Source organism: Bombyx mandarina, chromosome 23, assembly GCF_030267445.1.
Source record: "Bombyx mandarina strain Sakado chromosome 23, ASM3026744v2".
Classification (NCBI taxonomy): Eukaryota; Metazoa; Arthropoda; class Insecta; order Lepidoptera; family Bombycidae; genus Bombyx; species Bombyx mandarina.
In genome coordinates this window covers 3329031-3473209 of record NC_143229.1, presented here as the reverse complement: position 1 = coordinate 3473209, position 144179 = coordinate 3329031, and the positions used below count along the sequence as shown (strand labels likewise).

At 38.0% G+C, this 144179-nt stretch overlaps 1 protein-coding gene across 1 annotated transcript; it reads right to left on the bottom strand.

The window, feature by feature from the left end:
* Nucleotides 1-40953: 40953 nt before the first annotated feature.
* Nucleotides 40954-114969, bottom strand: Oct-TyrR (Octopamine-Tyramine receptor). Its single transcript, XM_028171983.2, has 3 exons — nucleotides 114726-114969; nucleotides 43303-43375; nucleotides 40954-43208 (listed from the first exon to the last, which is right to left on the bottom strand). Exon 3 carries the CDS (start codon nucleotides 43063-43065, stop codon nucleotides 41626-41628), a length of 1440 nt encoding a protein of 479 aa, XP_028027784.1. The 5' UTR covers nucleotides 43066-43208; nucleotides 43303-43375; nucleotides 114726-114969; the 3' UTR covers nucleotides 40954-41625.
* Nucleotides 114970-144179: the final 29210 nt, after the last annotated feature.

Here is a 144179-nt window from a genome sequence, read left to right as displayed (position 1 = left end):
TGCTCGGCATGGGGAGCTCTGTCATTCTGGCGGGCGACCTAAATTGTAAACACATCAGGTGGAACTCACACACCACAACCCCGAATGGCAGGCGGCTTGACGCGTTAGTCGATGATCTCGCCTTCGATATCGTCGCTCCGCTAACACCGACTCACTACCCGCTAAATATCGCGCATCGCCCGGATATACTCGACATAGCGCTATTAAAAAACGTAACTCTGAGCTTACACTCGATCGAAGTAGTTTCAGAGTTAGATTCAGACCACCGTCCCGTCGTTATGAAGCTCGGTCGCGCTCCCGACTCCGTTCCCGTCACGAGGACTGTGGTGGATTGGCAAACGCTGGGTGTCAGCCTGGCTGAATCTGATCCACCATCGCTCCCGTTTAGCCCGGACTCTACTCCGTCTCCTCAGGATACCGCTGAAGCCATAGACATCTTAACGTCACACATCACCTCAACATTAGATAGATCATCGAAACAAGTTGTAGCGGAGGACTTCCTTCACCGCTTCAAATTGTCCGATGATATTAGGGAACTCCTTAGAGCTAAGAACGCCTCGATACGCGCCTACGACAGGTATCCTACCGCGGAAAATCGTATTCGAATGCGTGCCCTACAACGCGACGTAAAGTCTCGCATCGCCGAAGTCCGAGATGTCAGATGGTCTGATTTCTTAGAAGGACTCGCGCCCTCTCAAAGGTCTTACTACCGCTTAGCTCGTACTCTCAAATCGGATACGGTAGTAACTATGCCCCCCCTCGTAGGCCCCTCAGGCCGACTCGCGGCGTTTGATGATGACGAAAAAGCAGAGTTGCTGGCCGATACATTGCAAACCCAGTGCACGCCCAGCACTCAATCCGTGGACCCTGTTCATGTAGAATTAGTAGACAGTGAGGTAGAACGCAGAGTCTCCTTGCCACCGTCGGATGCGTTACCACCCGTCACCCCGATGGAAGTTAAAGACTTGATCAAAGACCTACGTCCTCGCAAGGCTCCCGGTTCCGACGGTATATCCAACCGCGTTATTAAACTTCTACCCGTCCAACTCATCGTGATGTTGGCATCTATTTTCAATGCCGCTATGGCGAACTTTATCTTTCCCGCGGTGTGGAAAGAAGCGGACGTTATCGGCATACATAAACCCGGTAAACCAAAAAATCATCCGACGAGCTACCGCCCGATTAGCCTCCTCATGTCTCTAGGCAAACTGTATGAGCGTCTGCTCTACAAACGCCTCAGAGACTTCGTCTCATCCAAGGGCATTCTCATCGATGAACAATTCGGATTCCGTACAAATCACTCATGCGTTCAACAGGTGCACCGCCTCACGGAGCACATTCTTGTGGGGCTTAATCGACCAAAACCGTTATACACGGGAGCTCTCTTCTTCGACGTCGCAAAAGCGTTCGACAAAGTCTGGCACAACGGTTTGATTTTCAAACTATTCAACATGGGTGTGCCGGATAGTCTCGTGCTCATCATACGGGACTTCTTGTCGAACCGCTCTTTTCGATATCGAGTCGAGGGAACCCGCTCCTCCCCACGACCTCTCACAGCTGGAGTCCCGCAAGGCTCTGTCCTTTCACCCCTCCTATTTAGCTTATTCGTTAACGATATTCCCCGGTCGCCGCCGACCCATTTAGCTTTATTCGCCGACGACACGACTGTTTACTATTCCAGTAGAAACAAGTCCCTAATCGTGAAGAAGCTTCAGAGCGCAGCCCTAGCCCTAGGACATTGGTTCCGAAAATGGCGCATAGACATCAACCCAGCGAAAAGTACTGCGGTGCTATTTCAGAGGGGAAGCTCCACACGGATTTCCTCCCGTATTAGGAGGAGGAATCTCACACCCCCGATTACTCTCTTTAGTCAATTCATACCCTGGGCCAGGAAGGTCAAGTACCTGGGCGTTACCCTGGATGCATCGATGACATTCCGCCCGCATATAAAATCAGTCCGTGACCGTGCCGCGTTTATTCTCGGTAGACTCTACCCCACGATCTGTAAGCGGAGTAAAATGTCCCTTCGGAACAAGGTGACACTTTACAAAACTTGCATAAGGCCCGTCATGACTTACGCGAGTGTGGTGTTCGCTCACGCGGCCCGCACACACATAGACACCCTTCAATCTCTACAATCCCGCTTTTGCAGGTTAGCCGTCGGAGCTCCGTGGTTCGTGAGGAACGTTGACCTACACGACGACCTGGGCCTCGAATCTATACAGAAATACATGAAGTCAGCGTCGGAACGGTACTTCGATAAGGCTATGCGTCATGATAATCGCCTTATCGTAGCCGCCGCTGACTACTCCCCGAATCCTGATCATGCAGGAGCCAGTCACCGTCGACGCCCTAGACACGTCCTTACGGATCCCTCAGATCCAATAACCTTTGCACTAGACGCCTTCAGCTCTAGGAGCAGGCTTAGGGACCTCGGTAACCGTACTCGTCGAACTCGACAAAGAGTTCGCCGTACAACCTAACCCATGAATCAGCTCGCTGAGTTTCTCGCCGGATCTTCTCAGCGGGTCGCGATTCCGATCCGGTAGTAGATTCATTCGCGAAGCAGCTACTCTTGAGTTGTTAGGTCTCCTTCGGAGGCGCTCGGGCAGCTGTTAGCAAATCCCACCCCTCCTGGCTGAGCCTTTGCTCGCCCACCTGTCCTGGTGAAACTGGAAAGGCCTCTGGGCCACCAGTAATCCTACAATCATAAAAAAAAAAAAAAAAGAATCAAATGCTTTTTGGTAATCGATAAAGACAATGTAGAGTGGTCTGTTGAACTCTTGGTACTTTTCTATCAGCATTTCTAGCGAGTGTATGTGGTCCAGTGTTGAAAAGCCTCTTCTGAAGCCTGCCTGTTCGATGGGTTGGTATTTCTCTGTGCTTTCTTTTATTTTTTTCTCTATTATTGAGGAGAACAGTTTATATAGTGAAGGTAGTAAGCTTATCGGTCTGTAATTACTTATATTATTAGGGTCTCCTTTTTTGTACAGTAAGATGATATCAGACTCTGACCATTGACGAGGTGTATACGAGCTGTTCAGTATCTGATTAAATAGTCGAGTTAGTGGTTTTGTTAGATACGCGCATCCGAGCTTTATGGTTTCGTTGGTGATCCTGTCGGGGCCTGGACTTTTCTCTATTTTTAGTGATTTAATCCCTTTAATCACTTCGGATTCGTCTATGACTGCTCTCGTCTCTACTTGATTTGTGCCGGGTAGTTCATATGTACATTGATTCGGTGCGCTATATAGCTCCTTGTAAAATTCTGTGGCTATTTTCAGTATTTCTGTTCTATTTTGGGTATTTTTTACTTTGTCTTTCAATTCTTCAATCCATGTTTTGTGTGTTCTGATTTCTTTGTATGCTTTCTTGACACTATTTGTAGTATTTAGATGTTTTTCAATGATTGTTGTACGGTGCACCTTATAGTCTAGATTAATACGTTTACTTATGAGTTTGTAGAGTGCTTTTAGTTCATTTTTCATGGTTCTGGATTTCGGTTTTGTCCTTTGTAATTCTTGTCTTCTGCAAATTAACGCCTTTGTGCGTGCTGATAGTACTTGGTTTTTAACTGAGTTTCTGTTGGATGAAACCTCGTGAGCTTTTTTCAGGCTGTTGTTTATTGCGTTTGTTATATCATCATAATAATTCTGAACGGTGTCCTCATCTCTCCGGTCCTCTAGTAGGTTTATTAAGTTGCTATTTAGTGTCTGCTTGTAGGTTTCCGCTTCTTCTTCGTTCTTTAGTTGGAATCTGGGGCATTGACCGAACTTCCTACGACTTTTTGTTTTGGGAACAATGTTTAATGATGCTCTCACTGGTCTATGATCTGAAGGGTAAGTGATATTTAAAACCTGAATATCATATATGTTTCTGTGTAAGTTTGTTAAAATGTAGTCTATTTCATTTTTTATTTTCCCGTTGGGTGATCTCCAAGTCCATCTTTGTTTGTTTGTTTTTTTGAAAAAGGTGTTCATAATTGCAAAATTGTTCTCATGTGCAAAATCGATGAGCCTGTTTCCTCTACAGTTTCTATCTCCATATCCGTGGTTACCAATTACTGTTTCGTTGGGATTGGTTTGTCCTATTTTGGCGTTAAAGTCACCCATGACTATGATATTGTTTTCTGAGAGTTGTATGGCTTTGTCAACAGTACTGTAGAAAAATTCCAATTCTTCGTCGCTCGAGGCCTCTGTTGGAGCGTAAACTTGAATTATGCTTAATTCTAAGCTATCGATATTCATCCTTAGCAGCGCTACTCTTTCTGAAAGACCTGTGAAGCTTGTAATATATCTTTTCAGATATTTTTTGACAATAAAACCCACTCCGTATAATCCGGGCGTATCTCCGGTGTAGTAGAGGATAAACTCATCATGTTCTTCGATTGTGTTTCCTAGTTTTCTTGTTTCCGAAAGACCGATAATGTCAAAGTTTATATTTTTCAAGCATTCTGTTAATTCCAGTAGTCGTGAATACGATCGACATAGTTCTAACATTGTATGTGGCTATATATAGAGTGTTCTGGTGACTGTTTTTTCTGCATTTTGTTTTAATTTTCTCTGGAGGGTTTTGGTCGGATTCTCCCGCGGTGACCAGCCGTCTTGGGAGATTGAGGTTGAGAGGAGTTCGCGCTAATTGTTATTTTGTCGTTTTCTTGTTTTCTTGTTCTGGAGAAGACCGAGACCGAGAGGGGAGCCCGTGAAGTGTTAGCGTCGGCTTTTTTATAAGGTAGCTCGTCATATTATTATTTTTAATAATTTTTGTTGTTTGTTTTTTGTTTCAGCTGCTGCTTGAACTTCTCAATGATTTCGGTGATTCTGATGAGTTCCTTTTCTTATCTTTTTTCTCATGTTCAATTTGCTCGCTTGGTAAAACATTTTCCTTTTGTGTATTTTTGGTTCCTAAAACAACAAGTCTATCATATTTTATGATTGCCCTGTTTCCGGATTCTCTTTCTTTGATTAACTCGCTCTGAAGCTCCCTGCGTTTTTTTAGTATATCTTGGGGGAAATCTTCTTTTATGTAAACGGGTGATGATATCCGTTTTTTCTTATTTTTAAGTAATTTTATTTTTAACCCCATAGTGCTCAATGTTACTACAATGGGTCTCGTGTTTTCCCCTCTTTTTCCAACTCGCCTTACAAATTCAACGCTGTTTTCATTGCATTCAATGCTTAAATATTTGTTTAACCACCTCATGCTTATTATCATATTATTAGTTATATTTTTTAAATAAAATGGTTGACAGAGAATTTGAAGATCATTTGTCAACCTCAAATTCAAAGTGATAATATTTAGAATAAACAAATATGTAAATTCGTGACATGGCGTGCCAGAGTTGAGGTCCAATCCAGTTTTATGATTTAAATTGAAAAGGAAAAAATAATAATATCAAAATTCCGGTCTACGAATACATATACTTTAATTTCCAAATTAAATTCGAATTTGATTAAGCCCTGATCGATTATGATTTTGTACACGTGACAAACAGAGTGCGTATTTTAAGTATATTAAGATTTGATGAAACAAGTCAAACGGCTTTTAGTAAAATTATTTTTGTTACTTGATTTGAGGGTCCATTTGGTGTTAACTGGTTACCGTTGCCCATAGGCATTACAAAGCAAGCGAACATCCACCTCGATAACGATGCGAACTCGTGGCGTCAAACCACGGTCTGATTGACCTATTGGCACACGCCGGTTTCTTCAAATTAAAGACTACATACACACATTAACTTTGCAGTCATGTGTTACGATTTGGAAAGGAATTCATTATTTTTACTCTGTGTTCATCATCATTCTTTCCTATTACCCTCTGTTGGAGTGTAGGGCTCGAATCAAATCCTTCCATTTACATCGGTCTTGGGCAGTCTGTTCTAGCTTCTCCCACGGCATGCCCAAGACACCTAGCTCCTGCTCTACCGAGCGACGCCGAGTTACTTTGTGTTAGTAAAGCCTTACTCACTGATGGGACTTTTTGGCGGGAACGCGAGGAGTGAAGTTGTGTGATTTGTTTTATTTTGTCTATTTAGTGTTTCTTCGGGTTTGAATGTGTAATAACGGTGGTTTATTAACTGTTTAATATGTGTGAAAGTGCACAAATGTGGGAAAATGAAACAAAGCTGCTTGACGTAACTTCTCGGGATCCTCCAAAAGTACACTGAAAAAATACCAGTAAATGACCACCATTATACTGAGATTATATTTCATCCCATATCATCTCATTTCATTTAATTTCATTCCAGTTGATTAATGTCTCAAATTAATCATCTTCATTTCATTTCATTTCATCTCATTTCATTTCATTCCATATTATCATTTTTCATAAAAATAGGAATATAAAGAAGACATGACCTAAAGGTATTAGTTACCGAGACATTAAATCCCTTAAAAAAAAACTCACTGATGGTCTTTGTGATATCATCTTCACAAATAAATACCGGTAAAATGGGGCGATTAGGGACAAATTCCAACTTTATGACCAATTTTAAGGTAGTTGTTGATGTATATAATGCTATATCAGGATCAAAATGATTGAGTCTTGGGGGCATCTTTGTTGTCCAATTTAAAACTATGCAACTAGCATTCCAGTTTAAGCAAAAAAAGCAAAAATAGGTGTAATCCCTATTTACCCGGAAATTGCGGTTAATTGGGACGAAATGAGAAATTTGCTAGGGTTGAGATATTTGCTACTTGGTTTTAATTTATTTATTTATTTAGTTGCACCAACAAAGTGATCATCAATAAAAGACATTGAAAAACTGACACTCTGAACAAATATTAAATATTTTATTATGTATTACTTAGACATTTTTGTCCACCTTGAGATTTCATTGTTCTTATTACATGTCTGTGCAAAGTCGACTTACTTATATTAAATTGCTTAGCTATTTCAACTAAAGACTTATTCCCAATTAGGCAATTGCCCAATTGCTGTTTTTAATATTAAGGGATAATATCTCTTATAAGGCTTTGCACTCTTTGATACGTACACGCGAGGCATATCTAAAAATAGAAAACAATACGTAACTGATAATATAAATATTTACCAAACAATAAAATAACACATTGATAATTTTGAATAAAAGTTCTAGACAAAAACATCATGAATAAACCTAAAATATTGTTATAACTACATAGACAACCCTAGAAACCTGTACCTATTTATACTTAGGTTGTTTCCATTTCACGTATTCTCATCCCAATTGACCCCTTTTTCGTTGTTATTTGTACCTAAGACGTCCCTAATAATCCCCAAAACAACAGATTTTTACATGTATTTTTATTTTATCAAATACATTAAAACCAATAACAACTGAGACTTTACCGTTAATATACATGATCGTTCAAACACTAAATAACGTTTATAAATCACAGTCGTCTTCTATTATTATCAAATAAATAAAAGAGAGCAAAGTTTCTAGCACTAAAATAATGAGCACCACAGAAAGTTAATTTGAAACGCGATTTTTTATAAGTTAGCAGCTATTATCATGCATATTCAGAGTTGTTTTGTAAACTTTCAACATTCTACTATTAAACTATAAAAAATGGAAGATTTTGCAACGAACATAAAACTAATATTGAGTGTCGAAAGATTTTCCCGGTTTTTTCCCGATTCGCCTCTCAATCCCTAATCGCCCCATTTTACGGTACATAATACGTATTCAAAAATGTCTTCCAAATGGACGAACCCACGTTATGCCATGATTCCTTAGTAAAAATAAAGCTAAGAAATGTCAAAAAGTCAACGATGAGCGATCACTTAAGGTCTAAAATGACAAATAAGCTTAAGGCAGAGCGCCAGTAACCTGACGGTCTATAGCGCGTTCTCCTGGGAGCCATCTGTATTATGCTTCCCTTGAAACAATTTGATCACCGAGTATCGTAGGTTATTTAAAAACAGTAGAACGGTTTTTTATTTATATACGTAATTTGCCGTGCTGTGCTGGTTGGTCAATTTTATATCGCATTTACATTTATTATTGTTTTTTTATTCTAATTAGTTTTAGTTATAATGTTTCTTCTTTCGCAGGTGAAGCACAGTTCTCATATTAGTAAAAAAAGAAGATGTGTGATGTCGTGGGACACCGGATAGGAACGAAGTTCCTTATTATAAAAATATTATTTTAAGTTCTATTCGAGGTATAAAGAAAATAATTATTCGGGTATACATTTTTTATTAACATTTTTTTATTGATAAAAATAAAATTAAAGTACTTTACAAATTTATCAAGTTTATTTTATTCACAATGATTTAGAAAAAATATATTAGAATAATAATATACAAAGAAACAGCTATTTACATATATGAATAATAATAATAAAAACCGTCATCACGTAGACTATACATTAGACACTGTATAGCCATCATACTAAGACTATACTTAAATAATAAAAATCTTACGTTACGGATGTTTTTTCCCGGTTAGGGTACCCCTCCGCATCGTCCCATAAGGACTTCGTTCCAAAATACCATCTCGTAACAATGGTAAGTTTGCGTCCGTACACTGAATATTGACGAAACTCATTTTTCCATCTTGATGAACATTATATGTCTTTAGCCAATCAATATTCTATATTAATTATTATACATATGACTTAATAATATAATTTCTTTTTATTTCTTATTTCATGAGTGGCTACACTCTAGATTTTGTTATGTATCAATTAGCCAAGCAGAATTGCGTTTCATTGGCGTAAGTTTATAAAAAAAAACCAAAGTTATTATGACCGCTTGCGGCTTTGTTGCCTTCGAAGATCCTCTTATAACGGTTCTGTATTATACAATTCAGTAATGGGAATTCACCTCTGTTTACGGGGTTCCCCTAAGCAAGTTGCTTTTGTATGCATTTCTTGTTATCAAGTAAGTCAATATTTTGTATTTATTCGATTATTGATATTGCAATCTTGAAAATAAGATTGCGTTCGGAAAAATATTATTCTTATGTCTATATTTTATGAAGGACTCAATCAATGTTACGGTCCTTCTGTTTTTAAGCGGTTACTGGAATTTGTGATCAACATAACGTGCATAAAGCTCTTGAGGCTTGAGGTTGAGATTTTATTTTTACCTATAAACGGTTATAGCGACTATTGGGGCCATTAAAAGGGAAGGACGAGGCTCACTATAAGCCTGATAAATTGAGTAAATTAACAAATTTCATGCATTTCATTGTGCTGATTTTTTGGTTCATAAAAAAAAAACAAGGAAAAATCCATGGTTTGCTTAGCATGATTATTTCAGTGGCAGGGTGTCACGAATTCTTCTTTCCATCTACAAAATACAAGTAAGTCCAAAATTGCGTTTAAATGCAAACTAAGCCATAAGAAAAATAGAGACGTACCTAATTCATTTCTAATACAGTCGTATTAACAATATCATGTACTAAATAAAAAAGTAAATCGATAATTGCGTAATGATTTTCGATAATATTAACCAATTTCATTTTATTGAAAAGACATTTAAAACGGAATCTTTCGATATGGGCTAAGTATTACAGGCATTAAAAAGGCGGTAAGCCAACTACCTTGAATCATTACATGTTGACACGTCAGACGGTGAGGTCGTTCGAAATGGACAGACTGCTTACATACGTTTTTACACTTCTATTCGTAATTAGTTTGGTCGAGTCTAGAAAAATATACTATCCGAATCGTGATGATCCTGAGGCAATAGTTTTTGAAGGTCCAACGAATTACGAGACCAGACAGGGTCAGGAAAACGAAATCTGCGACGACCTCTACGATCAATTGGACGTGAGATTCGGGAAGAATCTTTCGGAAGAACAAGAGGAACATCATGATATAATCTTTCCTGATGATTAATTTTGTGTCCCAGTGATCTTGTGTTGGAAACAAATCAGTGCTTGTGCCATAAGTGATTGGTTGATTAAACTCAATGAATAAATATTTATATTTCCGCTATATTTTCGGTGTGTTTTAAACTCCGATTGTTATTGACCTTGACCATGTGATAAGTGCGGTTTGCTCATCTGCTTTGCATTGATTAGATATAAAATAAAAAAATTTTTGCGGATAATTTTTTTGTCTATTTCTCTATCCATCCATTAAAGAATAATTCGATGAAATAAACACGAATGAAATATTGTATCATTATTCAGTGAATTATTAATCAGCGCAATAACAAAGAAATGTTTTCAAGTTTATGAGTTATTTTTTTCATTTAGGATCACTGGATTATACAAAACATGATAAATAACATTTATGTTTACCAAATTTATTTATATAAAGACTTTTTTCCGGTAATCCAACGATTCATCTTATACCTATCTATATAAGGTCAATAACCACTGAACCGATAAGACGATTAAGTAAATTCATATAATAGAAAATTATTGGACGTTGAATTGTAACATTATATCAATTTATTTATTTAATTAATTTTTTTATCGATATGACATTGTATCAATTAATTATTGTTTATTAAGGGGCGTTTATGTAACCAGGAAATTAAAAAATAGGTTAAAATTATTGTGATATTTTAATAGAAAATAATATGATAGATTTAAAAAAAAAAATATTTATACATATTATCGTGTTTATTGATTTAATTTAAAAAACCTAAGTGTATTTACATCGTGCATTGCTTTTATTATTGTATTATGTTTTATTTACTATGTTACACTGTATTTTTTCATTCATATTCGTGGTGCACGGTACATATCCTAAATATTATTCTATTAAATGAATATTATTGAGCAGATGCTACTTAAGTATATACTGATAAAATATAGATTTTTTTGGAATCGTAAAGCATGGTACTAAATTATTTCATTTTCCTCAATCAGTCACGTTGTTTTATAAGACTTATTTGAAATTATATTTTTATGATCTTACTTACAATTATACTGTGTAATTTTATCGCTAACTTATGGAATTACATGATTTAATAAAAGTGATTAGTAGCTATATCAAAAACAAAAAAAAAGTTTAAAACATTGTTCGAACGGGATTAGTGTTATCATTTTAGCCAAGTACATTGACCCGTTATAAATTGATTGAATTTAGCTGACACTAAGATCTAATATGAATGTTCTACAATATATTGTACAACACTCTAGAGTAGATTTTTTACTGGTGGTAGAACCTCTTGTGAGTCCGCACGGGTAGATACCACCACCCCACCTATTTCTGCCGTGAAGTAGTAATGCGTTTCGGTTTGAAGGGTGGGGCAGCCGTTGTAACTATACTGAGATCTTAGAACTCATATCTCAAGGTGGGTGGCTGCATTTACGTTGTAGGTGTCTATGGGCTCCAGTAACCACTTAACACCAAGTGGGCTGTGAGCTCTTTTTTTTTTCTTTTCTTTTCCTACCTAAGCTGATCGCCTTGAGAGGCTATTTCAGCGTAACCTTAACTAGTGGGTGAGCTCACGGGGCTCAAACCGGAGTGATGCTAACCTGACCCCTAAGAGCAGTGCTATGCAAAATCTACCACCGGATCGGAAACGCGACCCACTGAGAAGATCGGGCGAGAAACTCAGTGGGCTGTGTCTATGGGTTAATTCGCTCATCGAGCCCTTCGTCGCAAGCAATGGGTTCGACGAGGACGGTGACCGGTGCTTGTACTGCCTAAAAGTACCGTTAAGTGAGCTCGTCCACCCATCTAAGCAATAAAAAAAAACTTGTGTTAAAATTCGACTACTAGTATAAGATGGATCTGAAGTAATTTAAAACTCGTTTATTAATTAATATCGCACGTCATATTCAAAGGTATAACGTTCAGCTGACTCTAAGCAATAAATTAATATCAATGAAAGGTTTAGTCGAGCAGAATAGCTACTTAAATACTTGAATAAACATTATTGAATAATTTTGACTTTTTTTTTTATCGCTACGATGGATGCACGGGCTCACAGCTTTAGCGTTAAGTGGTCACCGCAGCCAATAGACAGCAAGCAAGTTGAGAGATGAGTTCTATGTTTCAGTTATTCCTCTACAACGGCTGTTCCACCCTTCAAACCGAATCGCATTACTGCTTAACGGCAGAAATAGCCAGGGAGGCGGTACCTATTCGTGCGGACTCAGAAGACGCCCTACCCCCAGTAATAAAAAAAACAAATTCAGGAATAAAAAAAAGTTTTTTTTAAGTTGGTGAACGGGCTCACAGCCCACCTGGTGTTAAGTGATTACTGGAGCCCATAGAAATCTACGACGTAAATGCGCCACCCACCTATACGTTCTAAGGTCTCAGTATAGTTAAAACGGCTGCCCGACCCTTCAAACCGAAACGCACTACTGCTTCACGGCAGAAATAGGCAGGGCAGTGGTACCTACCCGTGCGGATTCAAGAGGTCCTACCACCAGTAATTACGCAAATTATAATTTTGCGGGTTTCATTTTTATTACACGATGTTATTCCTTCACCGTGGAAGTAAATCGTGAACATTTGTTAAGTACGTATTTCATTAGAAAAATTGGTACCTGCCTGAGATTCGAATACCGGTGCATCGCTCAACACGAATGCACCGGACGTCTTATTCTTTAGGCCACGACGACTTCAAAATGAAGAATTTTTCAATGAAGATGCTGAAGGGGATGTGAGGCGTGGCACCAGGCACGATAAAGTCCGCAACGAGTACGTCCGTGGAAGCGTCGGTGTGCGCGACATCGCCGACAATATGCAGGAGAGTAGGTTGAGATGGTATGGTCACGTAAAGAGGAGGCCACATGACTACGTCGGAAATTTGCCTCGGCTGCTCGATCTACCTGGTCAGAGACCTAGAGGAAGACCCAAGATAAGGTGGAAAGATGTCTTGCTGAAGGATGAAAGGAAATGCAATGCTGCTGACGAGGATGTCGAAGACAGAGCGAAGTGTAGGAGTAGAGTTAAGAAAGCTTACATCGGCATTGCTGGCATTGCTGATGTCCATGAGCGACAGTGACTACTTACCATCAGGTGGGCCGTAGGCTCGTCTGCTTACACGAGCAATAAAAAAGAAATGAAAAAGCTGACCCCACGACCATGTGGGATATAATATAGCTAGGAAGAGAAAGAGAGAGAGAGTATTATTTAAAACTAGCTGACTCGGCAGACTTCGTAGTGCCTCAATCGATAAATAAAAGACCTAAACGTTTGTATAAAATAAACTTAAAACAAACAAAAGGAATCCGTCCGACGGGGGACACCTCAAAGGAAAAACAAAATTGTTATTTTTATTTAATTCCGAGCATTTTCATATTTATCTACCTTTTAAACCTTCTCTGGACTTCCACAAGTAATTCAAGAATAAAATTAGCCAAATCGGTCCAATCGTTCTCGAGTTTTACCGAGACTAACGAACAGCAATTCATTTTTATATATAAAGATTCAATCGGAACAAAATATCGTTCGACTTGTAACCGGATGCATTATAAATTCGAAAGATTTGTAATTATTATGCACACGGAACCTACTTCGTAAGTCATAGCTTCGAGGGCATTGATATAAATGTTTTTCCCTTCTCTATCATGTTTGCTGGTATTGGGGAAAGTAATGAGAGTCCGTATAAGTATATGTCATACTATATGAGACTTTTAACAGTAACTTTCTCAGTGGTTCTTAAACTAAGGGCAGCTTGTATCGCAGAATATCTACATCAAAACTACGACAAAAGGATTGTAGCTACCTGTGAGAGCGTGAAATTCGCCCTATCACCATTTTTTATTATACCCCATTATTATTAATGCCATTAATACATATATCAATCCGGATTTATGATAATACTGTTTTGTATGCGTCAGCACTGTTTGTTCAAGGTTGCTTTGTGCACCGCTAAAGGCTAATCCACACTCTCTATGTCAAATTATATTTGCAGTAATGTTGGCGTATTCGTCTATTGTTCGTTCGTGCATTGTTAAAATATATTTCACTAATAACTACTAACTTTCATCCAGGGTTCTGTTTTTTCCCTACCTAAGCTGATAGCCTTGAGAGATTATGTCAGGGCTCAAACCTAACGACGTTGCTAACACTAACCCTAGGAAGAGCAGTGCTTCGCAGAATCCACCACCGGATCGGAAACGCGACCCACTGAGTAGATCCGGCGAGAAGCTTAGTGGGCTGTGCCTGTGGATTAATTTACTCGCCGAGACCTTCGTATAAGTGACGGGTTCGACGAGAACCAGGGTTCAGAAGCAGTTATTTGGAAGACAGGGCAGGTTTAGTTGGTTCAAGTCTAACATGTTCCTACAAACCTTGACAGGTAGTTCGATAGGCTATTTCCTTTTGACTTTTGAAAAAAGGAGTATTGTAAGCTGACAAAGGTACGCTGCCTGTTTCTACAAGGCTGGCAGTATTATACACTTTGATTCTATAAAAATCACCTGTTTTCTTTGGCTAAAACTTAAATCAAATGGGGACCTGAACCCAAGAAAGGCATAAATATTTTTTTTATAAGAAACTGGTGGTAAGACCTCTTGTACTGCTGGTAGACCCTCTTGTGAGTCCGCGCGGGTAGGTACCATCACCCTGACTATTTCTGCCGTGAAGCAGTATTGCGTTTCGGTTTGGAGGATGGGGCAGCTGTTGTAACTATACTGAGACCTTAGAACTTATATCTCAAGGTGGGTGGCGCATTTACGTTATAGATGTCTATGGGCTCCAGTAACCACTTAACACCAGGTGGGCTGTGTGCTCGTCCACACATCTAAGCAATAAAAAAAAAGAAAGCTCATCACCTAGATTCCCTTCAGATTGACTTCAAAATCTAGAATCTAGAGTCATATCATAATCTCGAATCTGAGGCTTAATTATAAACATCACGTCTGATATAGCTAGCTCACAGACACTAGATGATATAATAACAACATCAATAAAAACTTATGAAATTATACCCGACCCATTGAGCATATTATACGGTCGGCCTTATAATTTCTCATATCAAAGGACTGGTCAGACACAGCCTTGCAAAGGGAATGTTAGTGGAAATGTGACCTAAATGTTCTGTCAGGCCGAATTCTCAGGAATGTAGTATAATATCTCAAACTCATATTAGGTATTATGCGACTAAATTTAAATGGTCTTGAGAGCTCCAAAGGACCGGCCTTACGTGACGAGAGATTATAATATAAAAGTCGTATTTATTGCCTTTCGAACGTTTTGCTTTGACGTGTTTGGATAGGATGTTTGAATAAATTCAAGAACACATTCCGTGTACCGTGTAAATATTTGATTTTATGGTGTATGGTGTTGTTCGGTGTTCTGTTATTGATTTTAAAATTGATGGGCAAAGTCATTTAACATTAAGTATTTTTGGATCTTGGCCATATATAAATTATGGTCAGAGCAATGGATAGGTGTTCTGTAATAGATTTTTCACTACTGAATGTTTCCAGTTCTAATTTGTCACGTAGAATTTCGTTTCAGAATGAACTTTTCTCAATTGTGTTTCTTGAGAGTTGATGACGATTGTGCTCCCGAGATTTTGATGTTTATGTTGTTCCATTGACTGAGTTAGCTAGAAATGAAGTTTGAAGATGACCAGTTTTTTACTGGTGATAGGCCCTCTTGTGAGTCCGCACGGGTAGGTTCCACCACCCTGCCTGTTTCTGCCGTGAAGCAGTAATGCGTTTCGGTTTGACGGGTGGGGCAGCCGTTGTAACTATACTGAGACCTTAGAACTTATATCTCAAGGTGGTTGGCGCATTTACGTTCTAGATGTCTATGGGCTTCAGTAACCACTTAACACCAGGTGAGCTGTGAGCTCGTCCACCCATATAAGAAATAAAAAAGAGGACTTAGAGTCCATCCTAATACCGTAAAAAAAGTTTAAAGAAAGAATTGGTTTCCTAAGAAATAAACAGTATATGGACCATAAATTTGTCTGCCTGAAAACACCGACAAAATTAAACCATAAAATACGAAACCTCGGAAATTTCAAGCTCGAAACACGATATTATCCATTAAATTAATAACAACAGAAAAAATATAACAACGAACGCAGCAAAAAAAAAAAACAAGTAATTTCATTCATAAAAGTAGAAGAATTGATTACGGCAATTTTTCAGCACTTACCCAATTAGTTTGAAGCGGGGAGTTAATAAAATGGTCCCAGTTCGGATAATGATAGCATCCATCTTGTCCTTGCGGTGCTCAGTACTTACCAGGTCTCCCTGAACATTGCTCTAATTTGATCACTCATTAATTTGTTATGTTCAAAATGTACAAAGCTTACAAATCAAATCGGACTTTTAATTAGCGATTCGTTCACACGCAGTAGAAGTGAATGATTCAATGATAGATCCATACCATTGAATCTTAATATGGTAATAAAGTACTTATTTTTGTGCCCGCCGAAATATAAATGTCCAATTATTGGCTCACGGCGGGTTCAGAATATTTTTGTGTTAGATTCATTGAAAAGATCTTTATTACAAACTTTTAAATTTTATAAAAATATAATTGCAATATAGAACTTTCATAACAACATCCAAAATTCTCAGTAATCAGATATGTCATTCATTCCATTGACATCGAGTAACAGACATCGAGATAGTCCAAACAAGAAGATTGCCACTCGAAAACAACTCGTCTGTACAAACAGTAGGGCTCTCGTGGCGGGAGTCACCTGAGATTGATTGGGCCGATTTTCTCATAACTATTCGATATTAAATCGAGCGAATAGTTTGAAAGTACATCACTCACACGGTTTATTGTTTGGCGAGTGAGTCGTCTGTGTAACCTGCGGATTATGTTTCGTTAATTTCGATTAGTAATCTCCTGTATTTATACGTTTGACTTTAAAATTATTATTGTTTTGGTTCATCGTATTTAAGTGGTTTAGTGACTTCTCTTAATGATGGATTGGTGTATTAAAAGTAAAAAAGTAAATTGGAAAGGCAAATTAGTGAATTCAATAACTAGCGTCATTTGGATTTGTTGAGTATTGATAGTCTATTGAAAGTATAAAATAAATTGGAAAGGCCATTTCACTAGTATCATTTGGGATTGTTGAGTATTGATATAGGTCCCAAAGAAAGCAATGAAATGTTTGTATCATTATTGTCGTCTAGGGCCCATATGGTGAATGCCATCATCTAGCAAGCGGATCTTCTTCTGTTACCAATAAAAACATATTAATACTTTTACGTTTTTTTTTTTCACAGTAACTAACTAAGTGCTACTAACTTAACATTAGCATAGCATCAAATATTTTTCTCAATCATTTGATTGCTACAATACTAAAGGGCGAGCATAGGCCATAAAATATACTAGTCTTATCTTCACTAAAAGCTAATGCGCAGCCCAGCTAGTTCTTGGAATATAATTAACAGTTCCACCTCAATTTCAAGGTGCAGTTTAATATCTACTACATTATAAAAATATATGTCATTTAATTATTTGGATTACAAAATGTTTTTTTTTTCATCAATATAACAAAAGGAAAATGTCATCTTTTACGGGTTTCATCAATCATTCATATCTAAGTACAAAATTATGTTCAATGAAACTGCTTATCGACCAAAGCCAGATTTAAAATAACCAAAAATTGCAAAAATGAAATCGGAAATAAAATTAAAGTTACATTATCAATTAATACTGTTAACAAGTTACGAAGTGATCTTATTGATTCAGGTCAGTTTTTATTTATTTCCAAATCGTATTAGCTTTTAAACAAATTCGAAATCAATTAGTACTTTCCTAGGGATCGACCCTCCTTCAACATTCCATAAAGCCTCCTGGAATTTTCAATTTCAACGAAAACACCCTAAGTCCATAATAAAACGATAATAGGACCGTGTCAATGAATTCGAACAGTAAGCCTTTATTAATCAGTCCAATTGTTTATTCTTCAGCATCCGTAGTTCGGGTGGCTTCTAAAATTTAATTTATATTCTCGAATACAACCCGTGCTTCTTGTCCGCTAATGAATAAAGTTTAAATAGATATTGTTTCAAATATTTCGGGGTCTTGCCGTTGGTCGACGTGCTTGAACTTCTTTAAATTACAAAAATTTAACTAATTATTTATTAGCATTTGCTCACACTGTTTTGTCTGGTAATTAGTAACGACCATGTTCGATTCCGGATTCTAGTAACTTTATTTAATTTAAATCAACCAATCACATGGGAGAAAGTTCAATCTTAAGGTGGTTGAATTTCGAAAAAAACCTACTACAAAGTTACTAATTTAGGGGGGATTTGTTTAACCTCAACCCTATGCTACTGGAGTAATGAAAAGATGATGTCCCAGAGATAGGACGTAGATGTGCATTAGTGGTTAAAATTGTAATTCCAGATAATCAAAAACGCTCATCTGATAATTTAGGCTCGTATTTATTCCTGAGTTCTGTCCATATCTTATTATATAGACTTGTTAGATATCCTCAGACTTATTTTTAATTACATTAAGTTGGAACGCCAATTGATAATAAGTGACTGTCGGAGCCTTAAAATCCAAACAAAGTCTAATGTCCCTTTTTGGAATATAAATCTTCTTTTTCTTACTCGTTTCACTATTTACAGAGTGTTCATTATGTAGAATTAGAGGAAGGAAATTAGACATGTCTTATGATGTGCCGCCATATCTCCCTACTCGTGGATATTCTGCTGGACTTATTTAAGCCCCTCCAGTGTAGTCTTGACTTAGATAAGTCTTTTATGGCTTGAAATGATACCTAGTTCTTTCTATAAACGCCAAAACAAGGTCGTATAGTGATTCGAATCCACAGATTAGGAATATGTACCTAGCGCAATATATGCCGTCGCACCGACAATCAAGTGGGCACAAAAGTACTGGAGTGGAGACCTTATACTAGACGTCTTAATGTGGGCAGACAACCAATGGGGTAAATCGACGACCAGATCAAGATAGCTGGACTAGACTGGATGTGAAAGGCAAGAGACCGAAAAGAATGGAGGGCATTTAAAGAGACTCAGCATTGGGTGGACATGGGTTGAAGAACAGTGCAATATAAGGGGTATGTTCGTCAAATAGTTTGAACGTATTGAGCTACCACGAATGGGTACCACAATCCGGGTACCATCAGTAAATGTGTTTTTTTATTTAAATTGCTATTGTAGGCAGACAATAATGAAAGGCCTCCTGCTGGTAAGTGGTCACTATCGCTCATGAAGTCAGCAATCTCAGGGATACAATGAAGTTGATACCAACAACTAGAGACTCCTCAAACTTCGTTTTTAGAACGAATTAGAAGTCACAATAAATTGGAAAATTTAGCATTATTATTGTATTAAAAAGAACAGATAATTCCATAAACACTCTTGACTTTATAGTCTGAAAGAAATGAATCGAAGATTTCAAGTATTTTCTAGAAATATCTGTTTCCGAAGATCGAGTGAACCCTAGCTCCCTCAAGTTAATAGACTTCTGTTTGCATTCGATATATCTCGAAACCGTCCTTCTTCTAAGTGTGTTTGATAGCCTTTCACGTATTCTAGGTCGCTTTTATAAAATGCTGGAGCTACTGTAACCAATTTAGATGAACATTTGAGTAGTTTTCGTAGTTTCGCTCGTGCGGTTGTTGCGGAGTAATCAATTTACAGCTTTCTGTTTTGTGGAACTTCGATCGAAACTAATAACTAATGTTTAGAATTGTTTTGTATTTATGTAATTAAGTTTTACTATGGTAATTATTACTTTAGTCGTAAATTTAAGTTAAGTAATAATTTTTTAATGATTTCGCAGATGTAATTTTTTATTTACTTTTGATATTGAATGTCACCTTTATTATTTTCAAACGTTTTGTTGATTTTCGAAATAATTATTTCAGTAGCAGAGATAAATATGAAACCGCTGGGAATTAAATAAAAATAACAATTTCGTTTTTTCCTTTGATGTGTCCCCCGTCCTTTTCCCCGACGGATTCCTTTTGTTTGTTTTAAGTTTATTTTATACCAAAGTTTAGGTTATTTATCGATTGAGGCACTACGAAATCTGCCGGGTCAGCTAGTCATCTATAAATATAATCTCGTGACAAACTCACTTCGTTATTATTTTATTATCGTAGTAGTTATCATTATTTAGATTGCACCGAGTTGAAACATCTTTCGCAAAAACATTTCGATTCGTCGCACCCATTGATCGTTGACTAAAACTTTGGAGTTCAAGCAAAACAACGTTCAAACGAAACCAGTTGTGAATGTATTTGCGAATGTACATGTTTGGAGAACGATGCAGGATGTACTTATCTATATATTAATAGGTGACGCAAAAACTTTGTACCTACCCCTTTTTACAAAAATTGCGCTAACGGAGGAGAATGAAATTTCGCACACTTATAGAAAATATAGATAAGATAATATTTTTCTAAAATTATCTAAAAATATACATTAAATCGATAAAAAAACATTACACACACTCCCATATATTTGACATACACGCATATATACTCGTTTGTTTATAGTTAAAGTCTGTGGTCAAATTAAGAATAGATAAATATTGTTTGTCTTTATTATTATTTGTTTATAGTGTAGTCTAGGCGAAATTTGTGATTATAGGAGTTTAATAGCCTTTTTATTTTTATTGCTTAGATGGTTGGACGAGCTCACAGCTCACCTGGTGTTAAGTGGTTACTGGAGCCCATAGACATCTACAACGTAAATGCGCCACCACCTTGAGATATAAGTTCTAAGATTTCAGTATAGTTACAACGGCTGCCCCACCCTTCAAACCGAAACACATTACTGCTTCACGGCAGAAATAGGCAGGTACCTATCCGCGCGGACTCACAAGAGGTCCTACCACTAGTAGTTACCACCACTCCACACACCACTAGTTATTTGTTATTGTTTGTATTACACACCACAAGACCACTAGTTATTTGTTATAGTGACGGTCGACCACTTTGTCGGACACTTGTCCTTGGTGTAGTCGCGGGTTTAACTGCAATGTTCGACTATTGTCACCTCTCCTACTTCACTCAATTCCACCTTGAGAGAGACTTGAATGCTTGGGCGAAGTGTACTGGAGATCCGTTTAGTGGTTTCTTGAAACCATCGTAGCAGAAGGGGACCTTCATGATCAAGAATTATATGCATATCACGCACCTTGTGACCTGATGATATTCCACTACATTGATGACATTTTGGTCACACCTCGTATTAAACGATCACCGTGGCCAATAGAAAACACCACTTTAACACTATTAGATTTTATATTAAAACTGATAGGTAGGAGTGAAATAGTGGTAATAACTCAAGAAACCTGGTTTTGTGAAAATGTGTCTTCAAAAGCACTATCACCGTCGATCGGTAAGGGACTATGATTATTATACCATAGGGTCTGGTTTCGATTATTCGACGCACTACAGTATTTTTTGAAGTGTTTACTTTTGTATGTGTGTCTTGTACTTGTAAGCTCTTTGGTCTGTGAATTAGTACTTTATTTGTTGATCCATTCGTACGTAAAATCACGAATCAGCGTGTGCACTATCATCTTTATCGTAGCAGATATGCCCGACGTTGCCCCAGTCATTTCTTTTATGAATTTGTTTTATATTTTCGCGGTTACATTTATTAGAACCTTTATTATTTAAAGGAGACGCGCTGAATGAGCTCCAAACATTTTATGTCTTTAACTTTGACATAAAGTGTCTTAGGTGTTCGAATATTGTTCTAGGATGCGGCTCGAAGGTCCAAAATGTAGGGTGCGGTGTGAGTTTGTTATTTAAAGATCATAGTGCTTAAAAATGTTTATTGTTAAAATATAAAGTAAATCAATTAAATGTTAATGTTATGAATGCACCCGGGTGACGCGGTTGTGGATCGTGCACTGACGATTTGTGGAAATAAAGTTAACGCATCACGCAAATTATGCTGACAAAGGTGTTCGGTAACATATCACCGAACAATAATAATTGTATATATTTGAATCCATTCAGCCACTTTTGCGCCTTGCGTAAAAAACATCCAAACAAACAAACTTTTCTATTTAAATGATTTGTGGATATATTATTATTATTATAGCTACTACTTTACTATATTACTTTGACTATACCATAGCTTTAATTTACTTAATATTACTATAGTTTTACTAGCTTTCCGGCGATAGCTTTTGTCAGGTGGATTAAGTTTTATATAGCGTGCATTAAAACACGTACTCACCAGTGGAATGAAATATAGCGTATATATTTTTCCAGGTTTGAATCTATTATAACCATACCCAATTTCGTCACAATTAGTTCAGCGGTGTGGGCGTGATTGTATCCCTATGTCATTGTAACAAACAGAGTCATTGTACGTTCTTGTCACATCACATATTTATACTACAAGTTTGTTATATAATACTACATACAATGTAAATATTAGTATATTGGAATACGTTTCAATTTCGATATTTCGATATCGGCAACGCAATATTAACCGAGATCTCGACACCTGCGGCTGATGTTCACTTTCATTTAATATCATACGTTTGTATGTATGTATGTATGTATGTACATAGAAGAAGCAAAATTTAATTATTTTTTATTTTTAATAATTTTTATTATATTATAATACTTTGTGTATTAATTGTATGTATATTTACGGAGATATCATATCTATGTGTGTATGTATGTATGTGTACATATATGTATATGTATTTCACTGGATTGGTAGACCGCGCGTAGTTCGTTTCGAAATGATTCTTGTCCACCTGATGGTTGTCTGGAAGAGATCGCTCTTAGCGATAAGACCGCCAATTGTACTTTTTTGTGTTTAATGTATCGCACTGTTTATTTGTTTTTTGGTGTACAATAAAGAATACTCTCTCTCTCTCTCTCTCTCTCTCTATGTACATCCATTTTACATGCACTCTTTTTTTTTGTGCGATTTTCTTCTACTCTAAAATTCGCTTCACAATGAATACAGCAGTAAGTTTGCTTTTAATATTTACAGTATTTTATTCGTTGTTTCTCGAATCACGTAAGTAACAATTACGTATGTACATACTACGTACTTACGGCTTAATCTGACATTCGTCCGTGATCACGAAAATCGTAAAGCGTTCGTAATGGTGGAAATTGTAAGAATTTTAATATTAAATGCGACATTAAGCATGTAAGTAACTTGTTTTAAATAGACTTAATATTCGTGTTCACGATTATGTCCGTAATGTAATGTATTTTTTATTCATATAAAATTTGAATCGTTGAAGTCAATCGTGAACATTTAACTTGTCAAGTACGTATTTTATTAGAAAAAATTGTATTTGCCTGTGGGATTCGAATAGCATTGCATCGCAAGACGTCTTATTATTTACGACGGCCACGACAACTTCTAAATCTTAAAGTCGTACACCCTTTGACCAAGTAGCTGGGTGTCTGACAAAACAGCTTGAAGATTACCACAATCTTTGATATTTTTTGCCGCAAAACAAACGTGGCTTTGAAGATTGGAAAAACCGTTATGAAATATATTGATTTGAACTATCAAATATATCATACATTCAACTATCCTAAGCTGGATTTATGTCTGTGTAATGAGTTTCAGAGAGACCCGGCACTTAAATACTAAGTGTTATCTATAAATAAATACGTGAAGTAAAAACTTTGTTTCGTAAACCCCTTTTTTACGAAAATTGCGCAGACGGAGGAGTATGAAATTTCCCACCCTTATAGAGAATATAGAGAAGGAGTGCAAAATGTTCATATTTTTTTAATTATGCATGAAAAATACATTAAATTAATTAATAAAACACTGCACACTACCATGTATTTGACGCACACACGCATGCATACTACGAGTATTTGTTTATTGTCAAACTTTTCTTATTGCTTATAATCTGTGGTCAAATTGAGAATAGATTAAATATTGTTTGTCTTTATTAATATTTGCCTAAAGTGTAGTCTTCGCGAAATCTGTGATTATAGAAGTCTTTGACAATAGAATCATAATAGTGTACAAACTTATAATTTCAATTAATTATAGTCGAATTTCGACTACCGTGGCATCACTAGTATATATAAATTAGTGTTAAGTTATATTATTGTAGATAGCAACACACTGAGCCCAGAGACAAGTTTTTTGATTTGGTGGCCTGTGAATAAAAGCGTGTGACAAGAAATTGTGTATTAATAAGTTACTAATCTTACTAATTACTAAGATACAGCACCAAGTATAACCAAACTCCGAATATTAAATATCTGGAAGGTAAGCGAACATCAAAGAGTAGGATAGGTACACTTTAATACCGAACAACTTTAACGAATTCACTGAGTCCGGGAATCGAACCTCGTGGCATAGAAATTAGGTTCGCTAACTGTAGTTCTAAGAGGCAATTAGAAGTTTGACAAAGCTTTCGATCTAGTATCTAATGGAGGGGCTGATATGAACAGCTTCACTGATGTCTACGGTTCTTGGTATCCATTAAAGTCCAGAGGAGACATGAGTCGCAAACTTTTGTAATACATAATATAATGATATGGAATATTCTAAAAATGGTTGAACAATAATAAAATACTTAATTGCGTTTTCTGTACAATATTAAGAAAACAACATTTAAAGCCCTTATTTTCAACAAATGATTATTTTAAAGAGTATTAATGAATTAAGTAAAACTGAACTACACTTTTTTCTCAATGACAGAGAGTTTAGTTAATCTTTAAGGGAACAAAACCTTTTTTTTTAACTAAAAAGTTTCAAAGGTTTTATATGAAAACTAGCTGTACCTGCCCGCTTCGCTGGGCATTTAAAATTTACATTATTATTTCTCACCCCCACAAAGATTCTCATCATTAACGCCCTCGCAACTGGTGTAGGGAGTCCAACACTCATATAAATATTAGCCTATCCATTAAGTACATGTATCTTCTACGTGGATACCAAGTTTCAAGTCAATCGGATGCACGGTTCAGTAGTTATAACGAAACATCCGTAAAAACCACTGTAGTTTTATATATTAGTATATAGATGACATAAAAAAGGTTTGTCTTTACATATATAATATGACAAAATATTTACAGCTAGGGATTACATTAGAACGCTCAAGGTATTATGGGGGATAGTCTGAAAGTTAAAGCGATCCGATCGGCCGCAGACTTCCACTACGTGCAATAAGCAAATCCACATTTTATAGGTGCTAAAAGTAGAACGGGCCAAGCGTTCTGAGGTTATAAAGATTCGTTCATACGAAGCGAGAGTTTCTTTGAACACCTGCCACGTTTTATATCGGCTGTAAATTCCGGTCGAATGTACTAAAGGGAAACATTTTCGGAAGAAAATCATTAAACGATGATTTTTATATTCGACTAGCCGACCCGGCAGACATCGTAGTGCCTCAATCGATAAATAAAAGACACATCAAGGAGACACATCAAAGGAAAAACAAAATTGTTTGTTTTTTATAATTCTTTTAAACCTTCTCTGGACTTCGACAAATAATTCAAGACCAAAATTAGCCAAATCAGTCCAGCCGTTCTCGAGTTTTAGCGAGACTAACGGACAGCAATTCATTTTTATATATGTATATAGAAATATGTTCGATTCCGATCTGCGAAATAGCTTTTCTTGAGTTGTTAGCTCTGCTTTGGAGGCGCTCGCGTAGCTGTTAGCAAATCCCACCCCTCCTGGCTAAGCTTTTGCTCGCCCACCTGCCCTAGTGAAACTAGAAAGGCCTCCGGGACACCACTGTATTCCTCCGTTCATAAAAAAAAAGAAAGATGCTGTGACCTTTAGGATAAGACATCCGCTACGTTCGGATCGAGTGATTACTGTGCCGGTGTTTGAACCCTGCATGCAGGTCTAATGAAAAACATACACGTCTTCACGAATAACTTTAATGATTAAGGAATTACGTCGTGTTATAATAGTCAAGGCTGCAAAAAATATAATTTGCATTATTATTGATGATGGAGCGTCGTGTGAACCCGCACGAGTACGTACCGCCTGGCTGCTTATTTTTGCTGCAAGACAATAATACGTTTCCTCTCATGGAGTCCCTTTTACGGTGGGATAGCGGTTGTATTATAAAACTGAGATTTAGAACTAATGTGGGCGTTGGTGTTTAAGATGTTGATGTCTATGGACTCCGGTAACCACTTAAGACCAGGTTGGCTGTAAGCACGTCTACGCATTTAAGCAAAAAAAAAACTTAAAAATATATTTCTGTAAGAGACTTTCAGAATATAGGAGCACCGCTAAGCCGATTTGGTCAGTGACTACTCAGATAATAAAGATATATGACTGTGAGATCTTGTCTTGATCATCACGTCATAGTATCTGTACTTTATTATCCGGACTTTTTTCCATCAGTCCCCAATACCCTTCTCAATATCCTGTGTAAAACACTCGGACTATCTGTTATTAGAATACGACTTGACATATTGGAACTTTGAATACGAATCCATAAGTAGGCTGGGTCAGGTTGTGATATCTGTGGGTAATTTCTGCTCTATATTTAGGCTCAATTTCTGCTCTATATTCATGCTAAATTTCTGCTCCATATATTGATTAGAACCTGCTCATCAAATCAATCAAAACGTTTTCATAGATCCTAACAACCGAGCGATATTTAAGAAAGATTTTTATCTTACTATAAAAACGAATAATGTTGCTTTTACACAAAGGGCCGAACAAACCTAAACAAAGCATTGTATAAAATCCAACATTCTCTTTAGAACGTACAGTCCCCTAATGAAATTAGTCCATCTGTTCGCTCTCATAATAACAGTAAAACAACAGAATACGCACTAATAGCTTTATAACTCTGTTCGCGTTTGTGAGGTAAAGTTGGTCCTTCACTTTCCTGTTTTGTTGCACTAAGGAAATTGTCATAACGATTTGATTTCACGGTCTCTTTCGAAGGGATTCCAAAGTTTTGGGTTCATCCAATGGGATAAGTTTATACGGTGAAGGTACAACGTTATTAAAGCCGGCAATAATGTTTTGGAGTTGCGAGAATTGTTTTTGTTGGCTCAAAAATGTATCTCAATGCTTACCCTCGCGAATTTATTGTTATGAGGAAAAAGACGAGGCTTTGAGAGATCGAAATAGTTTACTTTCATTAAATTTCTTTTTCTTTCGCAGGACGTGCACTGAAATTAGTTTTAATTTTTTAAATCGAATATAACAATATGTTGGTAGCAAATTTTATCATAAGAATTTTGTAGATTTACAAACATCACATGACTTATATAACTATACTAGCGACCCGCCCTCGCTTCGCTTCGGAAACATTAAAACACACATGAAAAAAAAAAAAAAAATAAAAAAAAAAAAAAAGTAGCCTATGTTCATCAGGGACAATGTCGGCTTCTAATGGAAAAAGAATTTTTCAAATCGGTCCAGTAGTTTCGGAGCCTATTCGAAACAAACAAACAAACAAATCTTTCCTCTTTATAATATTAGTATAGATATACATATACGATATTTTATCAGCATTAACCTTTCAAACGAGGATTTGTTCTAATTTCGCTGTCTTACTAGTTTAGGAATTTTTGACCCTTACGAACATGTACAACGGGATAGGCTTAAATTCCGGACCGGAGTCAGTATCTCATTTAATTAAATGTATTTTATATTCAAGGTCTAAATGGCATTTGTTTTTCATATAGATACATACGTACATTCATTTATATACATACGTACATTAGTTTCCAGTCTTAATAGCTCAGGAAAACATTTAGTAAGTTTTAATATAGAATTTGTTTATGTGAAACTATTCTTGGAAATAATACTTTAATATCTATTATAAACTCGTCGTGCTAAGTTTTGTCGACGGCACTAGAGTGTGTGGGAAGTCTTCCATGGGATGGATTGACCAAATCAAGACTATAGTGGGTTTTGAAGTCGTCTCACAGCCCACCTGGTGTTAAGTGGTTACTGGAGCCCATAGACGTCTACATCGTAAATGCGCCACCTACCTTGAGATAAGTTCTGAGGTCTCAGTATAGTTACAACGGCTACCCCACCCTTAAAACCGAAACGCATTACTGCTTCACGGCAGAAATAGGCAAGGCGGTGGTACCTACCCATGCGGACTCACAAGAGGTCCTACCACCAGTAATTACGCAAATCATAATTTTGTGGGTTTGATTTTTATTACACGATGTTATTTCTTGACCATGGAAGTCAATCGTGAACATTGGTTATGTACGTATTTCATTAGAAAAATTGGTACCCGCCGTCGGATTCGAACACCGTTGCATCGCTCGATACGAATGCATTGGACGTCTTATCCTTTAGGCCACGACGACATCGCATAATGATCTACTATCAATACTATTATAATAAAAGTGCCAGTAATCATCTCCTTAGATCCTCAAATCCAACGTTTACAAAGTTCGACACAATTTATTTTAATAGAATTAATGCGAAAAAAAAAGTGTTTTTTTTTTTTCTTCAAGTACGCAAAGCTGTTATGAGCGAATGAGCTTCATTAAAGAGAATGTTACCTTAATTGGGGTGATTTCGTTTTCTTGCCGAGCGATAAAAAAATAATTTGCCTCCATCCTCTATCTAGCCTTTTTATTGACTATAAACGCCTTTGATGTTACGATGTGATCGTAATTTTAATAGAAGCGTTCCTAAAGCATTTTATTAATGTGGATATTTGGCAAATTATTATTTCCCTGTACAATGAAATGTACCAGTCGATTATATTTTTCATATTTAAATTAGGTTTGTTAAATTTATTTTAAAAATATATGTTTTAAATTCAGTAATGTCTTCAAACCTATATGATATACTAGTTATTTCTAATGCATCTTCAATTTTATTACTTTGTAAAAAAACTTCTGATCTTATGATAGCGAATAAATGTGTTCAAATAATTACAGTTAATACTAGCAAAAAAACACTGTTTATGGAGTACGTTAAAGCTATTTTCCAATATTACCAAAATATTGTATCATTCAACACAAATTCCCACCTATCGTGAAGCGAACATGTACTCAAGTATAGGATATCTGAGCGAGTAGATACACTCAAAGTAGATCGATATAAATTCCAATATCCGAATTATATATCGAGCTTATTTTATCTAAAGTAGGCGAAGGCTTTTTTGTCGTTGTGCCTATAGGCTCCGGTATCCGGTTCAATCAGCTTACGCTGTAACAAATCGTATGTTCGTTTACAAAAAAAGTAGAGAAAGCATATTGTAAAGCTTAATCGCTTGAAATTTCCACCCGATTCCGATCCGGTAGTTGTTGCATTCACTAAGCACTTCCCTTGAGCTGTTAGGTCTCTTTTGGAAGCTTTCACCTCCCCTGGCTGAGCCCGTGCTCTCAGACCTGTTCTGGTGAATCTGAAAAGGCGTCAAGGTCACCAGTAATCTGCCCTTCCTGAAAAAAAAAGACGTGTGGTGTCGTGGGACACCGGATAGGAACGGAGTTCCTTATTCTAAAAATATTAATTTTAAGTTCTATTCGAGGTATAAAGAAAATAAAACTGGAGGTTTCGCAACAACCCACAGTCATTCGGGAACGTGCGAACTTATTGTGGTACACTTCATTCACGGTTGTTTGCATAAGAGTCGTTTTTTCTCGGTTAGGGTACCCCTCCGCATCGTCCCATCCTTATGGGACTTCCTTAACTTCGTTCCAAAAAACAAATTTCAACTTGAATGAATGTTGACCGTAGATTTCAGTTTCGCTAAGATATATTCGAATTTCTTCAGCGTAAACGTTAAATCACCATTAACTTTGAACGCCTTCTCAAAATAACAATTGTTTGGTTTATTGTTTCTACTACGTTCATTTATTCTGACTCCAATGTCTTTCAATTTGTACTGGAAATATAATACAGAACAGTACCTCAAATAATGTAAATACATTTAGCATTCTTATGACGAATTTCGTAAATTAGGCGGCCGAATTTTGTCCATTTAACGTAAATTTTTCTTTGATTCTATAGATGGGTGGAAGAGCTTACAGCCCACCAGGTGTTAAGTGGGTACTGGAGCCCATAGACATCTACGACGTAAATGCGCCACGCACCTTGAGATATAAGTTCTAAGGTCTCAAGTATAGTTACAACGGCTGCCCCACCCTTCAAACCGAAACGCATAACTGCTTCACGACAGAAATAGGCAGGGTGGTGGTACCTACCCGTGCGGACTCACAAGAGGTCTTACCCCCAGTAAATATTAATACCAATGATTGTAGTTATTTCAAATACAAACTGAAATGAAATTTAATAAAATATTCATTTTTCTTACACCACTGCCCGCCTCCTCTTCCTCAACAGATATACAATACTATTATATGTTTAGCATACAGATGTTTTTCAAATTTATGTCAAAAGTGATATCAGTCTTTGGTCGATTGTTTGATTGGGAAATCATAAAACCGAATATCGAAACCAATGGAAACATTAACAATACAATTAACTCAAAAGCAGTTTATGGTTGACTGCACAATATATCTCAGATTTAATAATAACACGAGCATAATAATTCAATAATAAGGTTTCTTCATTGATGAAATTAATACAATTAATTGCGAATTTAATGTGAATAATTTGGTAGTTGCTCAAAATATTTCAATTTGTTGCGGTTCGTCTAACGGCTCATTCGCAGGCCGTTATGACGCTTATAACACGTTAATAGACTTAGTTACTGCCAAGCTTTCAACACTTGCATTATATGAATGACGACCTTTGCTAGAAAATTAACGGTTTGTTAATGATTTTGTTTAAGACTGCCAAGAAGAGGTAAGGTAGGCACGGTAGGCAGCGGCTTGGCTCGGTAGGCAGCGGCTTGGCTCTACCCCTGGCCTGCTGAAGTCCATGGGCGACGGTAACCACTCACCATCAGGTGGGCCGCATGCTCGTCTGCCTACAAGGGCAATAAAAAAAAGGGTAGAAATTACAAAAGCTTTGTTTTATTTGTTTGTTATACCTATATTTGTTAGTGCAGGTAGATATGTGTTAAAATGATGTGTTCCGCTACTCCAGTCATCTCAAGATACCATTAATACTACCCTAACATCAAAGCTTCACCGGACTCTCGCCCAAACCTCCAAGCCCTGGCCAGAATAGAGCTTTGACAGGAAAGGTTACCGTATCACTGAGTTTCGCGCTACATCTTCTCAGTAGGTCGCATTTCCGATCCGGCGGTAGATTCAGCGAAGCACTGCTCTTGCTAGAGTCGATATTCGCAATTATCTCAGGTTGAGCCCGTGATTTCGCCTACTAGTCCGCGCATAGTTAGATTTAGCCCCTTAGGCTACCAACGATTAGGTAAGGTTTAAAAAATCGCCATCAACACTGTCAGCCGTCTTAGTCAATGGGTCGTCTCATGTAACTCCTATGCTAATTTGTCTCATCTCGTGTATTCTGGATTTTAGACCAATTAAGCTATAGTATAAATAACTAACTGAAAAAGATAAGATTATTTTTGTTATGTTATGATATGTGCGTAGTCTACGTTAATTTAGGTACTTTGAAATTATATCAAAAACGTTCCGTATTTCAGCATCAACCCGCATAGAAAGTTCTAGGCAATTACAAGTCAAAAGTGGGAATCGTGGCGAAACGAAAGTCTCGCTTCACTCATTAATGAATGCTAAAACACAACTACTTAATTTTAGTCAACGAGTTAGTCTTCGCTTAATGAACCAAGCTTGTTTGGACTAGTTCGCTTTGAATGCCAGAAGTGGCTTTAGAAGCTTTAGATTAACTACTTGCACTGGCAAACAGATTACGAGTTACCTGAAAGTCTGAACGGACTGAACGGTATGCCGAACGCTGGGAACAGCGTTTGGTTATTTATAAAGTAAACATATTATAGAAGTCAACAAAAATCCTTACGATGTTCACTTTAATGAAGTTCGAATTCCAATGGGAATACAGAGCTCAAGCCTTAAAAACCCAGGGATATTCGGTGATAATATTCGGTGGAAAAAAAAACACCGTGATAATGGAGATAAGATTCCTCTTAACGGACAAAAAATTTTTTAAATATATATATATATATATTTCCCTGTTTTCCGGATCAATTCGTTTATCGCTTTAGAGTTAATAATCTGCTAATCATATGATCGTAGTAATAGATTATATTAATTAGTAATAGATTATAAAGGAGAATTGACATTAATAAGTGTGTAAAAGTTCAAAACTATAATCATAGTATTTGAGAGGTAGCAGATTTTTCTAACCTTAAAGTACCCCAAGCTGGTTCTGACCTAGCGGGGTATTTCGTAGGATAACTAACTCTAGCCGGCGCCATCTGGGCGGGCTTCGGACAACCTGCGGACCGAGAGGGCTGGTGGTGGTGGCGCCGACTTCACTTCACTCCTTTTCATGAGTTCAGTCTCATGAGAGGCTCGGACGTGGGTTGTTGAGTGACAGGTTTTAGTCGGTTCGACTCCGAATTACCCCGCCCGCCATCCCCAGGGGAGGGTGGGAGTCTGACGATTTCCTCCTGACCAAAAAAAACAAATAAAAAAACCTTAAAGTAAATTGTCTCCATGATGAAAGAGTGGGAAAAGTTCTTTGTGTGGTTCATTACGACAAATCAAATTTCATTCGCTGCATGTCAAAATAAGTACATAAGTAAAGGAAAAATACTAAATATTTATATATAATATCATATACTGTACTAATAAATGTACACTAAAATCTACTAAAATACACATTTACGACAAACCGCAAATGACAAGCTTTATTATATTTTAATTACTTAGTATTATTTAATGTCTTTAGATAAAAAAGTATTAGTATTTAATGTCTGTAGATAAAAGATTTAAATAATTAAAAGAAAGTAGAAACTAATAATGGCAGTCGGAAATTGTTAGCGCCAACCGGAAATTACGAACCAATTAGAACGTTTGAAAATAAGTCTTCATAGAGTTTTCATAGAGTTTCAAATTCATAGTCCAGGTATTATCATAATAATAATATTGAAGTTAAATATTAATACAAATAAAAAGTGAAAAATTGTTTTGTAGCAATTTCATAACATGTTCTCCTTATCACCACTACAAAAGTTTAGTCGTTTTTTGATTTTCTACAATTCTAAGGATAGTCAAAAAATCGTGAAGACGAACATGAGGAGCACCACTGTAGGAGGAATAGCAGAAGATAAGAACAAGAAGATAAGAACAGATAAGAATGCTAATTATATAACTGGTGTTAATTGCTGTTTTGAAATAAATATCATTGAATAAGATTCTTTTCAATTTTCCTTATTGTATATGTAGTTGCCGAAATGTTGGAATATAAATTAAAAAGGAGGTGAAAATTCCAAAATATCTACGTACATAATATATTCTAATAAAATCATCGCCTTTTTAGTTTTTAATAGTAGGCAGCGGCTTGGCTCTGCCCTTGTCATTTTTGAAGTCCATAAGCGACGGCTACCGCTTACCGTCAGGTGGGCCTGCCTGCAAACGAAATTAAAAAAGACTATAAAAGAAATTATGGAAAGGATTAGTAGTAGTATAGGATTAGTAGTATCAATATAACTTTGCGCTTCGAAAACAGTATAAAATTCGATGGTAGTCAAATATTACACAGGCATGCAGACATTTTGGAATACCATTAAAATCATTAAATAAACCGGGAACGTCAATAAAAACTTATAGTTATCGTAAAACCAACCAAATCCAATATAAGGGAAACCCTTTTTTACGTTGACTGCTGCTGGATAGGTTTCCAATAAGTGGTTCTTTGAAGTCCTCGTATTTTTGGTACTTGAACTATTTGCTGAGATAAAGAACTAAACAAAAATATAGTGCCCATCAAAAGCTTAAATATGTATTATAGTATAATCGGTTGTCAATTCTACTGGTGGTAAGACATCTTGTGAGTCCGCACGGGTAGGTACCACCACCCTACCTATTTTTACCGTGAAGCAGTAATGCGTTTCGGTTTGATGAGTGGGGCAGCCGTTTTACTGTAAAAACGGAGACTTTCGAACTATTCTTTCAAGGTAGGTGGCGGCATTTACGTTGTAGATGTCAATGGGCTCCGGTAACAACTTAACATCAGGTGGGCCGAGAGCTCGTCGTTAAAATGGTAAAAAATTATTAACCATTTCAATGCCATTTCCGGTAAGTTCATAATTATAATTAAGAAAGTACATATTAAATCAACTAAAGACTACTCTGATCAGATATTACGCAATTAAATAATAGGTGATAAAGTATGAAATTGCCGTTCTATTTTAATAGGTACTTCGAATTGACTTAGAACCTTCATGGTTTGAGATTTTTGTGTGAAACTTTTTTCAAATGGTACCTATGAGGTTCTTCTCTTAAAAAATGTGCAACATTTGATTATCGACTTTCAGTTGATTTTTTTATTCAACTTAGACAAGAAAGATGGATAATTCGAAAATTCGATTGATTTTGAATACGAGTTCCGACGCGAAACTAACGCTGCAGAAACAGCTCGTAATATCAATTGTTGCGTTTGGAGAGGGGACTGCTAATGAACGCACCGTGCGATTTTGGTTTAAACGCTTTCGTGATGAAAATTTTTATTTGAAGAACGAACCTTGTGGATGACACATGTGAATGAATTGAAAGAGACGGTGGAAGGTAATCCGAGCCAAATTACCCTCCTGGGTAGTAATTCCTATTAGCGGCACGGTTTAACGTTACCTTACCAACAATATTGACTCATTTGCGCTAAATCAATAAAATAAAAAAATATGAAAAATTTAGATTATAGAAAATAGACACCCCCTAATGATTTGACTGATCTGCAGAAAGAAACGCGTTTTGAAACTTATGTTGGCTTGTTGAATCGATACAGAAATGAAGGAATATTGGATCGAATTGTTACATCGGATAAAAAGTGGATTCTTTACGATAACCGTAAGCGAAAAATGCAATGGCTGACCCCAGGTCAAACGCCGCAACAGTGTCCTAAAGCAAAGCTTACCAATAAGAAGGTAATGATAACAGTTTGGTGGTCACAGCATGGTGTTATTCGCTATAGCTTTCTCCGATTTGATCAAGCAATAACGGCAGATATATACTGTGCCGAACTCCGACCAATGATAGAAAAACTTGCAGTGAAACAGCCCCCGCTCATGAATCGATCTTGCCCATTATTGCTCTATAATAAAGCGAGACATCATATAGCTCGAGAAACCGTTTTAACTTTACAGGAACTGCAATTAGAAACCATTTGTCACCCTCCGTATTCGCCAGACTTTGCTCCAACAGACTACCATTTTTTTCGTGATTTGGACAATTTTCTACGTGATAAAAAATTTTATTCCCAGGAGGCAGTACAATATACTTTCACACAGTTTGTAGAATCTAGATCAGCAGATTTCTATCGCAAAGGCATAAATGTCCTTTTTATTAGATGGCAGCAGTGTATAGATAATAATGTTTAATGAAAAAAAAGAAAGAATTTTAACTTTTCAGTACAAATCGTCAATTTTATACTTTAACCCCTAATATTTTAAAATGGTTAAGAAGTAGAGAAAATACTCACATGAATATTAGGGGATTGAACGATTTTAACATGTGTTTCATTCAATCAATAACCATTAAAATAATTTCCAGTAAACCACTAAATAATCTAGATAGATGCAACGCGTTATCCAGCACTATAAATAATGGCAGTACCACCTAGTTGATTTATTATTTTGGTTCGCTATAAATTAAAATTTCCTTTGGCCAAGATCAAAAGAAGATGCAGTCGATATAAAATCAATTATCATGCACAACGAATTAATAGTCAAAATGGGATTTTTTTATTTTTTTTTATTGCTTAGCTCTGTGGACGAGCTCACAGCCCACCTGATGTTAAGTGGTTACTGGAGCCCATAGACATCTACAACGTAAATGCGCCACACACCTTGAGATATAGTTCTAAGGTCTCAGTATAGTCACAACGGCTGCCCCACCCTTCAAACCGAAACGCATTACTGCTTCACGGCAGAAATAGGCGGGACGGTGGTACCTACCCGTGCGGACTCACAAGAGGTCCTACCACCAGTAATTACGCAAATTATAATTTTGCGGGTTTCATTTTTATTACACGATGTTATTCCTTCACCGTGGAAGTCAATCGTGAACATTTGTTGAGTACGTATTTCATTAGAAAAATTGGTACCCGCCTGCGGGATTCGAACACCGGTGCATCGCTTCAATACGAATGCACCGGACGTCTTATCCGTTAGGCCACGACGACCACTTAGTGTAGTACTCTACACTTAGTGTAGTACTCTACACTTAGTGTAGTACTCTACACTTAGTGTAGTACTGTACACTTAGTGTAGTACTGTACACTCTACTTAGTGTGGTATATACTATGTTCTGTTGACTATAAGTTCTTAAAACACAAAATTTGCGGGTTCCTTTTATCACAGATTACATTCCCAGCTGTAACGAGCTATCTGCTTGTATTTATACTACTGCATAAAATAATATTTACAAATAACAGATATAGTTTTTTTAATTTACTCATTGCTGGCAGATCATCAAGCCGAGAAAAAACCAACCGAATACAAACTGAAACTTAAATTTGATTCACCGCCGAAGTAGTTAGCAAGATGGTTAGGTACACCTTAGTGTCGGTAATTAAGTAAATTTTATTCGTAGTTTTGATTTTTTTACATACTTGAGCAGACTGGTGGTAGGACCTTTTGTGAGTCCGCGCGGGTGGGACTTCTGCCGTGAAGCAATAATGCGTTTCGGTTTGAAGGGTGGGGCAGCCGTTGTAACTATACTTGAGACCTTAGAACTTATATCTCAAGGTGGGTGGCGCATTTACGTTGTGGATGTCTATGGTCTCCAGTAACCACTTAACACCAGGCGGGCTGTGAGCTCGTCCACCCATCAAAGCAATAAAAAAAAAACTTCCAGCCAACCACTATTGAGACTAGATACGTTCTCACGAATCCTACTGATCTACTCTTAGTGTTGTTGGACGTCACAAGTACTAACACTAGCAGCAACTAAAGCGCAAGTCTCCCCTACTCTTCGAAGTAATTAATACGTAGCTCCTAGCATCAGAACGCACAGTTTCTCATCGGATTTCCTCAGGAAGTCACTATTTCGACCCGGAATTGCATTCACGGACATATGTTGTTAGGCGGCGGTTGGTGACAGTTTTTAACCAAATACTTTTATTACAGAAAATATACCTCCTCCTCGCGTCGTTTCCTCACTGCTTAGGGTCGTGACCATTATATGTTGACAGGATTTTGTTCCTTGTAATGTCCCGCCAGCGCGTCCGATCATTGGCCGCATGAAGGGCGTCGTGGAATGGGACCTCGAGTGTGGTGCGGATTTGGTCGAACCACCTTGTCGGACTGCGCCCGCAAGGTCTCTTTCCCTCGATCTTCCCTGTCACGAATAGTCTCTAGAGACTATAGAAAATATACACTTAATTAAAAATAGTATCTATTGAAATTCTTTGCCAAAACACGAAACTACCTGATTGAGACGCGTTGATTGCTTTTAGTCGACTAAGCCTGCTATTGGCTGACCGCATCACCATGTGGTGGCTACAGTATTTATGCATTCTAGTCATACTAGAGAAACAAAGAAAGCATATAGAATAAGGCTTTTCTCAGCATTTAAAGGGAAGAAAGTAAGCATATAACAGTTATCAAGCTTCCACTGAATCTTCGAGTTCAATCCCAGACGCCACTGCTCGATCGACAAAACCGAGCCAATCACAATCCTTCCTTCCCATTACTCCCTTACCCTACCTAATTAACTGTGACGATTAGTTAGCGTATTCGTACCACAATGATCACAGGCATACATCAAATATTCCTTTTTCCTCATACCGACACGAATAATCATAAAAGTGGAAATTCCGCATAACAAAGCGAAATAGTCAATAACGTAACATCAAAGAGTCATAACATAAAGATAATTGCCCGTGCACGGTTCATTAATTATTGCAAAACGTTTTATTTCCGATTGGGGAGTTGTTAACGAATTCTCTTTCAATGAACGAACAAAAATGTTGAAATTATGCGAAATAACGTAACATGGTCATTGGGTTCTATTGTTTGTTTTATAAGCGATTGGATATTTGTTATTGAGATTTTTTTTTATTGCTTAGATCGGTGGACGAGCTCACAGCCCACCTGGTGTTAAGTGGTTACTGGGGCCCATAGACATCTAGAACATAAATGCGCCACCCATCTTGAGATATAAGTTCTAAGGTCTCAGTATAGTTACAACGGCTGCCCCACCCTTCAAGCCGAAACGCTCGAACTGCTTCACGGCAGAAATAGGCGGGGTGGTGGTACCTACATGGGCGGGGATACATTTCCTGCCAGAAATATTGTGTCTGTTCAAGTACCGATCACCGTTCTCGTTGAATCGTCGATTACGAAAAAAAGTTCGACGTGCAAACTAGCACATAGACACAACCCGCTGAGTTTCTTGCCGGATCTTCTCAGTGAGTTGCGATTCCGACCCGGTGAATCTTGAGAAGCACTGCTCTTGCTAGGGGCAGTTTTAGCATTTCTCTCAAGTTGGGCCCGTGAGCTCACAACTACCGTTCCGCACGTAGTTGTTATAGCCCCTTAGACTACCGCCTATTAGGTAGGCGAAAAAAACATTGTGCCTAGAGGCAAAAATGATGCCTTACTAAACCTCTAATAGATTTAATCTTACAAATGTATTGATTTTGATTTTCGATGAGGCCAATGTATGAACCAATGTATTCGTAACAATTAGTATCAGATACCAATTTTATATCTTGAACTATATCATTTATAGTTATAGCCACAAATAAAAAAAAATGTGTTATTGGTTATCGGTAACCTGCTTCTGTTCTGCCTCAAAACAAACACGTGTTCCAGCATCAAGGATAGAATACTCTGTATTCAATTCAGTTAAGAATCTGAATTGGGTTAATGTGGGTAGCAACATTCACTATCTGATTTCTTTAGCTCCTTAGCTTTTCAGCTCCTCCATGATACGAAGCGTGCACTGGGTACATACATCATCTATGCAAAAAAAAAATTAAATAAATATCTCCCCTAGTAGTCTTAGAAAATAACTCGGGCTATCCATTTCCAGTCCATTCCGTGGAACAATGGGTTGTATGAAATCACCATTACATTATACGTAGCCTACTTCGTAAATGTTCTCTCTACACACAACTACATACCCGTAATGTGGATTCAAGTCGATTGTTTGTTGCGACTATATATTTCCTGGAAATAGACGGGAAGTTTAGCCCAAAAAGAAATATTGGTTGTGACTTAGGTTGTGGTCGCGTATTGAATATTGATCTTCGAACATTTGTACTATTTGTTGTAGTCCCTAGTCTTCTAGGGAATCAGAATAGCTGACTTAGAAACTCCTGTTGCGATCATCTTTTATATCGAAAGATATTCAGATGTGTTAAAAAGCTCACTTATTGAGTTTTTTAGTAATAAAATCCCAGCAGCCTATAGGCAACATAAATTGAATACTACAGTTCATCTTGAATCATGAAAAGAGGACTATAACATGAGGTCAATGTGACTTCAGAGATCTATTATTGCAAGATTTCCTTTGCACTTTGATTTAATAGAACTACTCTAAGCCCTGTCATGTTAACAATAACCGAAACACTTGGACAACAAAGATGAGACAGAAAGATAAGAGAGGTAAAAATATAAATACCTTATCAGGCTTGAGAAACGTAGTGCCTAAAAGGTGAAATTTGAATTGAATGATGTGGAATAATAATGATAAAACTTCATTCATTTCCTTGTAAACTCACGAATACAATGCTACAAAGAAAACTTGTACAAATGTGGTTTAATTGCCAATTACACTAACATTTAATAAAATTCTCTGTCAAACAAGAACCGAATCAGACAAAAATAATCAATTATACTCTTTTGTGATCGTTATACAGATACGTTCACTAATAGATGTATTTTTCACGATTTAGCCAAGTACAGGCATCCTGGAAGATATTCGAAGAGGCTACTAGTGAACCAAAATAAGAGACCGTTGAAAGAATAATTGCAAATTAAATGTCTTCATCTAACGCGAAAGGTGAACTCCTAGAGATAAACTTCATATTTCTGCCGATATTAACAGTACAATATTTGAAAAGGAAGACCAGTCAGTAGGAAGTAGCTGAAAGAAGTCAGTTGGAAGTAACTGAAAGATAAACCTCTCATATTTTTATGATCCCATTAGAGATTATTATCCCATCCCTTTCGAAGTCGTCGTGGCCTAAAAGATAAGACGTCCGGTGCATTCGTGTTGAGCGATGCACCGGTGTTCGAATCTCAGGCGGGTACGAATTTTTCTAATTAAATACGTACTCAACAAATGTTTACGATTGACTTCCACGGTGAAGGAATAACATCGTGTAATAAAAATCAAGCAATAAGCAAAAAAAAAAACAATTATCTCCCAGGCAGTAACTTTCTCCTTCTCCCTGCCGCTATCCCACAGTGGGGTTGGTGCACCAAGTTCTTTTTTATTTTTTATTGCTTAGGTGGGTGGAAGACCTTACCTTACCTGCCCCACCCTTCAAACCGAAAAGCATTACTGCCCCATCTTTCAATCATGCTGCATAGGAATTTGGCAGGAGTTTTATTCAGCCACGAGAATATCGCCGGTCCGGGATTCGCACGTTCGCAATCCGAAATTTCCTCCATTTCGCTTTTTGTATTGCAGTGTCTATGGAATTTTAACGTAACCTAACTATCTAACTAGCCTAACAATGGATCTTGAACCCTATTAACACTAAAAATGCTTTATCGAAATTTCAATATCGATTCTATCTTCCGTGATCATAAAAACAGTGAAGTCGTCGAAAATAATATTATGTATATTAAAAAAAAAAACGGGAAACCGTAAAGCTGTTTTAATTATGTCTGCGACTAGGGAAAACCGAAGAAAATGTCAAGGTATAAATATATTTTTGTTTGGGAAACATTGGACAATGATTTATAAAGATTTTATTTTTATATTACTCGAACGAGCAAGTAGAGGCATCAAGTTCATTATTTAGTTTATGTTGCTAGTATAAATAGGCTTGACGCCAAAAACTAAATTAAATTTTATTGTTTCAATAGATAATCTACTGATCTTCAAAAATCTGTCAGATTATTTTACGGAATGAAAAACCACTAATTATTAATTATTATTTATTGTAATGGAAAAACAAACTTGAACATTAATATCCCTTTTAAATAAGGGCTCAAATTATTTCAAAGGGATATGCTATAAACCAATATAATTCGCCTCTACGTATGTATTGTTTACATTAGCCATTTAAAGAGATACGACATTTAAGTTTCTAAAACAAAATAGTTAAACACGATTAATATACTTATAATATCTATCTTACAAATATCACTAATATATCATACAATGGACCAAGATATGTATTTACATTATTTTAAACGAGACGCTAATAATAATAAAACTTTTCTTCGTTGGTTACAATGCTCTTTAACATTAAATTCGTTCAATTCACATATTTACACAATGAAAATTCCTAGCGTGCTATGCACTATGTATTCATAACATCGATATTTACAAAATGGACACAACAACTTCAATACAAAGTCTAAGTTAATTTTAATATTATTTAAAACTACCTACTAATATTTTATAATATCACTATTATTATTTTATTTAAAGATTAAAGTTTGATGATAGATAAAAAGGATATTCATTTCTAATAATACTACTTACTTACGAAAGTGGTTTATTTATTAAATTTTGAGCAAATCAGCAATTTCAGCGAGAACATCTATTTAAAATTTTAAATCACCTTTAGTCTTTGGCACACCTTTATTAACATTTAATGAATAAAAGTTTCTTGAACGCTCGCCTGAAGTCCATGTTAAAGATGGTGTAAATCAAAGGATTTAAAGCTGAATTAACGTAGCCCAGCCAAGTTATGAAGTTTATAAACTTATTTGAGAGGCAACAGCTAACACAGAATGGTATAACGAGGTAGATGACAAAGAAAGGAAGCCAGCATACCACGAAAACGCCCATTATGATACCTAGGGTCCTTGCAGCTCTTCGTTCTCTCGTAAGCGATATTCTTTGTTTCTCTTCAATGAACTGATAAACTGCGTTAGTTTGATTTTGTTTAGGACGTTTTTGTATTTTCACGGGCGCCGCCTCAGTTATTTCTATCATATTATCCTCGTGAGTTTCCTTGGAATTACTCTCGGAAGATGTGTTTCTATTTTCGAGATTTTCTCCGATATCTGTAACGGAATTTTCATTAGATAATATCGGGATTATGAGTTTGTTGTGTGATTTATCATCTTTGCTCCAGTATCGGCGCTTCGGTTTCTTTTTTGGGGTCAATTTTCTTGTCCTGTGTTTCTTCTCGTTTTCCGCAACAAGACGTGTACTTCCTTGATGTTCGTTGGGATTAGCATCCGAGCTGACCGAATCCTGGTCGTTAGGATCACTTTCTTTAGTTTCATATTTATTCCGACCACTGGAAATCGTACTGATTTTGGTTGCTTTAGCTCGGTCCCTTAGTCTCTTTTTGGTCGCTAAATAGATTTCGAAATAAACTACAGTCATTATGACAAGCGGAATGTAGAAAGAGCCAGATGATGAAAATATTACAAACCCTGGTTGCGAAGTTAAGCGACATGGTGTATCAGGTTCGAACACTTCAGGCCAATCGTTCCATCCAAGTAAAGGTGGAGAACTAATTACAAGCGACAGTATCCAAACGATTCCGATCATAAAGAGAACTCGTTCCAATGTTCTTTTTTGTGCGTAATTTATGGGATCCGTAATGGCCCAATATCTATCTAAGGCGATGGCGCAAAGGTTTAGAATGGACGACGTACAACACATTATGTCGCAAGTGAGCCACATTTTACAGACGTAAATGCCAAAGACCCATTGTCCGAGGATAGAATATGCAACGTTCAACGGCAGAACTAATATGGCTACGGTTAAATCTGCCACAGCTAAGGATACAATGAAGAAGTTCTGAACAATTCTAAGGGGTTTGTAGGTAAATACACTTAATATAACAAGAATGTTTCCGACCACCGTTGAAATTATAATCATCGTTAGTATTATAGCTGTACAAATAGCTTCCCATTCTGGAACAGCTAAACTTATTCCAAAACTACTAGGATATTTAGGTTCGTCAGCGACGGCGCATACGTCCTTTTCGTCTTCAATCACGTCGTAAATCTCCGTGTAATTAATGGAGGTGTAGTTATTTGCATCGTGAGTAGCTGCTTGACCCATTTTGGATATATTTCAACTACTAAATTTCAAGTAGCATGATAAAAAAATTCGCAGCGGTGAATAATTCGGCGAATAATCTCCAATAATATTCCGCACACGTATCGATCAGAATTACTTCAGTCATTTTCTCGTACGCCAGTTCTCTGTAACAATAAATAAATCGTTCAATACGTAATGGGGAAATATAGGTGATTTTGTGCTCCGGAGATTTAGTTTGCTGATGTCTAAATTACATACCGTCTGTTCGAAATGCCATGTAGCAGCTTCCATTTGTGAGATTTGTTCATTTTTTCGTGTTGCGTCAAAAATTCTGTAACAAATAAATTCTTTTTGAGAATCCAGCTTCAAAAAATTGTATTTGTGTAACATAAAAACCTTTATTAATAAAACTTATTATTATTAAAAAAACGCTATAATCGCAATTTATCTTAACGCAAGCTTCATTTTTACCTAGATAAGCACATTAAGAAACAGGTTTTTTGATGTTACCAAAACCCATAGATGTCACACTGTAAAATAATGTTCTGTTTGAAACATGAGTTCTTCTTCTTCTTTTAGCCCACAGACGTTCACTGCTGGACATAGGTCTTCCCCGAGCTGCGCCACAAAAACCGGTCTTGCGCAGGCTGCATTCAGTAGATTCCTACGACCCTTACTAGGTCGTTGGTCCACCTTGTGGAAGGTCTATCCAAGCTACGTCTTCTGGTATACGCTCACCACTTGATAGCTTTTCGGTCCCAGTGGCTGCCTATTCCATGAGCAATGTGCCTAGCCCACACGAAATCGAAGTTTCAGTAATATTGGAATAGCGGTAATCTTACTCATCAAAATATACTTATGGATGGCTATTTTCCGGAGAAATAGGTTGTTGTAATCCCCCCTATAACGCAAAACTCTTATTATGCTATTTCATGTCCCTCACATAACACGTACTTTGCCCCGGGGGATCTTCCGCACACTATTTTATGTATACTGTGAAATTCGTAATGACTTTTACAGTTCAGATTTCGTTTTCCTTTGGACATTGTGTCTATTAAGTCGTTACTAGAGGTCCCGCAGTAGTCGAAATTCGACTATATGTAATTAATTGGAATTGTAAGTTTGTACACTATTATGATTGTATTTTATACTTCTATAATCACAAATTTCGCCAAGACTACACTATAAAAATATTAACAAAACAAACAATATTTAATATATTCTCAATTTGACAACAGACGTCAAGAACAAAAGTTTGACAATAAATAATATGCATGCGTGTGTGAGTCAAATACATGGTATGTAGTGTGTGTAATGTTTTCTTTATTGATTTAATGTATCTTTTAAGCATTATTTAAAAAAAAAATTAGCATTGTGCACTTCTTCTCTATATTCTCTATAAGTGTGGAAAATTTCATACTCCTCCGTCCGCGCAATTTTCGTAAAAAGGGATACAAAGTTTTTGCTTCACGTAGATAAAATTGAATTACTTAATTAAATTAAACTCTTAGTTTTTGAATTGTAAGAACATTGATTATATGCTGGTACATTTTATACTGAAACTCTAAAAGGCGTAGAAATACCAAGAAAATTTAAGCATTACTTTATATGGGGTTACACGGGCGCGTTATACGGGAGTACACCTATAACACGGTACCAAACCATCATATTTTATTATAGACGGAATTACTTACACAGGGCCGAATGGTATCAAGTATTGATTTCATATTAAACCATGTAATGTATGAAGTCGTCGTGGCCTAACGGATAAGACGTCCGGTGCATTCGTGTTGAGCGATGCACCGGCGTTCGAATCCCGCAGGCGGGTACCAATTTTTCTAATGAAATACGTACTCAACAAATGTTCACGATTGACTTCCACGGTGAAGGAATAACTTCGTGTAATAAAAATGAAACCCGCAAAATTATAATTTGCGTAATTACTGGTGGTAGGACCTCTTGTGAGTCCGCGCGGGTGGGTACCACCACCCTGCTTATTTCTGCCGTGAAGCAGTAATGCGTTTCGGTTTGAAGGGTGGGGCAGCCGTTGTAACTATACGGGAAACTTTAGAACTTGTATCTCAAGGTGGGTGGCGCATTTACGTTGTGGATGTCTATGGGCTCCAGTAACCACTTAACACCAGGTGGGCTGTGAGCTCGTCCACCCATCTAAGCAATAAAAAAAAAATAAAAAAATGTAACACAACTATAGCAACATTCTGAAAAACTATTGACACTATCGATTGAGTGCCACTATATACTATCGTAGTTATTTTAAACTTCATTAACTTCATGTAACATGAAAATATCGTCATACTTGTTTTCTCGTTAGATATGATCCAATATACTAAGAAGAGAAACGAAAAAAATATTGAAATCTACTGGTTTTTGAATGATGCGCGTACCAAGAGAGAGCTTTTATAATTTTGTTCATATAAAATATTACAATAATTTGTTTTAGTATCTTTTTGTTTTCTACCTATGCTGATAGCCTTTAGAGGCTATTTCAGCGTAACCTTAACTAACAGGTGAGCTCACGGGGCTCAAACCTGTATTAGTATCATGTAACAAACCTAATATGACATAATCGTATGTTGATATGGGTTCACGGAACGTCTTACCTGTTAAGTCACGGACGCTCATATCAACGACAACATGAACTCCCAATCTAAAAGTAATCGATATTAGATAGCTATGAAGTATCAGATATGAAATCCTCAAGAAACATATTAGGGGTCCACGATGAAAGCCCTTCCCTTAAATAATTCCCTTGATAATGCAAACTCATAAATCACATTAAGATGTTCTTTCTTAACACATTTCACTGTTCAACTTACTTGTAATCTTTATCCCTTAGTTATTATAATTTATCTAATATTTCATATTCCTAGATACCCGAGTTTAATTATCATCTCAAATAAATTTTCTAAATGAAGAATACGTTATTTTCGTTTTTCAGAAAAATCGCTTCTCCTGTTCAAATCACGTGTAAGGCATCTGCTTACTTGCCTTGACTAATATCCCTCAAGCTTGATGTTGGTAGAAGGATAAAATTTTGTCTTGAGGTGTCTACGACCTTTCGTCTATTTCTGTTGTGGAATAGTCTAGACTTCTGATATTAAGTGTGAGGCAGCTCTTATAAAAATGACACTTCGATTTAATGTCTCAAGAGAGACGGTAATCGTCTATTGATATCTACTAGCATTGGTAAACAATTAAAATCAGGTTTCACCGTTTATGTATGTATTAAAAAAATCTGATGTAGAAAAATAAATTTGTCTTGTAAACATTCTAGTAATTTTATTCTGTTAGATGTTAAAAGTCAGATAGCAAATAGTACAAAAGTAACTCTGTATATCTGTTATCGTTATACGCCTAAACTACTGTGTTAATTCTGATCAAAAGTACAGAAATAATTTGAACCTTAAGAAATATTATGCAGAGGGGGTTTGCCTCCAATCCCGGGGACGTGAGGATCCAATGACTCACTGCTGATATAAAGTATAGTGCAGCTAGGCGAAGCTACTTGCGAAAAGCTATTAGTTAACGGAGTCCTATCATAATTATACCGAACTTAATATCAACTGACTGGACCCTTAAAACTGACGTAATGATGTATATATTTATTATTTTCACAAAAAATCTACAAAGGTCTTATGACTTGGAATACCCAATATTGTTTCTTTTAGCTTGCAGTGGCTTCTAAAAACATTCTGCATTACCCATAGCGAAGGGCTGTCTGTGTTTCCGGCTCTTCTTTCTTACCTACTCGACACAAAGAAACGAACAATACTTTCCAACGAAGTGCTTAGCAATCGGACAAGGTATTCGATAGACAAAAGGATCCCACAATTTTTTTATTACTTATCCCTTGAGCGGTTCATCATATGGATAGAATTAATTTGAATTTTTTGCAACGCTCACATGAGCTGGAGAGTAAAGCAATAGATAATAGAATGAAGTAAACATCTCGGTTATATGCCCCAAGGAAGTGGGAATAATACGTATAAATCGTCCAAGAACGACGCAGGAATAACGTCGTATCATAGAAAAAAAAACCAAAATATAATAAAATTGTATGGTTAGAAGTGGTAGGGTAATTTTCGCTTAGATTTGTACTATCTTTGCACTTATATTTGTTGGAAAGTGTTTTTTTATTTATTTATTTATTATTGCTTAGATGGGTGGACGAGCTCACAGCCCACCTGGTGTTAAGTGGTTACTGGAGCCCATGGACATCTACAACGTAAATGCGCCACCCACCTTGAGATATAAGTTCTAAGATCTCAGTATAGTTACAACGGCTGCCCTACCCTTCAAACCGAAACGCATTACTACTTCACGGCAGAAATAGGCAGGGCGGTAGTACCTACCCGCGCGGTCTTACAAGAGGTCCTACCACCAGTAAGTTATGTGGTTATGCGTTTCGAGTTAAAATATAAGGCTGGTAATGTTTAGGGAGGGACGATGACCACTCATGATTAGACCATCATCTTTTAAATCCAAGAAGAAGATAATTTTGCCTTCATATTAAATTAAATTACATACAATAATATTAAAATTTCGATCCTTAGTCTTTAGTCTCAAGACAGATGGCATTATGTTGTAATATTTATGGGCTACGACGACCAATTAACGCTTGGAGGGCGGTTAATAAGCGCTATTTGATCGGATGAACGAGGTGCCAATGCTAGTAAAATACGAACAAACATTTTATTATGAACATTTTATTAATAAAACTATACCTAAAAACAAATTTCAATAAATAATGATCGAACATGTCATTCACCTATACAACGCTAAGCGTGATTAAGCAGATAAGATATCTTACTACTCATAACTACTAAGGTTAGAAGTAATGATTATAGCAACTACTGAGAGAACTAGAAAGAATATCCTCCAATTTCTCAACGTCCATAATAAAGTGAGGTGTCGTATAATTACAGTATGTTTCACTCTCGCACGACGCGATGCCATTAGTTTTGCTACGTGCCCTTTCACAGTAATGTTGTTCTTAAGTTATTAAAATATCACGGTATTTAATGCGGTCGTTGACATTGACGGGTAAATTAGGATTTTTGGAGCATTACGACCGCTTAACTTTTACTAATCTTGTAATATAAAGAACAGTTCCTTTAACGTAAGCTTTATCCGACTTTGTCTAAACCAAGTTAGTTTCTTTACGATAATTAACGCATTTTATCGTGTGTAGTGAGCCTAACAACCGTACTTACTTTGTGAATACATTTTGATTCTAGTTTTTCTTAGAAGATTTTCTTTCTCAGAGCGGACAATTTTATGAGGAATGTATAATATGAACTCAGACAGCAAAGATCAGTCCCTGATAAAAGTTATACGAAAAAGTAATTCGGAAATAGGAAGTCACAGCAAAAAAGCGAAACTCATGTTGGAATTAATATTGAATGCCAACAAAACATCGGTAATAGAGATGAACAAATATGAAGTTGTTAAATTAGTTTGTATGTTGAATTGTTGTATTTTGAAACTAATTTACTATAAAACAGACTTTGAATGTCGTTTTTTTGTTTTTACAGACCAACATATTGAAGTCTTATTTAAAATTATATCAATAAGTACAATTAGAAGTTCATAGATCTTATACCTATATGTTAAGTATATTATTATAAACAAAGAATAAAATTTCTAAACGCTAGATTCTAGCTAGCATCGGCAATTTTTGACGTGAGATGTAAAATAGGTAATTTTTTTATGCATTCTTTTACGATAATATTGAGTATTTTGTAGTATAACGCTAATCAAATTAGCTAATACGTCAGGCTACCCACAGCTGACTCATCATCAATTGCAGATTCTTTCTTCATCAACTACAAGTACTTATAGTCTTTAATTAGCAATTTTTTTTTATAAAATCTAACATTCAGCACTGCCATTTTAATACGCAACTGGTGGCATTGCGAAGCAATATGGGTGTGTAATCCTGTTTATTTTGATACAGTAAAGATTCCGCGCGTTGCGTTTTGTAAGGTGGAACATATTTTTTGAAATAAAATTAAGAATTTTATCTTACTTGTTAATGTAAGCTCTTAACATCAGAAGTGGCCTAAGAATCATCGTGGCTTAAAATATAAGACGCCCGGTGCATGCGTATCGAGTGATGCGACTGTGTTCGAATCCCGTAGACAGGCACCAATTTCCCTAATGAAATACGCTACTTAACACATATTCGCTTATTTCTGCCGCAAAGCAGTAATGCGTTCCTGTTTGAAAGCTGGGGCAGTCGTCCTATAGTCACGGGACTTAAAACTCATCTCTCAAAGACGTAGCCCATGTAACAAATAACTTATTTATTTATTTATTGCTTAGATGGGTGGAAGAGCTCACAGCCCACCTGGTGCTAAGTGGTTACTGGAGCCCATAGACATCTACAATGCAAATGCGCCACCCACCTCGAGATATAAGTTCTAAGATCTCAGTATAGTTACAACGGCTACCCCACCCTTCGAACCGAAACGCATTACTGCTTCACGGCGGAAATAGGCGGGGTGGTGGTACCTACCCGTGCGGACTCCCAAGAGGTCCTACCACCAGTGAATATTCACGCTTCTTTCTGCCGCAAGTCAGTAATGCGTTTCTGTTTGAAAGCTGTGGCAGTCGTCCTATAGTCACGAGAATGAAAACTCTTCTCTCAAGGACGTAACCCATTTAACAAAAAACATCACGCTCAATTACACCTATTTGGTTTTGTTTTAGCTATATTCGATTTCAATAACCGAGCCGTATCATTTAAACAAGAAGACATTGGAGTCGCGAAGTTGCTATTGTGACTTTGTTGCTTACACTAAGGACGTTACACAACTGGCGGTTGTTAATTTTAGACGGTGACTCGTAGTTGTCACGTCGAGTGATGTTCTATGAATATCCATATCTGCATGTAACCTAGTAGCTTTGGTTGGACGTTTTACAAGACTGTACAACTTCTACAGAACGCAAACAAAACTCTGTGCGTTTAGAAATTAATTAACGCATTTTGTGGTATGTGGTGAGACTAACAACCCTACTTACTTTGTGAATACTTTGTGAATTTTGATAGTAGATTTTCTTAGAAAATTTTCTTTCTCAGAGGGGACGATTTTATGAGGAGTGTATCATATGCGGTCAGGCAGCAAAGATCAGTCCCTGATAAAAGTTAAACGAAAAAGTAATTCGGAAATAGGAAGTCACAGCAAAAAGCGAAAAAGAACTTTTTCGCCACGTACCATCCGGCTTTGGAATGAACTCCCCTCCACGGTGTTTTCCGAGCGCTATGACATGTCCTTCTTCAAACGAGGCTTGCGGAGAGTACTTTATGGTAGGCAGCGGCTTGGCTCTGCCCCTGGCATTGCTGACGTCCATGAGCGACGGTGACCACTTACCATCAGGTGGGCCGTATGCTCGTCTGCCTACAAAGGCTATAAAAAAAAACTCATGTTGGAATTTATATAATTAATATGTGAATAATAACATACAAAAATTACTATTGATCCTCGCCATTACAATACGAGTATCATTCTCGGTCGGAGTATTTGCTATATTCGGTATTCCAGTCAACGCCATGAGCTCCCCAAACAAATAAACATAAATAAATTGGAATGTATCTTAATGGTTAAAATAAAAGCGCAAATATAAGTCCGCGGCACAATAAAATTTTATTACAGAACACATACCGGATCAGCTTTAATAAATATTAAATAGCCTTTGGGTGTGAGCGTTTGAGTCACGGAATGTTTTTCACGGTGAGCCGGGAGCTTATTTCATCAACAGCTCATTTCCGAACGATTAACCGACAATGCATTTCATTACGGCTTATCCAGACGAATGAATTTTAATCAAGAATTATCGCGTATTTGGAATAGTATCTGTTCCGAACGTAAACGTAGTGTAACGTTTGCAGAATATACATAACTAGGTGACCCGGCGAACTTTGTTCCGCCTTAGAGGCAATAAATGAGCATACTTTTGATTTGAAGGTCAATTTTTTATTTGGATAATTAATGTAAATTAAAAAAAAGCAAGCATTTTAATGATACCTTATTGGCCATGTATTTTAGTTGTTATTATTATATTTTCTTGTTCTTCTTCAGTCCTTTCACTCGCAATGTTTCGAACCCTAGTTGCATTACGGCTTCGTCGGGAAAAATTCGATCATGTTGATCGCGGCATGGCTTTCTGGTAATGATTACCTATCTCGGCACAATAAGCTAATAGAAACTCGAAACAAACACATCAACCGGTCAACTTCAAAATTCTACTTTAATTAACCATAGACTACATTACGTTTAGCTGTCACTTGCGTTTTGTTATTCCATATCAGTTGCCTTTTGTTATACCACGTTTTATGTCACATAAAAAGTATCCTATGTCATTCTCCTGGTTCTAAGCTACCTCCCAACCGATTTTCAGCCAAATCAGTTCAGCCGTTCTTGAGTTATAAATAGTGTAACTAACACGACTTTCTTTTATATATATAGGTATAGGTATAGATAAATAAGATAACGAGCTATATTAATGAAGCAGACTGAAATTTTTGATGGTGATTATCTTTTATGAATAGCGATGACCCGTATAAAAAACACAAATTTAATGAGGGAAAAAGATATCCGGCTCAGGTGATGTTTAGAAAAATAATAGATGGTACATTTTACTTCGTTAAATATACTAACAAGATTAATAATATGATACGAATAGAATATGATATAATTGATCCAACGTTGATTAATCAAGCGGCTCTATGGATTGTTCAAGGATTTCGATACGTGATGATGACGATTTGAAATTCATGGTGGTGGCACGTTTGATTGCGGCCCTGCGTATTTAACGTAGGATTGTATTTTTTTTCCTACCTATACTGATAGCCTTGAGAGGCTATATCAGCTTCTCTTTAACGTGTAAGTGAGGTCACGGGGCTCAAACCGGGTGTGTTGCTAACACTGGCCCTAGCAAGAGCAGTGTTTCGCAGAATCTATCACCGGATCGGAAACGCGACCTACTGAGAGGATTCGGCGAGAAACTCAGTGGACTGTATCTTTGGGTTAGTTCACTTGTCGAGCCCTTGGTCGCAAGCGACAGGTTCAACGAGGACGGTGACCGGTGCTTGTGGTACCTTGAAGCACCGTTAATGGATCGGGATATGATTGTAGTATGTTTTTTTTATTGCCTATATGCGTGGACGAGCTCACAATCCACCTGGTGTTAAGTGCTTACTGGAGCCCATAGACATCTACAACGTAAATGCGCCACACACCTTGAGATATAAGTTCTAAGATCTCAGTATAGTTACAACGGCTGATCCACCCTTCAAACCGAAACGCATTACTGCTTCACGGCAGAAACAGACAGGGTGGTGGTACCTACCCGCGCGGACTCACAAGAGGTTCTACCACCAGTAATTACGCAAATTATAATTTTGCGGGTTTGATTTTTATTACACGATGTTATTCCTTCACCGTGGAAGTCAATTGTGAACAATTGTTAAGTACGTATTTCATTAGAAAAATTAGTACCCCCCTGCGGGATTCGAACACCGTTGCATCCCTATATACGAATGCACCGGACGTATTATCCTTTAGGCCACGACGACTTTTTAAAATTCTCGTCGGTGGTATTATTTCTCGTCGACTTAACTACAATGGTATTGATCATTTATTTGCTTACTCATAATTTACGCATACTCGCATCTTAACTAATTGGACTTAAAAGTAGTACTGATATTGTTTGTAATTCAGAGAAATGGTAAGAACAAAAAATTTGTCACACTATAAGTGAGTGGTATGTTAATTATTTTATATGGGTTGTTTTATTGCATTTATCGGTGGACGAGGTCACGGCCTACTAGTTGCATGTGGTTACCGGAGACTTGAGGTCTATGTTACAATTGTTTATTAATAACATATGTTAAAAAAAAATTGAGTTTACATATTCTAATTTTACTAGAAAAAATAGTACCTCTCTGCGGAATTTGAATACTGGCATAAACGCATCGCTCGACGCGAACGCACCGGCCGTATTATCCTTTAGATCACGACGGCTTACATCTTCATCATTATGCTGCCCTTCTCCCAGTTACCTGGGGTCGGTGCAACATATTTTCTCCTTCCATACTCTTCTATCATATACCATTTCTTCGCTCACTCCCCTCTTACCCATATCTTTTTTCACGCACGCAATTCATCCATTTCTTTTTAGGTCTACCCCTTCCTCTATATCCTTCCACATTCATAGTTAACATTTTCTTATCAACCTCATTTTCATTTCGTCTCATCACATGTCCATACTATCCCAAACGCGCACTTCTCAGCTTTTCTGTCACAGGTGCCACTTTCAGACTTCCTCTAACATATGCATTCCGTATTCTATCCATTCTCGTTACTCCACACATCCATCGCAACATTCGCATCTCTGCTGCATGCAATCGCCTTTCATCACGGCTTATATTAATAGAAATTAGTAATCCCAAAATCGCTTAATGATTGTCCAAGAACACACAAAAGCATCCTACTTCATTAGTCTCAAGCAACAATACTCTAAAGAAGCAATGATCCCTCGAATTTCCAGATCCAAAAGCTGAAGACGCTTCGAAATAATTTATTTCGTTCCAACGTGACTTTTGACGTATTCAATGAAAACATCCGATACGAAGATCGTACAAAACGGGAATAACCCACACAAATGAATATATTATAGAACGGTATAAAATACTATGTTTGAATACAAAACACGAGAATACATATATCGAGGATAGGGCTGAACTGAATCTTTTTTTTTTATTGCTTAGATGGATGGACGAGCTCACAACCCTCCTGGTGTTAAGTGATTACTGGAGCCCATAGACATCTACAACGTAAATGCGCCACCCACCTCGAGATATAAGTTCTAAGGTCTCAGTATAGTTACAACGGCTACCCCACTCTTCGAATCGAAACGCATTACTGCTTCACGGCGGAAATAGGCGGGGTGGTGGTACCTACCCGTGCGGACTCACAAGAGGTCCTACCACCAGTGAGAGGTCCTACCACCAGTGAAGAGGTTAATGTCAATTTGTTAATGTTAATTTGTCGACATATTATTTAAATTATTACTGGAGCTGTTTTTGATGGATTTGGTGGTCAAAAAAGAACATGATGACAAAGATAAGACTGTTATTGAAATCCTTTGGTTTCTCTAGAAAACTTTCACCGTACCACGTATTATAAGGTAAGCTTAGACAATTTGTATACTGCTATTGATTTTGATTTGGATTTGATTTGCAGTGCCTACAATTTGTTATTTAATACGCTTCATACGTTAATAGCTTCATACGTATCTATGTTAGTATGTAACGGAATCTTTGAATATGATTTTGATCACCTACAAAACGTCAGATTAACTCAAAATTGAGAATTGACAATGACAATTCAATATTTTAAACAGTTCGGTCCGTTATTTACTTTCAGTAGTCAAAACAACAAATTCATTGGAGCGCCTTCTTTTTTTCACTTAGCAAATTGGAAACTGTTGTATATGCCTGAATGTACATTAATGAATATGTATGAATACGTAATTCTACTTAAACTAAAAAAATTAAACATAAATAATAGATTAAAAAAACATCCTTTTATAGAAACTCCAACAAAAAAATGGAAAATAAATTGATTGTAAGATAAGCGTTTTATTTAAAAAAAGTTATTTATTTAGTATTTATCATCATTTGTGAATATTGGTATTCAATACTACTAAGCTGCCGTCTACAGGGCCAGTTTTAAATGAATTGTAAGTCATACCTGATACTTGAGCTTAGTTGCTTGCCTTTGCTTTTAGTATGGCCATGCCTCATACTCATCTGTCTATGATCGCGAATGACATTTATAATATACCTATAACTTATAAACATTTAACTTAAAATTTTTATAGTTTTAAAACTTAAGCTTATACTTAGAAAGAGTTCTACTTCGAGCTAAGATTCGATAGCGAGATAGTCCGGAAGTCAATCAAACTTCTTTATTTTAAAAATAATGCCCTACCGGCTGTTTTCAACGATTTTTTTACTTTTACCAATTGTCTATTTTCCAATTTTTTATTATCCTTGTAGGCAGACGAGCATACGGCCCACCTGATGGTGAGTGGTTACCGTCGCCCATGGACTTCAGCAATGCCAGGGGCAGAGCCAAGCCGCTGCCTACCAATAAAATTTAATTCTGGACAATATTGTTGCAGGTAATTTGGTAGATAAAATACTTTAAAGATCTCAATCTGCTTTGAAGAGCAATTCACAACCTATCCTAAGACCGGCAAGGTTTGCAATGTTAATTTTAATTGAATATAAAAACTTCGTAAGCTATTCTGAAGTTACAATAGTTTGACGTTTTTGTCATAATCCAGTATCTATCTCTAAGACAGTATTATATACAGTACGTTTGTGTTAAGATCGGGCGGGTCGCGAATCATATTATAATTTATAGAAACCTTATATTTCATTTCGTATAAATTATTTCAATTATAACATTTTTTAAATAAAATAAGCTTTTTATAAAATTTTATGAGTTTCAACCCTGGAGCTTGGCTTTAAGTGATTCCGAGAAATATGTTCCAAGACGTACATATTTATCTTACGTTTCTTTTTTCGTAAAGATAATGTTGTACGCTGTGTGTTTTGTATCATCATTGAGTATTTCTCTTACAAAAAATTCTTGCGTTTAAAGAATCGTTTTGCTTACGTTTCAATGCTTTTTAATTCAAGGTGTATCATAGCTACTCTTTTTAAAAATATTTCATGAAAGTTTCATGTATATGTTTCATTTTTACTGGTGGTAGGACCTCTTGTGAGTCCGCGCGGGTAGGTACCACCACCCTGCCTATTTCTGCCGTGAAGCAGTAGTGCGTTTCGGTTTGAAGGGTGGGGCAGCCGCTGTAATTATATTTGAGACCTTAGAACTTATATCTCAAGGTGGGTGGCGCATTTACGTTGTAGATGTCTATGGGCTCCAGTAACCACTTAACACCAGGTGGGCTGTGAGCTCGTCCACACATCTAAGCAATAAAAAAATAAAAATAAAAGTATATAAAACTTTATATAAAAACGAACTTTTTCAGTTGACTAATAAATTTTACGACAAATTTTACTCAACCGTCTTATCAAACGTTTTATTAATGAGCAGATTGATGTTAACTAAAGGTGAAAAGTGAACGAACTGACCGACGCGAAACGTAATGAGGACATTCGTAGCGACTCTACAGTGTAGCACTGAAACCTCGTAGCGCGCGGTCTACGAACTAAATATGTCACTCTCTACGTAGAATTTTTCAAATGCAGTTTTGAAGCGAACTCTATTTTGGCTTACCCTGAATACATAAAATAATAATTCGATAACTGTGATAGAAATAACAAAATCAAATGTATTCTTGAACTTAAATTTCTCGTGGTTGAAGCGAGTCTTCGTAAAATAGTGTCTAAAGAATATTAAGACGGGGCATGCTTTAAGCTTGTTTTTTATAAGTTGATAATACGCCGCAACCTCATCTTCTTTTATATTTTAGCCTAAAATAACCTGACGAAGTTTGTTAAGGTGTGTTGTTGTTTTAAGTTTTTTTTTGTTTAATGCCAGAGTCTTGATGCTTGAATGTCAAAGTCTCATTTGCTAAGGACGGTGAAAGATAATCGTTCAGTTGCAGAATAAGCTCTACAACTGTTTGCACTAATGTAATCAGATAACAGAGAAAAAAATCGATAAAAAGAGTTATTACCATACGGTGTCTCGAAAACGATAGGATCTACGACATTGATGGATGTTGTGTGGATTCCATTTATTTGTACTAAGACCATCAACATACATTACGTCCCGGGAGGACGGACCCTTTAATCAATTAATCGTTCGGACGATGTTATTTTGTTATCGTTCAGCGAGATGCGATTTGTTTTCGATCGGGGTTCATTTGCTCTATGACTTTTGACTTGGATTTTTTGTTTTATAAATAAAGTCGTTTTTTTTTTGTGCGAAATTTGCAACATTCAAGTAGCAGTGACTGTGGAATTCAGTAATTACTTGAATAAAAATGAGCTGCGCAATTGTTTGTTCACTTGAAACAAAAACAAAAACGTGATAGACGATAATGCAGTCAAAGGAACGCCTTTTGAACGCTAAAAGCTCTATCGAAATTGGCTTATGCTTTTTATTACTTAAAAAAAATTCATTAAAATTTCCAGAATTATATTCAAATACTATTATACTCTTACTATGACAGTTTTATAATAGTTCAAAGTTATATTTCAAAAAGCCAATAACATAACCAATGCTTTTAGAATTGATGAAGATGGTTAATGTTTTTTTTTTTTTTTTTTATTTAATTTACTTCAGATTTTGCATTCATATTACACTTCATTACATTGCATTAACATTTCATTTATACTAGAATTAAATAAAAATAATAACTAATCTCGGACTAAAACAAAAACAATAATAATAATAATAAAACAAAAACTCAAAATTAACATGAAAACTACCTTAACCTAAAGGCTGGTTTGGATCCAGAGTGCTTAAAATGCACACGTGTCCAGTGTTGCATTATTGGGCAGTCCAGATTCATCCGTGAGGCGAACAGCCGTAGGTAGCGGTTGCGACTGACCCGCACACGGCGAATTAGGAAAGCAATTATATTCAAGTATTGAAACATAATTATTATTGACAGCATTTTACGGCGCGTACTTTTAGGTACCTCAAGCACCGGTCACCGTCCTCACCGAACCCGTCGCTTACGACGAAGGGCTCGACGAGTAAATTAACCCACAGATACAGCCCACTGAGTTACTCGCCGGATCTTCTCAGTGAGTCGCGTTTCCAATCCGATGGTAGATTCTGCGAAGCACTGCTCTTGCTAGGGCCAGTGTTAGCAACACTTCTGGTTTGAGCCCCGTGAGCTCACCTACTAGCTCGGTGAATCTAGAATAACCCCGTTGAGGTTACTAGAATAAGTAGAAAAAAATGGCGCGTAGTTTCGGACACACGAATACCAACCATTAAAGATTTTCCTGAAGACGAAATCCAATATATAATTTAGTATAAAAAAGAAGAAAGTTTATAAGTAGCATTAGGATGAAGAAGTTGGAAAGTATGTTACGGAAATGCGAAAAAAACGTTAGGGAAGATTTTTGATAAAAACATTAATGTGTCTACGTTGTCTTCTTACATTTTTGATATACTTTTTTATATTACATCACTCTGGACAGTGTTATTATTAATTTAATGATTATGTGTATCATTTTTGAGCATGATATTTGTATTTAAATTGAATGTACCATTGCAATCATATCTTATACCTTTAAATGAGCAATTCTTGTATATAACTATAGGTATACTTATAATCTGAATCTCGGAAATGGCTCCAACGATTTTCATAAAATTTAGTATAAAGGGGATTTCGGGGGCGATAAATCGATCTAGCTACGATTTATTTTCAGAAAATGTTATTTTATTCGTGTTTTCAATAATCAACTCTTCCCGACATCTATTGGCGAATAATAATACTATTTTTCTTAATTAGGGGCAACTAACCGCTTTAAAGATGCAACAAGATGGCGTTATCAAAAAAAAACCGAGCAAAGCTCGGTCATCATCTAGTAAGAAGATATGTGTTTTAATTAAATGGATTAGTAAATGTGGGTACGCACGCAATTGCAATGTTTTCATTAATAAGTAAATAATTTTTTTTGCGAAGATGATAGAATTTTTGCATTTCACAAATGCGTCTTACTTGGCACGTTATAATGTATATAAGTATTATAAACAGTTTGACATGCAGTGTTAGGACTGCAGGCGGACTTCTATTAGCAGGCTTTACATTAGCACTGCTGTCCAAACAAACATAACAAAACGACAAGTATTTATTTATTTAAATCGTAACACTAACAAAATGAACACAAATACTAAAGTATATAAGGGTTAGATTTGTGGGTTACATGTCAAATGCTACTTCAATTATAGGTGTAAATTACATCCTAGATAGTCTATTAGCGACGAAAATCACGGTGTAACCACGTATCATCTGGCTTTAATAAATATTTCAGAGAATCAAAACTGGAAAAGAATTAAAATTTGAAAACATACCACAATAAGTTCACGTATTTAATTTACTAATATTAATTCTGTGTATCGCAACTAGACTTTAGCTCACTTATTTAGGTGCCGCTATAAGATAATAAAATAAGGATAAAAACATTTAATCCCTTTAGTCACGTCTGAACACAAGTTCATCTGTGTTAGCGGTTGCGTTGTCTGAATTAAGTTGTTGTCCTAAGAAATTAATTTAAGGATTACTGCAGCTTCAGTTACTTAGTAAAAAAATATGTTATCAACAAAAACATTTAAATATTTTTATTTATTCTACATTAATATCGAGTTAATGAAATGAAATTAATAATAATTACTTATTTATAGCTCACGTTGTAATTTTTATAATGCCTTTTTCACTGCCTAAATAAGATAATTTTTAAAAAATTTAAGAAATAAAGTTTCCCTTGTATTATTGGTTTTTTTTTTACGAATAGTAAGATAATATAACGCAAACTAAGAAGATTATATCAATTGAAACTATTAAGTGCACTTGCTCACATTTAATCCTTCATACATTCTTCATTCATACGAAGCACTCAATTTCAGTACTGTAACTCATTAAGTCTACACAATATATCATTTTCTGACGGTTATTATTAGAAAACGTATGCGACCTTTAGCAGTGACTCGACTGCTGTTGATAATTATTACTGAATGCTAAAACGTGTATACGCATATCTGATACTACATTTATGTACCTAGTATAAACGGATCTTTAGGGTGGCGGTGACAATTAGTACACGTTATGGTGGGTAGAATACGAATGCAACAGAGATATGCTAACCGCCGTTATTTATACAATCATCTTGACCTATTTTAATACAAGCTTTGTAGGTAATATTAAACATTGTTCATCTTAATTATTCTGCTGATTATTTACGTACAATTATTATTTAATAATATCGAATTATGTAACATAAATAACATTAAGGCTTATTGCGCCGTAAGGTTTATTGCGCCGGAAGCTATCAAGCGGAAGGCGCCAATAAAATATTATAAGTATAAAGAAATATGGATGAACTATTTACTTGATTATGAAATTACTAATTATATTATAAGACAATAAGTTCTATATATTTCCTTAGTTCGTAAATAATTTATTATGTGAGGCCGGAAGTGCTGCTCGGTAACACTAGTTTATTACTATATTTAATGGTAGTAGGGGTAGGGGTATGTAACACCACCCTCCTTATTTCTCAGAAGAAACTTAGAATTTAGACTTAGAAGTGATTTCTCAAAGTGGGTGGCGGAATTAACGTTGTTATCTATGGGCTCCGGTAATCATTTAACACCAGTTAGGCTGTGATCTGGTCCACCCAATCAAGAAATTAAAAAAACATTATGAAGCAAATCATGTTTGAGATGATCCCATCATCTCGTTTTTACCATCGCACCGCCCGCAACTGGAGTAAAATTCATCCATACTACCTGGAGCCACTGCGTTCATCCACAGTGCATTTCCAGAGACCTTTTATGCATATCCGGCATCACGCATTTTATCCAGCTTTGGAATGAGCTCCCCTCCACAGTGTTTCCGAACGCTATGACATGTCCTTTTTCAAACGAGGCTTGTGGAGAGTACTTAACGGTAGGCAGCGGCTCGGCTCAGCCCCTGGCATTGCTGAAGTCCGTGGGCGACGGTAACCGCTCACCATCAGGTGGGCCGTATGCTCGTCTGCCTATGAGGGCAATAAAAAAAATCAGACCTCTGCCTACAACTGCCTTATTTGATATCAATAATTTTAAACAAGAACGCATGACTATACTGGGCCTGACATAAAATGGATAGGGGTATCCACCCAGGTGGGATCACAATATGCCTTACTGTTAGAAGTTTTGCCACCACCACGGCTATCTTTGACAACCGTGAATTTTGATTCACAAAGTGAATCATTATTACTCCTTGAATTCCATTTACATTCGCGAAATCATGACAATATAAATCTTACTTAAGAAAAAAATAGAGCCGTAACAAATTGAATATTCAGAGTCCCGAAACAATACTTTGTTTTAAATTTATATATTAATTCAACACCATCCGATTTAGTTTTTTTTTTATCTCAAATAAACCCCAATTATCAAATATAACAATGTAATTCGCCTTGCCTAATTCAATTTTCTTATTCATTAAGAGTTGTTAGATTAAATCAGGTCACATATGCCTTCCCCCGGGAAGGGTGTTTGAACTTTGATAATTTGGAACTCCGTAACGATAGAGGAATCTCAACTTTGTTGCTATTACATGAAGATCAAAGAATGGCGGGAGTCAGTCTACCGGCAATTTTCCAATGTTAACTGTCAAGACTTTTTGGTTACAAATTACGAATGTTGAAGGTACTTTGAGACTCATCTATGTAATTCTAGCTTTAATTTTTAAATTAATAAATGTACGAATATATGTTTTATTTATCTAAATTATAATATGTACGTGGTAAAAAGTAGTACAAAAAATGTCTGTTTAATTAACCTAAATGGGTAGGCGAAGCTTATGTAAACCTCGGATAGGTACACATATAACACCGGTACCTCAGAGGATGTAGCATATATACAGCCAAGCTGACGCTCATCTTTTTTTTTAATTGTTCATCTAGAAATATTATATTGAACTGAAGAGAGGGTTTCAGTATCTTGTTCTTCATATTGTGAGTAGTAGTTAGACAAACTATCATATAAAATCCTAAGGCTTAGAAGTTATAATACAAACATGGCACAATTTAACATATTACTAAGTATTATTGTCAGCATTTTCGCAGCAAAGCGGCAAGAAAACTACTCTAGAATACTATTGAGAGTTTTACCTTATGACAAGATTCGTGGGTGAATTCGTTTTGTTAAATTTATAGGCTCCTTTCAAAGCTTGCTCAATCATTGTCCTTCTAAAGAAACTAAAAAAAAATCGAATATTTTTCTTCATTTTCTCCACCTTATCCCACTAGGTGAGTTCGGCACAACTAATTTTTCTCTTCCATTCTCTTTTATCAGCAGTCATCTCCACACTCACTCCTCTCACCTTCATATCGTCACTCATATCGTCCCTCATATTCACACACTCCATCCATGTCTTCCTTGGTCGACCTCTTCCCCTCTACCGTGCACTACTATTTCCAACATCTGCTAGTCACGTGCATCTTCTCTCTACGCATCACATGTCCATACCACGCTAAAAAATCGAATATGAACAATAAAAATTCATAAATAATAAACGTTTTGGGAGGTCCATATTTCACTAACTCGTTACCTACAGCAAAGGAAAGGGTGGCTCATCATAGCCCGTTTAATTATAATTGTATTCTACATTGGACGTAATACCAAAATTATAAATATACACATACAGGAATCGGTAATATTTACTAATTAGGTGTAGGACAAATTAAGCATTAAAACATTTAAATTTATAATCACAAATATAATGCAGAATTATGTAGTTCAGCACGATTCTAACACAGTAGTTGATTTTTGGTTGTGTTCATCAGAATAGGGTAAACCTCATATAAACATGAATATTGTTTTGTAAAATCCACAGCAATATTTACATTAATTAATGAATTCCAATCAGCTCCAAATAAAATGTCTCGAGGTTCTTGTACTGAATATAATTATATATGTACCGAGTATAAGTATAATTTTCGGATTCAGTTTTTTTACGTTAGCGAACTTTTCCTAAGCTTTTTTTAATTTTGAAAAGGGTTTTTTTCTAAAATATACTTATTTTTAGCGTTTTCTATGCTTTGTATAATTTTCAATTGCCTAAAAACTCTTCCCTAACATTGATGTTTAAAATCTAGATAACAGAAAATTGTTATATCAAACGTAAATATTGTCATTAATGCTTAGCAGAAAGCAAGCTACTATCAAAGTTAACGACAGACATCATAACATTGGGTAATGAAGCAGCAATAACCCAATGCTTACATTACAAATTATCTTTACATGTAAGCACAATTATGGGGTTCGAATTAAAGATATAACACATCTCAGCTTACGTTGCCTTCGTATTTACTGCTAATTGGTGTCTCAATTCAGTTACTCTCGTGAGGTAGGATTTAGAACCTTATCGTGCGGTTCCAAGGTTTATTTCGAAGCACTGCTTTATCTTTTGACGACTCACAGTGCCGTTTTATTAGTGAGCCATATGTTTATATTCTTGTTATATTATATAATTAACTAATTATGCACATTATTCAAACGCTACTTAATTTTGTCTTTAGCTTAGTCACGAGGGTTTTGATAAAAAAGTAATACAATGATAAGTATTGTGGTTGAGGTTGATTGGTCAATTTTCTTGTTTGCTTTGTGGCGGGTAGTCATGACACAAGACAATTGACAGATGCTTGAATCTCGCTTACGACATTTTCAAGATAATCTTACATATTAATTATTATATACAAGTTGCCAACAATAGCACTAGGACACCCATAGACACAGTCCACTGAGATTCTCGCTGGATCTTCCTCAGTGGGTCGCGTTTTCGATCCGGTGGTAGATTCTGTGAAGCACTGCTCATGCTAGGGTTAGTGTTAGCAACGTCGTTAGGTTTGAGCCCCGTGAGCTCACCTACTTGTTAGGTTACGCTGGCATAGCCTCTCAAGGCTAGGTAGGAAAAAAAAACCATCAGGGTTGTCGGTCTACCGAGCAATACCACCCACTCGGTGGAAGAACTTCAATTCCTCGTTAAACCTTCAACAGTTTCTTCAAGCTAAACGATTTTCATAAAAATCATAAGTATTTTTTCTCTACAAGTCAGCCAAAGTTTTTTTAGATTTTTTTTGGTAAAACTCAGTTGTAAAGGCGAATTTTCTCAAGACTAATTTTTTTTTTTAATTAACTTTTAAATTTGTGAGTAAAGCTATATTTCTGGACGGCTGTTTATTATTAATGATTTAAATAACTTATTAAGAGATCAGAAACCTTAAATTCTATTTTAGACAGTAAATGCATTCGTTACTTACTCATAGTCGAACACTTTGCTTTGTTCTTTGAATTAAAGTTTTTTAATGTATCTGTGAGCTCATTTTTCCAATTTTTCTATTTTAATTTTCCAGTTCAACGAGTCCCTTGAGAATGATAAAAGTCAATCTTCATATAGGTTTAACGTCCGTTGTTTATTTACGCCCTAAAGTCCCTAAAGGTCTGACTTCTAGATAAATAGCTTAACGTTTTAAGTGGATTAAGTTTTAATTCAGTACTTTCTAGATTTCTTGATTATTTATTGAAGACAATGAAATAGGTTTTAACTTTTTCCAACGAAAAGGTTCAAAGGTGAAATTAACGCGACTATAGATAGAACAAAAGATATTGAAAGAGAGTAAAAGTTTATCAATCAAGATCAGATATATTAGGCGGTGAAAAAAAATTCAACTTTGCAGTTAAGCATCGCATACGCAATATTATGTATGTTACTTGGTACATTGATATATATATTTTTAACCCTGTATTCGATTCCAAATCAAAATTGGAATATAAGTTAAAGACATTTATTGTTCGTTGCTTAGTTGTAATTTTAGTTGTATAAATAAATAAATAAATAAATAATTAATAAATATTTACTAACAATCACGCCACGTTAACTGGTCCCATGATAAGTTCGTAAAGAACTTGTGTTACAGGTACCAGATAACGGAAATAAATGTAAGATTTTTATTATACACATACATATTTTTAATATAAATCCATAACCCTGGAAAAGACATTTATATTTATCATACAAATATCTTCCCTTGGCGGGATTCGAACCCGCGACCACCTTGTGTAGTGACCATGTCACTTACCACTACACCAGACGGTCGTCAAATATATTTTAGGACCACCACCATTTTGAGATATGAGGTGAATGAATAAGTCAATTGCGTGCCTGTTTGATGGATGAGGCAATAGTTTTATATTTTAGTATAATTTTGCCTAAACGCAATGCCTTTTCACGGTAGAAACAAACAGGATGGTTAAATCTACTTGTTCAGGATCCCCATTATCAGTAAAGTTATCGACGTATGGCGTATATTTCTAGAGTATTATCTCCATACACCGCTGTTAAATGTAACTTATATAACCTAACAAAAATACACAGCCGAGCTTTTTGTTGTATTTTTCCCATTTGCTAATCCAATTTTTTTGTACTTACAAAATACATTTTATCTTAAATCCAGATTCCCAATTGAACGAAGGAACATTTAATTAAATTATCGGATATCAAAAGGTATCACTTTTCATTTGGCTGTTTCTCTTGTGGATTCACCAGATTTTCTTCAAAAATCGTTTTTGGAATGTATTTGAATACATTGAGTTATTATTAGTATTTCCCTCAGCTTTTGCAACTAGTGGATAGTTCAGTATCGCCTACGGACATTAAAACTAAAGTTGTGGTTTATAATAAGCTATATGTTGAAGATTAGGTTTGAAGTCAGATTTAATTTGTTGCGAAAAACTTCCTAAGGCATTACAAATATGTATTCTACAAATTTTGTCACAATTCGTTCTTTTTGTCAGCCACTCTGACACATTTCTGCTGTCTTCAAATCAATTCTAGTATCGTAGAATAGTATTGTATATATTACCGGAAATGTATGAAATCAAGGAATTGTATACAAATCCTAGGAAATGTGTACAATTCCGATACTATTTAGGAAATGTATAAAATATTGTTTGAAAAACTATTTAATGCATAAATATCCTAGGAAATGTATAAATTTCCTCGGAATTGTATATAATTCCAATACCGTATTAGGAAATGTATAAAGTAAATGCTTTCTGTAATAAAACACGTTGTTAATAATATTTTTTTAATATAACACTTATTGAGACAATCGGGTAACAGTCATACCGTAAAATAATAATAATATATTCATATTATCTTACTAATTAAAACTTCTAAAATCAACTATCTATTAACTTTTAACGTATCACAAAATCAACTTATATTTATTCTTATAAAATCAAATTTTCATTTGGCAAGTAATCAGTCTGATAATTAAGTAATTATAAATGTCAAAGTATAAAAGTAAATCTTTATATTATAATACTTTGTCAGTCCATATAGCTATTTATTTTTGCAGGGTAAGCTCGAATGGCATTTGGAAGTACATAATACTTTATTTTTAAAACACAGACATCTTGATGTAGCACAGTTTTTCTTGCAAAGGCACTTCTTAAATCCCTGGCCGGTTCCAGTGGATTGCAAGTTGGCAAGTGACCGTAGTGCAAGACTCGTCCCGCTGTCCCCGCGTACCCACCAATATCTTAAATGTTTTACATTTCCGATTGCTATTTAGGAAATGTATAGATTTCCTAGGAAATGTGTAATGTGTAAGTATAATATAATTTATTTCACACATTTCCGTGCGATTTTAGGAATTACATACATTTCCTAGGAATTGTATACAATGACGGATTACATACATTTCCGTTAACATATATAATAGTAGAGTAGTATTGTAGTACTAAGTAGTTGTAGTAATTAATACTGTTGTTATTTGAAAAGAAACTACGTATTTTAAACCTAAAATCAACACTTCGGAAAGTTACAACTTTATAAGCGAAGAAAACTCAAAATAATTTAATATCGACAAAAAATAATTAATTTCTGACTTCAAAATTAATGTTACAATTTAATGTTCGGGATAAGGCATGGAAGCTGTCGGGGACATAATCAATCTTACATTCTTCGAACTGAGGTTGTAATTTCTTAAACTTATTGTTGCGGACTATAAATTATTATAACCTTACATAACTGTTTTCTGCACAATACACAATAGCCCGAGTGAACCCTTTATGGCCGGTTTTAAAAAGGCCTTTTCTTTGATATTCTATTGAAATTGACGGAAGCGCTGGCCGGCCGGTCTCGGACATTCCCTTTATTATAAATGCCATCTCTATAATGGGGTATTTAAGTGTTTACGGAAATAACGACGAAATGGTTTATTACTCTTTATTATGGCTTAATATGACACACAAAATGAATATATTTATTACCATAGATCATAGTAACGTTGTGATCCTACAGATCTGGTAGCCTCTCGACATATTTATATTCGTAGACCAATGGCTACATGGTCCGTAGAAGAAACGTATAGAATTCACGGCAGAAATAGGCAGGGTGGTGGTACCTACCCGTGCGGACTCACAAGAGGTCCTACCACCAGTAATGAATCTTACCTGAATCTGAATGAAATTATCTTGACAAGTCGTCTTTGTTCTTCTCTTAGGGGTTCATAATGTGAAGTAATGCGTGTTTGAAAAGTAGAACAGCTTCTGTTCAAAACAATTCTCATTCGATCATGTCTCAACGTTGCAGCGTTGGATAAGAGCAATCATCAATGAGCGATCTTAATGATTTCTTTAATCCACTATCTTTTTTGCTTAAACCATTCACATTTAAGATTCGACTTTAAAAGGCATAATGCCATTGAGTTATCCAATTGAATAAAACGGCTACTATAAAATATATAGCTTCTAAAGTGCCACTTAGGTTTTTTTACCAGCGAACAAAACGACTGAAGCATTATCGATTATCCGCCTTTAACGCGCACTGCATAAAGCATGCATAAGACAGTTCTGCGGGTTCATTTATTGATTTTATTTAGATAGCGACAAATACATTTTTGTTTCTATTTTACTTAAGTTTTCTAATTTTGTTTTTAGAAGAAGTAGTGGAGAGTCCATCCCATCCATCATTTAAGGTCGACGCTGAAAAAGATGGAGTGATCAAGTTTTTTTTTTATGGCTTAGATTGGTGGACGAGCTCACAGCCCACCTGGTATTTAGTGGTTATTGGAGCCCATAGACATTTATGACGTAAATGCGCCACCCACCTTGAGATATAAGTTCTAAGATCTCGAGTATAGTTACAACGGCTGCCCCACCCTTCAAACCGAAACGCATTACTGCTTCACGGCAGAAATAGACAGGGTGGTACCTACCCGCGCAGACTCAAAAGAGGTCCTACCACCAGAACGCCTGGATAAAAGACTAGGCGACGTACTTCACTGTGACACTGATCGACATAAGTGCCTAAAAATCACACGAAAATATCTCAAGCCGATGCATCATGATGCTCTACAATGGGTGGTTGATTGGATGAGGAGGAGTGAAGAATAGTTTAGAAGAAATAGAAGTAAAGGTGACTGTAGTTGAGTTAAGGGTATTTAGCAAAAGATTAATGTGGCGGCTTACCGAAATTCCCTGAAAAATACAGTTTCTTTTTTACTGCGTAGACTGATGGAAATACTTATGGTTACTATGGTAACGATACTAACGATGTGCTTGCTACCGGGAAAAAAACAAACGAGAGCTCGTGCCCACGTGGGCCGTCTTTAAGAGCATATTACGTGATTTGGTGCGTCGGAAAACCAACAGGTAAATCTTGCCCACTGAGTTTCTCGCAGGATCTTCTCAGTGGGTCGCGTTTTCGATCCGGTGGTAGATTCTGCGAAGCACTGCTCTTTCTAGGGCCAGTGTTACACTCAGGTTTGAGCCTCGTGAGCTCACCTACACGTCAAGAAGCAGCTGAAATAGGCTATAACTTATGTTTAGTAGTTATCAGAGCCCATAGACATCACGGCATGAATGCCGTCAACAACCTTGGGACTTGAGACATATGTCTCAATTATTTAATAATTACGCATATTAAGATATTTCCGGTTTTGATTTTTATTACACGATGTTATTTCTTCATAATATAAGTCATTCGTGAACATATGTTAAGTAAGTATGTAAGAACATATGGTAAGTATTTTAAGGCTATATATAACTATAGCAGGATTTTCCGATCTTCAGATTTAAAATTCAGATCCTTCCGTCGAGTTATATTTGCGTTTTCAATTAAGTTGAAAACTTGAATAAATCTGCTTCTAAGCTCCGGGCTAATGCAGCTCAGTGCTTGAGTTTTGTTCGAAAATGTTCATGAAGTCAACAATGAATTCAATTTCCAAAATGTAGATCCGATATTAGTTTGGAATTAAGGAATCGATATAAAAATCTTCAAGTTTGAAGAACCTATGGAAACGAAACCTCCCACGAAAAGTTCAAAAGGATGGGATTATATTATCGATCCAAAACTGTTATGATATCGGATTAAGATTTCTCAACATTGACAATAAATGATATAATAATACTATATAATAAACATTGAACAAGAAACAAATCACACACGGATTCCCTATGTATGGATACCAGAGACTGATAAACTTATATATGTTTAAATATATCTATATATAATAGATAATACATACATACAGATAAAGAGCAAAAAAATCTATTCATCACAAAATATTTGTTCGACGTGGAAATTGAAACGACGACTCTTGGCGTAACGGTCAGGCGTTAACTACATACTCGTACTACAACCACTGAGTCATATAAATTTTGTATAGTTCCGAAATTTCACAAGTCCATCAGCATATACAAAGTAACTGTTCAAACCCGTCGTGGCCTAAAGGATAAGACGTCCAGAGCATTCGTATCTAGCGATGCACCGATGTTCGAATCTCTCAGTACCAATTTTTCTAATAAAATACGTACTCAACAAATATTCACGATTGACTTCCACAATGAAGGAATAACATCGTGTAATAAAAATCAAGCCTGAATAATTATAATTTGCTTAATTACTGGTGGTAGGATACTCTTGTTAGTCCGCACGGGTACGTACCACCACCCCGCCTACTTCTGTGTTGAGGCATGAATGCGTTTCGGTTTAAAGGGTGGGGCAGCCGTTGTAACTATACTGAGAGACCTTAGAACTCATATCTAAGAAATAAACAAAAAATGTTCACAAGTTGAAAGTAGTTCAGTAGAGAATGAGTAATAATAACTGCATGTAAATAAGTAGGTAAATTATGAGAAATTCATAAAAACCATTACGTCCCTGAAGGCAACTTATCATAACGACCATAACGATAGGGAAAAGACCCTTGGCTGAATTGATGCGAACCGTAATCAAACTCTGAATTTAGGTCGCGTAACCCACAGTATTGTCTTTTAAGCTACGAAGTTAATTTCAAGGGATGTTTTTAGAATGGAAGCTCTTCATAATAATCGGAAGAAAAAAGCGACCAATAAAACAAAAAAGTCGATGTCCCATGCTCACTCTATATCCCTGGAGTAATGACTGTTAAAGAAAAAAAACTTTATATGCCCAATCGAAACTGCTGTGTATATCTGTTACGATGTATCGATGCTTTACTGTATAATTCTTTTTTTTAGTGCTTGGATGGGTGGATGAACTCACGGCCAACCTGGTGTTAAATGGTTACCGGAGCCCATAGATATCTACAACGCAAATGCTGCCACCCACCTTGAGACATGAGTTCTAAGGTCTCAGTTTTAACAGTATAACGACTGCCCCACCCTTAAAACCGAAACGCATTACTGCTTCACGCCAGAGATAGGCAGGGTTGTGGTACCCACCCGTGTGGACTCACAAGGCGTCCTACCAGTAATAAATTACCACCAGTAAAATTTAGAGTACCTAATATACTATTGTTACTTGAAATTAATAGATAAAAGACAACACTAAAAGACATTCAGAAACTAGCGCAGGCTGCCAAATTACTGATGAAAGACTGACCACTTACGTAGTCCGTATGATAAGCAATGGTCTACCAAGGCAACAAAAAAAGGCAGATTAAAGTGACTTATTTACATCAATCAGTCAACGTAACGATTAAATGTAATGGGATTATAATTTCGAAAACCATTATTTAAGTAAAAGCAGAATAATCTAGAAATATCCTACATAGAGTTAGGACAAATAGCCAAACCGTTTCTGTCCATTAACCTAAGAGCAAAGAGAGGCTATTCCACTGAAATAATGTGTTAAACCACTTCTCTAGTGAAAACAAACTGGTATTTAGTACTGAACAAAGGGGTTCCAATATATCGTCTAGAACAATCGGCTTGAGAATGTTTGTCGGCTGACTTACTAGCTGTCCATAGTTTGGGTTATGTTGCTGGATATTTTGAATTTAAATACAAGGGATTAATTACTTAAATTTGAATTTAATGATACCACAATCCTAAAGTTTCTGGTGTGATTCTTTGTGTAAAACCTTTAATAACAGCTAGGTACGTCTGAAATGCATCAATTGCTTTTAATTTGATTTTTATTTCATAACGTTGAAAATACTTTTGAAATAAACAACATCTAATAAAATAGGTGCACGTCCTAGCACGTGTTCACGAATGACTTCCATGTTGAAGGTATAAAAATATATATTATTAATATATTAAAATAATATATTAAATATATAATATATTAATCTATTAAAATCTTGTAATAGATACAGACACGAAACAATTTTAATTACTAATCAATTGAGACATAAACCTCAAATCTCAAGGAAGGTGGTGAAATTTACGTGATATCTATGGCCCCTGGTATCTACTCCAGATCCAGATCTGGTCCAGATTCGATTCACTGTAAGCGTATATTTTTTGTATTCTTTATTTTCGGTCTGTGTTTCTCTTATCCCTGTTATGTTTCAGGAGAAAATGTTATATCCAGTGCCACAAATAAGGAATGTTTGAAGAAAATATTTTTTTTACATATTTTGGAATATACTTTTGGGTCATCACTTTATTTTTCATATCATCAATATCGTTCGTTAGTGTTTCAAGACAACACCAAGCTCCAAGCTTTGGAGAGGGTTCATTGTCTTCAACTACAACAGCTGTGATATGTACAGAAGGAATGCACGAAATTCTAAACGTCCCATTTTGTGGGTATTTTAGAAGCGAACCCAAATAAAAATACTTGGAAATAAAATCTCTTATAGTCTCGCCAAATTTGACTGTCTAGTTCACAAATGAAACATTTACTTCTCGTGTTTTTTTGTTGTTGTTATCAATGCTAATAGTAAAGAATACTATAGCCCGATTTATTTTTAAACGGATTAACCAAAGCGATTTCAGGCTAAGCTGAGATATGACATCGAAATCTCAATTTATATTAGCACAACAACTATTTATTGCTTTCATTAGATAAAACACGCGGTTTGCAGAAAAAGGAAAAACGATAGTTCTGATCCACGTTAACTACACAATACGCCAGATTGTCACAAAACGCAGCATTGTTCAAGATATGAATCTACTTCTACAACTGTAGAAGCTGCTCTACATTATTGATAAATCAATTTACTCTTTATTGAAGTTATTCTATATTCAATAAGTCTTGATTGAAGTTATTCTTTTGGCGCGTTTGGAAAAACAGATCAGTGTTATACCAGCGTGTGATCCCGATTACCGATATCATTTATAATATTGTAAAATCTGATTATCATATCATACATCTAAAGGAATATATATTTTTTGACTTCTTATAAATATTTCAACGAAGTATGCTCTGGCAGTTCAACTTCTTGCGTAAATAACTAGAAATAACTTTGTTACAAATGTGATACAAAAATGTTTTTTTTAATTCCAAGAACAAACAATATACTGCTAATAAATAATACTTGGAATCATTAATTACATTCAAAACCGACGAGGTAAATGAAAAATTTAATAGCCCTACAGAAGGTTAAACAAAACAATTGTGTAAATAAATTTTAATTTGAAAACTTGAATTATTAAATTCATTAATCTGTACAATATTGAAACTGGCATCTCGCCGTCTATTTTAATTTATCTGAGCCAATTTATTTATGAAGGGCCGTTTTCAATAACAGGAGCCCAAAACAATCCTTAAATTGGGTACACAAGGCTTCCTGTCTCGATCAATTACGCACTCAGTCATGGATACAATTATTTGCTGTTAATTTTCTATTTGACAATGGCAAAGATTCTCAAAATAATTGAATTATTTCAAAATTTACATCGCTATAGTTGCTTCTACTATCAATGAACTTCGTAGCGTTACTGACATCTACAAATGTTAATGGTGTTAATAATTTAATTATTAGAATTAATATATAATTAAACATTAATTATGTCTGCTAATTGGTCTCGTTGTTATTTTGAGAAAAAATAAATACAATATAATGTTAACATTATTTATTTACTAAATTGCCTAAGCAAGTTCCTGTTTCAAATTGAATATTCCAAAATTTACCTATACACAACCATCATATTGTAAATATACATAGAGATGTTGATAAATATGAATAAAGTAAAATGTTTGCGTTTGCTTTCGTAATTCTTCAATAATTGATCATTATCACCTAATTATAATAATCTATCTTCTTGCTTACATACGTGATTCCTAAACAGAATCAATGCTTTATTTATTAATGCCACTTACCTTGTAACTTGATTTACATGTTTTGAAATGAAATCACGATACAGATCAATAGCTCCTAGGAGTTTCTCCTATGTTATTAGTGTCAAACGATAAATACGAAACAAGAACGACCATGTCTAGAGAACAGTTACCAAATATTAAATAACATCAAGCAAAAAATGTCGAATTTTAAGCAAATATATGACTTGAGCCTTGTATAACGCCACTATCCCACGATACTATTACCTTTAATAATAATATATGCCATATTTTTTATTTATTTTTATTGCTTAGATGGGTGGACGAGCTCACAGCCCACCTGGTGTTAAGTGGTTACTGGAGCCCATAGACATCCACAACGTAAATGCGCCACCCACCTTGAGATATAAGTTCTAAGGTCTCGAGTATAGTTACAACGGCTGCCCCACCCTTCAAACCGAAACGCATTAATGCTTCACGGCAGAAATGGGCAGGGTGGTGGTATATACACAATAATCGTATGAATGACGCAAACATCTAAATCTGAATGCATAAATTGATCTATTCCGCCAACGCTTTTAATTTCCATTCACAGATTCGAACCATAAATCGTGCCGAAATATCCTCGTCGACTTTTCATTTCGTATCCAACTGTCCCAGCGAAAACGCAAGAATGTAATTCAATTTTTTTTCTGTCACCCATTGCCAAATTACTGCCTCCTATAAATCGTTGGCCGCCCAACGTTCATAATATAATATAAGATAATATTGTCATATGTATTTTAACGAAAATCAGCGTAGCTCTTTATTTATGACTGAGAAATCGAAATGCAAATTGTTTACTGTTTGTGCAATTTTGGTCAAGATTTATTTTTATTTGATAATTATAATCGTAGTGAAGAAAAATGTTTGCCATTGCGAAAAATTGCTGCGTGTGGTGGAATAGCCGTTATTTATGATTAATTATAACTGTTATTTTGACCTAGTGTCTCAAGGTAGGTGGCGTATTCACCAATCACTTAACACCAGATTCTCACACACCCAGATTATCCAAATTAAGTAACCACTCATCAGTATTATTTGCGGTAACTTAAACATATAAAAAATTCCAAACATTGGCCATACGTCTACCCTTGATTTATAAAGACTTTAGTGGTCCTATAGGAACTTGTTACGTTAACATAACAATTTAAATATGACTCAAAAGTTGTATAATTTCTTTTAAACGTTTAAATAATCCAAAACAACTTTTAAAAGTACTATTCAGATTTCGCGAGTCGAAGACCTAATTAATTAAAGCCACGTTAACGGACGATTATAGCGCTACTCGTCACATTTGAATATCGTGCTTGTCGAATTTTCAGCACTTATTTTTGCCATGAAATCCAAGTCATCGAAAAACAGACATAAGTCCTATTATAAACATGTTTCGTAACCAAATTTGAGAACGCTTATCCCATCCAAAAGACCAATTTTAATTGACTTATCTCTGTCTAACAAGTTTTAAGGGTCAACCAATCAAAAGTACGGATTAAAACTGTTGAAGCCATAGTTTCTGTCTGCTAATTTGACTTTAAATGTTAATTGAATCACATCATTGAAATTAAAGTAATACAATGCCACTTACTTTCTTGTTTCGAAACAATTTACTATTTACGATTTCACTAATCTTAATCATCAGTTAATTGGTATACCAAGGTATTGAACAAAGCCCTTTTTCGCTGTAAAAGTAATTAGATATTTATCTCACAAAATCTTTTAGCAATAAACGTAATTTTGTGAAGTCTAAAGTTGTTACGGAGGCTCATACACATCACAAAGTGAAGGTCAATACTTATCCTGAGGATAAAGTCGTACAACTCTTCAAATGGGAGCTCATTAGTAATTCATGGCAGGATAGTGGTATTTACCATTGTAAGCACAATGCTTCCTGCTACTGGTAAATACAAATTACAAAAGCAGAGCGCTAGAATAAAGTATAAAGAAGTATGCTACCTATTTCTCGAAGAATCTCGTAATCAAGATATGTTGAGTACTAGCTCATCTTCGATCTTGGCTCAATAGATACACAGCATGAATAGACAAAGATAAGTCATCTACTACCGTAAAATCACCAAACCATCCAAACAAACTACGTCACCTCTTCATCAAACTATTCCGACCTGCAGAATCGATTGCCAGATTCCAGCTCACTTCGCAATTGCCCTCAATCCGAACCGGATCGGTACGGGCACATCCGCGCACATCAACGACGCTTTGTGACATGTCAATCAGATTCATTCTCTTGAACCCGAACCCGGAAGCTTAGTGGATCAAGCGCGATCCCGGGTGAAATTCGATTTCCTTTGGCTGTTTAAGCGCAGTACCTGTAAATCTTTCGAGGATTTTCTAGAACGTGTTCAGTGCTATTTCAGAAATTAATGTGGGAATGATGTTTTATTGAACGCATGATATGATGGATGCAAGTTGATGTTTGTGAACGCAGCGGTATATCGAGAATGGAAGGGGATGACGTGTGAGATGACAGAATGACAGATAGATGAACGACGACGAACGAAGCACGAGCACGACGGAACGATTAAAATTTATATTAATAGTATTGAAATAAAACGTGGAAGTAGTAAACGCGAAACTTTTATTTATTGTCTGAAGCCTGCATCCCACATTAATGATTGACTTTTGAGTGTAATTTATTATTTTTATTGCTTACATGGCTGGACGAGCTCACAGCCCACCTGGTGTTAAGTGGTTATTTTGGAGGCCATAGATATCTACGACGTAAATGCGCCACCCACCATGAGATTTAAGTTCTAAGGTCTCGAGTATAGTTACAACGGCTGCCCCACCCTTCAAACCGAAACGCATTACTGCTTCACGGCAAAAATAGGCAGGGTGGTGGTACCTACCCGTGCAGACTCACAAGAAGTCCTACCACCAGCAATTACGCAAATTATAATTTTGCGGGTTTGATTTTTATTACACCAATATTGTTGGTATGGACGAAACTTTAATTACGCCACTTGAGTGGTCGTAGCTTTTGATGCCGTTGAAATACGACTATACTAGCTTGAAACCGAACTTTTATTACATAGCAGAATAAAGCAGGACGTTCTGTAGTAAAGTTTTATGAGCACATTTGAATTCGGTATGCATTGATCTTGGCTTAAGTTCATAAATAATAAGATTTTCAACAACCTGTTTCCTCGCTCACTTCATCATTCAAAATATTTTAATACACAAACACATATTAGTAAGTATATTAATTAATATAATCAAGTTGAAGTTTAATTTTGTAATTAATTTAGGATGTGGTATCTTTATTAAAGCATTCATCAGTTTGTTCGTATAATGACCGAGCTGTCACCCGAGCTTTCGATGGTTTCGAGTTTAAATTTAGCTTCTGTAATTTTCATGGCTATTCATGACTCACGTGTTTTTTTGGTACAGATGGGAGAAACCTTAAATCACATTTTAGACTACGTTTTTTTTTTAATTGCTTTTTGATGGATGGACGAGCTCACAGCTCACCTGGTGTTAAGTGGTTACTGGAGCCCATAGACATCTACAACGTAAATGCGCCATCCACCTCGAGATATAAGTTCTAAGGTCTCAGTATAGTTGCAACGGCTACCCCCACCTTTTTTTTTTTTTTCCTACCTATGCTGATAGCCTTGAGAGGCTATTTCAGCGTACCCTAGCTTGTGTAGGTGAGCTCGCGGGGCTCAAACCGGAGAATTGCTAACACCGCCCTAGCAAGAGCAGCGCTTCGCAGAATCTACCACCGGATCGGAAGCGCGACCCACTGAGAAGATCCGGCGAGAAACTCAGTGGGCTGTGTCTGTGGGTTAATTCGCTCGTCGAGCCCTTCGTCGCAAGCGACGGGTTCGGCGAGGACGGTGACCGGTGCTTGTATTGCCTAAAAGCACCGTTAATGGATCAGGAGGATCCGTGATGACGTGCTTTGGGCGACGTCGACGGTTTACCAAACGGTCTACAGGATCGGGTATGTAGTTTCCGGCGGCCACGACAAGAGGGTTCTCATGTCGTGCCGCCTTCTCAAAGTGGCGCAGCGATGCCGACTGTAGATACTTACTGACGGGGTCGAGCTCCAGGTCATCGTGGAGGTCCACGTTCCTCTGGAACCATGGTGCTCCGACGGCTATCCTGCAGAATCGGGATTGTATAACCTGAAGGGGTTTCAAGTTGGTGCGGGCCGCGTGAGCGAACACTACGCTTGCATACGTCATGACGGGGCGTACGCAAGTTTTGTAGAGGGTTACCTTGTTACGGAGGGACAGTTTGCTTCGTCTACAAAGCATTGGGTATAGTCGTCCTAGTATAAACGCGGCGCGATCGCGTACCGTTTTTACGTGGGGACGGAATGTCATCCCTCTGTCGAGGGTGACGCCTAGGTATTTGACCTTCGGGGCCCACGGTATGGGCTGGTCAAAGAGAGTGATGGGGCTAACGGCGGAGGTGTTTACGCGCCTATTGGGGGGTGGGGTGCTCGAAGTGGTATTCGGAGGGCGACCCCTTTTGAATAGCACCGCTGTGCTTTTCGTGGGGTTAATGTCTATTCGCCACTTCCGGAACCACTGTCCCATGGTGGTTACTGCGGTCTGGAGTCGCCGATGAAGCAACGACATCTTCCTACACGAGTAGTAGATAGCCGTGTCATCGGCGAAGAGCGCTAGATGGGTCTCCGGAGACCGGGGTATATCGTTGATATACAAACTAAATAGTAACGGGGAGAGTGCGGAGCCTTGCGGGACTCCGGCAGTCAGATGACGGGGACGAGAACGAGTTCCCTCTACTCGATATCGAAACGAACGGTTCGACAAGAAGTCTCGTATGATGAGCACGAGTCTGTCTGGCACTCCCATGTTGTACAGTTTGTAGATCAAACCGTTGTGCCAGACTTTGTCGAACGCCTTCGCTACATCGAAGAAGAGGGCGCCGGTCGGGATTTGTTTACGCCTATTTAGCCCTATTAAGATGTGCTCCGTGAGGCGGTGCACTTGTTGTACGCACGAGTGTTTGGCGCGGAATCCAAACTGCTCGTCTATTAGAATTTTATTCGCGGTAACGAAGTCCCAGAGGCGTTTCCGAAGGAGCCGTTCGTAAATTTTGCCTATCGCTGGGAGGAGACTAATCGGTCGGTAACTAGCGGTTTCATTATTCGGTTTGCCCGGCTTGTGTATACCGATAACGTCCGCTTCTTTCCATACCGCCGGAAAGATGCAGTGCGTCATAGCGGCATTTAAGATGGTAGCCAACATTGTTATCAGTTGGACTGGTAAGAGTTTTAACGCGCGGTTGCGGATGCCGTCGGAGCCGGGTGCCTTCTTAGGTTGAAGGTTGTCTATTACTTCTCTAACTTCGTCAGAGGTAATGGGGGGTAACGCGTCCGAGGGTGGCAGGGAAGCTCTGCGCTCGACCTCCCCGTCGACTGCCTCGGTGTGTTTGGGGTCCGCGTATTGAGTGCTGGTGGTGCACTGCTCTTGCAGTGCATCGGCTAGCAACTCTGCCTTGTCATCGTCATCGAAAGCCGGTGGTTGGCCTGAAGGGCGTACGAGAGGAGGCATAGTAGCGGTAGTTTCGGACTTGAGAGTCCTTGCTAGTCGCCAGTATGCTTGATGAGAGGGCGCGAGTCCTTCTAAGTAGCTATCCCAATTCTCATTTCGGGCGTCGCTTAGGCGAGATTTTACATCCCGCTGTAGACGACGCATCCGAATCCGGTTTGAGTGCGTGGGAAGTTGATCGTAGGCCCGGATTGCCGCGTTTCTAACTCTTAGGAGGTTCCTAAGTTCGGGGGACAGTCTGATGCGGTGAAAGCTATCCTCCACATCGACTTCTTTTGAGGATCTTATGATCGCGGAAGAGATGTGATCCGTGATGATGTTTATGGATTCGACTGTGTCCTCGGGGGATGGAGTTGAATCCGGGCCGCAGGGGAGGATTGGTGGAGCGGCATCGGCTAAGCATTTGCCCAGCTTCTTCCAGTCCACCATGGTCCTCGTAGCTGTGACTGGGTTGTGGGGGCGACCGAGCTGCATAACGACAGGTCGGTGGTCTGAGTCGAGCTCTGACATTGCTTCGATGGAGCGTAAGCGCAGAGTTACGTTACTCAGCAGTGCCAGGTCTATAGTGCTCGGACGGAGCGCGATGTTATACGGATATCATGTTGGAGTTAGGGGACCGACTATTTCGAAGGGAAGGTCGTCTATAAACGCGTCGAGACGCCTACCGTTAACGTTCGTACGATGGCAGTTCCACCTAGTGTGGTGGCAATTTAAATCGCCTGCCAGGATGACGGAGTCTCCCATGCCGAACAGTGACTCGATGTCACTGCTCAGAAGGGGCTTGTCCGGGGGGAGATAGACGGATGCGATGACGATCGGCTGGTCTACCCCCACCCTTCGAACCGAAACGCATTACTGCTTCACGGCGGAAATAGGCGGGGTGGTGATACCTACCCGTGCGGACTCTCAAGAGGTCCTACCACCAGTGATTACGCAAATTATAATTTTTGCGGGTTTGATTTTTATTACACGATGTTATTCCTTCACCGTGGAAGTCAATCGTGAACATTTGTTGAGTACGTATTTCATTAGAAAAATTGGTACCCGCCTGCGGGATTCGAACACCGGTGCATCGCTACATACGAGTGCACCGAACGTCTTATCCTTTAGGCCACGACGACTTTCAATATATTAAATAATAATAACGTTTGCAAAACATGACTTCACTAGCACATTATGCTTATTAAAATATTATGCTTATGCAAAGCGATTATTCATATTTATTATCACGAAACCTTATATCTTAAATAAATTTGAAATAAGATTCATTTTCTATCTTAGATTCAAACCACCAACTAATTCTATCAGGTTTTCCATTAGTGGCATCGAACCTGTTGTTCTGTGTGTTGATAGCATTGCTTTGTTTCGAATTGAGGTTCTCCTCGAGTACATACTGTTCGTAAACGAGAGGTCAACCCAAGGTCAGGCAGTCGGAAGTTATCTTCGGAAATTTGTGTACGCGCGAATACCGCGGTAAATCTCGTTACCCGGGATTCGGGTGTGACATTGTAGTTGTTCATGTGGCGTGCAGAGGTCGCCACATTCAAATTTCACAGTAGACTTACGACGGATTTTGAAGCTCACTCGATTATAAGAACGGATGGAGTATTTGACTGAACGAAGTGAAGAGTTAAGTCATAATGTGGTGAACTGACAGGGTTGTCAAAACTATATTTTATAAATAACACTATATTTTTAGTATTAAAATTTTATTTAGGACGTTTTATTTGATTTTGGACCGGGCGCCGCACCTCAGGTGTCCGCATCTAGGAGGCACGTGGGGTATGTGGGACTACATTATGTATTATTATTATTATTATTCATATTTTTTTATATTTTTACTTTATCAGCTTACGCTGGTATTATTTTAGTGGCATTTACGGACTTGGTCAAGTAAATGCCACGGTTTCTTGGGCTTGACTTATTAGGTGTGTTCTGCTATTAAATTATATGGTAGATCATCTATTTGCAGACACTTTCTTACGATTCTGCACCTGTTTAATATAGCAGCTTTTTTGAAGAAGCATGTAAGTGTAGGGTTTCAGGTCAAGGAGTTTCAAAGCATAATGTACAACCATAATGTTTTGGAGAATATTGTTATTATTACTACGTTATGACTATCAGTAATTGAACCATTGTACCATAGTTCGCTTTCACACTAACAAAAATAATGATAACCTCTTAGGTAAATAAATATAAGGTAGAATTTATAAGTAATGCTAAGAAAATTATCATAGATATTATAAATTATTATTAATTGAGAAGGCCTACTTTTTTGTTAATATTCTTTGTTAATTTATCTTATTTTAATTTCGTTCATGGATTATGATTATCTGATAAATAAATGAATTATTATTATTATGAATGATGTGTTTGCCTGTTTACTTTGGTTTCTAATATGACTGGTAGAAATAAATAATAGTAATAAAGTTGAATTCTGTTCAAACATTAACTTCCTTCAGGCTCTATGTTCGACTGTATATATTTTTGTTCAGGTATGTATTTAGGTTTACCGATGGATAGAGTTTTTAAGAAATAACTTATTTTTAAAATAAAACATTAAGGACTGTAAAATTTAAGGTTATGAAGCAGTTTTTTTTTCTCCTACGTATGCTGATAGCCTTGAGAAGCTATTTCAGCTTCGCCCTAACGCGTAGATGAGCTCACGGGGCTCAAACTAGGGGTGGTACTAACCCTAGCCCTACCAAGAGCAGTGCTTCGCAGAATCTACCATCGGATCGGAAACGCGACCCATTGAGAAGATCCGGGGAGAAACTCAGTGGGCTCTGTCTATCGGTTAATTTACTCGTTGAGACCTTCGTCGTAAGCGACGGGTTCAGCAAGGACGGTGACCGGTGCTTGAGGTACCTAAAAGCATTGGATCGGGAGGATCCGTAATGACGTGCTTAGGGCGACATCGACTGTTTACCAACGGGTATGTAATTTCCAGCGGCCACGAGAGGGTTTTCGTGTCGTGCCGCCTTCTCAAATTGACGCAATGATGCCGATGTAAATACTTACTGACTGAGTCAAGCTCCAGGTCATCATGGATGAAGCAGTTAATGGACGTGATCCACAGCGGCACGTTTTCGAATGGAATACTATCGTTTGTGGGAAGATGTTTTTTTTTTGTTTTTGATCGCCTCGTTCTATTTAGCAAACTTGGCTACTGTACCATTTTTGATATTTGGGAATTCTGGCGATACAATTCCGAAAAGAAATATATAGTTTGAAATTCTTAAATCCCTAATGTTTTTCTTTTATTTATATCTTATATCTTTAAACGAGCAATTCTTGTATATAAATATATATATATAATCTGAATCTCGGAAACGGCTCCAACGAATTCCATAAAATTTGGTATACAGGGGATTTCAGGGGCGATAAATCGATCTAGCTACGATTTATTTTCAGAAATTGTTGTTTTATTCGTGTTTTCAATAATCAACACTTCCCGACATCTATTGGCGAATATAATACTATTTTTCTTAATTGCGGGCAACTAACCGCTTTAAAGCCACCACAAGATGGCGCTATCAAAAAAAACGAGCAAAGCTCGGTCATCATCTAGTAATTTCTAAAAAACACAATTTATCAAAAAAAATAATATACACGAGCACAGCTCGGTCATCCTCTAGTATTTGTATACTATAAATTACTAATTCAATAAAATCTCACCAACTATTAATTATCGACTAGAAAATAGCGTTGGTTTATTTTCAAATCAAATAAACTTCAATTAAATATTATAAGTATTTACCTACGACCCCTAAGTCACGACTCTCAGTCGCCGTTTACATAAAACAATGAGTCGATAAAATTCCTATTTATAATCGAGTCCGCCTCGTAAGCAGCGCGAGATAAAGTGAAAATCTCTTTACATTGGTCGTTTAACATCATTTGTCTCCATAGACACAGCCCACTGAGCTTCTCGCCGTATCTTCTTAGTGGGTCGCGTTTCCGATCCGGTGCTAGATTCTGCGAAGCACTTCTCTTGCTAGGGCCAGTGTTAGCGACACACCCGGTTTGAGCCCCGTGAGCTCACCTACACGTCAAGGAGAAGCTGATATAGCCTCTCAAAGCTATCAGCATAGGTAGAAAAAAAAAGCATTTGTTTTGATAGGACTCGAGCGCGCTACTAAGTATTTTTTCATAGGTCTCGTAGGTGTGTGCCTGTCGTGAATTTTATTTAATGTGTGCTTCGCAATTCAGTAAAATTCGGTTTGAGCTTCAATTCGAAGGATGAAATGGGCATTTTTTAAAAACGTGGTTCTACATTTAGTTGTTTAGGTTTTTGGATGAACGAAGTAGCAATTGCACATTTACAATGTATGTGTTCCGTTGAACAAAAGTTCTTAACGAGCCATTTCGACATGCATATTTGCAATTGTTTCTGATGTTACTCTCATACCTATCACGTGCCTAGCTCAAATGCAGTACTTAAATATAGTTTATGTGTCGTGAATCAAAGATAACGTAATATTTTTATTATTATTATTAGCTTGACTAGATTCGCTTGTCAATAACACTGACAGCGACCACTCGGAACGGAAAACGACCCGTTCCTCTACTCGGCCAGTTGTAAGATGTCTATTGCAGATGGTCGCTCCAATTAATCGGGACTTAGTTTCTGAGTGTCACGAAAAACTAACTAAATTAATGTCGTCGTATCATGCGTGTCTCGTTTGGAAGTGGTCGTGAATTTCAGACAGGGCACTTATAACAAATTGACAAATTTTTTTAAGGTTTATTTATTTAAGTGTGCATAGAGGGTACGGTGGCGGACTAAATGGTTTCTTTACCGTTCAACCAAGGGTGGTTTAAAGAGTGCTGCGGTACGTGTATAGCTCTATTGAAAAAAAAAATTTTTCTCACATATAAAACACACACAACATATATGCACATATACATATACATACATATGTACATACATATTATGTACATATTACTGGTGGTAGGACGTCTTGTGAGTCCGCACGGGTAGGTACCACCACCCTGCCTATTTCTGCCGTGAAGCAGTAATGCGTTTCGGTTTGAAGGATGGGGCAGCCGTTGTACTGTAAAAACTGAGACCTTAGAACTTATATCTTAAGGTAGGTGGCGGTGTATACGTTGTCAAGGGCCGTCAGCTCGTCCAGCCAATAAAGCGATAAAAAATATTTAAAAATCATACGTGCATCATTATCTACTATCTAGATTTTTTTTGTTGCCCTAGTATGGTGTATGACAGCCATTACAATTATGAAAAAAAAATGTGTTTTTTTTTTTGAACTACCAATTCCATGGCAGCTTATGGGACTTATTCCAAAGCAAATATTTCAAAGAATACAATACAAAGATACTAATGCACTAAGGTTCTGTAATACACTAGTCGATGCAACTAACCAACGAGACAATCAGTACATTATCAACGAGCCCGTTGTTGTTACATGCTTAGGTTGTAGGATATTACCACGTGGCTGATGAGCTGAATAACGCGTAATACAATCCCAACAGATTCGCTAACGTTCTCAATTCGGTCGAGTTATAGACGCAATGAAATCTGATGTTTCCGTGTCACGGAACATCGAAACGTTCGGCCCCGCAAAATGTTATCCATATAATTAATTATGAATACGTGAAGCAAAAACTTTGTACTCCTTTTTACGAAAATTGCGCGAACGGAGGAGTACGAAATTTCCCACACTTATAGTTTATGTACATAACTATTAATCATACCTAATGACCTAACATACTAATGCTTAAGTGTACTGTTCGAATTTTAAATACAAATTTCAAATTCAAATTCAAATTCAAAATCATTTATTTCAACTTAGATGTCAGTATGACACACTTGTTGAATGTTAACTCTACCACCGGTTCCAAAAAAAGCCACAGTCCTGAGAAGAACCGGCGAAACAAACTCAGCGGGTTTTTTTTTTGTTTTGTTTTTTCTCAAATATTTTCTTTTTTTTAAATAAATAGAAATATTCACAATAAAAGAAAAAACAAGTCTAACAATTTTGAGACTTTATGAAAATGACAATCTTAAGGTTTGAATTTCGAATTTGTGTTTGTACCTTCATTAAAATCATTATCGGGACTGATTTTTAATCGTCACATCATAATTATAAGTCCATTAAAATGAAATCTCACTGGATTTGAAGTATATTAATTAACTTAAAAATTTATTTTATCGTAAAAGCAATTTTTGCGTAAACGGTATACGATGTAAATCTCTTTATTAACTTTATTAAGCACGGGCGCTCGACGTTTTTTCTTCTTTTTATTAGCTTCACTCACGTTGTCAAGGAAAAGTATCTATTTGTTTTAATAAAGCGTCACGTAATTTTTCAAAAGATAAAAAGCTAAAAAAAAGGAAGAGATAAAAGCTAGTCGATGTCCACTTAACTGATCTAAAAGTATCGCTTTAAAAAAACATGTCAGTCAATTGCTTTGTTTCTCCGTGAAGAACAAACAAAAAAGCTTCCAAATTTATAATTCATAATATTAGTACGAATATTTTGGTAGAATATCTATATATATATTAATATGTGAAGCAAAAACTTTGAACCCTTTTTACGGAAATTGCGCAGACGGAGGAGTATGAAATTTCACACACTTATACAGAGTATAGAGAAGGAGTTCAGAATACTTTTTTTTTTAATTGTACTTTAAAAATATATTATTTAAAAATAAAATAAAAAATATTACACACTCCAATGTATTTGACACACTCACACATAATATACTTATACTCCTTTGTTTATTGTCGAACTTTTGTTATTGTTTAAAGTCTGTCATTTTTCCACAGTAGCAGAGTTATCTATTCGTGATTTCTAAATCTCTAAATTCGAAACTTGAAAGCTTCTTCGTTATGGTTTCCAAAGTAACCACTTAAAATTAAGAAGATAACGGAATCATTTGCAACTCGACTTAGCAAAAAACGGCTCTGATACGCTGCAATTTATTTATCATAATATTTATTTACACGTATCCTTACTGCTAGTAATAAGACCCAAGAAAGTGGATCCTAATATAATATATAGTATTATTTTACAGGTATAATACTAATCTATTTATTATATTACATATAATTTCAATTCCTTAGCATTTTCTATGGCCAAAGTCATCGAGGAACCCCTAAATTGCGAATGGCGTGATATTGGAATTCGCCTTGTAGACGGTAAATCGTTTCGGAGTAGGATAGCGTTCTGTGTTTGCTGAATGTCCGTGACGGCGCGTTAATGGCTTGCTGATTGTCGATTTGAATATGGAATATGATGTTGATTTTAGTTTGATTTTATATTTTGCATCGTTTATATAAAATCTATCTAAATCTCCTTTTATACCTGTTGAGTAAGCGCAAGGATTTGCTAAGTGCGCCCAAAGGGGATTTCATCTTATCTGATTGCGAACGTCAATACCAGGGGCATAGCAAAAGCACTTTTTATGTTCTATACAAAGAAGACTAGTCTATAGTGCATTTTATGTACAGTAAGCCATATATAATAAAAAAATACCACTGGTTTCAGAGAATACTTCAAACCAGAAGCATGATGATTCGCCGTTGAAAAGACTGAGTGATATAACCCAGCCAAATGGGTAAAAGCTCTATTTTGAGCACTAAAGACAGAATATAGAGCGCTAGGAATTGGGTAATTAAGTAATAATAGGAACCAAGGCATTGCTGCTATAGACGGAGGAAGAAAAACAACGCAGCTACTCAAAGAGAGATTAGCATACGAAATCCTACTGATATGTGAGTATATGTCTAATTTCAATGTGTTAAAATCCTATTCAGTTTTAAAGTCATTAATTTATGCTAAAAGGTGTATTTATTTGGCTTTATTTTTTTTTATTTGAGACATTCGATGATTGAAAACAAATCATTGACATACTTTCAGAACGACTGAAAGCATATTCCAATCAGTCGATTTGGAGAGAGCATTTTAATAATTGGCAGACCTTTTCAGAGTAAACAAACAATCGTTGAAGAATGGATGCCAACGCGACCTGATTGGCGCCACGCCTCGGGCTGTACGTCTTTCTTAACAAAATACAGTGATTTATGAATTTTAATGATTGTGCTTTATAGGTAAAGCCAGAGGGGTATGCGATCAATAATAAAATACAATATTGGAAGGGCGTCGTGCTTGAAAGAAAAAATATTTGAAAGAAAAGCCCATACATCCAAAAGTCTCATGTCAAACTTTGTTGTTGTCGCTCAAAAGCTATTCAATTGAGATCGAGAGTAACATATTGTAGACCAAATGGATACACATTAAGCCCCTTTAGTGTGAATGCTAGGTTGTGTTGTCAATATCTTAGTAACCGATATCTATATTAGATTTGGAACACGTTATAAAGACAAAGAAAATGAAATTGATTTTGCTCGAAGAACGCTTTCAAACTACCGGTATCTGGGGCTTGGTCATTTTTTACGAGTACCGTTAGAGAGGCAGTTAAAATTTTGTGATGCCAAAAATGTCATCGTGAAACATTTAGAGGGTTCTTGGGTTTTGTTAGGATTTCATATTTTCAGGTCTGTTTTTTATAGCTGAACTAAAAGACATCTGCGATGTATAGTAATTTATCGATCGGATTGTTTTATTCAGACATAGCAGCGTTTTTAGACCAAAATTAGGCAGTGAGCTCTTATAGAAGAAAATATACCATAGAACGAAAGAGCATGAAAGAAATGGCCATGGTTTATAGAACAAAGCCCCTGTGGATCGGCAAGATCCCCATTATTATTTTATCTAATAATATGACTAACCTAAGCTTAAATTCTGCAAGCAAGTATAAATTCAATCCAACAAAAACTCAAAAACGACTTTCACAACAATGGCATTGTGGAATAAAGGCAAAACCTGTAAAATTTAGGTCCTTACTGGTGGTAGAAAGTCTCTTGTATCTGATGGCATTTCCATGTTATTTTATCAACTAAATGTAGCTTCGGTAACCATTTAATACCAGATGATCTATGAACCGCTAATCAACTAACAATAACTGGCAATCATAATATAAACATTAATATAATCTATGAGAATTTTCCTAAAATAATAAAATTGTTTCCTACATTTCACACTGAAACAAGAGTCTACAATAGCTTAGAGTTTTCATTTTTATCTGCTGTATACAGAGGGTTGTAAGACTTAACAATACAATCCTCATATGTACAAAAGCTACGTTAATACCTCCCTTATTTAAGCTATTCAGATTTCGCAATAAAAATAAAATTCACTTTTCGGTTTGTTGGGTTTTTTTTTTCTGACTTTTGTCTTTTGTGCGCGCCTCTTATTCAGACTAACAATAGGCTGAAACTCGACGACAGGTACGTATTTAATATTTAAGCTCTGTTACAATTTCACACGCGGCATACTTAATACGGTTCCACGAAATATTTAAATATGCGGCTTCTTTGTTTTCGATAAATAAATGGTTATTTTAATTCTAATACAGCATCAGTATAAACGGGATATTTAAGTGAAGTTAATTAATTTGAGATCGTGCGAAGAAATAATAAAAATAAATTATAATAAAAAGTAGTACTTTCTTTTTTGAAGTATACTAGCTGTGTGGTAGCCTAGATTAGCATTAGTATTAGCACGCCACATTAGCACGGGTAGGTACCACCACCCTGCCTATTTCTGTCTTGAAGCACTAATGCGTTCCGGTTTGAAAGACGGGGCAGTCGTTGTACTGTTATAAAGTGAGACCTTAGAACTCATGTCTCAAGGTGGGTGGTGGCATTTAGGTCTTCTTTGGAGGCGCTCGGGTAGCTGTTAGCAAATCCCATCCCTCCTGGCTGAGCCTTTGCTCGCCCACCTGTCCTGGTGAAACTGAAAAGGCCTCCGGGCCACCAGTAATACTTCAATCATAAAAAAAATGGGGTGCAAATACTTGAGACCTCAGAAGTTATATCTCAAGGTGGGTGACGCATTTACGTTGTAGATGTCTATGGACTCCAGTAACCACTTAACACCAGGTGGGCTGTGAGCTCGGCCACCCATCTAAGCAATAAAAAAAGTAAAAAAAAAAAGTGTAGAAAATAAATAAAAAGTAGATAGATCACTACTTAACTAGTACCATCATTTATATTAACGTATCCACAAATCGAGGAAGCGATTGGATAAGGAAAGCCATGGACAAAGTGATTTGGAAGAAGCTGGAGGAGGCCTTTACCGAGAAGGGGTTCCGATCATTGGTACAGAAGAAAGCAACCTTAGCGAATAAAAGAAAATTAAAGAAATTCTACCCTTGTATATTTAGATATTAAATCGCATGTAATATATTATCATTATGGATTGGAAATAAAGAGGCTTTCTTATTATTTCTTATTATGCACAAATCTTTAGCTGTAAATAAAAATTCTCTTTAGATATTTTACCTGTACCCAATTATAACGATAAAATATCTTTGTTTGATTCATTTCCGAAGCCAAAATTCATTGATTGTCGAATAATTAACAGAACGCTCTTCAAACATTTACGACAAACGCTTAATAACCACGGCTCGTTATAAATATGAATGCTATTAGGCTTAATTAGCATTCGTTATTAACAGCCTGCGGAAATTGGTTCGTAAATCTATTGTGTATCTAATAACGTAGTGTTGCCAAGTTTTAATTACGAATAATAAAAAGTTTTTCCGTTTTATCTCGTGTTAATTTTACTTCTTTTACCTTATTACCATGGGGCTATGAATATAATTAGCATGCTTTCTTCTTGCTTCGATTTTCGGTTCGGTCGCAACAAGAGTTTATTCCGGACCATTCCACGCCATTTGCCTCTATCTGTACCGCCAAGTTTTTTTTTTTTTTTTTTTTATTGCTTAGATGGATGGACGAGCTCACAGCCCACCTGATGTTAAGTGGTTACTGGAGCCCATAGACATCCACAACGTAAATGCGCCACCCACCTCGAGATATAAGTTCTAAGGTCTCAGTATAGTTACGACGGCTACCCCACCCTTCGAACCGAAACGCATTACTGCTTCACGGCGGAAATACGTGGGGTGGTGGTACCTACCCGTGCGGACTCCCAAGAGGTCCTACCACCAGTGATTACGCAAATTATAATTTAAAAAGTGTAGAGCATCGTGAACTGTGGTGTCGAGGGTAGTGCGAATCTGGTCAGTCCAACGTGTCGGGCCTCTACCTTGTGGTCTTCTTCCGTTCACCTTGTCACCAGTCACCATTAGCTTCTCCAAGCTGCCGTGATCCTTTATAATATGTATACTTTTATATGTAATAGAATTTTCGAGAGCGTTTTCGCGATGTCCAATGAACTTGAATGTAGATTGAGTTGCATATTTATCAAGAACCGATGACAATACAATATTTTATTACCATGCCTAAAACCCTGATCAGGATCAATGATAAATTAGAACATTATTTTAACTATTACTTCCACATGCTTTTAGTACTAATATACTACAGTAACGTGTTAAATGGATACTGTTCTATAGATATCGCAACGTAGACGACGCCAAACATCTTAAGATATTGTCATGAGCTCGAAGTCTCAGTTATTTCACAAAATGGCATCTCTAACCTTCAGAATGCACAACTATCTTGCAGAAGAATTAGCAGGATAGTTGTACCCACTTGCGCGGGCTTTTTAAGCATCCTACCAATAGTAAATTCCGGTTGGTGATCGTACTACGCTGGTATGACTGCTTAAGCTCTGGTGAATCTCTGGTCGTCTTTACGAAGGAAACTGATGATGAGAGATACACAACATAGCTATGATCTAATTGACAACCTCAATCGCACTGGTTTAGGTGATTTAGGCCTTTGTAAAGACAAATTTTGTCGTAAGGTTTTTGTTGGTTGTAATAGCAACCAATAAATATGAAGTCATTGATTGATACGAAAATTATAAGCTAAGAACAAGCTTGAATTATGATACTTAAATTAAAAATAAGAGATTTAATTGAAAACTTACCTGTCCGCCTTCCCGAATGTTTAGTTTGTATTTCGAAAAACACAAACCGAACTTCAGAAATTTGTAATTGGAATATTCATTTTCATCCGATATCGTTGCTAGAAAATTGCCGGGCGAATTAGTCAAATAATAAGATTGAGCTAATATCGAGCTCTCAATCAAAGTTGGCAATTTTCAATGTAGGTAAATCTAAAAATATTACGGACTTTTTGGCGGGAACACGAGGAATGAAGTTGTGTGATTTGTTTTATTTGGCTATTTAGTGTTTGTTTAGGATTAAATGTGTAATAATGGTGGATTATTAACTGTTTAATATCTGTGCAAGTGCACAAATGTGGGAAAATGAAAAAATCTCAGTAAATGGCCACCATTTCACCAAGATCCCATCATTTCATCCCATATCATTTCATCTCATCTAATTTTTTCATTTCATTCCAATTGATTAACGTCTCAAATTAATCATCTTTATTTCATTTCATTTCACTCCATATTATCATTTTTGATAAAAATAAGACATGACTTAAAAGTCTTAGTTACCAGGTCATAAAGCACCTAAAAAAAATATATTATTGCATGCGTTTTTAATAGCTAAGTAAAGGGGTGGATAGGTAGGTGGATATGGGGTGGAGTACGTAGACATCACAAGGGAGATACGGCCTCATGTCTCAATTGAGGTCAAAATCTCAATTATATAACGGCTGTTACACCCTTCGAACTTGTAAACCTTCATACCCCGCTGCTGTCTAGAATACATTACTATTACCGTAAGTACGTACCCATATGTTTCTGAATACGTGTGTGATAATAAGCTGAATTACAAGAATACATTAAGGTAAGTTAAGATAAGTTTTATAGTTCAATGATTATGAAAATTAAGCAAATAAAAATTAAATAGTCTAATAATATTTATTTTATTATTTTATGGCGTACTAGGGAACGATGTGTCATAGTTGTGTTTTTAGTTTATATTTCATACAGATTAAGTACACAAAATATACATATTTCGCATTAAAAATATATTTTATATTTGCCATTGGATCTACTTACCTAAAATACTGCTACCTGCTGCTATTAATTTTATTTACTGTGCTTGTTGAAAAAGAATAGTAATTTTAAATCTGAACACAACAACGATCGCCTGGTGTAGTGGTAAGTGACATGGTCACTACACAAGGGGGTCGCGGGTTCAAATCCCGCCAAGGGAAGATATTTGTATGATAAATATAAATGTATTTTCCAGGGTTATGGATGTATATTAAATATATGTACGTGTATAATAAAAATATTACATTTATTTCCGTTATCTGGTACCTGTAACACAAACACAAGTTCTTTACGAACTTAGCACGGGACCAGTTAACGTGGCGTGATTGTTATTAAATATTTATTTATTTATTAAAAAAAAAAAAAAAAACTTGTTAAAGCAAACAATGTAAGCCTTACAATTATGTGGCCTAACGAAATTTATTACTATAGCTCTGTTATGTCAGACAGAAACTCTTCGATATAGTATAATTATGTTACGATAATAGCGATGAAAAACTAAAAGATAATATTTTTTTGGCAGACAATCGAATCATTTTCGTATGATTCTTTTTGGTGTAGTAAATGTGCTTTTATTTCTAAGATTGTCATCAACAACTTTACCCACTATACATACATATATGACATTCTGTGCGTGTGTTTGTCACTGAACTCCTCCTTAACGGCTGGACCGATTTTAATGAAATTTTCTGTGTACCTTCAGGTGGATTCTAGAATGGCTTAGATTTAAATTAGCCCGGCAGACGGCACTGCAGTCGGTATCTAGGTTATTTATCTTTCCTGGAAATAATTTATATAGCAAAACAACGTTTGCCGGGCCAGCTAATAGGTACAACTATAAGTATAAAAATCAAGTTTACAAATTAGGCTCAACGCTACCATGGAAGAAACAACCTTGAACAGCTCCAGGCTGATATTAAATCACCATCTCGCAGAAGAAGGCGGCGGAACAAGATAGGGAGAGCTCTATCCTCTCCGCGCTGATCCTTGGCCGAGCCGAGACCCGATCGAGACAGTACAAGCGTACGTCCCGGCCCTTGTAAGAGGTGGCCTTCCCTTGGTGAAGGTTACAAAGCCACCTGTGCGGGAGCGAGGCCACGCGGTGCGCTACAAGTGCTTTAGCGCACCACTCAGAAGTGACATCGTAAGAGCGACCGGTTGGTCATGTATCCCGTCCTGACCCAGCAGGCTAGTTCCCGCCTTGTGGGATATCCCGGAACATCAAGAGCACCTTTTGAATAGCCTGATGGGCCGCAGTACCGAGATGACCAACGTCCCAGAGCCTTTGTTTCACTTCAAAGGCTCCGCGACTGGGCGTCCTTGGAGTGAGTCGCGTCTAGTTACAGTGTTGATCGTGGTAAACTCCTTACCAGGGGGGATCGGGCGCTTGAAGGAGAATGGAAGGGAGTAATTTAATGGATGGGGTCCTAAATTCCATCCCTAGACCCGCGCCTCGCTCCCAGCATCAGAAGATCGTACAGACCCACATACTCCACGCGCCCCCTAGGCGTAAGGAGTTCGTAAGACATTCGGCCCCTGACCCAAAAAAACATGTTATCCTGTATTAAATACTCTACTACTCTCAATACCTTAGTCCACAATGCCATCCGCGCAACCGAGAATAGGCAGTGCTGGCGCAAGATAATCCAGAAGAAAGTTATTAAATGAGGCCACGACTCTCAGCATTAGGGATTATCGACGCAAGAAGGAAGAAGGTATGTATTTACCGAAGACACGTGCAGAATAAAACAGGTAAACAATCAGCAAACACCGGTTTTGACCGGGAATCAATCCAGTACCCCGTGGTACAGTAGTCATCCTCGCTAACCATCAGACCAATTCAACCAAAGAGGTTCGAAACATTTTACGTACCTAATTATTTAGTCAGCGCTCTAATAATTAAGCCGCTTACGTTTCTATTTCACGAAGAACTTGAAAGTATAACCTTAAGTCAACATTAAAAGAACATTAATATTCACAGCGAGAGGTAAGTAAGTTAAGTATTAGAAAGAGGATCTGAAGTTTTCAGATCCGGAATTATTAGCTGTGCAAATTATTTACGTTCTTCAATTTGCTCAAGATAAACAAACTTTGACTTTGACAATTTTAAAACATATATTTACGCATGAATGCGTGTTAGAGAGAGAGAGAGAGAGAGAGAAATAGAGAGAGAGAGAAAGAGAGAGAGAGAGAGAGTATTCTTTATTGTACACTAAGAAAAGAAACAATGCGAAACATTAAATACAAAAAAAAGTATAATTGGCGGTCTTATCGTTAATAGCGACCTCTTCCAGACAACCATCAGGTTTTTTTAATTTATTGCTTAGATGGGTGGACGAGCTCACAGCCCACCTGGTGTTAAGTGGTAACTGAAGCCCCTAGACATCTACAACGTAAATGCGCCACCCACTTTGAGATATAAGTTCTAAGGTCTCAGTATAGTTGCAACGGCTGCCCCACCCTTCAAACCGAAACGCATTACTGCTTCACGGCAGAATTAGGCAGGATGGCGGTGCCTACCCTTGCGGACTCACAAGAGGTCCTACCACCAATAAAAGAGAAAAAGAATCGTTTATTTATTTATTTATTTATTTAAATCGTGTTATTTTATTGAGTTTCATGATGAACTCGTAATCTAACGTGACGACACCTGTAAAATGCCCTCTGCGTTCCATCAAAACCCGTGCATCACTTATTAGTTTATCTTACAAAGCGTACAATACAAAGAAAATAATATTTTAAAGGTAATATTTTACTGGTGGACCTCTTGTGAGTCCGCACGGGTAGGTACCACCGCCCCGCCTATTTCTGCCGTGAAGCAGTAATGCGTTTCGGTTTGAAGGGTGGGGCAGCCGTTGTGACTATACTGAGACCTTAGAACTATATCTCAAGGTGTGTGGCGCATTTACGTTGTAGATGTCTATGGGCTCCAGTAACCACTTAACACCAGGTGGGCTGTGAGCTCGTCCACACATCTAAGCAATAAAAAAAAAAAGAAAGGTAACTTTACAACTTTTAATGGTGATGTCGTGCGCTAGCAATATTTTCGTGTGAATGCGTAGAGTAGCAAAAAAAAAAGCGACATTTTGTTCATTAATTACTAACATATGAAATGTACGTATTAACATAAATTTTGTTGCGTGATGGCGGTTTTTTTACTTTTATACCTGGATTACATCACTCGAATGATTTAGAAGCTATTAGTTAATTTAATTTTGATATTTCTATGTTTGCGAAAACCATGGCTAAATCTAAGGATGGTTACAATTACTTTTAGTGTATGCAAGCGTATATGTTTAGCGTGAGGTCTCTCTCTCTCTCTTTCCCTGTCTTTCTCTCTCTTACCCTCCCATTCTCTCTAAGTATACTACTTAATTGCACACCAAAACATCAATAACATTGGAAAACAGTTAACAGGTGGGTATAATTTATAATTGGTGGCCAAATAGCTAAAAGCGATCTCTTCCAAACGGCCAAGTAACGTCATCCAATAGACATGTATAATAATAGTGAAATAATACAGTAGCTATGTTGCAGTGTAGTATTATAATCAATGCTCACAGTGATCTATCAAAATAGGGTTTGACCCTTAAGGATTGCCTTTAAACCTGCGACCGAATAATGAGGAAAAAAAAGATGTGTGGTATTGTGGGACACCGGATAGGAACGAAGTTCCTTATTATAAAAATATTAATTTTAAGTTCTTTTCGAGGTATAAAGAAAAAAATTATTCGGGTGTATATTTTTTATTATGATTTTTTATTGATATAAATAAAATAAAAAACTATACAAACAAAGTTAAACTTTCACAATGATTTATAAAAAATAAATTATAATAATATACAACGAAACAGCTATTTATATGAATAATAATAATAGCCGTCATCACGTAGACTATACATTAGACACTATATAATCATCATACTAAGACTATACATAAATAATAAAATTCTAACGTGACGGACGGTTTTTCCCGGTTAGGGTACCCCTCCGCATCGTCCCATCCGATCAACAGCTTGCCGGTCAACAAGCATTGGCCACAAAAAGTCGATTAACAGACCAGAGGTCGATAATGCATTCAGATGGGCAGCCATGCCAGGCTAATCCCCTTATCAGTACTCACACATACTATGACGTGAATGCCACTCTCTTTGAGACCAAAGGTCAAATTCCTATTTTATCACACTGAGATAACGACTATTTTTCTTTAAAGAGAGTGCGCAGCGGTCGTCATTGGTTTAGCTAAGTCCCTGGTATTATTCATGTCAATCGTAATGTCTATTTACTCCAGTAATCTATTAAACCTGCGGTAGGTAGGGCATTGGACCCCTTCTATTCTTCTCCAAGTTGTTTTGCGAGTGTTTTATCGTGCTTTTAAACGAGGCTTAAGAAGAATCATGAGGGAGAGATAGATGTACCCATAGAATTGTCTTCGATAGCGATAGATAAAGTAAAAATGTATCTCACAAAAAAAATATCTCAAACTATATTGATCGTGACTGTAAGTGATCAAATCCTGGCAGTCGACCGATGAATATCCATTAGGTGTAAATAACCCGAGCTACAAATAAAAATGTTGAGCCACAATAAATTGGTACAAATGCCACTGCGGGACACAAATTCCTTGTTTTATACGCTCGCACGAAAAACACATTGGTTTATCTATCACAATTTACTGGGTAAATGGCTCATTTGTGTTTTTGCTCTAAATAATTCGATCAAATCTGTCTTTTTTTTCCAGTCATTGGCTTACAGATACGCCGATGAGTAATGCTTATTTTATTCTAGCTTACTATAATATTAATTCATGTAGTATTAGCGCTGAACATGTCAGAATATAAATTCGAGTTGAAGAAACTTACGCAGTCTTAATTAGGTGCCACGGTAACCCATTAGCATTAAGAGTCATCGAACAAGGCTTACTCACCATGCCAATAACAAAATACAGCTTACGAAAATTAGGCAACTAGTTTAAGCCTGTTATTTCCATCTGATTGAGATTTTAAATAGTTATGTTTAAGGGTCCTACGTAATATTAAAAAATCCGAACGCTAAAATCCCCTAATTGTACATGTGTCCTTTCCCGGACTTCCAGCCACTAAATTTATTTGCCGAGATTAATTAAATGTTTTTGTTTAGTGTAAAATCGATTCCACTTTTCTAAAAAAGCTATCAAACTTTTTTGATAGCTCAAGGTTAGCTTAAATTGACTGCTTATTGTTGCGATTCCGATTTCCTAAATTGGAAAATTCTTGTTCAATCAACATAGATTTATTTTGAGAATCCCATCTTTGTATAGACAACGTCATCGCCCTGAAACACACATATACAGTTTTATAGTGCTCTAGAAGCACATGTTGTTTTAAAGATTACTATTGAAATGTCGAATTCAGTCGTAAACTCAACGTGCGGGTTTAGTATTGCACATCCATTTGGGTAGCTGCCTGGTGTAGTAGTCTGCTCATTTCCGGAAAGCAATTAAGTGTTACGTTTCGTAAGTGTTTTAGAAAGCCGATCGCAATTAAGCTAAGAGCTCGACCTCATATCCCAAACGGACGCGCGACAGATGGGCAACGGTTACCACTTAATACCTGTATATCCTGTATATCAATGACACGCTGTCTATTGATGGCATGCATTGGTATGCGGATGAAAGCACGGGGGATGCGCGATGTATCGGCCATCAGAGTCTCTCTCGGAGCGTGGTGCAAGAGAGACGATCAAAACTTGTGTATGAAGTGGAGAACTCTCTGGGGCGAGTCTCCGAATGGGGTGAATTGAACTTGGTTCAATTCAACCCGATAAAGACACAAGATTACACGTTCACTGCGAAGAAGGACCCCTTTGTCATGGCGCCGCAATTCCAAGGAGTATACCTGCAACCTTCCGAGAGTATCGGGATACTTGGGGTTGACATTCGAGCGATGTCCAATTTCGAAGTCATTTGGAAGGCAAAGCCAAGTTGGCGTCCAAAATGCTGGGAGTCCTCAACAGAGCGAAGCGGTACTTCACGCCTGGACAACGACTTTTGCTTTATAAAGCACAAGTCCGGTCTCGCGTGGAGTACTGCTCTCATCTCTGGGCCGGGGCTCCCAAATACCAGCTTCTTCCATTTGACTCCATACAGAGGAGGGCCGTTCGGATTGTCGATAATCCCATTTTCACGGATCGTTTGGAACCTCTGGATCTGCGGAGGGACTTCGGTTCCCTCTGTATTTTGTACCGTATGTTCCATGGGGAGTGCTCTGAGGAATTGTTCGAGATGATACCGACATCTCGTTTTTACCATCGCACCGCCCGCCACCGGAGTAGAGTTCATCCATACTACCTGGAGCCACTGCGGTCATCCACAGTGCGTTTCCAGGGATCTTTTTTGCCACGCACTATCCGGCTATGGAATGAGCTCCCCTCCACGGTGTTTCCCGAGCGCTATGACATGTTCTTCTTCAAACGAGGCTTGTGGAGAGCATTAAGCGGTAGGCAGCGGCTTGGCTCTGCCCCTGGCATTGCTGAAGTCCATGGGCGACGGTAACCACTCACCATTAGGTGGGCCGTATGCTCGTCTGCCGACAAGGGCAATAATATAAAACAGATCTTGAATATACCAGCAATTTATAGCGAAAACGAATTGCAAAACGTGTCCTCACCAGGCGATACTTCTGCAAATTGTCACTTAAGTGGTTCCCATGTTTTCATCTTTCAGGTATAAGATTTGAGCTAACAGCGTTATTTCCATCCATATACAATAACATTACTAAATCTTTAATAACTTTAGTTGCCTGTACATGAGTTTAGTACATATTTTTATATTTATGTTTTGAAATATACATGTCAACTTATTTTACTCTGCATTTTTCGTTGCTTGTATTATCTACTGACACTCTAAGTCATTTCACGAAGAATGTATGATAACAATTAGATTTGAGAAATTAAACTTATGGAACATGCGTTTGATTAATGATATATGTGAATGATACTTAATATGTTAAACACCAAGTAAAGGCAAGTGACTGTCTAACTACATATAATTAACGTTTGTTGGTTTGTCTGTTCGCGAAATTTCCCCACGAATCAGTTGAAACTAGTTCAGTTGCTCACAATTCGGAGAAATTTGCTTCTATAGTTTATTGATAGCGGCTTGGCTGTGCACTTAGCATTATCGGAGTCTTTAAGCCATGAAAGAAGCCAATGATAAGTTCAATGAACGAACTGAATGCTCTTATGCTTGCGAACTTATTACGATGCTACGACGGAAAAGATAGTATTTAATACAATAGGTACCACAAAATATATCCGTTATATACAGATAGATTATAAAGTATTTAATTTAATGATAAACTAACTAGTACTGAAGCAGTAGAACATGAAATGTAGAAAGTAGAAGAGTAATTCTCAGAAATTTTGGGATGAGTAGCTTGGCTTGACTTTGGAATGAGCTACCCTCCATGGTGTTTCCCGAGTGCTATGACATATCCTTCTTCAAACGAGGCTTGTGGAGAGTACTTAACGGTAGACAGTGGCTTGGCTCTGCTTCTGGCATTGCTGAAGTCCAAGGGCGACGGTAACCACTCACCATCAGGTGGGCCGTATGCTCGTTTGCCTACAAGGGCAATAAAAATAAATAATAATAATAACTAAAACCAAAAATTTATTTGTGAAATGTTTTTAAGTGTGTGGTGGTAGTTTATTATGAGTTTTAGTTGCATGGTTTACGAACCTCAGCCATAGTTTTTCATTTAAGCAATAAAAATGTTAATTTCATTATTTTGTTTGAAAAAAAAAAAGACGCAGTCGCTCTTAGCTTTTACCTTGCGTTGTCGTTATTACGAGCTTTCAGGCTTGTATAAGACTTGGACTTATTTCCTTTGCCTTCGAAAGCACAAGATCGATCGCTTCACTTACGTTCACATGTTCCATATACTGCCAAATAGTCTGTTTTGTCCAGCTTTTTATTTTTATTTTTATTGCTCAGATGGGTTGACGAGCTCACAGCCCATCTGGTGTTAAGTGGTTAGTGGAGCCCAGTACCTTGAGATATTAGTTCTAAGGTAGGTTCTTCAGTATAGTTACAACGGCTGCCCCACCCTTCAAACCGAAACACATTACTGCTTCACGGCAGAAATAGGCAGGGCGGTGGTACCTACCCGTGCGGACTCTCATGAGGTCCTACCACCAGTAAATAATTCAATATTCGCACAAGAATTATTACAGTACTGTTTTCTGTTGCTCTGCAAGGCGATTTCATTTTTTTAATTAACATAATTAATTCTGACTAGCGCATCCTGCACGCCAATAGTAAGACGAAGTACGTAGTTTTTATTAAAATAATTCTATGGAGGAGATACGCTAAAACAAACAAACAAGGTATCTGTCTAGTCTATTTAATCGTATATTCTTTTTTTTTATCAGATGTATCATTCAAACTTTATATAAACTATAAACTGAAGGGTGGGGCAGCCATTCTCGCTCACGACTCGGTCGTGCGCGGACGTGCTTTCCGATCCGTGGCCCGCTTGCGAGCTGCGTCTCTGAACTCACAGTTGTGCTCGACAGTGTAGTGACCGTGAATACATCGTGCTTACAATTCGGTAGTGCGGACGTGCCGATCCGTTGGTCGCTTGCGATTTGCGTCTCGGAGTCCATTTTTGTGCGCTAAAGTTTTGTAACCGCGAACCCACCCTTTACCAACTGCCTTTTTCAAGGCAAAACCAATCGCTACGTTCAGCTTCCTGTGGCACTCACAGGCTAGCGATTTCCTAACCCTTCCCAAAAACAACAGTCTTTTTCAAGACTAGACCCCCGCTCGCGATTCTGCCTGCTGTAGCACTATACAGCCCGAGCGGGTTCCTTTCCTTTTCCCCGCCGATTGCCGTTTTCACGGCATAGGCATTCCCCCCCCCCTGCTCCTTGCTGTCCTGCAGCACAGGGGGGTTACAAATCCTATCCGGGGCCTCGCCTTTCGGCGAGTTCAACAAAAGTCCCGGGGCCGCCCCCCCCGGGCAAGAAGACCGAAGATGAGCGAAGATTTTGTGTGCGACAGTGATAGTGCTAGGGACATTGTCGGGTTCCTCCGGGATAGGTACCCGTCAATTAGGGCCGAGTATCTCAGCTATAGGGCCTCTCGTGGCAATCCCTCCCCCCCCGCGTCCGTCGCCGCGTATTTCAACCGTGCCTCGGAGGCACGCCGCGCGCCCCCCGCCGCCGCGTTAAGTTCGAGCGCACGTTCCGACGATGCGGCTCACATAGCGCCTAGCGCTACCCCCACCCCCGCGCCCGCGTCTATTGCGTCAGCCTCACTGACTTCGTCCGTCGCGACCTCGATCGTCTCTAATAGCTCTGTCTCTAATAGTTCAGGCTCCGATACCGAATCGGAGATGGACTTTGAATCCGCGCCCAGCCCTCAGCCCGGAACCTCGGATGGGTTCCAAACGGTTACCCGCGGTAAAAAACGTACTCGCGTCGTGGAGTCCCGGAGCTCCACAACAAAACAAACGAAATCCGCGCCCGCCTCTCGACCGAAGGTAGTAGTTACACCGGAGTCGGACTCCGCGCGCCGCGTAACCCCACCGCCGCGTCCCAAGCCCGCGCCCGCTCCTAAAGTAGCTGCCCCGCCCCCGCTGATACTTCAAGAGAAGACAGCGTGGAATCGAGTATCCCAGGCCCTTCAGGCAAACAAAATTAATTACACCCATGCGCGTAACGTCGCGCATGGGATTCAGATAAAGGTCGCAACGCCGGGCGACCATAGGGCCCTCTCTTCATACCTCCGAAAGGAGAACATAGGTTTTCACACCTATGCTCTTCAGGAGGACCGCGAGCTCCGCGTAGTAATACGCGGAGTCCCCAAGGAGTTAGACATCGACTACGTTAAGGAGGATCTGATCGCTCAGTCACTCCCTATAGTTAGTGTGCATCGGATGCACAGTGGGCGGGGCAAGCAGCCCTATAATATGATTCTTGTCGCGTTGGAGCCAACCCCGGAGGCCAAAAAGAAAATTTCATGCCTCTCGAAAGTTTGCGGCTTATCCGGGGTCTCCATCGAAGCCCCCCATAAACGTGGCACTCCCGGACAGTGCTACAGATGCCAGCTATATGGCCACTCGGCGCGTAATTGCCACGCGCGTCCCCGCTGCGTGAAGTGCCTCGGCGATCACGCTACGTTAGATTGCGTTAGAGATAGGGAAACCGCGACCGAACCCCCAAGTTGTGTCCTATGCCTTAAGCAAGGGCACCCCGCGAACTACCGTGGATGTCCTAGGGCTCCGCGCAAGCGTTCAACCCTCCCAGCTCCGCGAACCGTCGGCCCAAAGACTTCGGCACCCTCAGTGCCGAAACCTGCCTTCGTGCCGGCTGCAGTTCCCACGGTTTCAGCGTGGAAAAAGCCGCTGCCGTATACGAAGGCGGGAACGCAAACCGCACCCCCGCCCCCGCTCGCGACACGCCCCGCGCCCCAGCCCCTGCTCGCACCTCGCCCCGCGCCCGCGTTCCGCCCCCCGCAACCCTCTGCCGTCAACGACTTCGCGCTCGTGCGCGACTTCGTCACCGTTGTTAACTTCGACCGTCTGCGATCGTTCGCAGACGCGATACGTAGGTCGGTAACCCCCGAACAGAGACTCGCGGCCGCGTTCGATCACATGGACGTATACGAGTCCGTGTCCCGCACTTTATAAAAATCTTTACCGGTAATCAATGGCGCAAAAAGGTAGAGAAAAACCGTATTCCCTTACGTTAGCATTCTACAATGCTAACGGACTCGCGCGGCAACGCGATCAAATTTTTGAATTCCTCCGCGATAATCTTGTAGATATTCTATTAGTGCAGGAAACCTGTCTGAAGCCCTCGCGTCGCGACCCGAAAGTCGCGAACTACGTCATGATTAGGAATGACAGACTCACCGCCTCCAAAGGCGGGACTGCCATTTACTATAGACGGGCCCTGCACGTTGTCCCTCTCGATACTCCCTCGCTCTTACATATCGAGGCGTCAGTGTGCCGTATCTCGCTGACGGGACACCAGCCGATCGTCATCGCATCCGCTTATCTCCCCCCGGACAAGCCCCTTCTGAGCAGTGACATCGAGTCACTGTTCGGCATGGGAGACTCTGTCATCCTGGCAGGCGATCTAAATTGCCACCACACTAGGTGGAACTGCCATCGTACAAACGTCAACGGTAGGCGTCTCGACGCGTTTATAGACGACCTCACCTTTGAAATAGTCGGTCCCCCAACTCCAACATGTTATCCGTATAACATCGCGCTCCGTCCGAGCACTATAGACCTGGCATTGCTTAGGAACGTAACTCTGCGCTTACGTTCCATCGAAGCAATGTCAGAGCTCGACTCAGACCACCGACCTGTCGTTATGCAGCTCGGTCGCCCTCACAACCCAGTCACTGTTACGAGGACCATGGTGGATTGGAATAAGATGGGCACGTGCCTAGCCGACGCCGCTCCGCCAATCCTCCCTTGCGGCCCGGATTCGAATCCATCCCCCGAGGACACCGTCGAATCCATAAACATCATTACCGATCACATCTCTTCCGCGATCATTAGATCTTCAAAAGAAGTCGATGTGGAGGACAGCTTCCACCGCATCAGACTGTCCCCCGATCTTAGGAATCTCTTAAGAGTTAGGAACGCGGCAATCCGGGCCTACGATCGTCTTCCCACGCATTCCAACCGGATTCGGATGCGTCGTCTACAACGCGAAGTCCACTCCCGCTTAAGCGACGCGCGTAACGATAATTGGCATAGTTATCTAGAACAACTCGCGCCCTCCCACCAAGCATACTGGCGACTAGCTAGGACTCTCAAATCCGACACTACCGCTACTATGCCTCCCCTCATATGCCCTTCAGGCCAACCACCGGCATTCGATGACGATGACAAGGCTGAGCTGCTGGCCGATGCACTGCAAGAGCAGTGCACCACCAGCACTCAACACGTGGAACCCGAACACACCGAGTTAGTCGACAGGGAAGTCGAGCGCAGAGCTTCCCTGCCGCCCTCGGACGCGTTACCCCCCATTACCACTGACGAAGTTAGAGACGCGATCCACAACCTCCAACCTAGGAAGGCACCCGGCTCCGACGGCATCCACAACCGCGCGCTAAAAATTTTGCCAGTCCAACTGATAGCAATGTTGGCTACAATTTTAAATGCCGCTATGACGCACTGCATCTTTCCCGCGGTGTGGAAAGAAGCGGACGTTATCGGTATACATAAGCCGGGCAAACCGACAAACGAAACTTCTAGTTACCGTCCGATTAGTCTCCTCTCGACGATAGGAAAAATTTACGAACGGCTCCTTAGGAAACGCCTCTGGGATTTTGTTACCGCGAACAAAATTCTCATTGACGAACAGTTCGGATTCCGCTCAAAACACTCGTGCGTACAACAAGTGCACCGCCTCACGGAGCACATTCTGATAGGACTAAATAGGCGTAAACAAATCCCGACCGGCGCCCTCTTCTTCGACATCGCGAAGGCGTTCGACAAAGTCTGGCACAACGGTTTAATTTATAAACTGTACAACATGGGAGTGCCAGACAGACTCGTGCTCATCATACGAGACTTCTTGTCGAACCGTTCGTTTCGATATCGAGTAGAGGGAACTCGTTCTCGTCCCCGTCAACTGACCGCCGGAGTCCCGCAAGGCTCCGCGCTCTCCCCGTTATTATTTAGTTTGTATATCAATGATATACCCCGGTCTCCGGAGACCCATCTAGCGCTCTTCGCCGATGACACGGCTATCTACTACTCGTGTAGGAAGATGTCGCTGCTTCATCGGCGACTCCAGATCGCAGTAGCCACCCTGGGACAGTGGTTCCGGAAGTGGCGAATAGACATCAACCCCACGAAAAGCGCAGCGGTGCTCTTCAAAAGGGGTCGCCCTCCGAACATCACTTCGAGCATCCCACTCCGTAGTAGGCGCGCAAACACCTCCGCCGTTAGTCCCATCACTCTCTTTGGCCAGCCCATTCCGTGGGTCTCGAAGGTCAAATATCTAGGCGTCACCCTCGACAGAGGGATGACATTCCGTCCCCATATAAAAACGGTACGCGACCGCGCCGCGTTTATTCTAGGACGACTCTATCCAATGCTTTGTAGTCGAAGCAAACTGTCCCTCCGTAATAAGGTAACTCTCTACAAAACTTGTATACGCCCCGTCATGACGTATGCAAGCGTAGTGTTCGCTCACGCAGCCCGCACCAACTTGAAATCCCTTCAGGTTATTCAATCACGATTCTGCAGGATAGCCGTCGGAGCGCCTTGGTTCCTTAGGAATGTGGATCTCCACGACGACCTGGAGCTCGACTCCCTTAGTAAGTATCTACAGTCGGCATCGCTGCGCCATTTTGAGAAGGCGGCACGACATGAGAACCCTCTCATCGTAGCCGCTGGAAATTACATACCCGACCCAGTAGACCGAATGGTAAACCGTCGACGTCGCCCAAAGCACGTCAGTACGGATCCTCCTGATCCATTAACGGTGCTTTTAGGCACCACAAGCACCGGTCACCGTCCTCGTCGAACCCGTCGCTTGCGACGAAGGGTTCGACGAGTGAACTAACCCATAGACACAGCCCACTGAGTTTCTCGCCGGATCTTCTCAGTGGGTCGCGTTTCCGATCCGGTGGTAGATTCTGCGAAGCACTGCTCTTGCTAGGGTCAGTGTTAGCAACTCTCCGGTTGAGCCCCGCGAGCTCACCTACAAACGTTAGGGCGAAGCTGAAATAGCCTCTCAAGGCTATCAGCATAGGTAGGAAAAAAAAAAAAAAAAAAAAAAAAAAGTGGGGCAGCCGTTGTAACTATACTGAGACCTTAGAACTTATATCTCAAGGTGCGTGGCGCATTTACGTTGTAGATGTCTATGGGCTCCAGTAACCACTTAACACCAGGTGGGCTGTAAGCTCGTCCACTCATCTAAGCAATAAAAAATAAATAAAAAACTTGGTAATACAATTAGTTCATGTTTAAATTACTTTTCGGGCTTAAACTCGCTTGTTTGTTTTATATCGTTTTGTTATTATTATTGATGTTCCGAATACAGTTTTTGTCATAGCGGACGAAAACCTAAGAAGGACCTTGCTTCTTCAAACGAGGCTGTGAAGAGAACTTAACGGTAGGCAGCGACTTCACGCTGCCCCTATCATTGCTGACGTCCATGGGCGACGGTAAACACTCACGATCAGGTGGGCCATATGCCTACAAAGGCAATATTTTTTTTTTTTTTTTATTGCATAGATGAGTGGACGAGCTCACAGCCCACCTGGTGTTAAGTGGTTACTGGAGCCCATAGACATCCACAACGTAAATGCGCCACCCACCTTGAGATATAAGTTCTAAGGTCTCAAGTATAGTTACAACGGCTGCCCCACCCTTCAAACCAAAACGCATTACTGCTTCATGGCAGAAATAGGCAGGGTGGTGGTACCCACCCGCATGGACTCACAAGAGGTCCTACCACCAGTAATGAAAACAAAACTGTTCGTATCAATATTTTAATGTTGAAGTTGCTATCTACCTTCTATTTTTGCTGTGTAATCATTTTCGTCTTCGCGATAAAAGGAGCACAGGTGTTAGATAAGCGTCAGCCATCTTCTCTATTAAAGCTGGGGTGTTTTTATTTTTTATATTTCAATGGTCTCACGTGAATCTAATTTATTTTTATAGTGTTTGGTAAAATTTTTATAAAACGCTGCGTTTTTTTTAAGCTCCACGGCCCAACATAATTCATAAATGATTAATATTATTAAGTATTTTTATTAGGCACATTCCTGTATTTGGGCATCGTAGCCTTGGGGCTCCAATTTCGCTTCGAACGCGTGGAAAGGAATATTTAGATACAAAGGCAAAATTGAACCGATCAATCAAAGCGTACACTATAGAAACAATGTATCTTATAATAATAACTAATCAGACTTTGAATATTATAAGATTGTATTCACTTTTATATTTACCAGCTGCTAATTTAAATATGCCAACTTCACAGCTTACTATTTATTTTAAAAAAATGTTTGCCCGAGCACATAGGAATCATAATGTCAATGTCGCCACTCATATTCAAACATAGGTTGAATGTTCAATTTTATCGAATAATGACTGTCCCGTTTTTAAACTGAAAGCTGGTTTGGGCCAGAAGTAAGCATAAGGCATAGAAATCACCCGTCCCGACTCACATATATCCTGCCACTAGTAAATGAGCAATTTATTAAAAATTACCAAATTTTTCGCACGGTGCTTCATCATCGTTGAAGTTATTATCCGAATACCTTTTAGGTTCGTATTTCATTAGAGAAATTGGGACAGCTCTTCAAACATTTCATATTTCAATACTTCCTTTTTGTTAGTTTGCTGTGACGTTTAATATTGCGGGCAAAAACAACAGAGCTAATAGGCAATCTGATACAGCTGCTAACAGCGAAGTACTCTCCTTATACCTCGTTTGAAGAGGGACATAAATATCATAACACACCGAGGGATGTTTATTTCAGAACTTGATAGTACTTAGCTGAGACATTTTAATACCGTATGGTAATGCACTGTGTTTCAGATTGTGTAATAAACTCACAGGAACGTAACATAATAGGGATAGACCAGAAAAAAATAAAAATACTTAAGTAATTACTCTTCGCATCTGAGTCAGACTCTCAACAACCTGCTACAAGAGAATCCTCAGTTATTTCGGTCACATTGCCTGCCGGATAGCCAGATAACTTAGACGATATGATTGTGACGGGCAAGGTAGAAGGAAAGAAACCACGCGGTCGATCAGCTAGCCGCTGGTGTGACCAAATAACCACCCTAACTGGGCTGTCAGTCGCAACCGCCTTACGAAAAGCTGAGGACTGGACGAGGACTGAAAACAGCTCACAAGACAGGCCACGGTCAAGTTTCAAGGACAGGACCTTCATTACTGACGAAAGCGACGAAGAAGAAAAAATTATAATAAATTTGAATCGAACAAAAACATTCCACATCAAAGATCCAAAGTTAGGTTTTGCTACCGTACTATGGATACTAGAAACCTACAAGTCATAAACAGAAGACTCAGAGCCCTAACAACAATCTTTAACTAATTAACATATACAAACTTTGAATGAAAATCGAACTCGTGACGCAAAAGTAAAAGTCACTATCGAAGGCGAATCAAATTTTCGACAAAATAGAAAAATAAATAATGATATTGGTATTATTTCAAAACGAAAATACGCTTCGTTAGTAATACAGAACTAAGAATTTCAATAATTACTTTATCCTGGTTCGGAAATTGATTTAATGAAAGTAATAAAATTATATGTGCGCAAGAGTCGCCTTTCAAGTTTTAGTTCATGTTTTCAAGTAAATTGAGTGTTTTGAAGTCGATAAGAATTACTTTGAAAGATTCGGTCACATAAAAACATATTATTATATTATTATATAAGTACATCTGATAGAAGCTTGTTCAAAGGACTTAATGTAATACGAGTCCAAGCATGCTGATAAAATATTTGTTATTTTCAAAATTGAAAAATCTTTTCTTTTAAATTGGATGAAAAATCATAAATGCATTTTTTTTGTGTGTTGCCATAACAAATAATTTAAATTTCCCAATACATAATAAATTTTGCACTATCCCAAATAGGCAATATTGAAAGCTTCGACTGTACGAGAAGCTTAATAAATCCCGCCTCGTGCCCGAACTCTATATAATTGGTTCGGTTAGATCAAAGGCTTTACAACCGGTGTCCCGAGCGCTTATCAACGACATTGCTACCTTGTCAAAATTAGACATCGAACGATTATTACATACACAAAAGCATTCTTGATTTTAGATACTTTAGCAGATAATGAAATTCGGTCTGGTCAACGGGTCGCGATTCGGATATGGTAGTAGATTATTTCGCAAAACAGCTTCTCTTGAGTTGTTAGGTCTCCGTTGGAGGCATTCGGGTAGCTGTTAGCAATCCTACCCTTCCTGGCTGAGCCATACTCGCCCACCTGCCCTGATAAAACTGGAAAGGCCCCCGGGCCACCAGTAATCTTTCAATCCTAAAAAAAACGTGTAGCATGCACCACATGGAATAGACTAGCACCAACTGTTTTTCTAACCAGATCTCATCATCTACATAATAATAAAACTATCTTGCAATTGTTTTGTATTTGCATAGATAGGAAGTCGAATCTGATCGATTGATAAGACTGCTGTACTTGAATTAATAAATGAAACTACATGGAAGATAATAATCTTGGATATGTGCCATTTTTTCTAAATAAATATCATATTCGATGGAGCAGGATAGTTAAACTTACGATCTTCCTGGTACAGGGGTATTATCAGAAACAATAGATAGTAAGATCTGATGTGCTCTGGTTCGTATTGAGGTGTGATGTTAAAGTCTGACTTCAGATTTGAATTAAAAGTTTTCCGGAAAATATTAATAGGCTGATTGTACCATCATAATAGAAATCAAAGTAAATTTAATAGAATAATTAAAGTGCTGTGCCAAGTTTTTTTTTACGTTAACTGAAGAGGTGTTTCTAAATTTATAACAAACTATAATTAGTAGTATGTATTAGTGTTGAAAAAAATTTAAAAATGAGAAAAGGGATTTAACGCTTTCATCATAGTGGAACAATTTTTTTCTTTCGTATCTTTCGTATTTCTGTTTAATAATCTTTCGTATTTTTTTCATATTATCTTTCAATGTTGATTTTAGCGACTATTTTTTTTGCTTCAAAACCAAATAAGTAAACAATTATTAGAGGGTAACGTCATGGGAATTAAAAGAATCTGCTTTCAAAGAACTTGTCTCTGAAAAAATAATCATTACACGTAGCTTTTACCGTGTCAGTTGAGCAAATAAGCGCACGACGCACCTGATGTTGGGGCCAACGAACTCCATAATACATAGCAGGCTTTAAATTCCTTCACCGTGGAAGTCAATCGTGAACATTTGTTGAGTACGTATTTCATTAGAAAAATTGGTACCCGCCTGCGGGATTCGAACACCGGTGCATCGCTTCAACACGAATGCACCGGACGTCTTATTCTTTAGGCCACGACGACTTCAACTGTTGTAACTATACTGAGACCTTAGAACTTATATCTCAAGGTGGGTGGCGCATTTACGTTGTATATATCTATGGGCTCCAGTAACCACTTAACGCCAGGTGGGCTGTGAGCTCGTCCACCAAATTAAGCAATAAAAAAAAATTTACAATATTTTTTTTATATAAAACGCAATTTAGAATCAAGATTTATCAATGTGAACTAAAGACGAAACTTTTTTTTTTCGAAAGAAAAAGAGAACATTCATACGTAAAGCTCTTTACAATCTGAATACGTTTCACATAACCATAACAAGCCGTCCATCAAACCGAAGGCGCGGGCTGTTAAATATTGACGTTCAAAATTGCTTGGATGTACCTCGGACTAAGACAAATGGAAGGGACGCCACAGAACGGGTCCCCTAATGTATTGTGGTCCCAGTTATCATGGGATAGTTCAAAGCGGGATTCCTGCCTCATATTTTTCGGAGAACGCGAAATTCTTCTTCTGTAATATGATGTTATCAATCATCCGATGACAACTGCTTGGTAATACGAACGATTTATCAATTTTCCAAGGCGGTTGAGATGTTAACCTACAATGTGACTTAGTAACACAACTTTGATGCTCATATAACGCTTATATTTATTTATGTTTATTATTATACTTGTATATTATTATGATTTATGCTTTTACTTATGCTTATAATATCTATATGTAGGAAAGTAATATGTATATGCTATATACATATTACTTTCATTTATTATTTGTTATATTTTAGGTTTTTTTTATTGCTTATATGGGTGGACGAGCTCACAGCCCACCTGCTGTTAAGTGGTTACTGGAGCCCATATACATCTACAATGTAAACGCAACCCATCTTGAGATATAAGTTCTAAGGTCTCAGTATAGTTACAAAGGCTGTCCCACCATTCAAACCGAAACGCGTTACTGCTTCACGGCAGAAATAGGCAGGATGGTGGTATCTACCCGTGCGGACTCACAAGAGGTCCTACCACCAGTAACTATAAATTTCCGGAAAAATAACAACCGGATCTTAAGTTCAAAGCGCAAGTACTTATATACCCGCTCTATTGAAAATCTTCCCTTTGTCTGTCATATACTAATAATGTCAATTTACAATTCTCCCTGCCAACTTAATAAATTTCAGTTTGGTAGCTATAAATCTATTTAGTTAAATTAAATGGAAAGTCTTTTATTGGTATAGACGTAGAGAAAACCTAGGGTTACTATGCCGTGGTATATTAACAGTACTCCTGACGTTGCTTGTGTTCATGAGTGATGGTGAGCATTCAGCATAAAGAGAACGTAAGTTTGTCAGCTTTGGAAGACAATAAAAATGTATCTGTTTACAGTAAGTTCCTTGTAGCTAATTAAACATATTCATCGAACCAATAATCACAACAAATCTACAGTAACAGTCTTCGTGTCAACAGACAAATGCCCCAACTGAATAAGGCCAATCTTTTTGATTGACATGAATTATTTTAGTTATGAATTTAGTAACTATATTTTACGTGAGTATAAAAGCTCTTGCTCATTGCGTAATTTTAACGATCAAAGAGAAATGATGAGTTACTTCGGTTTTTCATAGACAGAAGAGATTACTTAAAGAAATATTGTCTAAGTTCAACTGAATTTGTATTAAATATTTTGAGAAATTACGCATAGAATGGTTATTTTTCAAAATGAAAATTAGCGTAAATGATCCCTCTGTAAATTAGATTATTTAACAATGTTTATTAATGATCCTTCATTAATGAGTGCACACAAATAGGCCCTTTAAAAATAAAATTTCGATTGATTAACTACTTGAAGGCAAACCTTTCGAAATATCACGATTATATAATTAGTTTCTAGTAAAATATCTACAATAGCAATAGCCGGAATGTCTTCGTTCGATCGTGCTCACTATGAAACTCAAAAAATAAATATGATAACATAACTGAATACTATCAAGTAATTTCCGCTCTGTCGATCTCTCGAACCCGATTACGTAGACGAGAAGATTACTATTTTTTGTAACATAAATAAGTATAGATCATAAACTTAGGTCAGGCTATCGCCATTGTCCTAAAGAAACACAGACTTTGCTCGTAAATCCTAGGAAATAGAACGGAAATTGGAAAGCCTACATACTATCTTATAGTCGGGATTGTTTGTGAAGAGGGTTTTATGAATAAGAAAAACCCAAGCTGGATAAATAGAGTTGATACTACTCATTAGCCTCGATCTGTAGTCTGAGCTGTAGGTTGAATTAGTTCAAGCGTAAAATCAAAAATAAATCCTATTTTCTGAAAGCATAAAATGTTGGGACTTTAAAACGCAGCAATCACATTACATTTTTGTCCCTATTTCGAACTATAGAATATTTTGTACAAGCCTATAAATACGATTTCATTCTTTGGACATAGTATATGTAGTTAGACTACCTTTTTAATTTATTGCTTAGATGGTTGGACGAACTCACAGCCCACCTGGTGTTAAGCCGAAACGCTTTACCGCTGCACAGCAGAAATAGGCAAGATGGTGGTACCTACCCGTGCGGACTCACAAGAGGTCCTACCTACCAGTAAAAACCTGTAGATTTGATTATATAGGTACTAGTGTAACTAGAATGTTAATTTATTACCGCCCAACCAAAAAGCTCACCTAAGCTTCAAATATTTGTAGAATTCGTTATAACAAAAGTAAACTGAAAAGATTAAAATATAAAATAGGTAAAAATATAATTAATAAAATATAAACAGTAATAAACAATTTACAGTAAAAGTATATTATGTGTTAATTCAATATTAACTGAACAAAATCACGAGTCGCCTAATTATCTAATCGTCGATATTAACAGCGTATTTCAAACAAAAAATGAATCAAATCGATAAACAAACAACGACTCTTTAAAAGCCTCCAAAAAAGGATTACTTAATAAATTTGTTCAAGCAATTTGTCCTACCATACATAATATGTTTATTGTTTTCATCGTTCTATCGTGATATTGTAATAATCGTAAATCACTGAACCTTTGTCGGGTATTAAATGTACATGGTAATAAAAAAACGGTACGTGCTTTATAGATTCGTTTTTACTCAAAATAATACCCTTGATTAAGTTTTTGACATCTGAAGTATTATCATTTGAATCGCATTATAAATTCAAAATCGTCAACCCCAATTATACACTGCTGGGTTTGGGCCTGTCCTAACTTAGGCACTAAGCCCTGTCTTAGAGTCTCCTCGCCCATGTCTTACCAGCCACCCATCGCAGATCATCGCTCAAGGCCGGAGACGTCCTATAGTACGCTCTCCATTCAAGAACCCGTCTGCTTCAGCAACTATCGGTGTATTATTATGTATTTCCAACCAACGGCCACATCAGCTTTACGAATCTCTGAGCTATATCAATGAATTTAGTTCTCTGTGGAATAACCTAACTTCTGATTTACTCTTCAGCGAAGCGTATGGCTCTTTTCGTAGTCCCTTAGACGACTCAAAGTCGTCAGGGGTAAAGACTTCGATATTTTAACGTAAATATCATAAATTCTAAGAGATATAATCAGATGATGATATTAACCATAGTTAATCAGCTATTAGATAATATTTAGCAGTGATAGGAAATGTTATGAGCATCTGAGTGTTATCCTGCTTATTTATGTTACGAAGTCATGCGTTTTAATTTCAAGTAACTTTTTAATAGGAGCTTTGACCTGGAAATATAAAGCAGGCCGTAACATGATTCAAAGCTTCTGATGAACTGACTAACACCAAATGAATTGTAAGTTCGTCAATCAATCTACACTAATGAGGAAATTAGTGATCATCACAAATGCTAAAAACTTAATTACAATACAGTAGGTATCATGATACAAATAATTTTACTGGACATCAAAATCTAAGAGATCACGTCAGATCTCAGTATTAAAATACGTAAGCTTTATAATATTGCGTTAGGAAAATTTTTGCACAGTTATAGAATTTCGTAAGTTCCAAGTAGAATTGGTGTATTTAGAAAATAATTATTCTTACAACCTCATTACCTCACTCAATTCCTTAGGTAAAGTATTTTTAAAGTTTTTTTAAGGTAAAGTATTATATAAACAAATAGCGCAATCCAGAAATTGTAGTTAGAAAATTAATTTTAGGTTAAATCCTTAGAAATGTTTATCATAAACTCAATGTATAAATGTTGTACTTTGTGTATAGAATTTAGAGTAAAAATAGTATTTTTTCCTTAAGATAATATATATCCTTAACGCAATAAGTGATCTATGGAAGGATCAGCAGAAATGGTCAAAGCAAAATTATTCTGAATTCGAGCAAAACAATAAAAATACTAACTAGGTAAGATATAATAAATTATTTTAGGTAAAACAATGAGTCATTAGGTAGAATATGATTTTTGGTTTAAACTCATTTTAGTGCGTAAAGATTTTTCAATATTTAATATAAAATTAAAAATCTTTCATATTGATGACATCGTACACCAAAATAAATTCTATTGTATGCCTCATAAATTGAACACATAAAACACTTTATGAATATGTCAAATTACTTTAAATGATATGTAAGTCTAATTCTTAAAATGAAAACAACATATACAATAAAATGAAGTTAATCTCAATACGGTAGAAGTTTAAAATGTGAATTTTGAACATTATCTAAATTTAATATTTTTATTTTTTTAACCTTTTAACCATTATTATGTTTACTATAAAGAATAATATTGACCATATAAGATAGAATCTAACAATAAATATTACAAGAAATTAAATAGTAATTTCACTTACCAATTTTATGTTTTATGTTTTCTTTCCTTCATATTTCAATTCTTTCTCTTTAACTCGCTTAAGTTTAGTTCAAACTGATTATGCAATTCGAGTTTCTAATTGTCTTTTGTTTACTAGAGAACTTGTTAAAAAATAAAGAACTATTTTAAATTATAACTTAAACTTAACATTTGCAAAGTTAATAAATTTACGTTCGTAGCACTAGTCCGTAGTAACGCCCGTCAACGTAGCGTTCTTCGTAGCGTCCGACGACTAACTGCCGCTACGAAAGCTCTACGGCGTTCCAGTCTCCAGTAGAGTAGCCAGCGTAAATTTTCAAAGGTTGGAAGAAAAAATGTAATTGATTTATACGAAGATCAAGCAAAAAAAAACCTCGTAATGAAAATTTAAAGAAAAACAATTTTTGGAAGACACATTGAAATTCGGTAGGTATATTTTTTCATCGATTGTTCACAGCTAGGAATAGTTGTGAAAGAATTTCCTTTTGTTCGTTCAGTTTCGTGGCGATCTAGTAACAATACGCTGGAGATTAAAGTTTTCTTATTTATTTCGTTATTTAGGGTTCAGGATTATTAAAGTCGTGAAACAGTCTGGTTTGTTTTCGACTTTTGTTTGCATTAGATTTATTGTTGTTCGCTACAATATGTTGTACTTTGATTCAATCATAAATTAGGCTGTGGTATTAATTTATTGTGGTATTAATATTAAGTGTATTTTTAAGTGGTATTAACTTTGGATTAGCTCGAACAAAGATCGGTAGCTTAAGTTTTATTTACAGCAGTTGTGTTTCTATATTTAACTTAAAGTTTTTTCAAATTAATTTATTAAAATCACGTTATTCTTTTGAGTAAAATACCACTTCACTGTGGGAACTGAGGGATTTTTTTTTAAATTTAAATTTAAAGAGTCGATGATTTTAATGCGTATTTTATTCGATAGAACGTTGCTGAATATACATAAGTAAGACCGTGCAAGGGATTTTTATGCCCATAAATCTTCAACGAACTAATAACCTATTATCTATATCAAATACTGCTTTATCAAGGATCTAGTTGTCGATGATTTATGATGTAGGGTCTCGCTTTTGTCGAGTCGAGCAATCGTTTTATTGTCCTACAATAAAAGGTTTAGAATATGTCGACCTTCGACAGACATAAAATCGTGGTTTTATACTAACTCGTGGATTTTATTTGTGATTTTTTCGAATATTACATGTACAGAAGGCGTTTTCTTTTTATCGTCATAGCTTTACTATGAAAAGCTCTTTGTCGACAAGAAAACGACCAGTTATATCGTTTTTGATTTAAAATTTTACGGAGTTACGTCTTTATACAAATACCTGCTGTACCCGTCCGCTTTGCTGGGCATTTAAAATTAACAATATTATTTCTCACCCTCACAAAGATTCTCATCATTAACGCCCACGCAGCTGTTGTAGGGAGTCCAACACTTACATAAATTTTAGCCTATCTATTAAGTACATGTATTTTTTACATGGATACCAAGTTTCAAGTCAATCGGATGCATGGTAGTTATAACGGAATATCCGTAAAAACCAGTGTAGATTTATATATTAGTATAGATTTTATGGGCGTTTCCAATCAATTTAACGTTAAAATGCTTACCATTGGACTCAGTTATAAACTATAATATTAATTAGATATACCATGCGTCTTAATGTCTACAGTGCTAAGGTATATTGTAAACTATAGTTACTATTACGAGCAAATAGTCCCAGTTCGAGGAAAACGTCAACCCTTGTTGTCTTAATTATAAAAGTGAAAAAGTTCTCCATCATTGGCTATTAGGTAGGATTTTATAGGTACCATATTGAAACATAACAAATATTTTTATTTAAATATATGTTATATATGTATATCCTTATAAAAGGAAAGAACAAAAAAGAATCGAAGCAGTATTTATTACTCTTGGCGATCTGTCAGTTGTAGGCTTGTTCCCAAGATCCTAATACATCTGAAAACACTGAAGAACTGATTAGAAAGCCCCGAAAACATTAACTGAGAAGACAATCCTTTCGAGTCCTTTCGAATCCTTTGAGACCTTTTCAAAAAATAATTATCGACACGGAATATTATATTTATAGTACTTAGTGGATTTCACGAAAACTTAAACGCGAAATGAAAGCCGGCGTAATCCTCGAAACTCCGTCTCATCTGAGTAATCAGTTTTGACGAGGAAAAGGCTTTAGAGCCTAACGCGAGACGTTAAAAAGATTTCTTAAATGTCATTGCGGATTAGAAAAATGAGCGACTTTGTAAGGCTTACTGGTATTTCAGCCTAGCTTCAATTTGATTTAACATCATCATCATATGAAACAAACGACCAGCTTTTTTATGTGCGACGCAAGTTTTTCGAATTTAAAGAATTTAAATTTACTGGTGGTAGGACCTCTTGTGAGTCCGCACGGGTAGGTACCACCACCCCGCCTATTTCTGCCATGAAGCAGTAATGCGTTTCGGTTTGAAGGATGGGGCAGCCGTTGTAACTATACTGAGACCTTAGAACTTATATCTCAAGGTGGTTGGCGTATTTACGTTCGTGATGTCTATGGCCTCCAGTAACCACTTAACATCAGGTGGGCTGTGAGCTCGTCCACCCATCTAAGCAATAAAAAAAAAGGCAAGAGTTAGTATGTAATAAAGTTGAGTGTAGTATTGAACACGTTGCTCCACTAATTTCCTAACACCAAATGGGCCGAACGCTTGCCTACCTTTTTAAGGTGAAGAAAATATCTAATAATAATAACGGAAGACGCATTCTCGACTCAAATATTCAGGAAATTACGAAATCAATGAGTAATCTGACAATTGAGATCGGTGCGCTGAGAATTAAATTTGTAAATTTATCAGCTCCGTAAAAGTATTGATAATTGTAAATAGACATGCTTCAACAAAAACTGACTTCAAATAGAAAAAAAAGATATTCCAAAACAAATTAATATACATTAAAAACAATAATCATTGAAATCGGTTGTCGTGATATTGAGTTATTGAGTTATTCATCTATTTGTCGCGCACGTACTTAATGCAAATTTAAGACTTATATGGTTTTCTCATGGATACCATTATCATAACTGGATCAAATTGACACACGGAAAGCGTCAGCTTTCTAATAAAAAAAGAGTTATCAAAATCGATTCACCCAGTCAAAAGTTATGAGGTAACAGACATTAAAAAAATATTCAGTTGAATTGCAAGCCTCCTCCTTTTTTGAAGTCGGTTAAAAAGTTATAATGATCTTGACTGAAGAATACGGTCATCTTCGGTCGGTATTTATTCGATTGCTTATCGTTTTCGTAGTAATTATATTATAATAAAAGAATGTCGACAGATATATGTACATATAAAAATCCTAGCCGTATTCGCCCGCTTCGATGGGCATTTAAAATTAACATTATTATTTATTGTCATTATTATTCGTGTAGAATGGGAGAGGCCTATGTCCAGCAGTGGACGACTGTGGGCTGTTCATGATGATGATGATGATTATTAGGGAGTCCAACACTCATATAATTATTAGTCTATTCATTAAGTACATGTATTTTCTACATGGATACCAAGTTTCAAGTCAATCGGATGCACGGTTCAGTAGTTATAACGGAACATCCGTTTTTTTTTTTTTTTTTTTTCCTACCTATGCTGATAGCCTTGAGAGGCTATTTCAGCTTCACCCTAACGTTAGTAGGTGAGCTCGCGGGGCTCAACCGGAGAGTTGCTAACACTGACCCTAGCAAGAGCAGTGCTTCGCAGAATCTACCACCGGATCGGAAACGCGACCCACTGAGAAGATCCGGCGAGAAACTCAGTGGGCTGTGTCTATGGGTTAGTTCGCTCGTCGAGCCCTTCGTCGCAAGCGACGGGTTCGACGAGGACGGTGACCGGTGCTTGTGGTGCCTAAAAGCACCGTTAATGGATCAGGAGGATCCGTAATGACGTGCTTTGGGCGACGTCGACGGTTTACCATTCGGTCTACTGGGTCGGGTATGTAATTTACAGCGGCTACGATGAGAGGGTTCTCATGTCGTGCCGCCTTCTCAAAATGGCGCAGCGATGCCGACTGTAGATACTTACTAAAAGAGTCGAGCTCCAGGTCGTCGTGGAGATCCACATTCCTAAGGAACCAAGGCGCTCCGACGGCTATCCTGCAGAATCGTGATTGAATAACCTGAAGGGATTTAAAGTTGGTGCGGGCTGCGTGAGCGAACACTACGCTTGCATACGTCATGACGGGGCGTATACAAGTTTTGTAGAGAGTTACCTTATTGCGGAGGGACAGTTTGCTTCGACTACAAAGCATTGGATAGAGTCGTCCTAGAATAAACGCGGCGCGGTCGCGTACCGTTTTTATATGGGGACGGAATGTCATCCCTCTGTCGAGGGTGACGCCTAGATATTTGACCTTCGAGACCCACGGAATGGGCTGGCCAAAGAGAGTGATGGGACTAACGGCGGAGGTGTTTGCGCGCCTACTACGGAGTGGGATGCTCGAAGTGATGTTCGGAGGGCGACCCCTTTTGAAGAGCACCGCTGCGCTTTTCGTGGGGTTGATGTCTATTCGCCACTTCCGGAACCACTGTCCCATGGTGGCTACTGCGATCTGGAGTCGCCGATGAAGCAGCGACATCTTCCTACACGAGTAGTAGATAGCCGTGTCATCGGCGAAGAGCGCTAGATGGGTCTCCGGAGACCGGGGTATATCATTGATATACAAACTAAATAATAACGGGGAGAGCGCGGAGCCTTGCGGGACTCCGGCGGTCAGTTGACGGGGACGAGAACGAGTTCCCTCTACTCGATATCGAAACGAACGGTTCGACAAGAAGTCTCGTATGATGAGCACGAGTCTGTCTGGCACTCCCATGTTGTACAGTTTATAAATTAAACCGTTGTGCCAGACTTTGTCGAACGCCTTCGCGATGTCGAAGAAGAGGGCGCCGGTCGGGATTTGTTTACGCCTATTTAGTCCTATCAGAATGTGCTCCGTGAGGCGGTGCACTTGTTGTACGCACGAGTGTTTAGAGCGGAATCCGAACTGTTCGTCAATGAGAATTTTGTTCGCGGTAACAAAATCCCAGAGGCGTTTCCTAAGGAGCCGTTCGTAAATTTTTCCTATCGTCGAGAGGAGACTAATCGGACGGTAACTAGAAGTTTCGTTTGTCGGTTTGCCCGGCTTATGTATACCGATAACGTCCGCTTCTTTCCACACCGCGGGAAAGATGCAGTGCGTCATAGCGGCATTTAAAATTGTAGCCAACATTGCTATCAGTTGGACTGGCAAAAATTTTAGCGCGCGGTTGTGGATGCCGTCGGAGCCGGGTGCCTTCCTAGGTTGGAGGTTGTGGATCGCGTCTCTAACTTCGTCAGTGGTAATGGGGGGTAACGCGTCTGAGGGCGGCAGGGAAGCTCTGCGCTCGACCTCCCTGTCGACTAACTCGGTGTGTTCGGGGTCCGCGTGTTGAGTGCTGGTGGTGCACTGCTCTTGCAGTGCATCGGCCAGCAGCTCAGCCTTGTCATCGTCATCGAATGCCGGTGGTTGGCCTGAAGGGCGTATGAGGGGAGGCATAGTAGCGGTAGTTTCGGATTTGAGAGTCCTAGCTAGTCGCCAGTATGCTTGGTGGGAGGGCGCGAGTTGTTCTAGATAACTATGCCAATTATCGTTACGCGCGTCGCTTAAGCGGGAGTGGACTTCGCGTTGTAGACGACGCATCCGAATCCGGTTTGAATGCGTGGGAAGACGATCGTAGACCCGGATTGCCGCGTTCCTAACTCTTAAGAGATTCCTAAGATCGGGGGACAGTCTGATGCGGTGGAAGCTGTCCTCCACATCGACTTCTTTTGAAGATCTAATGATCGCGGAAGAGATGTGATCGGTAATGATGTTTATGGATTCGACGGTGTCCTCGGGGGATGGATTCGGATCCGGGCCGCAAGGGAGGATTGGCGGAGCGGCGTCGGCTAGGCACGTGCCCAGCTTATTCCAATCCACCATGGTCCTCGTAACAGTGACTGGGTTGTGAGGGCGACCGAGCTGCATAACGACAGTTCGGTGGTCTGAGTCGAGCTCTGACATTGCTTCGATGGAACGCAAGCGCAGAGTTACGTTCCTAAGCAATGCCAGGTCTATAGTGCTCGGACGGAGCGCGATGTTATACGGATAACATGTTGGAGTTGGGGGACCGACTATTTCAAAGGTGAGGTCGTCTATAAACGCGTCGAGACGCCTACCGTTGACGTTTGTACGATGGCAGTTCCACCTAGTGTGGTGGCAATTTAGATCGCCTGCCAGGATGACAGAGTCTCCCATGCCGAACAGTGACTCGATGTCACTGCTCAGAAGGGGCTTGTCCGGGGGGAGATAAACGGATGCGATGACGATCGGCTGGTGTCCCGTCAGCGAGATACGGCACACTGACGCCTCGATATGTAAGAGCGAGGGAGTATCGAGAGGGACAACGTGCAGGGCCCGTCTATAGTAAATGGCAGTCCCGCCTTTGGAGGCGGTGAGTCTGTCATTCCTAACCATGACGTAGTTCGCGACTTTCGGGTCGCGACGCGAGGGCTTCAGACAGGTTTCCTGCACTAATAGAATATCTACAAGATTATCGCGGAGGAATTCAAAAATTTGATCGCGTTGCCGCGCGAGTCCGTTAGCATTATAGAATGCTAACGTAAGGGAATACGGTTTTTCTCTACCTTTTTGCGCCATTGATTATCGGTAAAGATTTTATAACGTACGCGACACGGACTCGTAGACGTCCATGTGATCGAAAGCGGCCGCGAGCCGCTGTTCGGGGGTTACCGACCTACGTATCGCGTCTGCGAACGATCGCAGACGGTCGAAGTTGACTGCGGTGACGAAGTCACGCACGAGCGCGAAGTCGTTGACGGCAGAGGGTTGCGGGGGACGGAACGCGGGCGCGGGGCGAGGTGCGAGCAGGGGCTGGGGCGCGGGGCGTGTCACGAGCGGGGGCGGGGGTGCGGTTTCCGTTCCCGCCTTCGTATACGGCAGCGGTTTTTTCCACGCCGACACCGTGGGAACTGCAGCCGGTACGAAGGCGGGTTTCGGCACTGAAGGCGTCGAAGTCTTTGGGCCGACGGTTCGGGGGGCTGGGTGGGTCGGACGTTTTCGCGGAGCCCTAGGACATCCACGGTAGTTCGCGGGGTGCCCTTGCTTAAGGCATAGGACACAGCTTGGAGGTTCGGTCGCGGTTTCCCTAACACGCGAGCAATCTAGTGTGGCGTGGTCGCCGAGGCACTTTACGCAGCGGGGGCGCGCGTGGCAATTACGAGCCGAGTGGCCGTAAAGCTGGCATCTGTAGCACTGCCCGGGAGTGCCACGTCTATGGGGGGCTTCAATTGAGATCCCGGATAGGCCGCAAATTGTCGTGAGACATGCGATCTTCTTTTTGGCCTCCGGGGTGGGTTCTAGCGCTACTAGAATCATGTTGTAGGGCTGTTTGCCCCGCCCACTGTGCATCCGGTGCACACTAACTAGCGGGAGGGACTGAGCGGTCAGATCCTCCTTAATGTACTCGATATCTAGCTCTTTTGGGACTCCGCGTATTACTACGCGGAGCTCGCGGTCCTCCTGAAGAGCATAGGTGTGAAAACCTATGTTCTCCTTTCGGAGGTATGAAGAGAGGGCCCTATGGTCGCCCGGCGTTGCGACCTTTATCTGAATCCCATGCGCGACGTTACGCGCATGGGTATAATTAATTTTATTTGCCTGAAGGGCCTGGGAAACGCGGTTCCACGCAGTTTTTTCCTGGAGAATCAGCGGGGGCGGGGCAGCTACTTTAGGAGCGGGCGCGGGTTTGGGACGCGGCGGTGGGGTTACACGGCGAGCGGAGTCCGACTCCGGTGTCACGACTACCTGCGGGCGGGAGGCGGTCGCGGATTTAGTCTGCTTCGTCGTGGAGCTCCGGGACTCCACGGCGCGAGTACGCTTTTTACCGCGCGTTACGGTTTGGAACCCATCCGAAGTTCCAGGCTGAGGGCTTGACGCGGATTCGAAATCCATCTCCGATTCGGTATCGGAGCCTGAACTCGAAACGATCGAGGTCGCGACGGACGAAACGCGCGATGACGTAGTCGACGCGGGCGCGGGGGTGGGGGTAGCGTTAGGCGCTTCGTGAGTCGCTACGTCGGAACGTGCTCTCGAACTTGACGCGGCGGCGGGGGGCGCGCGGCGTGCCTCCGAGGCACGTTTGAAGTACGCGGCGACGGACGCGGGGGGGGAGGGATTGCCACGGGCGGCCCTAAACTCTAGGTACTCGGCCCTAATTGACGGGTACCTATCCCGAACATCCGTAAAAACCACTGTAGATTTATATATAGTTATTAGTATAGATGTTGTTGTTGATTATTCCCCCTTACACTACTACAGCAACTCCTATCTAAGTTCCACAGCGACGACCACACAAAGTGACTGAGCGATGATTCACCCGAGGGAAAGCTAATTTGTCTTGGATCGCGCGACAAACTAAACATTTTTCTTTCCTATTCGTACACTCTTGACAGAGTGGTCGTGGTCATTCATCAGTCGGATACGACCTGCTCATGACTCTCGCGGGAAGTTAGTGCAGTGGTTTCCCGTTGCCTTCTGAACCAGCATTTTAGGGGGTATTTGATCCCCAAGGTTTCTGACGCCTCTTCCGTATAGGTTGTCCTGACGAGTGTGTATGGTTATACCGCCATTGCTCGGTCGCCATTGCCCCGTTGGTTTTCTAGCAGGGAGCACCACGGCAACCTGTTGGTCACCGCCGCCATCCGGCGCGTGCAGGTGGGGTTGACAATAGGGCCGGTGAAGGCAGCATTCCGATCTCCCCTTACTCCCCAAAGGTTATCCGATATCACGTTATATTTGAAGCGTTGTAAGACTCTTTGTAACACTAAAATAATATTTAAAAAATGAAAAGGAGTTATGAGTCTAAAGCACGCTTGGTTGAGAAATATGTTGCTAATATTGGACTGAAGTACAAACATTCATTCTCGCGTATGTTATGTGCTATTGTGATATTTTCTACAATCAAATAATGATATTTGGTCAAAATAATGACAAATTTTATTTACGTTCCGTTTTATATCACACGAAATCTCGCCAAATATTTTCGTTTGCACACACAAAATATGCTATAACTCGAATAGAAATGGAACGTGGTACCGAACAAAAATTCATCAATCAAAACTTTCACGATTTTATCAGGCGTTTATTATTTTCGTTTTATTGTTTATGATTTTTTGAATAAATTACAATTTTCCGTAGTCACGAAAATTAGTTTTAATCATGTCTGTGACTTACCAAAATTGGAGAAAATACTAATAATGTCACCGCTTTCTAACAGAGTCTGGATGCGTGGTAGTTAACGACCACAATATGACTACTGGACCGATGGTCATAGGTTCTGTTTTTTTTATATGTTAGTTGGTTGCACGAGCTCACAGCCCACCCGTTGTTAAGTGGTTACTGCAGCCCATAGACACCTACGACATAAATGCCGGCCACCCACTTCCAGACATGACTTCTTAGGTTTCAGTTTTTACAATACAACGGCTGCCTCGCTCTTCCAACTGAAACGCGTTACTGCTTCGCGGCAGAATAGGCAGAGTGGTGGTACCTACCTGTGTGGGCTCACAAGATGTCCTACCAACAATAAACTGTTCCCGAGTCGCGAAAATATTCGTGTGACGAACAGGTTTATTAGGGAATATACTTATAGTTAAGGTATATGTAGGCATAAGATATAAGGTATACAGAATATACAGAAATGCTGACACATAAGAGTCAGGAGAAAAAATGAATTAATTCTCAATTATTCCATCGAAATCCATAGATTATTAACTAAATAATTATATTTTTTTTACGGATGGATTACGTGCATCAACAAAAAAGCTACAACTATATCTCTATACCTTTTGAATGTTTTCTATTTTCAAAGTTGAAATTTTTTAATTATTACAATTTTTATTTTGAGTCCTTCCCAAGTTTCTGCTACAAAGACTAGCAAATAACAGTCCCTCCATCTGGCTTGATATGATGTTCAGAAGATTGTTGCTACTGGCATGCACTCAACGAAATAGCAACGCAGTTTTCTTTCGCATTATTGCAAAGAGGTCATCTGTGTGAGCAAGTCGCAAACATATGTGAATGCACTACAAAAGCGCGGCAGTGACAACATCATTCTAAACTCATTATTAAATTGAGCACGTAGGGTGAAGTCAATTCTGAAGTCGTCGTGGCGTAAAGGATAAGACGTCCGGTGCATTCGTGTTGAGCGATGCACCGGTGTTCGAATCTCGCGGGCGGGTACCAATTTTTCTAATGAAATATGTACTTATCAAATGTTCACGATTGACTTCCACGGTGAAGGAATAACATCGTGTAATAAAAATCAAACCCGCAAAATTATAATTTGCGCAGTTACTGGTGGTAGGAACTATTGTGAGTCCGCGCGGGTAGGTATCACCGCCCTGCTTATTTCTGCCGTGAAGCAGTAATGAGCTTCGGTTTGAAGGATGGGGCAGCCGTTGTAACTATACCTAGACCTTAGAACTTATATCTCAAGGTGGGTGGCGCATTTACGTTGTGGATGTCTATGGGCTCCAGTAACCACTTAACACCAGGTGGGCTGTGAGCTCGTCCACTCATCTAAGCAATAAAAAAAATGGCTATTGCAAACCCTCCGCGTATATTAATTTAAAGTTAATTTCAAGATTACAAAAACAAAAGAATTTACAAACATTTCATTGATAGACACCTACTATTTATGCTAACGCTGGGAATATTTTTTCATAGTTCTGCAAACAAAAAAGCATCGCGAACAATACACATTTATTACCATCTCGCTTGGGAAATTAGGAGCCGGCCTAATTCGGTTGTCGCCATTACAATCGTGACCGCAAGTAACCTAGGTGTAGCCCATGATTTTTTATTGGATTCTAAGGACAGATAAGCTCAGGAGACGGTGTTGTTATGTGGCTATCGGATTCAATGGGGATCGCACAAAGTATGGCGCTAATGGATGATTGATACATGAAGGTACTATAGCTTTGTGGCCTCAGGTAGAACATTGGTGGAATTCTCCAAGATATAACTCAGTAAGAGCAATAATAAACAAATGTTCGGAAAGTAGTAGTGTTAAAAGATGGGAAAGAATCTAGTACAAAAAGTTAATGGTAATAAAGCTTCTTACGAGCTCGCACGGGTAGGTAAAACCACGCTGCCTATTTCAGCTGTGATGTATGTAGTAAGGCGTTCCATTTTTAAGGGCCGTAAGCCATTAAATTATAAAGCGAAACTCAAAACAAATGTCCCACAGGGGGTGATCGCATTCATGTTGTTGATGTCCATGGGCTCCAGCACCATGATTGATAGTAGGCATACTTGAGAGCTCACATGACTAGGTATCACAATCCTATATATTCCTTCCGCGAAGTGGTGATGAATTGTGGTTTGTAGAGTTGGAACGCTATAATATGTACAATTAAAAGTTAATGACTCAAAATCTGTAGCCTTATGCTCGCTATGACGTAAAGGTAAGTATTCCAAGGTAGATAAAATCCTAAAATCAACATAAATTTCAGCGATGTATGTCTTTATGGACAAAATACAAAGCATATTTGCCGATGATTTAACTATAAACACTCAAACTAGTAAGCTCCTTAAGGTAAATTAACAGGTAACACTGTGCAAGTGCTTGTGTATTTGTATAGGCCTCGGTAGGTTTGTGTTTGTTATACGAACATCAACTGTATTTAGTGGTGTTTAAGTTCAAACAGATCCCTATTTGAAATATGTAGTCATTCACTTGGAGAAAATCGGTTGAATCTAGAAATTTGGAAGGTGAGAAGTTGCACGATAAGTACGAAGATAAACTTCGGCACCGAAGACTCTGGTAATACAGATTTTGAATAATACTGATGATTTAGTATTGTATAGTATTAATTTAGTATTAAATAATACAAAAAATTTTGAATATTGACTCTTATAATAACAGAGAAAAACTCATTTGATATCAATGGTTCCTGGAATTCTCTCTTGATTTATAGGTGCCAGAAGGCGACATATGATGTATTTCATAATGATGAGGAGCTTCCAATAGGACTCGAACCTGCTGTCTAATTTGGATCAATCAGATCAAGAGGACGACTCAATAGAGGTAAATTAGCATAGCAATGAGAATCAGATCTACGATATGAATTACTTTTTTGTATTAAACTAGCCAAGGGCATACCCCCATTTGATGTTGCGATTATAGAGCCTGTAGACATTTTGGTTCGGACAGCCATTATTTTAATGCCTGTTCTTGTTTTTGGCAAAGCACCACACCCACAGAGAATGCGGTGCATTGTTTACACTTTTCCGGAATCCGTATGTTAGATATCAGCAGAACTCGCCCACAGACACCATAAAAATCGCCAATTGTAATGTGTGTTATGAAGCTATATCAAAACTTGTGACATTCGCACTTAAGTTACCAGAATATGAGTTAGTGTCCGCTCAAAATAAATCGTTGATATTTAAAATGATAGTATTTAGTATCATTACTATGAATTATAATTAAAAAAATATATTCGCACTTCCAACCATTCTAAGGATATATAGTGTCAAAGATGAGTGAAAGACACTTGCTAAATTTAATGAGACAAAGGCTTAGAGAAAATACAAAAAGAATATCTGTTTTGTTTTTCAAATAAAAAGAGATAGAATTGCTTCAAAACGATTAATGTTAATGTTTTGTGGTTTTATATCGTATTCAAGGACGATCGAATAAGAAAAATATATATTTGAATATTTTCGAATGATTTCTGCAACAATCCTAAAAAATACTGAAATAATTAATTTATTCTTAAGCGTCCCTTAGTAACGTTTATAGGCACAAACGAAGCACGGACTCGTCAAAGAAGTCTAAGATACAGGATCAGGTAATGTTTAATGTGCCGGTTTACGGCCGTCTGGTGTAGTGGTAAGTGACATGGTCACTACACAAGGGGGTTGCGGGTTCGAATCCCGCCAAGGGAAGATATTTGTATTATAAATATAAATGTCTTAAAAATCTTACATTTATTTCCGTTATCTGGTACCTGTAACACAAGTTTTTTACGAACCTAGCTCGGGACCAGTTAACGTGGCGTGATTGTTAGTAAATATTTATTATTAATGTTTAATTAACATGTTTAATTTAGTAAAATTTGCGTCACTGATGGTATGTAAGCAAGCAGGGATAAATCCCACCATCTCAGCTATTTTTACGTAACAATATTTTTCAAACTCTAACTTGATAGTGGAACCGTTTTCACAGGTGGTAGAGCGCCTTGTGAGCCCGCACGGGTTGCTATCACTATCTTGCTTACTTCTGCCGTGAAACAACATGCGTTTCGATTTGAAGGCTGGAGCAGTCGTTGGAGTGTAAAAACCAAATTTAGATTTAACTTCTTAAGGTGAGTGTCACCATTTACGTTGTCAATGTCTATGGGACCCGATTAATACCAGGTGGACCGTGAGCTCGTTCACTTATCTAAGAAATAAAGAAGGCCTTCAAAAAGAGTGCCTACAAACTTCGCAACAAATTAACCAATAAAAGAATTTTCTCTGTTTCTGAAGAACATAATTGGGTTCCGTCGAAGACATGCCGAGGGTGTCACTTTATGAAACTTGTTAAGTCATAATTTTTGATTACGAATTACAAAAGGTAATTGAATTTAGAAGTTTGCCTTTGAGTATGAGGGTTTTTTGTTGAGAACAAGAAAAAACTTTTCCAAAAGGTTTGTTTTCTTCTGTCAGTTTTAAATTCGAAGTCCTTTGATATTTACCTTTACGATTTCATTGCTTTTTAAATTTTGAACTCATAATTTTTAACATTTCGCAGCGTTAAATTTTATTGTTACAAAGAATAAATTATTGTTTTTTTTCACAAAACTAGAATTTGATTCTATACATTTTTTCAAAGTAATTTTAGACAACAGAAAATAACTTTAGTCGAACAATATACAGAATATAATAAAAAGAATGAAAAAAGGCTAACATAAGATAAATAATAAAATATATTAAGTTTTAAAACTCAAACATGCATTTATGTATGTTATTTGAAACAACTTGGTTTTCACTATCCCTATTTGTTAGAGAATACAGGGTGTGATTTTTTTTTTTTTTTTTTACCTTAGCTAATATGACAATTTTTTTCAAGAGGATAATGATTTTTATAGAAACGCACCCGAAATACGTCATATTATGATCCAAAAGTCCTGTCTACTAATTAACGATTACAATTAACAAACCCAGCTTTTTCCTACGAAAATATGCGCTAACAATATTCCACGCCACAAATACTGGCATTTGTTTTCATTTCATATTATTCTCTGCCTTATTTACTATGGAACGAAATAAGACAAGCCAATCAATTCAAAGAAAATATTGTGTTTCTGCTTTCACAGTAATATCTGGTTGGCTTGATCAACCGAAATATGAGAAGTAAACATTGGCTTATCAATTATTTGTGTATTCGTAGTGGCTTTATTGAGGTGTGGATCATTTTTCTGCTGAGCATATTGGGTAAGAGAAAAATTGAGATTATTGTATTGTGAACCAAACGATTCCTTTGATATTAAATTGTGAAGGGAACTTATGGACATCACAAGGTATGTTATTTTAAGGTGAGCATTTACGACAGGACATGGTTTGGAACTCGGCTTAGTCCAGCGGTATATTCGGGAATATTAGCGTTACTGCCTGAGTAAAAGCGCGCTAAATACCCCTAACCATGATGGTCAATGTAGAATCGCCTTCGCCGACGATTTTATCAGTCACACGTTCTAGGGGTGGTCGTGTGCCTAGTTCTAGTGTTGACTTCGATGACCCTCTTACTGTCTAGTTCTGCTCCGACCGTGACTCGGGATGTACATCTTCTGAACTATTTAAGAATAGTTAAACCTTGAAATGTTTAATTGCATCGGATCAAGGAAATTTATTATTTTATTAAATTTATTTAATCATACTAAATTTATAGTTTAAATAAAGGGTAACTGATGGAAAATCAACTTCAAACTATAAGTGCAACTTGTTTAAGAACGCAGCTGTGCCTTTATTTTACTTAATAGTCAGCTGAATGATGATATTAAAAATAAAATGATTACCTTGAACTATAAAAACATATTAAAAGCCAACTTCCTTAATCGTTTTTTTTGTGCACGCAGTGTCAATCACCAAAAGTAAACCTTAATAATTTTTACGATGACATCAAATATAAATTGTATATTTTGTTAAAAACTTATGCCCCGATGATAATAATAAAAATGCAATTTTAAAAATTCTATTCGAAATTTAGAAATGAAAGCATATCCAAATTTATGTTTAACTATACGAGTATACTTCAAATTTCAAAACTAAATAAAGTATGCTATATAAACATGTTCAAGGACGTACCTAAAACAAAAATCGCAGATACCACAGCTTATAACACGAAAATATACTGAAATAGTAAAAATATCTCGTTTAAAAATAGTTTTTATTGTCCTATATTCATCATGCATACTATTCATATTTACATAGGAGACGCGCTGACTGAGCAATGGCCGCGAGGCGTTCTTACTCATCTAGGGTTACCAGCCGCTATAATATAACACTATGCTATTATTGTCCTACGGTATATACTATAAATTTGAATTTTTTTACTTTTAATAATATTACCTGATAGGCTACGATGAAATATAATTTTATCTATACAGTCATCGTTCAAGTAATTACTTTTATTAATGAAACAAAACTATTCAATAAAAATGTAAGACCAATGAAATAGTGTGTAATTTTTAAACAGAAACTTGATATAAATAATTCGTAACAAACAAGATATCCAGAGTAGGCTCGGGTAGAGCTTAAGTAGAGTAAAACGCTATAATAGATTTTTTTAATTGGCAACCCTAAACAAACCTGACCTGAATCTCACCCCGGTGACGTCACAACTGGGTCGTCACACTTTGTTCGTGAGAAAACATCGCATCAACGCAGATGTACTGTCTTGTTAAATAAATTTAATTAACAGAACAATCAGTTTTGTGTATTATGCTATTCGATTGTATACTATCGGTCTATCTGATGTTAAGTAAAAGTTGTGTACTTAAAGCATTTGAAGGCTTGTATTAGAATCCTAGTAGTGTAGTACCTACGCACTTCACCCGTGTTCACAATTTAGGCCTGCACGAGTAGACATCGCCTGCATACATATTTCAGCCACGAAGCAGTCATATTATATTGTGGTTCAAAGGATAAACTTTATACAGGTATCCGGTCACCGTCCTCGTCGAACCCGTCGCTTGCAACGAAGGGCTCGACGAGCGAATTAACTCACAAACACAGCCCACTAAGTTTCTCGCCGGATCTTCTCAGTGAGTCGCGTTTCCGATCCGGTGGTAGATTCTGCGAAGCACTGCTCTTGCTAGGGTCAGTGTTAGCAACTCTCCGATTAGAGCCCCGCAAGCTCACCTACACACGCTAGGGTAAGCTGACATAGCCTCTCAAGGCTATCACCATAGGTAGGAAAAAAAAAACTTAATACAGGTAACCTTCCTATAACACGGTATTTTACAACACGGTTCCACGCTAAGACGTAAAGAAAAATATCCCAAAACCCACTTGTAACACGGTACTTCTACAACATGATAAGATTTTTTTATTTAAAATGATTCAGAAAATTACATTGTGCACTATGAACATAAAATATATGAAAATAATCGAAATTTTACTGCTTATTTTGGATGTATAATACAGGCATAGTTGAGATGTTTCGTTCAGAAAAATTACTCTCATTTTTGTACTGGCTTCTTTCTAGTCTCATATAACACGATTTCGCACAACACGGTACTTGGTAGGAACGTATCTACCGTTTTATAGGAGAGTTGCCTGTACAATTGAAGCTTCGACCTCATGTATCAAGGTGACCTTTTTTAGCGTATTTGAGTGATCTCACGGTCCACTTGGTTTTTAGTGGTGGCAAAAGACTTTGAACTGCACAACGCGAACGCCGCCACCTACCTTGAGATTTGAGGTGAAGTTGAGGTCTACATCTAAATTGCATAATAATTCGTTTTGATCTTTATGAGATAATGCTGTTCCTTTACCGTCGAAGTCATACATGAACATTTCAGAATGAATAGACAATAAAATACTTAATTGTGTTTTCTGTGATATAATAAAAAAACAGCCTTTAAAGCCCTTAATCTCTTTTAAAATTAATATTAACAATTAAACAGTAAACAATATTTATAAACTTAAAAAAAAAACTCAATGCCACAGTGCGTATAGTACATATATATATATATATATATCGATGACAAAACTCAACTCTCTTTTTATTGAATGACAGACTTCACTCCATGTCACTAAAGAAAAATTCTTCTTAAAACTAAAAAACTTTTTTAACATTTATATTGTATTTCATTAGAAAACATGGTATCTGCCTGCGCGATTTGAAAAATGGCATAGTCTTATCGCTCGCTATGAGTATGTCGGCGTTAAGCCATTATTTACACACATAAGTTCTTTTACAATGAAATTACAATACAATTCTATAAAACTTTAACATTACTTGTTTACAACAAAAAGCCACGCCTGAGTTATTCAGTGGTTTTTACACAATTAGCCATTTTGTGTTGGTTATAGCAACTACAACTTCTTTTATACAAACAAATGTAATTACTGCGAAACAATTCACAAAACATAGCTTAATATTCAAAATACATATTTTAGTGATTTTACATGACTCACATTTAATTTATTTTACATGAATTACTTTTAAGTAATATTAACTAACATTGTTATTATCCAGCTTAATAATAGATGGCGCCAACAACATCGTTGCATAACAATTACAATACTTAATTAAATTATTAGTACTGTTAATTATAATATAAATTATTATTAATATTTATGCTTTATTCATATTTAATCATTTATAGTCATTTGTGTTTTTAAACAATAATATAAACATTAAACATATTCTTAACATTTTCACATCAAAACAGTGTCTGCTAATTATTAAATATGGTAGAATAACAGTTTTGTTGCTAATAATAAATAAATATTAACATAGAATAAACTATTATTATGTTAATTATTGCCAACAGTGGCGTTTGCGCCCATACGGCCATACTGATTCCAGCGCGGCCCTTGCGCTGTTTTAGCATTTCACATAACAGTAAACAAGGCATATCCCCTACTGGGATCTACCCAATACACAAGGCACCATTCACCCTTACGAGATCTAGCTAACACACAAGAGGATCACCCAACGGGATTTACCCAACACACAAAGCATCACCCATACACGTCTAGTTAACTCGCAAGCCATCACCCTTACAGGATCTAGCCAACTTACCAGGCATCACCCTTACGGGATCTAGCCAACACACTCGGCATCACCCATTCGGGATCTAGCCAACTCACAAGGCATCACCCACTTGGGATCTAGCCAACCCACAAGGCATCACCCTCTCGGGATCTAGCCAACCCACAAGGCATCACCCATTCGGGATCTAGCCAACTTATAAGGCATCACCCATTCGGGATCTAGCCAACTCATAAGGCATCACCCATTCGGGATCTAGCCAACTCATAAGGCATCACCCATTCGGGATCTAGCCAACTCATAAGGCATCACCCATACGGGATCTAGCCAACAAGACCAGGATTAAGGATTCGCATGGTGGCCCGCCAGCGTTTTAGGAAGGATAATTGGATAGGAAAATAAAAGTAGCCACTTTAACAAATTATGAATCATTTTACAGCAGAACAAATCTCTCTGCCCATACGGTCAATTTTTCAGTGATCAGAATCCTCTGACATTAAGAGGATAGATTTACCTGTATCAAACCTTTACCATTACCAAACCTTTACCTTTACCTTTATCAAAACACATTGGATGGCAGAGACCGCTCGTCCATCCATTTCTCACCAGCTGATTCAACTTTCCCTAATTCATCATTCAGCGGACCATTTCCAATTTGCTTTATTTTAATGGCAGGTAGGGAACATCATCCTCCTAATGCCTCTGCATTGTTGTTTTATTTTTGTGCTGTAGCTTTTAATCAACTGTAATTCTTAAAGCTGCCTGTTAGAGTTTATTAAATTATATTTTACAAACATGTGACATTTATGACCCATCAATAGTTCAGCATGCCTGTTGACCATGCTCGTTTTCTTTGCAATAATGTGGTACTGAATTTCATACTGTTCACAAGTTTTTGAAACTCCTGAATTATCTTTTATCTTGGTGAATTTTTAAAAGTGACAGGGTTCCAAAAATGTAACTAAGATTTTTAAAGCAGAAATCAATACAGAGATCTGTGCAATCCTTTTTCTTGACTAATAATAAAGTGGCATCCCCACTGGAAACCTAGGGTGCAGAGAGTTAATCACCCACTCATCCAAAAATAAATAATTATGAAAGGAAAAGTAATAATATGGAGCTACTGAACAGGGATGAGCTGTCTCTTATTATGGTATTTTATTACAAGTTTATTTTTATTGTAATATGCTTGAACTCCTCACAATATACAGGAGACATACAGTATGTACAGCGTTGTACTATCCTATCCAAATTAATTATTTCAAATCCAACTTTTATCTGCCTGATCACCATCTATGAGACATGATTTGCAAAAGTTACATGATGATTGAATAATGACTCCAAACTTGAGCGTTCACTGGATAGAAACTTATAAAAATAGATAAGTTCTCTTCAAAGAGTGCAACACTGAGAAGTTATTTTTAAAAGATTAAAACCTATTAGGATGTCAGCAAGACTGTCAGTATTACCATATGATTATGATTACCATATGAAATTCTATAATAGTTCTAGTATTTTTCTCCATTAAAAGTCACAATGCTTTGTTTTGAAATCAGTTGACCCCTTATGCTCAAAAACTTTACATGAAGTTGTTTAGCTTACTAAACTAGATCTGCAATGATTTAAGTCTTCTTTGTGGTGATACGTTTGTCATCTTGACGGCGGTAACAAGTTTTCTCGAAATGACGCAAGTGACGCAGTAACCACATTTAAAACCTTAGTGTTACTAAAAGTGCCACGAAAACTGAAGGAATCATTATGTGATTGTGATAAAACTGAGTTATGTTTAGATTATGAACATTATATTTACAGTATATTTTCAATTTGACGCTTTCAGAACGTTTTTAGAATCGATATTATTTAGGAAGCGAAATACATACCACACCGTATTACTCAATAACTTGGATCGAATAAATTTAAGATAAATATGTACCGGAAATCAGTATTTTTACCATCTCAGTGTCGGTAGCTTTTCTAAAACATCCACGGTCGAGAACTCATTTTAAACATCCACATCCTTACTGAATGCATGGATCAGTTCGTCCCTCACTTGCTCCAATGTGGTCCAATACAAATACCAGATATCGGCTTATTGCTTGCTCTTTTGAACTCGATGTTCATGCGATGAAACAATTAGCTTCATGATAGTTTCGTCCACATTTCCGCATCGGTCTTGATGTCACGCCGTCATCGGAGCTGAACGGCGGCAAATAAAAGTTATAATGCCACCACAAGGGTACAGCATTTGCAGCTATCATCACTTTTCGCCTTTTTAATACAGGTTGAAAGACCCATCACTTGTTCAACAGTGGGTTACTTCATTCGGAGGCTTACGATTAATTTTGGGGCTGTGATCCCACTTCTGATGTCGGCGTTAAGCCATTATTTACACACATAAGTTCTTTTACAATGAAATTACAATACAATTCTATAAAACTTTAACATTACTTGTTTACAACAAAAAGCCACGCCTGAGTTATTCAGTGGTTTTTACACAATTAGCCATTTTGTGTTGGTTATAGCAACTACAACTTCTTTTATACAAACAAATGTAATTACTGCGAAACAATTCACAAAACATAGCTTAATATTCAAAATACATATTTTAGTGATTTTACATGACTCACATTTAATTTATTTTACATGAATTACTTTTAAGTAATATTAACTAACATTGTTATTATCCAGCTTAATAATAGATGGCGCCAACAACATCATTGCATAACAATTACAATACTTAATTAAATTATTAGTACTGTTAATTATAATATAAATTATTATTAATATTTATGCTTTATTCATATTTAATCATTTATAGTCATTTGTGTTTTTAAACAATAATATAAACATTAAACATATTCTGAACATTTTCACATCAAAACAGTGTCTGCTAATTATTAAATATGGTAGAATAACAGTTTTGTTGCTAATAATAAATAAATATTAACATAGAATAAACTATTATTATGTTAATTATTGCCAACAGTGGCGTTTGCGCCCATAAGTACGTCGAGCTGCGTGACGTTTATACCATGTCGACATTATTTCCATTGTATATGGCCTCTAGCACAACACGCGCCAGTCTCCTCCGCTGATCTGCTCCTGTGAAAATGTTTACCTCTGTACATATTTTCTTGGAAGTCGGCTAATCACTTGCACGCAAAATACATAGTGATTACTTTCGTCAAATTCCTCGGAATCTAATCGTTCGCAGATTGTCATTTCGGAGGTACTTATTTACCTCAAGCTACGTATATAGCTTTAGACCTTTTTCGCATGATTAAATCACAACGCGTAGGTTACGTGAAAGATTACTTTTTGTGGGAACCATGTATTCCAATTTTTCTTAAACAACTTCTAAAAATATTCACGACGGTAGATTTTTTTCATTAAATTACTTTTGTCTTCTAGTTGATCTAAATATGACAAAACAATTGAATGGCTTGGCACGCGTGGTCCGTGATAAAAAAAATATTGTGGTAAACATATGGAATGTCCATAAGAATACTAAAGCAGAGACATTCTAATTGCTGGACTGTTACGGATGCTCATATGATATATATGTGTATTATAGGGGGTATTAAATGGGGCGTAATATTTCATATATGTGTATTATATAAGTATATATGCTCTAGAATATATGTATATTCATCGGACATTGACGGAAAAATTCATTATAAATGGTTGAACTTTGAATCCTGTGCATTAAATTGTCCGAACTCGTAAATATAATTGTTGTGACGACAATTAATCGTTTTGGACTAATAAAGTGTTCTAAAGTGTTCATCAACGAATATTAGAAGGAAGAAAAGAGTGGTCACTGAAGGTAAAGTACAGTTGGAATAACATTAACAAAAGAGAAACAGACCAACAGTGAATTCCATTCCTGTATTCGTTCTAATAATTGCGCGCTACATTTAATTTAAACAAAAAAATTGATTGTCTGTAAATTCGGTTTACTGATGATAGTTTAACGTGACAACGTCATAAGAAAACACTGATGGAATGGTTTCATTTTTCAAAAGAAAATTTTAATTTTATTTGTTTGATAGATATTTTGTATGGACAACCACATTCACTTTTCACTGAACTTCATACTTGACAAAAACATGTAAATGTATTATTGTATAGCAGCTGTCTACGCGGATGCATCGCTCACTCAAGTAGGAGAGAGACAGATGTCGAACGCTGCCGAACGCGGAGGCCGATTGTGCCTCTTTGTCGCTCGTTGCGCGCTCTCGCTTGCACTTCAAGCCTTAAATGGAACGCCTCAGAGCGAGGTAACGCCACATGAGTCATGTTTTTTCGTGCGTGCAGCCGGCTCCATCGAATTATAAGACGTTGTCACGTCAAAAACATAAATAACTAACTAAGTGAAAAGATTAAATGATATAATGGAATGAATACATATTATGGACTGACTTGGATACATACAGGAAGAATAAATCAAAGTTTTTTTCATGTAACCCAAAAGTTTTTACTTAATGATTTGATGCTGAATTTATACAGACTTCCGCAGCATCCGAGAGTGCTCCGTTCATTGTTAGGGTGAAGTGTCACCCTCACCCACGCATTGAAGTTAAATTGAAAGCCGAAAGCCAGCCAAGGGGCTTTTTCAAGATCCAGTCTTAAACCTGTTGCTTTTTATGCAGAGCTAACTTAAATCAGCTCAAATATTGGAAAATAAATATCATTTGAAGTTATTTTTTTAGCTTTGATGTAGCTAGGCGAGGTTAAATGCCCGAATAAAATTTGAATGCACCATAAATTTTATGCAAATTCAGCAGTTTTTTTATTTTTTATTGCTGAGATGGGTGGACGAGCTCATAGCCCACCTGGTGTTATGTGGTTACTGGAGCCCATAGACATCTACAACGTAAATGCGCCACCTGCCTTGAGATATAAGTTCTAAGGTCTCAGTATAGATACGACGGCTTTTTAACCGCCCTTTAAACCGAAACGCATTACTGCTTCACGGCAGAAATAGGCAGGGCAATGGTACCTACCCGTGCGGACTCACGAGAGGTCCTACCACCAGTAAAGTCACCACGATGTTAATTTTGCCTCCCTCAATGAGATTATTTGGCTGGGTGATGTCGGCCTAAAATAACACCACTCTATCATTTCTTTCGTAATATTTCTTTCTAATTTGAAAGGTAAAAAAAACTTTACTTGTACTTGAGTAAAAGCATTGTGGTATCTACGGGCTTCGTCTATTATAAAATCATAAAAAGCAGAAAAATCGCTTCTGAGTCTGAGTATCGCAATGTCTATCTCCATCCTCCTCTAGAAAAATCCAACTGGTTTGAAAACTATGTATATGCCTATGTGGTATTGACAAGATAACACAATCCCATCTCTTCTTGTGGTGTACAAGGTGGCTAAAGTATTTATTGGGAAATGGGAAACAGCGTTCTCTATGTAATACGGCATCATTCTCAATGCTTAGACGGGTGAACGAGCTCACGGCTCACTTGGTGTTAAGTGGCTAGCTGAGTCCATACATATCAAGAACGTCACTACCGTCAAGAAGAACATGAGTCCCAAGTCTCAGTTCTACCCAAGTCTCCGTTCTATATTGCAACGGCTGCCCCACCCTTAAAGCCAGAGCGCATAACTGCTTCGCGGCTGAAATAGGCAGGGTGGAGGTACCTAGCTGGCTATATTCACGGGTTGTAGACCGTATTGTTAAGCCGCTGGGGTAGGTATCACCAAATTTTCTATTTCAGCGCGAACTAGTCACGTGTTTCGGTTTGAAGGAAAAACCAGTCAATTACAATTGAGATTGCGACCTCATGTCTCAAGCTGATTGACCGCATTCACGTTGTGACGTCTAACTACTTTATTTCAGGTTGGCAGGGAGCTCGTTGACCCATCGAACGATGAAAAAAATAAAATAAAATAATTAAATTTTTGCCGTCACTTATGAAACGTCAAAAGCATACATTAACAAAAATTATATTATAATTCTTTTTCTTTTCAACCGCTCAGATTTAATGTTATTCATTCAATGATTTTATTATACATTCGAGTATTCATTATTCTTGGGAACGTCATTAAAATAAACAGTCCAGAACGTGAACAGAATTTGTGTATAGAAAAATACTTCGTTGAATTTTCATTTCCACATAATAGGATTACAAGAATTCGAGCTTAGAAAAGAGAACACAGTTGAGTTTATTTTTACTAAGAAACAATTTCGGCCCAAACAAACATGTTTGTATGTACATACTAATAAATACAGTTGATACAGGTTCATGGCGGCCTCATTTTGATGCTATGGGTTCCGATAGCTAATTGACACTGGGTAGATAATAAGCTCATTCTACCCATCCAGCATATAGGTATATCATGAGATAGTCGGTACCTACTACCGTCTTACCCGTTTCAATACTATAAATAAGTCCCGTTTGGAGGATGGAGAATACACGAAGTCGAAGACTCAACTAAACAGGTGTCCTACTCTTCAAATTGCATACCTTTCTACTCAGGTTTACAACACATACGCTCTGCCCTGTAACCCAATATTACGCAAAATTACTAAAATTTTCGTGTTAATTTTTATTACACGATACTATTACTTCAACGTAGAAGTTCATGAGCACTGGCTAAATGCGCCGTGGCCTAAGGGATAAGATGCCTGGTACATTCGTGTCGAGTGACGCGACTCTGCCTGGGTTCGAATCCTGCAGACAGGTAAGTATAATTTGTTCTACGGAAAATAGTTTTTGTTTTTATTACTTAGATTGAATGGACAAGCTTGCGGTCTTTCACTTGGATTTGAAAATTGAAACTGGCGCATCACTCAATACGAGTATGGGCGTCTTATCTTTTAAGCCACGACGACTCCACATATTCGCTTTTTTAATAATAAATAAAAGTGTATATGTGAATCCTAATTAGGGCATTTTTTTTAGTCAGGGGATATCCCCGGACTTCCACCCTCGACTGGGGATGGAGGGCGGGGCATGTCAGAGTCGAACTGACTAAAACCTCCTGCCGCTCAGCAACCAACGTCCAAACCTCGCATGAGACAGAACTCATGAAAAGGCAAAGGGGGGAAAGAGAAGCGTTTAGTGCGGAGCACATCTCTCCCATCACCCTCTCCCTCGGGACGCCAGACCGGCGGTCGTCGGCACCCGACCACCAGCCCTCTCGGTCGGCAGGCTATTGAAGCCCGCCTAGATGGTGCCGGTTAGAGTGAGTTATCCTACGGAATACCCCGCTGGGCCAGAACCAGCGTGGGTCGAGGATAGCCAGCCTTCCATCACCCGGATGCTCTTGCATAAAACGCGTGCAGAGCAGCTTGCACGTCGTCTTCTTAGGCCCCCCTCGCCGGTCCCCAGACCGACATGTGAGGGGGACCTGAAACACTTAAAGGGCCAGGGCTTGGGCGAGATCTGTCTCCCTGGCCCCCGCTCGACGGCGGCGGGATTGTGCGTCTCTTACGAGCCCCGCCGCCTCCTTCTGCGAGATGATGCACTCGCAGAAGTCGAACATCGCCCTCCACGACTCGTCGTCGCCGAGCATCGATGCCACAACACTCGGCAACGACAAGTCGTTTCCTATTTTTGCGACGAGGTCACGGTGCCACCCCTCCCAGCGGCGAGCGCCTCCGCCTCCAGAACCCAAGGCGGCGTTCCAGCTACACACGCCGCCTCAAAGGAGATGGTGCGATAACCACGGATGACCCTCACCCTCACATGGTGCGTTGCGGCCGTTGCAGCAGCTTCGCCACCCCCACGGCCAGGGATTGGCCCTACACGGGCGCCCCGTATAGGGCTATTGATCGCACCACCCCCGTATAGAGTCGGCTCGTCACCTGGTCAGGCACCCCGACCCCGATACGGACGCCTCCAACCACGATATGGACATCGACAGGTGGCACTCTCCGGGGCCTGTGGAACCACATGGCCTCGGATTTACTGAGCGCCACGTCGAGACACAATCTCCTGATTTTGCCCACGACATGCGCCAACCCAGCGGTAGCAAGACGGGTAGACTTAGCAAAATTCCACCCCCGGGCCACAACCAACGTGTCATCTGCATAAAAGATTACGCTCAGGCCCAGGAGGAGGGTACCCCTCAGCACCCAGTCATACCAGATATTCCACCGTGTCCGGTACACGTGACAGATCTGTCCTCCAACTAGGAACCCACCAGCCGGCGAAGGTAGGGGGGCACTCCGTGTCGTTCCAGCGCCCCCCCCCCTATTACAGACCAGGGCAGGGTGTTAAACGCATTGGCGATATCGAGCGAAACCGCCAAAGCCACCCCACCCCTGGAGACGGCCTCCTTCGAGAGGGCCCGCACGCGAAAATTAGGGGCTAATTCAGAATGATGTTTAATTATTTTTAGTTATTTATCTTCATTCAAACCTCCATGAGCTTCGCTAAAACTTCATACCCACGCACTGTAAGCTCGTCTAGACACGTGTAATCGTCGTCTGAAATAAGTTTGGTACTTAAATCAAATCGCGCTGACAAAACATGAGTATGATTGAAGTCGGCGCGTTGAAAAGGTGAATAGGCCAGGGTACTATTACTATGAAATAATGATGAGCACTAGCATTATACCGGTGATTTATATCTTGGACTTTGACATGTGGTTATTGTCATAAGGATTTCTAATCAAAAATTATCAGCAACACACAGATGGAGAAATATAAAAATAATTTTAGTACTTAGCATTTAGTTGTCAAACCGTTTTTTTTATCAAGAAAAGAAATGTTATCCAAAAAATTTTGGGAATCAAAAGTTTTTTTTTTGCTTAGATGGGTGGCCGAGCTCACAGCCCACCTGGTGTTAAGTGGTTACTGGAGCCTATAGACATCTACAACGTAGATGTGCCACCGATCTTGAGATATAAGTTCTAAGGTCCCAAGTATAGTTACAACGGCTGCCCTACCCTTCAAACCGAAACGCATTACTGCTTCACGGCAGAAATAAGCAGGGTGGTGATACCTACCCGCGCGGACTCACAAGAGGTCCTACCATCAGTCGATAGCATAAGTTTAAATGTAATGTAAGATGTAATACATAAAATAGATCTAAGTTATTAAGTGTCATTATAATCGAATTTATAATGTTTGGCGAATACAGATTAAAACGAATAGCCTACTAACATAAGTTTAAAATTAAAATAAAATTTATGTTACTTTTAAAGTGGCATTTAATATTCAACAAAGCGAAATAAATTATTCGACTAAAGCAACTGTACTGTATTTGTATTAAAATAAATCGAGTGTGAACAAAATTATGCATTGTATTCTAGACTATAACTCAGGTACCATTTGGTTGGGATACCTATAATCTTTGTAAAATATTTATTGCGCAAATGAAACGCAATAGCGAAATTTGTTTTAATAAGAAAATATTTTGGACTCATCGTTAATGCGGCTTCGGTTAAAAGTGTAAAGTCATCAAAAATTATTTAAAAAGTTAATTTAAAAAAGTTTTCAAGTTATCGTGGCTTCAAAAGAAAGCCAATGTTCAAATCACGCAGACAATTACCACTTTTTTACCAAGTTTTTGATACTCGTTTACAGACGTTTTCCACAATAAGCACGCACGAGTATTTACTCGCCATGCTTCTTATTATTGCCCGAAGCAATAATATATTACAGTTTGTAAGGTAGAGATTTCTACATCATATCTCAAGAAGGGTTCATATCTCAAGAAAGGTGGTGGCATTACCGTTGTTATATTTGTAGGGACACAGGTTGTTATGTAAAAAAAAAATTGCGTAGTCATAACATGCGGCTGCGCCCGTAAGCTCCGTTGCTTTTTACTTTTTAAGTTCAGTCGCGAATAAACGCTCGGATTAACCAGTTGTGTTATTTCATTATTATAATTATCTCACTTCCGATAACGTCCTGAACCATTACTAACCACTACTAATATAACCTCTAAATATCTATCAGTTCCGGTAGACAGTTAAAACCAGGTTCGCTAAGAGCTAATCTACCGCTAACACAAAAAAAATACAGGTATTCAAAATGTTGTCCACAAATCCTGTAACGCGTCCTATGACACCGAAGTATTACCATTAATTTTCGTACTTAAAAATAAACTCTGACTGTTTTTAATGATGTTTGACGCTTTTGCTTAGTACAATTCAGTTAAATGTTGGTGTATTAATTTTCGTCAGGGTATTTTTGACAAAAGTATTATATATTAATTTAGTATGTTCACTTACTATCGTTCTATGCTAATTTTAAAAATCAAAAAGATTTGTAGGTCTGTTGCACGCAAAAATCACTAAACAGTTCTGGATGAAATTTAGCACACATATATGTAGTTTGTAGCCTGAATTAAGGCACAGAAACTTACGCCCAATGTTTTTGCTATAAATTTAAACAAGAGTGTGTTCACTGGGACGTGATTGTACGCACCAACGGATCTACAAAACCGGATGGTAGTTTATGGACTGGAGAGTGACGTAAGCACGCTTTTTATCTTGTAAAAATGCAGCGTGTTTCATTCTCCTCGAATTATAGATTTTACGCGAGTGACACCGCGGAGCTCCTCTTGTCTTCCAGTTGTGTAAAAACAATCGCTGCGAAACGTGCTCGAGATTAGCCGCTTTCAAATAGAACATTCTAGGTTTATTATCTTTTTCGAAATACGTACTGAGGTAACGTTTAATATCCTTTTGGAATTACAATGTGAAATAGTGGCAATCCTCGTGAGAAGGGCCAAGTCTACAGTATTTCAGAAACGGGTATCTACCCTTCTAACTGCAAAGCATATTTGCTCTGATAATGAAATAGACAAAGGAGTGCCTTGTTTCGTATTACATATGTAAATTTAGGGAGCATTTATTTCAAATATCGCTCTAACCATGTAATTTATGTTATACGAACATTCTCGAACTGCAATGTTGCGCTTCGAATTTTCATGTAACCAAAAAATGACACTAAAGCGAGACAAATGTATACATCTATAGGGCTTAGCCTGAAAAAGAATGAGTTCAAATTTTTCTATGCTTTATGTGGACAGGTTTAGCGGTAGGCAGCGGCTTGGCTCTGCCCCTGGCATTGCTGAAGTCCATGGGCGACGGTAACCACTCACCATCAGGTGGGCCGTATGTTCGTC

Excerpts from the sequence above, each read along its gene's own strand:
- Oct-TyrR (XM_028171983.2), bottom strand. The coding sequence starts at position 43,065 with ATGGGTCAAGCAGCTACTCACGATGCAAATAACTACACCTCCATTAAT.